The sequence below is a fragment of the Anolis sagrei genome, chromosome 9 (assembly GCF_037176765.1).
Source record: "Anolis sagrei isolate rAnoSag1 chromosome 9, rAnoSag1.mat, whole genome shotgun sequence".
Lineage (NCBI taxonomy): Eukaryota > Metazoa > Chordata > Lepidosauria > Squamata > Dactyloidae > Anolis > Anolis sagrei.
In genome coordinates, this window is record NC_090029.1 from 18667884 (window position 1) to 18797329 (window position 129446).

The following is a 129446-nucleotide window of genomic DNA, read 5'->3' on the forward strand; positions in this document are numbered from 1 at the left end:
ATTTGATTTTTTTAGCCCCCCCCCCCCCCATCCCCACACATACAAAGAGTAAAAATGACAGACCTCAATTCACCAACAACAGGATGATCCACCAGATTAGGGCTAGCTCCTGTCAACCTAGCTGTTCTAAAACAATATTTGATTTTTTTTTAGCCCACCCCCTCCCCAAACATACAAGGGGTAAAAATGACAGACCTCAATTCGCCAACAACAGGATGATCCACCAGATTAGGGCTAGCTCCTGCCAACCTAGCTGTTCGAAAACATGGAGATGTGAGTAGATCAATAGGACGACCCTAGCCATTGACAATATTTGATTTTTTTAGCCTCTCCCCAAACATACAGGGGGTAAAAATGACAGACCTCAATTCGCCAACAACAGGATGATCCACCAGATTAGGGCTAGCTCCTGCCAACCTAGCTGTTCGAAAACATGCAAATGAGAGTAGATCAATAGGACGACCCTAGCCATTGACAATATTTGATTTTTTTAGCCCACCCCCTCCCCACACACACAAGGAGTAAAAATGTCAGACCTCAAGTAGTCAACAACAGGATGATCCACCAGATTTGGATTCAATAAGCAATAAAGATCCAGGACACTGAAGGATCACCTTCTCACTTCTCTAACCACAGGCAAGAGAATGAGATTCCAACAGCTTTCAGTTGCCGAGGTGGCAGTGCATCATAAACGTTTCCATAGGGATGCCCTGGACCAGACTTGGCACACATAACCCCCATGACCCCCTTTACGTCCTGGTGCAGTTTGGGGGAGATGGACCACAGATTATGGGATTTGGAGTACTTTAAAACCTTTCGGTTCCCACAAACCACTGCGGCCCCAAACAAAGACCAATAAAGACCAAATTTGGCAAACAGAACCACCATGACCCACTCTACATCCTGGTGCAGTTTGGAGCATGGTAGAACATGGATGATGGGACTTGAAGTACCTCCACTCACTTCCTAGTCATCCACAAACCACATCAACAATTGGGTTAAATAGTTTACAGAAAACCTACACACACAGATAGATAACAACATAAAAACTCCAACCATTACCCAAGTCAAAAAAGGAGCACCATTAAAGCCCTGGCAGACCGTGCAAAAAGAATCTAACCCTAACCCTGAACCCCACCTCCTCCAAGATGAACAGAACCACCTAAACTGGGCTCTCCAGGCAAATGGAGACTCCACCACAGACATCAGAAGAGCTGCAAGACCGAGAACAACAAGTCAAGAGAGTCAAGACAAAGATCCACCCAGAGGAAAAGTATTCTTGCCATACATCAAGGGAACCACTGACCTCATAGGGAAGCTGATGAGGAAGCACAAGCTACAAACCATTTTCAGACCCACAAAGAAATTTCAACAAATACTATGTTCAGCAAAGGACAAGAGGGATCCTCTCACTTCTGCAGGAGTCTACCGTATACCAGGCAGCTGTGGACAAGTCTACATAGGGACCACCAAACGCAGCATCATTGACCAAACACAAATCAAGGAACATAAAAGGCACTGCCAACTACTTCAACCAGAGAAGTCAACCATAGCAGAGCACCTGATGAACTAATCTGGACACAGCAAATTATTTGAGAACACAGAAATGCTGGACCACTCTGACAACTACCACCAGAAACAGATGTTGATAATATGTTGTTGATAAAAACTTTGAAAATTTGCCACAAATCAGTGGATAAGTGAACACTTTGAAATTTGGTGTGGCAATAGTGGTAAATGTGTTCTACCACTGTAGCAAGTTTCACCCTAATAGCTTTAAAAATGAGGGAGAAAGAAGCCCCTGAAGTTTCCCCAAGTTTTTATTGATCACACATCCCTAGTAGATACCAGGGGCTTTGGTTTTGGAAAGATTACAGTGATAGATCTGAAACCTACAGGTTTTAGTTTGTACTTCCTTTGGACGCTGGGATGCCCCCCGTGGGCATTTTGGGTCTGTTTCCGTCGCCAATTTCTGGCCCCTTTTCTGAGTCGAACAAAAGGAGGAACCCGCAGAACACACAAAAGGGAAAGTGCATCAGGCGCAAGAGCGTGAGATGTCTTTAAAAGGGATTTATCCGATCCTCTCCTCCCCAAACCCAGGCTTACTTATCCACTTATCCCAGTGTTAAATTCCAACGGGGCTTATCTCTTGGCGTTCTGCTAAAAACTGTCTTCTAACCTTTCCTGGGATATTTGACTCAATGGGATTTTTTTTATGGTTAGGCAATATTCCACCCAGGTACCGGTTAACATGTTTTCAAGGCATTTCGGATCAGCTTCCTGGCTAAAATTTAAGAGAACTAGAAATGTGTCAGTTGTGAACCAAAATGTCAATGAGATATGGGGAATTAATGTAGTTTGGCACTACTTATATGCTATAGCATCCTCTTGTTTGTGATTTCATGAGGCATCCACACTCAAACGAGAACTTCCAGAATTCCATAACATTGAGCCAAATCATGTCAAACTGCATTAATTCTATAGTTACGAACCATAGAGGACTTTAAGATCATCTGGGGAGGCCCTGCTCTCGGTCCCGCCTTCGTCACAAGTATGTTTGGCGGGGACGAGAGACAGGGCCTTCTCAGTGTTGGCCCCTCGGATATGGAACGCCCTCCCTAGAGAAATCAGATCTGCTCCCTCCCTCTTAACATTTCGGAGGCAAGTTAAAACATGGCTGTTTGAACAAGCATTTACAAATACAGAGTAGATAATATAGGAAATTGAATGATTGGACAATGGAACTGGACAATGCTTGATAATAATGAGATGCTAATGATGTTGTTTGTATTGCCTTTGTGGTCTTTTTATACTGTTTGATGTTTTAATCTATATTATGTTATTCTGTATTCTGATTTGTTGGAAACCGACTTGAGTCGCCAATTGGTTGAGAAGGGCGGTATACAAATATACCAAATAAATAAATAAATAAATAAATAAATAGTGGAGGAAATAGCGTGGGTTAAAATTTTAAAATTGGAAAAGAAAGTAATATCGAATATTTATAATATATTACTTACCTGGCTGACTGAAAAGGAACAGGTTAAAAACTGTATGATAAAATGGGCTCAAAATTTAAGAAGACCAATTCAAATGAGGGAGTGGGAACAGATGTGGAACAAAGAATTAAAATATACATATACAACGGACTGAAAAGAAAACTGGATAAAAATGTTCCATAGATGGTATACCACACTGAAACAACTTGCTAAAATGTATAAAACAGTTTCTGATAAGTGTTGGAAATGTTCAGAACAGGCTTTTGGAAAAAAACTGAAAACCTGGCTCTTTGAGGAAGCTTTTGGAGCCTCAGCTTAACCAGATAAACCTTGAATTGGAAAACCACCTAGGAACAGCTAAGGCGATGGAATGGATCAGGACGGAATAGGACAACATAGTTTGATTTTATTTTTTATTGTTCACTGGTTTGATGTTTTTAGATATAATGTAATGTGATGTTTTATTTTTATTGATGTATGTGTTTTTATATGTGGCATCGAATTGTGCCGATTGTTCGCTGCCCTGAGTCGCCTTTGGGCTGATATGGGCAGGGGGGGGGGGGGGAATGATATAAATAATTAAATTAAATATTTTTTTAAGTGGTACTGCATATTCCTTGATGATACCTGATTTCTTTGGGCCTCTCTGTGTCTTCTGCTAGGCATTCAATAGTATCCAGAGATCCTCTTCCAAACGGCACCAGGATGTAGAAGTGGTCATGGGGGCTCTGTGTGCCAAGTTTGGTCTTATCGATCATTGGTGGCTTTTAATAATATTCAGTACTGGCTTTTAACTCTGCTTTTGACAATGTTTCTTAATACTTAAATATTTGTCATAATCCTATTTTGACGTTTGTTCACTTTTGGTGGAGGTTATTGACTGAAGTAGTAACAACAACAACAACAACAACAACAATAGCCAATTTATATTGGGCACATGGTGGCACAGCAGGTTAAACCACTGAGCTGCTGAATTTGCTGACTGAAAAGTTGGTGGTTCAAATCCAGGGAGCGGGGTGAGCTCCCGCTATTAGGCCTAGCTCCTGCCAACGCAGCTGTTCGAAAACATGCAAATGTGAGTAGATCAATAGGATGACCCTAGCCATTGCAATATTTCACTTTTTTTTAGCCCCCCGCCTCCCCACACATATAAAGAGTAAAAATAACAGACCTCAAATCACTAACAACAGGATGATCCACCAGATTTGGATTCAATAAGCAATAAAATCCAGGGCACTGAAGGATCACCTTCTCACTTCTCTAACCACAGGCAAGAGAATGAGATTCCAACAGCTTTCAGTTGCCAAGGTGACAGTGCATCACAAACGTTTCCATAGGGATGCCCTGGACCAGACTTTGTACACCTAATCCCCATGACCCCCTTTACATCCTGGTGCGGTTTGGGGGAGATGGACCACACATTATGGGATTTGGAGTACTTTAAAACTTTTCGGTTCCCACAAACCACTGCGGCCCCAAACAAAGACCGATAAAGACCAAACTTGGCAAACAGAACCGCCTTGACCCACTCTACATCCTGGTGCAGTTTGGAGGAGGGTGGAAGATGGATGATGGGACTTGAAGTACTTCCACTCGCTTCCTGGTCATCCGCAAACCAGATCAACAATTGGGTTACATAGTTAACAGAAAACCTACACACACAGATAGATAACTACATAAAAACTCCAATCATCACCCAAGTCAAAAAAAACAAGCATCATTAAAGCCCTGGCAGACTGTGAAAAAAGAATCTGACCCTAACCCTGAACCCCACCTTCTCCAAGGTGAACAGAACCACCTAAACTGGGCTCTCCTGGCAAATGGAGACTCCACCACAGTTTTAATCTATATTATGTTCTTATGTATACTGATTTGTTGGAAACCGCCTTGAGTCGACAACTGGCTGAGAAGGGCGGTATACAAATACAGTAAATAAACGAATAAATAAATAAATAGTGTAGGTGCTCTCTCTGTGGCTTCCCGGTCAATTGGGTGACCGTTCTGTTCCAGACTTTAGTCTGAACTTTAAAGTCGCTGTCTCAAATGTTTTGGGCACTTTGAATATAGTTCCTTTCCAACTTCAATCCAAAGTGGGTTCACTCTTCCGCCATAAACTCATTGCAACTGGGGTTACTACTAGTGGACATCAATTCCCATATTTATTTGGGATCTGTGTGGCAAAAGAATAGGTGAAGGATTGCTTTTGAACTACAGATGGGGAAAAAATTGGTGTCAGGAGGAATGACAATTGCGAATCTGCTTGCAGTCAACGGAGACGTTCCAGCTCTTGTTTTTTACAGACCGTTTTCCAGCTTGGCAAACATCCCTATAAAACTGCTTTTATAGCCTCCTGGTTGAAATTAAGCATGGATTCATAAAAGTGTCAGCTAAATGAGCCCATCAGATCCGATGCAATCATAAAGGAGGCCAATTGGCTTTTTCAGGTAGATCGGCTTTTATGGGGCATGATAAAATGCATTGAGCAGCACAAGGTTGGTGCATCTCCTGCTCAGTTGTCCTTCCTGCGGTTGAGGCTTCTTCTCTCTGCCCCCCCCCCTATTTTTCCCCCTCTGCGCTGCCAAAAGGCCCCTCATGTTTTCTTCAAGTGTAGATACTGAAGGACAGCCGAGAGCTCTCAAGGCGCATCTCCCCCTATGTTCCCCAGCACTTCAGAGCCGTGTCACAGAAGCACTTCCAAGTTAATTGCTCTTCTTGCACAAAGTCTTTTGTCCTCTACTTCTTATCCTATCCAGTGCTTCTCCAATTTACCTATCCAAATGCATCTCCCCCTATGAACAATTGGAGAGATTAAGATCCTCTGGGGAGGCCCTGCTCTTCATCCCGTCATTGTCACAGGCGTGATTAGTGGGGATGAGAGAGAGGGCCTTCTCGGTGCTTGCTCCCCGGCTATGGAACTCCCTTCATGGTGAAATCAGGTTGGCCCTTTCCCTCTTGTCCTTCAGAAGGATGGTAAAAGCTTGGCTGTGGGACCAAGCTTTCGGGACAGGGAAATAAAACAGTGATAGGAAACTTTACCAGGTCAAATAGATTTGACGCAGATGACCAAGACAGTTTTAAACAATGTATTTTAATATTGAGATAATTTTTTTTCATGTTTGCATACAATTCTTGTTCCAGCATTGAACGTTTGCCGTATATATGCTGTGCTCCGCCCTGAGTCCCCTTCGGGGTGAGAAGGGCGGAATATAAATGTTTTAAATAAATAAATAATTCTGTGTTTCCAGGATCGCAAGACGGATCCAGGTTCACAGCCTACTTTCTGCCCAACACTAGCGATGCAGCATGTTTTACAGTGGCTCCGTTCCTTCCTGGAGGGTCGGACACAGAAGGTGGTGTTGGGGGACTCCTGTTCGATCACCTGGCTGGTGGCCTGTGGGGTCATTCAGGGACCCATCCTGTCCCCCATGCTCTTTAACATCTACATGAAACCACTGGAAGAGATCACTCAGCGTTTTGGAGTGCGATGCCACAGATATACAGATGACACTCAACTCTATTACTGTATTGTCGAAGGCTTTCATGGCTGGAATCACTGGGTTGTTGTAGGTTTTCCGGGCTATATGGCCATGTTCTAGAGGCATTTTCTCCTGAAGTTTTGCCTGCATCTATGTCAAGCATCCTCAGAGGTAGTGAGGTCTGTTGGATGTAGGAAAATGGATTTATATATTTGTGGAATGACCAGGGTGGGACAAAGGGCTTTTGTCTGCTGGAGTTGGGTGTGAATGTTTCAACTGACCACCTTGATTAGCATTCAATGGCTTGGAAATGCCTGGGGGAAACTCTTGTAGAGAGGTGATTTGATGTGCCTGATTGTTTACTCTCTGTTACTCCTTTCCACCAAAAGCCAAAGATGTCACCCTGCTCCCAAACCAGTGCCTGACATCAGTAATGGACTGGATGAGGGCTAACAAATTGAGGTCAAATCCAGACAATACAGAGGTGCTCCTGGTTAGTTGAAAGGGAGATCAGCGTATAGGGATACAGCCTGTGCTGGAAAGGATCACACTCCTACTGAAGACACAAGTTCGTAGCTTGGGTATGATCCTGGATTCGCCACTGACCCTAGAGCAGTGGTTCTCAACCTGGGGTCCCCAGATGTTTTTGGCCTACAACTCCCAGAAATCTCAGCCAGTTTACCAGCTGTTAGGATTTCTGGGAGTTGAAGGCCAAAAACATCTGGGGACCCCAGGTTGAGAACCACTGCCCTAGAGGCTCAGGTGTCGGCAGTGATCAGAAGTGCCTTTGCACAATTAAAGCTTGTGTGCTAGTTGTGCCCATACCTTGAGATGCCAGATCTGGCCTTAGTAATCCACATCCTAGTCACATCCTGTTTGGACTACTGCAATGCTCTCTACGTGGGACTGCCTTTGAAGATAGTAAGGAAGTTTCAACTGGTCCAGAGATAGGCAGCCAGGTTACAGAGCGCTGTATAGGAAGACCACTTCACCTAGCAACAGCCTTTGTAGTACAAATAAAGGGACATAACTTTCTATATAAATATATATAGTCAAGAAACCCCACTTATGAGCCATCCCCAAAATATCACAAAACACACCAAGAACCAGGTCTATTTCATTCTATCTTTATTGTTTTCATCTCGTATGAATAACCACAGCCTAAAAAAATCTAAACAGAACATTCTACAAAAAAATCTAGGTTTTGTTTCTCCCCCCGCCCTTTCCCCACCCCGGCTTTCTTCTTCTTTTAATTATTAAATACAGAACTAACAATCATAAGCTCAGTGGGATTTCAAAGAGCAAGAAAGGGAAGTTTGAAAAAGAAAAGGGAAGAAAAGTGCTTTGCAGAGTTATTCCTGAAGAGGACCAAAACAGTAGAAAATGTTGTATTCCATTTTATTATTTTCAACCAAAGAATGGGAAGACATTCGATGCAGAGCAGTTGGAAGGCAACTGAATGGTAAGACAAAATCTGGAGTCTAATATGCAAAATGGTTATGATGTAGTCATGAAAACTTTTTTTAAAAAAAATCCCAGAATTCCTCAACTACCATGACCAAACTCTCCATCATTTCCATGAGTTTAGGTTTCTGCTTAATACATGCAAATTGTGGCATTGTGGAACAATGGAATTTTTTCTGTGCAGAAAAAGATTTTTGTGCAGAAAAGGGTTTTCTGCACACAAAACTGTTTCCTGCACACATAAATATTTTTGTGCAGAAAAGGGTTTCTGAGCAAAAAAAATTGTTCTTTTGTGCAGACAAACCAGCCAGATGTAGAAGTGAGGCATTCTGAATTTTGGCTCTATAGAAATCACCATACATTTTCCTGCAGGTGAGTATATAAGACATATCTATATATATAAATCAGCAACCACATTGAACTGTAGCCATCTGTTTCATAACTATTGGCCGTGCTGTTGAGGATGATGGTAGGAGTAGTCTCACATCCCCATATCACCCAGATTGGGAAATGCTAGGTTATGTGGCATATAAAGAGAAATGGTCCAAAGACTGAAGATGTGAAAATTTGTCCTTCTAAGACAAACAAATGCACTCGTTTGGACCCCAAAACATGCTAATGCTGTGTGGTTATATTCCTTTTCTGAGTCGTCTTATTTACTACTTCTGGTTTAAAATGCAAATCAATGTCGTCCATATATATGAGTCTAAAGGTAGAGGTAGTCCCCTGACATTAAGTCCAGTCATGTCTGACTCTGGGGTGTGGTGCTCATCTCCATTTCTAAGCCAAAGAGCCAGCGTTGTCCGTAGACACCTCCAAGGTCATGTGGCCGGCATGACTGCATGGAGCGCTGTTACCTTCCCGCCGGAGCGGTACCTATTGATCTACTCACATTTGCATGTTTTCGAACTGCTAGGTTGGCAGAAGCTAGGGCTGACAGCGGAAGCTCACGCCGCTCCCCGGAATCGAACCTGCGACCTTTCGATCAACAAGCTCAGCAGCTCAGTGCTTTAACCCACTGCACCACCGGGGGCACCACATATATGAGTCTACAGAGACCATATAATGCAGATTCACACCAGGCAGTGTAGATCCATCCTTTCACAGTAGCCTAAAGAAGAATACATTCAGATAAGAAATAACTACGCTCTTTATGACATGGATTGACTGACTACTTATCTGGTTTCGATGCAGCCCAACTTAAGCAATGGCCAACATTTCCAATTGGGACTGGGCCAAACTAAGGATGCATCTACAATATAGAATGAATGCAGTTTGGCACCACTTGAGCCACCGTGGACCAATGCTATAGAATCCTGGGAATTATAGCTGTACAAGTTATGTAGTCTCCTCTGCCAAAGAGCGCTGGTGACTCACCAAACTACAACTTCCAGGATTACATGCAATTGAGCCAAGTGGTGTCAAACCACATTCATTCTACTGTGTAGAAGCAATCAAAGCCAGCAGTCCAGATTGTGAAGAAACCAGTTTTTGGAAAGCACAGACTTCCTTTTTGTGTCCAACAATGTGGTCCAAATACAACCGGTTCCTTCTTTTTCTCCCTGAGGTAGCAACTATTTCTGTTGGATTGGGACACTGATCTACACCAATTGGCCTCAGCCATAAGTGGAAGTAAAGACAAACCTTCATTCTGGAGGATTGGAATACTAGTAAAGGGGATGTTATTTTGCCTATCGAATGTATACTACCCTACCTTTGATGCGATCCATGGCAGATCCCATCTGAGAACGATATCAGCATTGTTTTTCATATAATGTATATCCACATGCTGGAATTAGTGAGGTGTAAAAGTCAATACATGTGGGGAAATGTCTGAGGATATCTGGAAAATGTGGGGCCAAAGTGAGAGTCGCATCAGTGGGGTTGGAGCCAATGCTAGAATCTATAGGAGATCTTCATGGGTTCTTGTTTGCTTGTTTAAACCAGGGGTGTCAAACTCATTTTCATGGAGGGTCACATCCGCCTTATGGTTTCCCCCAAAGGGTTGTTGAATCCATGGATCGAGAATCCATGGATACAGAGGACCAACAATAATTTTTGTACATAGTAGTTGGTGGTCTTTAGTTTTTACCTAGTTTAGGTCTCCAGATGTTATTGGGGACCCAAACTAGGGTCCCCGTCATGCAGACTGGGGATAATGGGAATTGCAACCCAACTGTGATTACGGCTCTTGGATTTGAGGAAAGACCAAAGAACATGTCAAAGTCAGACATCATTTCTACAAGCCTTGTTGCAAATCAAAACCCAACTCTCATATATATACATATACATTGATACACACACACATATGTGTGTATCAATGTATATGTAAATATATGAGAGTATGTATATATATGAGTGTGTGTGTGTGTGTGTGTGTGTATATTAGGGCTGGGCAACCACGGAAAAATTTGTTTCTAAACTCGATTCGTTTTTAGGGGTTTTTTGCGTTTTGTTTTTTAAAAGAATTCCGAATTTTTTCTTTAAAAAAGTTCGATATTTACGAAATTTCGGAAATTACGAAACAATTTTGAAACAATAACGAATCGATTCGTTAATGGCGGACGCGATTGCGCAATACGCTAAAAAACCCTCCAAATGGGACAGGGGGAACTTCTGAAGCTTCCCTCTCCCTCTGTTGTTGACTGTTGGTGTGATAATTTATTTTTTTATCACTAATAAAACAAACAACAACTATAAAACTTGCACCAGACATACGGAAATAATAACGAAATAATAACGAAACAATTTCGAAACAATTACGAAATAAATTTTAAAAATTCGTTTTGATTTTTAGTTGCTCCTGAATGGTTCAATATCGGATCGTAAGCCACTTTAAATCCGAATTATTAACGAATTACAAAATTAACGAACGAAACCGCCCAGCCCTAACCTGTGTTTTCTGATGGTCTTTGGCAACCCCTCTGACACTCCCTCACGACCCCCCCCCCAGGGGTCCCGATCCTCAGGTTGAGAAACACTGCTTTAATTTATTCGTGATTCCTCCTAGAAAACCATTTGGAGGATTAAAACATGGCAGCCACATATTCTTATTATTATCATGTTTATTTATACCCCGCTTTCTCTCTCCACAAGGAGATGTGCAACTCTCTACTCAGCTGAATGAGATGCCCAAAGCTTTCCTGTGAATTTGAAAGCACAAGTCCAAAGTACCGTTGAACCCCACCATTGCTATCGTATTAAACGTATTAGGGGGTCTGTCAAATTGGTGACCATTAACATCAACTTGGCTTGGAAGAGGCAAAACATGACCCAAAACAAGCACAGATTCCCTTCATCTTGTTTTGTCATCAAGGATAGGTCAAGAAGACCTTCCGCAAAGGCTGGTCTATTGGAAACATCTCTGGCTAACTAGCTAGGTCAAAGAAATCCCCCCAACAGAGGAACAATCTAATGATATTTTCAAAGAGAATAAAATTAATAATTATTATTAATAATTATATTTTGTAGGGGTTCACATCCATCATCTGTTGCTTTGCGCCAATGGGAAATCCGCATTGGGTGAAGCCATTACATTTACTGGAAGGTAAAACAAGAAAGAAGGAAGGAAGGAAGAGAAGAAAGAAGATTTCCTACTGTAATGTCTCTAATAAAATGGCACAACATTTTCCCTTTTACACAAAGGAAACAGTGACAAAATACTTGTTTACAGCATCACAATAACATGGTATTAAAATAAGAACAGGTTCATACAACCCGGGAGCAATTTGAAGCCGAAGCTAATTTAAAAAAAAAATTAGGTGTCTTGCTTTGGCAATAGATTTTTTAAAAACTTCACATCTGATTTTTTTAAATTTTTTAGACAAATCATGTTTTTTTTTTAAAAAATGGTTACTAGATAAAGTTCACCCTGAAAAAAGATGTGTCTTATTAATGTTGTAATTGGACGTACAATCAAAGCAAAGGCATTTCTTTCTTTTTCTCTCTTTTTGTTTCTTAGCTATTACAATGTAAACTAAGCCTTAAACCATCACAAACAGGTGGCAAGGTGAGAACTAAAGACCACGTTTCTTGAATGGAAGAACACAGAGCTACTTTTAATTATTTTCATTGTTGGCTTGGGATTTTGAGAGTGACCGTTCAAAAAAAAGAAGGTATTCCGGAGCCAATGCTAGTGATGTAACACAGGGGTAATACAACCTAGGTCTCACAATTTTGCATTATTTTATTTGGTCAGAGATCAGGATTTACTAATGACTAAATTCATTGCAAATTCCATTTTACCTCCTTCCTTTGGCCACAGCAACACACACAACATTGAGTGGGGAGCATCAGGCCACATCAAGATAGTCAATATAGAGTGAGCACCATTGGCAAAGGTCATGTCAACATAGTCAATACTGAATGAGCACCATTAGCCATAGCAACACAGTTAATGAGGAACAGCAGGCTATATCAACATATTCAATATTGAGTGATGAACATCAGGGCACAGTAACACAGTCAATATTGAGTGAGCACCATTGGCCATAGAAACACAGTCAATATTGAGTGAGCACCATTGGCTATAGCAACACAGTCAATACTGAGTGAGGAACATCAGGCCATATCAACATAGTCAATACTGAGTGAAGAATATTGGCCATAGCAACAGTCAATATTGAGTGAAGCACATCAGGCCATATCAACACAGTCCATGTGGTGTGAGCACCATTGGCCATAGCAACACAGTCAATATTGAGTGAGGAACATCAGACCATATCAACATAGGCAAAATTGAGTAAGCACCATTGGCCATAGCAAAATGGTCAAGGAGGAACATCAGACCATATCAACATATTCAATATTGAGTGAGCTCCATTGGCAATAGCAACACAGTCAATATTGAGTGAGGAACATCAGGCCATATCAATGCAGTCAATATCAAGTGAGCACCATTGGCCATAGCCACACAGTCAAATCAACATAGCCAAATGTTAATGAGGGTGACCAATTGCCAACTGTCAGTGAGGACCATCTGACCACATCAGTATATCCCAAAGAGAGTGAGGATGGGAGAAGCTCTCCAACAGGACCTGGAGGGCCACATGTTGAACACAACATTTCCCAAATGCTCTTGGAATAAAGGCCACCACCAACATAGGGTCCCAGTCTGTGTCTCTCTCTCGGACCCACATCTGACACTATGCTCACAGACTGTCCTCTTCTGCTGTGTGGCAGCAGCCATGCTGGTTCTTATATCAGTGGGACCGTAAAGCCACTTTGGGTTTTAATCAGAATTTTAAAGGGGTTCTCCAATGTGCTGAACCTGTTTGGAGGTGAGGTGACTTCAGCACAATGTGTGGCGCCTTTAAAGTTCAGACTAAAATCCAAAAAGGATGCTCCCCTCCCATCCTTATACACTGTCTAGAGAGCCACCGAAACCATAGACATCTTATTTGGTAACAATGCCACGAAACAAGAGATTTATATCCAGATACACATATTGTCCTGTTGGGTCTTATTTACACTCACAGTAAATACACTCTACATGTTAAAGTTTGCGCTCAATAACACAAATGTTTTAGGTGATGAAGGAGCCAAGCCATGGCAGAAAAGCCACCTGATCGCCTCTTGCTGGTGCTCAAAATGGAGAATTTGGGGAGCATTGGTTTTTCTGTTCTTTGTAAAGGTCATAATAATATTGTTGAGGCATTTAAAAAAAAAAAACAACCAAACTTAATGTCTTCCTTCCCCTATCCTTCTTTGATTCCTTTTGCTTCTTAACCAAAAAATATTTTAATTATTTTTTCAAAAACAACAACAGTTATAAAAATAGCTATTAGAATTAAACATACTAAAATAAAATTAGATATATTTATATATATAGAAAAGGAAACATGACAATGGAGTGGCTGATGTGGACACCAAAGGTATCGCCCAGGCATGGGCAAACTTAGGCCCTCCAGGTATTTTGAACTCCAACTCCCACAATTCCTAACAGCCAGTAGAAATGTGGGAGTTGGTCCAAAACATGTGGAGGGCAGAAGTTTGGTCATGCCTGAACTAGAAGGTATTTTTTCACTGATCCAAAGCTGCCCATACTAGTAGGAGTGGACCATAAATAGGGTGGGATAGGATTGAGCATATTGAATAATGTCTGAACTCAAACCTGGAGTCGATTCACAGTTCCACAAACATGGGATCCTTGTATTACCAATGGAAGTCAAGAGGTAGTTGGCTTCACCTCTTAAATCTTCAGCTTTGTCCCACATGGCCCTGTTTTCCACCAAAGCAGACAAAGTGAGCTTCCACCATTCTGGAAAATGAGGGAGACTCATCCGGCTCATGCATGCTTTGGCCCACGTCAACAGACGTCAGGTGGGGTTTGTCATCATTTTGATCATTCTCTCCCACCAATAACCATATTGGAGACATTGCTCATCCTTTTCCCCACATCGCTTGGTCACGCTGACTACTTATAACTGAGGTAGGTTGCCAGCCTATTGAGAAAACGTGCTACATTCTAAGGCTTCAAAACATGAGGTCCATCACCGATGGCGCCACACCAGTCACCTACAAAACAAACCAGGAGAAGCCAACTGCTAAGGACCAAGCAGAGGCCCACCAAGCAGTATCCATCCCCTATTAGACAACAGGTCTTACTGGTCCACAGATCACCCTAGACCTGCAAATGGTTCACACATTTCACATGAACAAGGCCATCGTTTCATCACTAGCCTGATTCTGAGATAACCATGGCACCCTTCCCTTCCAGGATGACGCGAGCAGTTTGTATGGTTTTACCTGTCAGGAGTGGATAATGCGCAATGACACAACACAAGCTTTGTTTTCAAAGGTTCCATGCCTTGTTTCTCCAAGTTTAAGGGGTTGTAACCAGGAGAGCTAAAAATACAAGGTTTCCTCATAGCCTGCAATCTTAAAGACTAGGTGGATCGACTGCCTCACTGCAGCTTGGTAAAGTAACTTTGGGAAACAATGGACTGGTTCCTATTGGTTAATCCCAACTAGAGTATCTCCAATGACTCAACACATAAGATAAAGTCAGTGGATCCATTCTAGTAGGAGTGGACTATAAAGTGAAGCCCTACAACACCCAAAATCCACCAAGTTGGGTTAAGATATTCTGAGAACTTCCCAAAGCAAGGACTCCAAGCTCTGGAGAAACCACAACTAAAGCTTAAGTATAATGAATGTGGGCAGGTTTATCTGGAAAGACAATAGGCTTTCCTTCAGCAGAAAAGGCTCAGGAATGTCATAAGTTGGTTATAGAGTATTCACTTTGCATGCAGAAGGCCCTACGCTTGACTCAGAGTATCTCCATTGGAAATGGAGCTCTGGAGATGGTTGTCTACTAGAGACACTGTCAGCCCCTTCTATACTGTTATATAAAATCTAGACTATCTGCTTTGAACTGGATTATTGGGCAGAGTAGACTCATATTATCCAGTTCAATGTAGATAATCTGGATTATATGGCAGAGGTCGCAGTCAGAGGAGAAAACTCAAGGTTTGGTTGATCCATATTCAGCCTTTTCATAAAGCTACAGGAGGACTGCCAGTAGGACTGAAGACTGATAGGTCAAAGGTCTGAATCTGGGGAGAGCATGGATGAGCTCCCTCTGTCAGCTCCAGCTCCCCATGTGGGACATGAGAGAAGCCTCCCACAAGGATGGTAAAACATCAAAACATTCGGGTATCCCCTGGGCAACATCCTTGCAGACGGCCAATTCTTTCACACTAGAAGTGACTTGTAGTTTCTCAAGCCACTCCTGACATGAAAATATATATATATAAAGATACAAGGTGACTGGAACCAATGAATAGCCTTATGTCCACTGCAAAGTGATACAAGAAGTTCAGTTATGGTGACTGGCACCAATGAATAGCCTTATGTCCACTGCAAAGTGATACAAGAAGTCCAGTTATAGTGACTGGAACCAATGAATAGCCTTATGTCCACTGCAAAGTGATACAAGAAGTCCAGTTATGGTGCCTCAATTTATCCATGTGGCCATAACTCGATCATCTAAGGAACATCCCTGGTGTGAACTGGCTTTGGATAGAGAGCAGTAGTCTTCAGTAGCAACCTGTGGACCAGTATTGACCCATTACAGCAGTGGTGGGCAACCTCAAGAGGTAAAAGGGCTACACTGCCCCCATGGGACCTTAGATGACCATGGTACCCACTGATACACCCCATGCTTTGATCTGGAAGGATTGTGTTTTGGACACAAGTTGGCCCAGCCCTGCATTATGGGCAGAAGCTAGCAACGGGTGACCTGCCTTTTGCTACAACCCTAACAATCTTTAATTATATTTTTTTACAAAAGAGACAAACATGATATTAAAAGCAACTCTTGAGACAGTAAGAAAAGCCTACACAAATTATCTAGCAAGCTTATGAGACTAAAAAGGGAAATGTCATCTACTGGACGCATGAGTCCACTCTGCTCTCAGTCCCCACTTTTTTGGAAGGCAGGGACTGAGCCGAAGGAAGAGAGGCGAAGGGCAAAGAGGTCTGACGACACGACACACCATTCTTCTATAAAAACATCTTGAGGTAGAACATTGCTTTCAAGGTTTTGGAAGTGCTTTACATTGGGACGACAATGAGAATCAAAGGAATACTTTTGTTGACGAAATAAAAAAAACAAAACAACAACCAACGTGGTAGACATGGAGCGTGACTTCTGAGGTAGTACCAAAACGCCTACTGACCAAAATGCTACACTACTTGCTTTGAAAACAAAAGGAAGACACAAGAGCTTTGCTTCTTCCCAGAAGACATTCAATTCCGGTTGAGGTAGGTTCTGAATTTGCTCGGGATGTCCGTCCAAGTCTTTTCTTTCAGTAGCCTTCGTGCAGGCTTGAAAACATGTTTTTGACACACTTGTTTTGCCTTTCGAGCAGTTCATCAGCAACAAGAAGAAGAAAAAACACATCCTGAGAATCACAGAGAGCCGAACGCACGTGGCAAAAAGTGTCCATAAATCCATGGAGAAGGTTTGGCCAACCAAGCACCTGCAGAGTTTTTGGGAGAAAGCCGACATTGGAGAGGTCTGCCAGAATCGGTTCTCTCCACTTTTCGCCAAAGGGAATCCACAGAGTAATCTTACTAAAGCTGCCAGAGGGAGGAACGCATTGGTAAACTGAGTCAGCCCACGGTCCCCATCACATTTGGTGTCAATGGTGACTAGGCGGTGGGCCAAGATGTCTTCTGAAACCTGCCCAGCTCAGATCTGGATAGGAAAGAAGGTACGCAAAGGCCTGAGGGAGGTCAGAAAGGCAGACTTCATGAAGCTTCCACAAGGCTGCCCACGGACAGTACACCTGTGTTTGCGCAAAGAAACAGACTTAAATTGACCTGAGATTGATGAGTCCTCTTAAAGACATCACCAGAGACTAATCCAACGTTGGCTGGAGAGTCCGATCAGAAGCTCGACCGTGTTGGTCACTTATCCTTCATTGGTTGGAGCTGGGTTCAAAGCTGGTTCTCCTTGGCTGAGGCTGAGCAGGCGTCACCCGAAGACAGGCTTGGAAACGGGGTGTCGCCCTGCTCTTCGACGATGCTGAACTCATCGGGCGGAAGTGTGGATATCTGGGTTTCATCGTGTGAGGTAGGAAGACTGTGATCCAACTGAGGAGAGACAGTGAGGGAGGGAAAGGTTATTTGAATGCACAAGAGTCATTTGCAACCCTCTTCCAAAAACCAATGTTGACATTCACATTATGCAAGTAGAGTGCTGATTCTACTTTAACTTCAGCATCTTGTGTTCACTATATGTTAATTTTGTTCTTTGTATTTTAATATATGTATGTTGTAGAATTCCAGGAATGTTTGGGTAATATTGTAACTTTGGTTTTTTAGCAATTACTTTTTGCAGCAGTGTCATTTGGGTTGCTAGCCTTTATGGCCCTATAGTCACTTATCCCTCCATCATATACTACAGTTTTTAACTTTCAACTTTTAATCCTTTGCTGTGTTTACTTTTCGTTTTCCTTTGTTTTGATGTGTTTTATGTTAAATTTCATTTGTCATGTTTTACTTTTATTTCTTTTGGGACTGTGGCGCAGCTGGCTGGGAGTCAGCCGCATTAAGATCACTACTGACCGAAAGGTCATGGGTTCGAAGCCAGCCCGGATGAAAGTGAGCTTCCGACCAAAATTGTGTAGCTTGCTGTTGACCTTTGCAGCCTGAAAGGCAGTTGGATCTGTCAAGTAGGAAATTTAGGTACAACTTATATGGGGAGGCTAATTTAACTGATTTACGAGGCCATAAAAATCTCCAGGAAGTATGCAAAGAATGAGGAAGTACTTCATCAGTGTCACAAACAGATGGTGAAGCCAGAAGCTGGAATGTTAAATAGCCTCTGAGTGTCTGTCTATATATATTGTGTGTCTATGGCAGTGGTTCTCAACCTGGGGTCCCCAGATGTTTTTGGCCTTCAACTCCCAGAAATCCTAACAACTGTTAACTGGCTGGGATTTCTGGGAATTGTAGGCCAAAAACATCGGGGAACCCCAGGTTGAGAACCACTGGTCTATGGCATTGAATGTTTGCCATGTATATGTACATTGTAATCCACCTGAGTCCCCTGTGGGGTGAGAAAGGTGGAATATAAATACTGTAAATATATAAATAAAATAAATTGATGTAGGTTAATTGCTGTATATTTTATCGTGTTCTTGTTTGATTTGCTGTTACCTTCTACCTGGGGGAGAATATAAATAAAGTTATTTTTATTAGGAGCCACGGTGCCACTGAACCCTTGTGCCACTGAACTGCTGATCTGAAGGTTGGCAGTACGTGTGAAAAAGATCTTGGAGTCCTCGTGGACAACAAGTTAAACATGAGCCAACAATGTGATGTGGTGGCAAAAAAAGCCAATGGGATTTTGGCCTGCATCAATAGGAGCATAGTTTCTAGATCTAGGGAAGTAATGCTACCCCTCTATTCTGTTTTGGTTAGACCACATCTGGAATATTGTGTCCAATTCTGGGCACCACAATTCAAGAGAGATATTGACAAGCTGGAATGTGTCCAGAGGAGGGCAACTAAAATGATCAAGGGTCTGGAGAACAAGCCTTATGAGGAGCGGGTTAAGGAGCTGGGCATGTTTAGCCTGAAGAAGAGAAGGCTGAGAGGGGATATGATAGCCATGTATAAATATGTGAGAGGAAGCCACAGGGAGGAGGGAGCAAGTTTATTTTCTGCTTCCCTGGAGACTAGGATACGGAACAATGGCTTCAAACTACAAGAGAGGAGATTCCATATGAACATGAGGAAGAACTTCCTGACTGTGAGAGCCGTTCAGCAGTGGAACTCTCTGCCCCGGAGTGTGGTGGAGGCTCCTTCTTTGGAAGCTTTTAAACAGAGGCTGGATGGCCATCTGTCAGGGGTGATTTGAATGCAATATTTCTGCTTCTTGGCAGGGGGTTGGACTGGATGGCCCATGAGGTCTCTTCCAACTCTTTGATTCTATGATTCTATGATCCATTGAAACAAGGGGATGTACATAAGTGCTCGTGTTACCGTTTACCCATCTTACACATCTCTCTAGTGTAAGCTGATTCAGCAAACAAACTCAAGTCCTTGTTCCCCTTCTTACCGTGCTCTCTTTGCAGTGTGGATCAGGCGGGGAAGGCGGTGCCGGGAACAACCTTTCCAGCTCATTCATATCCAGCTGTTTCCCATTGGCGTCCGGATCCTCCCTTTCCCTCTGGGCAGTTCCATTGAGGGCCAAGGTGGCAGCATTCCTCTGGCTTCTTGGGACCTGCGGTGTCGACAACTGCTCCTGGACATTCTTACACATCAGCAGCCTGTGCAAAAGCAAGCGGGGAGAGTAATATAAATTGGTCTTGCAGGGCATTTTTACAGTTTACAGAAAGTTGTGAAACTTATGGGAAGGGCCATCATTCAATGGCAGAGCCCAGGCTTTGCAAGAAAAAGACCTAAGGTACAGTGCTTGGTATCTCCAAACAGAGCTTGAAAAACTCCTGCCTGAGGTTCTGGAGAATGGGAACAAGACTGAGATGGAAAGTCACTGGGCTGATGTGAGTTGTAACCTAATACATCTGGACCAATGCATGGTCTGATTTTTAAGAAAAGCATCAGCTTAGGGAAAGCTGGAATCCTCAATATGGGAAATCCTGATTCAAAAACCTCCCTGTTTAAGGAGCTTCATTGTTTGCCATTTATTTGGGAATTGTTTGGGAACCGCCTACCTTCGTGACCGCATTTCCTTTTACGAGCCCATATGATCCCTTCGATCTTCTGGAGAGGCCCTTCTCTCACTCCCGCCCCCATCGCAAGTGAGGGAGAGACCTTCTCAGTGGTGGCCCCTCAGCTCTGGAACTCACTCCCCTGAGACATTAGGCATGGCCCCAACCTGGCAGTGTTTAGGAAGCGTCTGAAAACTTGGCTATTCCAGTGTGCCTTCGATGAATGAACAATAATCCCTGACCTTGACCAAACCTTGCATAAAATGCCCTCAGAAGCACTTTATCCCATCTTCTAGTGCAATTAAACCTCATTTTTGTCCCTCTGATCCTCTGTCTAGATATGTTACAGGGCCTGCTCACCCAGTGTTTTTAAACTTTTAATCTTTGCAACTTGTGCTGCCCACTGCCCACTGTAATTTGTGTATGTGTGTGATTCAATTACTGTGATCTTATATTGTTTGGTGTGTGCATTTGTATAGTTCTCTGTATTTATTTTTATTTTCATTATATGTTGCTGTTTGTATTTTATGTTGTATATTTGCTTTGCTGTACTGATGGGCTTGGTCTCATGTAAACCGTTCCGAGTCCCCTTGGGGAGATGGTGGTGGGATATAAATAAAGTTATTATTATTATTATTATTATTATTATTATTATTATTATTATTATTCTGACACAAAAGGACAGTATGTCACAGCAAACGAGATCTATATGCTGGATTTCGTATTTAAAAAATCACAAGTTGAACACTTCCCAAGCGTCTAGGACTGTGTGATGTATTTTTGAATGATGCGTGCAGATCCAAGTAAGGTGGCCTTTTGCATTTGACAGATAGTGATTTGGTCGATGTTTATTGTTTCCAAATGCCGGCTGAGATCTTTTGGCACAGCACCCAGTGCGCCAATGACCACTGGGACCACCTATACTGGTTTATGCCAGAGCCTTTGCAGTTCGATTTTGAGGTCTTGATAGGCTGAGTTTTTCCTGTTGTTTTTCCTCAATGTGACTGTCACCCAGTATGGTGACATCAATAGTCCAGACTTTTTTCTTTTCCACAATCGTGATGTCTGGCGTGTTGTGATCCAAAACTTTGTCGGTCTGGATTCGAAAGTTCCACAGTATTTTTGCATGTTCATTTTCCACAACCTTTGCGGGTTTATGATCCCACCAATTCTTTACAGCTGGCAGGTGGTACTTGTGGCACAAGTTCCAGTGAATCATCTGGGCCACAGAGTTGTGTCTTTGTTTGTAGTCCGTCTGTGCGATTTTCTTGCAACAGCTGAGGATATGGTCCATGCCCAATCTGACCAATTTCCTTCTATACGTCCTCTGAAGCACTTTATCTATCAATTGGATTGATCCCCCCATATCACTCTTTAAAACCCCCATGCCCAGACATACCCTACTCTGTACATACCCAGGGTTTTTAAAATTTTAATCTACATCTGGCCCTGCCATAATGTTTTTAAATCTTTTGTGTGTTATTGCTTGTTCAACTGTGTTCAACTGTGTTATTTATATTGTTTTATTTGCTTGCTTGTTTGTTGATATATTGCTTTATTTGTATTTGACGTGCTTGGGGAGATGGTGGCGGGGTATAAACAAAGTTATTATTATTATTATTATTATTATTATTATTATTCCTTGCACAGTCTGCATTTTAGGTCATCTGCTGATGATGATGATTATGATTATGTTGATTATTATTATTATTCCTGAGATAGCCCATCCCAAATCCATCAGACTCTGCACACATCTTACCGTCCTCTATATCCAAACATGAGGAAGAGAACGCAGAAGATGATGCAGGTGACGCCGATGTGGATCCCGATGATGATGCCGGTAGCCGAGGTCTTGTTGGTCTGCTCATCTTTCATACAGTTGCAGGGTTGGCTCAGGCCTAGGTTCAAAGAGAGCTTGTGAGGAACAAGAGAGGGCTTCTCATATTACACCCCTTGCGAACCCCAAAAGGGTTTTCCACACATGAAGTGACTGCGAACAGCCCCAGTTCGACCACAGCGTTTGGATCCACTGCCATTTCTGCCCAGTTTCCAATGGCTGCCTCATATATGTTATGATTGTCCAAACAGAATGTAAGTGTAAACTCTCACCTGTCCGGTCAACAGTCTCTCGCAGGGACACAAACCGGACAGTGGCATTCCCGTCGCCATGTTGGTTGTAAGCAAGAAGCTTGACTTCATACACCACCGATGGATCTGAAAGAAAAAGATGCAGAGACACCATATGGTTAGGTTGGCCACCTGCCTCCATTGCTCCAAGTGCTTCTATGGCAAGCACAGATGGGGAAAGGGCAAAATGATTTATCTATTTATTTATTTATTTGCCACATTTATATACCGCCCCTCTCAGCCCAGAGGCGACTCAGAGTGTTCACAATCGGCAACAATTTGATGCCTCAAGAATTATAACAAATAAAATGATCATAAAATACTGTTAAAAACATTAGCATAAAACATAAGAATATAAAAAAAAACATACAAAGCCTTAAAAACATTATTGTGAGTGTCTCCAAGTCAAGTCATTATTCAGTTGCGTCATCAAGTGGTTCCATGATTTCGTATAACTATGCCGTATTTGGGAAGGCCTGCTCAAAAAGCCAGTTTTTCACCTTTCTTCAAAAAGTCAGGAGGGAGGTGGCCAATCTTTTATCCCTAAGCAGGGCATTCCACAGTTGAGGGGCCACCACTGAGAAGGTCCTGTCTCTGGTCCCTGCCAAAAACATCTGCAAGGAAGGCAGGACCGAGAGCAGGGCCTCCCCAGAAGATCTCAACGTCCTAAAGAATTATAAAATTGGAAGGGCTTCCAAGGGCCATCTAGTTCTCTCCTTGCCACCTTTTTGTTAATTCTGAATTGAGTCACAGAGTGCATCTACAGCTGGTGGTTCCCCACCTTTGGTCCTCCAGGTGTTTTGGACTTCAACTCCCAGCAATCCCAGCCAGTTTACCAGCGGTTAGGAACTGTGGGAGCTGAAATCCAAAACATCTGGAGGCTCAAAGGTTGGGAACCACTGATCTACATTGTAGATGCAGCCTGACACCACTTTAACTGCCACATCCCAATGCTATGGAATCATGGAAACTATAGTTTTACAAGGTCTTTAGCTGTCTCCACCAAAGAGTGATGATGCCCAACCAAACTACAAGGATTCCATAGCATTGTGTCATGGCAGTTAAAAGTGATATCAAACCACATTATTTACTCAAATTTAACGCTCACCTTTTAAAAAACTAAACGACTTTCCCAAAATGAGGGTGTGCATTAGATTTGCGTCATATGGTCATCTGAGAGCTGAACCAAAGCAAAAGGTGAAGCTGCTTCAGGAGTATCTGGAGCTCCTCTTTGAAGGATCTCATCTCTCATTTAATTGCCATAGCTCAATGCTTTGCAATGCAGGGATGTGTAGTTTGGGTTTTTTTTCCATGTCAGGAGCAACTTGAGAAACTGCAAGTCATTTCTGGTGTGAGAGAATTGAGCGTCTGCAAGGATGTTGCCCAGGGATGCCCGGATGTTTTGACGTTTTACCATCCTTGTGGGAGGCTTCTCTCATGTCCCCACATGGGGAGCTGGAGCTGACAGAGGGAGCTCATCCGCGCTCTCCCTGGATTCGAACTTCTGACCTGTCAGTCTTCAGTCTTGCTGGCACAAGGGTTTAACCCATTGAGCCACTGGGGACTCCTGTGTAGTTTGGTGAGACATCCACACTCTGGTCCATGAAGTCACAAAGAGCCAGAAACGACTGAACGAATGAACAACAACCACACTCTTTGGCAGAGAAGGTGCAAGACCTTATAAGGCTAGATCCCTTATGATTCCATAGCACTGAACCAAGGCAGTTTAAGTGGATTCATTCTGCAGCATAAATGCACCAAAATGTTTTCTCTTCCGGTGCTGGAAACTTTGGGGTCCTAACGCTGCCCCTGGAAAATCCTGCAAATCTCCTGGGAAGACAGGCGGACAAATGTCAGCGTGCTGGAAGAAGCAAAGACCACCAGCATTGAAGTGATGGTCCTCTGCCATCAACTTCACTGGACTGGCCACGTTGTCCGGATGCCTGACCACTGTCTCCCAAAACAGTTGCTCTACTTCGAACTCAAGAACGGAAAACGGAATGTTGATGGACAGGAAAAGATATTTAAATATGGGCTCAAAGCCAGCCTTTAAAACTCTGGCATAGACACTGAGAACTGGGAAGCTCTGGCCTTTGAACGCTCCGGCTGGAGGTCAGCTGTGACCAGCAGTGCTGCAGAATTTGAAGAGGCACAAATGGAGGGCGAAAGAGAGAAACATGCCAAGAGGAAGGCACGTCAAGCCAACCCCGACCGATACCACTTTCCACCTGTAAACCAATGCCCTCACTGCGGGAGAAGATGCAGATCAAGAATAGGGCTCCACTGTGACCTACGGACCCACCTGAACACTGATCCTGAAAGACTATCCTACTCGGCCAATGAGGGATTGCCTAAGTAAGTAACACTTTTGTTTTTAAAGAAGGGATTCTAAGCAGGCAGCAACTGTAATAGACAAATGACAAAGAGTGCACTTTTTGCCACTGCGCATTACATTTGCTAGCAAATACTTTTTTTTTGGTATCAGGGTTTTGAAAACTGAGGTGCACATTAGATGTGATAGCATGTGAGACTCAAGTTAATATGGTCTTTTCTCAACAGCACTAAGGATTTCTGTTTTTTGCCCATCTTTTTTACTCACCAAGCTGGCTGATGTTGTAAGATGTGACGTTGCTCGGCAAAAGCAAGGGGCCGGTGAAATGGGGGAGATGGACCTTGCGGTAGTAGAGCTTGAAGCCTTGGTGCTGGCCCAGCTTGATGGAGGGCTCCCACACAGCTTGGACGGCGGTGCTGTTGAGGACTTTAATGAAGAGGGACGGCACTGCCGGAACTAGAACAGAGCAGAAGGAAAAGAGAAATTGGCTTTTTGGGAGACCTTTTGCTTTGAACAAGAAATATAGATTGGAGGAAAAAACTGGAAAAAGTATGCAGTTGGGGGAAAAAAGCGAAGTGAGCAGTTGGACAAGTAAACTGGATATGCCTTATGCATTGGATAGGGAATCATAGAATAATAGAATAACAGAGTTGGAAGAAACCACATGGGCCACCTAGTCGAACCTCCTGCCATGCAGGAAAAGTACAATCAAAGCACCCCTGACAAATGGCCATCAAGCCTCTGTTTAAAAGCTTCCACAGAAGAGGCTTCCACCAGACTCCAAGGCAGAGAGCTCCACTGCTGAGCAGCTCTCACAGTCAGGAAGTTCTTCGGAATGTTCAGGTGGAATCTCCTTTCCTGTCATTTGAACCCATTGCTCCATTGAGTCCTAGTTTCCAGGGCAGCAGAAAACAAGCCTGCTCCCTCTTCCTTATGGCAACCTTTCACATATTTATACATGGCTATCGTGACTCCTCTCAACCTTCTCATCTACAGGGTAAACAGACCCAGTTCTTTAAGATGCTCCTCAGAGGGATTCATGGTCTCCAGACCTTAGATCAGTGTTTCTCAACCTGGGGGTCGGGACCTCTGGAGGGGTCACGAGGGGGTGTCAGAGGGGTTACCAAAGACCATCAGAAAACACAGTATTTTCTATTGATCATAGGGGTCCTGTGTGGGAAGTCTGGCCCAATTCTATCATTGGTGAGATTCAGAGTACTCTTTGATTGTATGAGAACAATAAATCCCAGCAACTACAGTTCCCAAATGTCAAGGTCTATTTTCCGCAAACACCACTAGTGTTTACATTTGGGCATATTGAGGATTCATGCTAAGTGTGGTCCAGATCCATCATTATTTGAGTTCACAGTACTCTGTGGATGTAGATGAACTACAACTCCCAAACTCAAGGTCAATGCCCACCAAACCCTTCCGGTATTTTCTGTTGGTCATGGGAGTTATGTGTGTCAAGATTGGTTCAATTCCATTGTTGGTGGAGTTCAGATGCTCTTTGATTGTAGGTAAACTATAAATTCCAGCAACTACAATTCCCAAATGACGAAATCAATCCTCCCCGCAACCCCATCAGTATTCAAATTTGGGTGTAGCGAGTATTTGTGTCAAATTTGGTCCAGTGTATGAAAATACATCCTGCATATCAGATATTTATGTGACAATTCATAACAGTAGAAAAATTACAGTTAGGGAGTAGCAACAAAAATAATTTTATGGTTGGGGGTCACCACAACATCAGGAACTGTATTAAGGGGTCGTGGCATTAGGAAGGTTGAGAAACACTGCCTTAGATCATTTCATTTGCCTTCCTGTGGACACCTTCCAGCATAGAGTCAATATCTAAATTAAATTGCTTTGCCAAGAATTGGACAAGTATTTCAGGTAAAGAGCAGAATAGAGAGGCACCATGACTTCACTTGAACTGGACACTCCTTTGGATGCAGCCCAAAATCTCATTGGCTTTTTGAGCTGCTGCATCACACTCTTGCCTCACAGAATCATAGAGTTGGAAGAGACCTCATGGGCCACCCAGTCCAACCCCCTTCCAAGAAGCAGGAAAATTGCATTCAAAGCACCCCTGATAGATGGCTATCCAGCCTCTGTTTAAAAGCCTCTAAAGAAGGAGTCTCTGCCACACTCCAGGGCAGAGAGTTCCACTGCTGAACAACTCTCACAGTCAGGAAGTTCTTCCTAATGTTCAGGTGGAGTCTCCTTTCTTGTAGTTTGTAGTTTGCTCAACTTGTTCTCTGGGAAGACTCCAAGATGGCTCTCTCGTGGACTATTTTGGAACCAGGCATCACCCAACCTGCATCTTTGCATTTCATTAGTTCTGCCTAAGTGGAGTATCTTATGTTTGTCCTTGTTGAAGTTCATTTTGTTAGTTCTGGCCAATCAGCTCTCTAATCGGCTAAGGCCATTTTGAATCCTGATCCAGTCCTCTGGAGTATTAGCTCTCCCTCCTATTTTGGTTCCATCTACAAACTTGATCAGCACACTCTCTAAACCAGTGGGTCTCAACCTGGGGTCCCCAGATGTTTTTGGCCTTCAACTCCCAGAAATCCTAACAACTGGTAAACTGGCTGGGATTTCTGGGAGTTGTAGGCCAAAAACATCTGGGGACCCCAGGTTGAGAACCACTGCTCTAAACCTTCATCCAAGTCATTAATGAACATTGGGACAGAATGAGGATGCTAAATACTCACTGAAAATTTCATAGAATCATAGAATAATAGACTTGGAAGAGACCACATGGGCCATCTAGTCCAGCCACCTGCCATGCAGGAAAAGCACAACCCTGACAGATGTCCATCCACCCTCTGTTGAAAAGTTTCCAAGGAAGGAGTATTGAAGTATTTAATAGTATTGAAGTATTTTTGATGCAAGGGATGGGAAACCATGTCCAATTGGTACATTTGTGAGGACAAATGTACTATTTGTACATTGTCCTCCCAACCCTGCTATATGACTGCGAAATGTGGACTGTCTACAGACGTCACATGCAACTCCTAGAATGATTCCATCAGCGCTGCCTCCGGAAAATCCTGCAAATCTCTTGGGAAGACAGGCGGACAAATATCAGTGTGCTGGAAGAAGCAAAGACCACCAGCATTGAAGCGATGGTCTTCCGCCATCAACTCTGCTGGACCGCCACGTTATCCGGATGCCCGACCACCATCTCCCAAAGCAGTTGCTCTACTCCGAACTCAAGAATGGAAAATGGAATGTTGGTGGGCAGGAAAAGAGATTTAAAGATGGGCTCAAAGTCAATCTTTAAAACTCTGGCATGGACACTGAGAACTGGGAAGCCCTGGCCCTTGAGCGCTCCAGCTGGAAGTCAGCTATGACCAGGAGTGCTGCAGAATTTGAAGAGGCACGAATGAGAGAAACGTGCCAAGAGGAAGGCATGTCAAGCCAACCCCAACCGAGACTGCCTTCCACCTAGAAACCAATCCTGGAAGACTATTCTACTTGACCAATGAGGGATCACCTAAGTAAGGAAGTAAGTAAGTAAGGTACATTTGTGAGCATTTCTTATCTGGAATCCTCCAAAATGCAAAATGATCCAGGAATTTGATCCAAGGCAACGTCATGGTCACTTCTGCAAGAGGCAAAAAATGAAATCTCCTGCAGGACTAAGAACCTTCCTAAAGAGGATATATTTGATTGGATGGGAAGGTGAAATCATGGGCATTGTTCCTGCAGATGATACTGTCTCTCTTTTTATTCAGTAAGCCACCTTGAGTCCAACTTTTGGGAAGATAAATGATATGCTTAAAGTAATTGGCAGACTGGACTAATATAATGCCCGAACAACGATGCTTTCAAAACAGTGGCGCTTTGGGTAGGGTTGGATAGCGCAAGGCATCAAACACTGCTGTCATTTAGAAGACCCACAACCTTTAATGATCACAGCCAAGGAGGGAATATTACACCCAGACCGCTCAATGCCGAAGGAAAGAAAACACACAAAAACCTCCAAGCTTTATGAGGCTGAGCGCTACCGGCTTGAACGGCAAGGCTTTGGGTCAAGGCTTTTTAATGGAGTTTGAAGCCGTGTCAATCTTTCTGCCTCTTTAATGGAAAAAAAGAAAAGGGAAGGGTGGGAGGACAGATGGCGCACTCCCAGGATACGGAGGAAGAGGGGCCTAAGAATGTGGATCCCTTCCACAATCCACTTCAAGGATTTATTTGCCTTTTTTGCTAATGTTATGAGGTGTAGAAAGAGCTGCTATTTGGTTAAGTGCCTTCAAGTCACTCCTGACTAATGGGAACTCTTAAGGTGACTCTCTCTCTCTCTCCTAAGGCTTCATTTTTTTTTTATTTTGGACAACACCACTGCCTATATACCCAATTTCCCCCAAAATAAGACAGGACCTTATCTTATTTTTTTTCTGCAAAGGATGTGTTAAGGTTTATTTTCAGGGGATGCCTTATTTTTTCCAAATAGGCTTTTTTATGAACTGTGACCAGGGCTTATTTTTGAAGTAGGAAAAATCTTGAAAAATCACACTAGGGCTTATTTTGCGGGTAGATCTTATTTTGGAGACAGGTCTTATGTTCAGAGTAGATCTTATTTTGGGGATGGGTCTTATTTTGGGAGCAGGTCTTATTTTGGGGATGGGTCTTATTTGGGGATAGGTCTTATTTTGGAAGTAGGTTCTATTTTGGTAGTAGGTCTTATTTTGGGGATGGGCCTTATTTGGGAGAAGGTCTCATTTTGAAAGTAGGTCTTATTTTGGGAGTAGGTCTTATTTGAGGGGGCAAGGTCCTATTTTGGGAGAACTTATGGGGGGGGGCAAGGTCTTATTTTGGGAGGAGGTCTTATTTTGGGAGTAGGTCCTATTTTGAGTGTAGGTCTTATTTGGGGGGGGCAAGGTCTTATTTTGGGAGTAGGTCTTATTTTGGGGGTGGGTCTTCTTCTGGGGGCAGGTCTTATCTTCAGGGTAGGTCATATTTTCAGGGAAACAGGGCATCTATCCCTCAAAAGCTGGCCGAGAAAGCTGTGGTTCTTACCTTCCCCCAAAGTGCTCACGACCACCACTTCAGAGGCTTTACTGGCCCCCCGAGAAGTGTAGGCCTTGATATAGAAGCTGTAGCTGGTGGAGGGCTCCAGGTCTGTCACAAGCTGCTGGAAGGTGTTTTTGCTGACAGCTTCTTGGTACTCCATCTCTACCGGATCTGACAAAAGAAAAGCCTTGTAACTATCTTAACAATACACTGAGCCAGAAGAAAAAAGGTTGCAAGGGGACATGTTGGGACATCTTGGATTGTGGCTTCCCTTCTGGCAGAAGAGGTTTGGTCTGGGTGGCCTTTGGGGTCTCTTCCAACTCTCTTCTTTACGGAACCAATGTGGGTTCCTAGGTGCCTATTGACTTCTATTGCCATTTGTACTTGTCGCTCTCCCAGTGTGCAACACATAACCAATGATCCTCTACCCAGCAAAAGGCGTTTGGACTGGATTACCCTCAGGGTCTCTTCCAACACTATAATTCAATGATATTGCTTACTCTTCTTCTCTGCATAGAACCAAACATGACATCCCAATCCAATGGGTATTGCTGCCCATTGGTCCTATTGCCATTCCTATCTGGTGCTATCGAAATGTGCAGTACAATGCCAATGGTCATCTGCATAGTAGAAGAGGGTTGGACTGAATGACCTTTGGGGATCTCCACGCTATGCTTTGCTCCTCTTTACAGAGTCTACGCTATTCTTTGCTCCTCTTTACAGAACCATATGTGGCATCCCAGCCCACGGTGCCTGTTGACTTCTATTGGCTATTCCCCCAATGTGCAACACCTATCAATTGTCATCTGCATGGTAGAAAAGGGTTGGATTGGATGACCTATGGGGATCTCTTCCAGCTCTATGAGTTTATGCTATGCTTTGCTCCTCTTTGCAAGACCATATGTGACATCCCAGCCAAAGGTGCCCATTGACTTCTATTGGCTGTTCCCCCAATGTGCAGCACACAGCAATGAACTTCTGTGTGACAGAAGTGAATGGACTGGATGACCCTTGGGGATCTCTTCCAGCTCTATGAATCTATGCTATGGATTGCTCTTCTTTACTGAACCCAAGCCCAAGGGAACCAGCATGTGGATTACATTGACTTCTGTTGACCATTCCCCCAATGTACAACACACACCAATGATCTCTTCCAGGTCTATGAATCTATGATGTACTTTCCACCTCTTTACAGGACCATAGGTGGCATCCCAGTCCAAGGTTCCCATTGACTTCTATTGCCTGTTCCCTCAATGTGAAGCACACACCAATGACCTTCTGCATGATAGAAGTCGGTGGATTGGATGACCCTTGGGGATCTCTTCCAGCTCTATGAGTCTTTGCTATGCTTTGCTCCTCTTTGCAGGATGACATGGGGCATCCCAACCCAAGGGGCCCATTGACCTCTACCTGCTGCTCTCCGGATGTGTAGCACGTATCCAATGATCTCCTTAGTGTTCTGCAAAGGCTCGCTCCACAGCACTTGGATGGTAGTGGCAGAGACGGTGGCGGCCTTCACTTTCTGCGGTGGACCGGGCAAGCCATCCGCCCACAGCACCGTCAGCCGGGCGCTGGCCTGAGTGGAGCCGGCGCTGTTTTCTGCAATGCATTGATAGATGGCCTCGTCCGCCTGGTTGATGCTGGAGATGGTCAACGTGCTGTGGAGAAAGCAACAGCTGAAGATTAGCAGCTTTCTAGCAACAATCCTCGAAATTGCCGGCTGTTCCCTGTTCCTCCCCTCCCGCCCCGGCATCGAGGATAATCCTCGTATGTCTGCAAAGGGTGTATCGAAAAGGCTAAGACCGCTTAGCAGGCATTTCACATTGCGCTGGGCAAAGGGAAAGTTGCAGGATTGTCTGCTTGAATGAAAGCTGGGGTTTCAAGTTGGGAACCAGCATGTGGATTACATTAAGAAAGAAAAGGCAGGGGGGAAATGAAGAGGAGGGGAAGGCGCTGGTGAGAGTCTTAACCAGCTCTGATCATCCGTCAGCTTAGGACTGCCTCGCATTAAAAGAGATCAAGTCACCAGGAATGAAAAATTGCAAGTGGGAAAGGGCACATTCCTAAGAGGGAAGTTGGAGGTTCCCTTTCAGAAGGCAGGGAAGGTGGGGATGTTTGACATAATGGCTGGAATCTTGCACTTGGAGACATTGATCCATTGTATTTCTCTGCAAAAGTATTACTCTGCAAAAGTATTAAGATCTTGGAGTCCTTGTAGACAAGTTAAACATGAGCCAACACTGTGATACGGTGGCAAAAAAAAAGCCAATGGGATTTTGGCCTGCATCAATAGGAGTATAGTGTATAGATACAGGGAAATCATGCTGCCCCTCTATTCTGCCTTGGTTAGACCACACCTGGAATATTGTGTCCAATTCTGGGCACCACAATTCAAGAGAGATATTGACAAGCTGGAATGTGTCCAGAGGAGGGCGACTAAAATGATCAAGAGTCTGGAGAACAAGCCCTATGAGGAGCGGCTTAAAGAGCTGGGCATGTTTAGCCTGAAGAAGAGAAAGCTAAGAGAATAGCCATGTATATATATATGTGAGAGGAAGTCACAGGGAGGAGGGAGCAAGCTTGTTTTCTGCTGCCCTGGAGACTAGGACGCAATGGAACAATGGCTCCAAACTTCAAGAAAGGAGATTCCATCTGAACATTAGGAAGAACTTCCTGACTGTGAGAGCCGTTCAGCAGTGGAACTCTCTGCCCCGGAGAGTTCCACTCTGTTTAAAAGCTTCTTTGGAAGCTTTTAAACAGAGGCTGGATGGCCATCTGTCAGGGGTGCTTTGAATGCAATTTTCCTGCTTCTTGGCAGGGGGTTGGACTGGATGGCCCATGAGGTCTCTTCCAACTCTATGATTCTATGATTCTACGTTGTGTACTGACAATGCTATTTCCTGTGCCAAAGTCATTTCTTGAGCTAATCAACCATAGATGCATTGACACAGTAGAATGGATACTGTTTGACCCCAACTTGGAGCAGGTTTACTAAATCATCTGCCTTATGAAGCCTCCAAACCCCTTTGGGCAAGGAGGACTGAACGAAAAGCAGTCTCCATTGGACTATCCACACCCCTTCTACTCCATCCGGTAAGAGCGTGAATGAGCTCCCTTTCTCAGCTCCAGCTCTGCATGCAGACACATGAGAGAAGCCTCCCACAAGGATGGTAAAACATCAAAACATCCGGACGTCCCTGGGCAACATATTTGAGGCAACGTCCTTGCAGACAGCCAGTTCTCTCACACCAGAAGCAACTTGCAGTTTATCAAGTCACTCCTGACACACACACACACACACACACACACACACACACACACACACAGACCCTCAGCTACTAGTCCCAGGAGTCCAATTGTAGAATGGGATGAAGCTGCATCCACTCATAGAATCATAGAATCAGCTGGAAGAGGTCTCAGAAGTTTGTTGGGTTCCACAAAACAGGACTCCATAGAATCATAGAGTTGGAAGAGACCTCATGGGCCATCCAGTCCAACCCCCTGCCAAGAAGCAGGAATATTGCATTCAAATCACCCCTGACAGATGGCCATCCATCCTCTGTTTAAAAGCTTCCAAAGAAGAGCCTCCACCACACTCCGGGGCAGAGAGTTCCGCTGCTGAACAGCTCTCACAGTATAGATCAGGCATGGGCAAACTTTAGCCCTCCCTTGAGGTGTTTTGGACTTCAGCTCCCACAATTACTAACAGCCTCTTGGCTGTTAGCAATTGTAGGAGTTGAAGTCTAAAATAGCTGGAGGGAAGGCCGAAGTTTGCCCATGCCTGGTGTAGATGTACCCTTTGAATGCAGTGGATTCCAGATCTAAAACGGCATTGATTCTAGAGCCAGACCTCTGGATCAATGCCACTTGTTTAGGTATCAATGCAATATTCAATAGGTCTCATTCTCTCCACCTCAGAGGAATGCAAAGGCAAATTTCCTTGGAAGAAATCATGACCGATTGCGTACCAAGAGCTAAGTACAATTTCTGCTATCTTTTCATACTGCTTTGCCTCAAAATGCAAATCAATACCAGGAAGATTGGATGAATCAAATTTTTCTTTCTCCTCTTCCACAGTGAAAGAGTGTCAGGGCAACATTCTGTAAGAGGCACAATCAACTCCAGAAGCTATTGAGTAACTACTAATACTGCAATTCAGTGCACTTTTGCGTATGAGCTAATCTTGCTGAAGCAACTCGAAGGCGCACAACAAGAACCACAAACGATAGTCTTTGCTCCGCAGCGACAAACACGAATCCCCTCCTGCAGAATGCCCAAGGGGGAAAGATGGAAATGGCAGACATTATGCCAGCTCTTTTTGCAATCAGCTGGGATCTAATTTATGCCGAGGTGCCATCTGGAGCGCGTGTGGAACGGCCTCCGCGCAAAAGCAAAGGGAGGGGAGGCACGGCAGACGTGGAGGAGAAAAGCGGCACTCCCAAGACTGTCAAGGGGAAGGGACCATTCGTTGGCTGTCCCCTGCTCAAAAAAAGAAATCTCTTGGGTACATAAATGTTACTTAGAGAACTGCAAAGAAACAGATGCCGAGGACAAAGCGTGGGGGAGTCATCAAATCCGCCTCTCTATAAGACGGTTTTGAGAAAGGCTCGAAAAGCTTCAAATTTTCTAAGATTCCCCAATTGGAGGGAATCATACGTTCCTTTTGCAGAGACCAGAAAGGATAACTTACTTCTTGGGAGGTGGGTTAGATCAGGGGTACTCAAAGTATGGTCTCTTGAGCCATTGGTTGCATTTTCAGGAAGCCTGGCACTTTTCAACCCAGGCTGTCTCCATACCTTGCAGCTAAAACCATGGAAGGAAAAAAGAGGCCACAGAACTGGACAAATGGGAAGAAGGAAGGCTTGATCCCCTGCCATTCAACATGGAAAGATATGTCCTAAGGCCACGTTGCAAACCAATTCAGCCTGGAACTAACTATGATGACATGCTAAGGAACAAAAAAAAGGGGATGTGAAGACGATGAGAAGAAGGGAAGGAGGGAAAGAGAAGATCCAGAGAAAAGGGAACATGACCTCCAATAGGGAAAACTCTGTCTCTTGCCATTATTCCATCCCAGCTCCAATAAAGGTGCCCCAGTGTTTCTCAACCTGGGGATCAAGCCAACAGGGAGGGGGTCGCAAGGGGGTGTCAGAGGGGTTGCCAAAGGCCATCAGAAAATATAGTATTTTCTGTTGGTCATGGGGGTTCTGTGTGGGAAGTCTGGCCTATTTCTATCGTTGGTGGGGTTCAGAATGCTCTTTGATTGTAAGTGAACAATATATCCCACAAACTACAATTCCCAAATGTCTAGTTCTATTTTCCTCAAACTCCACCAGTGTTCACATTTGGGCATATTAGTATTCATGCCAAGTTTGGTCCAGATCCATCATTGTTTGCGTCCACAGTACTCTCTGGATTTAGGTGAACTACAACTCCCAAAATCAAGGTCAATGCCCACCAAACACTTCCAGTATTTTCTATTGGTCATGGGAGTTCTGTGTGCCAAGTTTGGTTCAATTCCATCATTGGTGGAGTTCAGAATGCTCTTTGATTGTAGGCGGACTATACATCCCAGCAACTCCAACTCCCAAATCACAAGATCAATCCCCTTCCCAACGCCACCAGTATTCAAATTTGTACATCTGGCATATTGGATATATACATTACAATGTATAACAGTAGCAAAATTACAGTTTTGAAGTAGCAATGAAAATTATATTATAGTTGGGGGTCACCACAACATGAGGAACTGTATTAAGGGTTCTCACTCTGTAGGTCCCCACATGTTTTGGCCTCTATGCCTCCAAAAACAGCCTCAGCTAATGATAGTATGACTCCTCTGAATGAATGCCTTGAGGAGGTAATTGACTGGATGAAGAAAAACAAACTGAAACTAAATCCAGACAAGACAGAGGTGCTTGTCATCTTCAAGGGTCCTCATCTGGGGATGGAGGTGTGTCAACCAGTTTTGGATGGGATTACAATCTCCCTGAAAGACTCTGTTCACAGCTTGGGATTCTCCTGGATCAGTTTCTCCAGAAGACAGCCCAAGGAAATACGACAATAGTTAGAAGGGCATACTACCAGCTTCAGCTGATCCACCAGCTGTGTCCCTTCCGAGATTTGGAAGACCTGAAGATGGTAGTGAATGTGCTGGTAACCTCAAGGTTGGACTTCTGAATGTTGGACTTCAGAAGTTTGGACTTCTGAATGCACTCCACACTGGGCTACCCTTGTACCAAGTTCGGAAACTCCAGATGGTTCAAAATACGGCAGCCAGATTAGTTACATGAACATTTAGGAGTGAGCATATTACATCTTTCCTAAATCACTCTACTGGCTGCCGATGAGTTTCTGGCCAAAGTACAAAGTGTTGGGTTCGACCTTCAAAGCCCTACATGGTTTGGGTCCAGGGTCCCTACAGGATTGCCTTCTCCTGTACAATCTGCCCCTTTAGACACTTAGGTCCTTTAAGAGGCGGTTACTCCAACTACCCAAAACCTGAGTGGCAACTGTCACCCAGAGGACCTTTTCATCGGCCACCTCAAAGTTGTGGAATGACCTGCCAGTAGAGCTTCAACAGCTAAGTCAGCTATTGGGATTTAGAAACCATCTAAAGATACATCTCTTTCGGCAGGCCTACACAGACAGTTTTTAACTATGAATCCTTTCTCTGATGTCTGTTTTGTGTATTTTAATATGTATCTTATAGAAATGCAGTTTTAATATGGATCTTTTATAGAAATATGTATATTTGTTGAATGTTTGCAATTTTCATGTTTTTTAAAATTGTGTTGTAACCCACCTTGAGCCGCAGCGAGAAGCAGGTAAAATAATAATAATAATAATAATAATAATAATAATAATAATGCTCCTCCAGCTGTGCCCCTTCCTGGATTTGGAAGACCTGAAGATGGTAGTGAATGCACGAGTAACTTAAGGTTATTATTATTATTATAAACACAACAAGATGAGTACACAGCAAACAAGTTCACTATGCTGGCTGTTGTATTGGATCACACATTGGACAATAATGTATCGGCAAATAATGCATGCAGATCTGAGAAGGGTGGCCTATTGCAGCTGACAGATGGTAATTTTGTCAGTGCTAATTGTGTTTAAGTGCAGGCCAAGATCTTTAGGCACTACACCCAGTGTGCCAATCAGCACTGGGACCACCTTGACTGGCTTGTGCCAGAGTCTTTGCAGTTCGATCTTTAAATCCTCATATTGTGTCAGCTTTTCCAGTTGTTTCTCTTCAATCCTGGAAAAACTGACACATTATTATTATTATTATTATTATTATTATTATTATTATTATTCTGACACAAAAACACAGTATGTCACAGCAAACAAGATCTATATGCTGGATTTCGTATCACAAAATCACAAGTCTAACTCTTCCCTAGCATCTAGGACTGTGTGATTTTTTATTATTATTACTAGCTGTCCCCTGCCATGCGTTGCCGTGGCCCAGTCTGTTGATCTGGAAAATAAAGTAATAAGAAAGTGTTGGTTTTAATATATGCAATTTCTTTATGCTTGTGGGTAAACAGTATTTCTTGCTGTTTCCTTGCCAGTGTTGATGTGGGGAGTGTCTGGTTTGCCCACCCTGGAACATGCAACGTATCATTGTCCTTCTTTAAGGGTCCCTTTCAAATCTATGATACAATATCTCTGTGTGTGTGAATCATATCTCTATCTATCCATCTATCTACCTATCTATGGCTGGATGGCTCTTTGTCAGGAGGACCTTGATTACGTTTTTTTGCCCTGATGAAGGGAGTATTTTCTGATGGCCATGGGGGTTTTGTGTGGGAAGTTTGCCCCAATTCTGTCATTCGTGGGGTTCAGAATGTTCTTTGATTGTAGGTGAACTGTAAATCCCAGGGACTACAACTCCCAAATGTCAAGGTCTATTTCCCCCAAACTCCACCAGTGTACATATTTGGGCATATTGAGTGCTTGTGCCAAGTTTGGTCCAGATCCATCATTGTTCGATTCCACAGTGCTCTCTGGATGTAGGTGAACTACAACTCCCAAACTCAAGGTCAATGCCCACCAAACTCTTCCAGAATTTTCTGTTGGTCATGGGAGAACTGTGGGCCAAGTTTGGTTCAATTCCATCGTTGATGGAGTTCAGAATGCTCTTTGATTGTAGGTGAACTATAAATCCCAGCAACTACAACTCCCAAATGACAAAATCATAACTTTTTGAGTGATGGTCACTCCTTGTGTTGTGAGATATTTTGTTGCCAAATTAGGTGTGATTTCGTTCATTGGTTATTTTGTTTTTAAGGTACTCATTATGCACAGAGCGTATATGTGTTTGTGTGTGTGTGTATGTATGTGTGTGTATGTGTGTATATATATATATATATATATATATATATATATAAAATTACTTGATGTCAACCTATACATTAGTATTACGGCTATAATTTTCCTTGGAGTTGCAATCCAAGCCATCTGCTTCCAGGAAACTTGACTGCAAAAAGCCAGTCCTGTGGCCGTTTTTTGCATCCAGCCAATCCAATCCAGGAGCCTTTCTCTCCGCTCGTTGCCAAAGATGCATGAGAAAGCCCTGGTGAACTTGATCAAACCTTTGCACAATGAGGCTGACAGGCAAAGAATGAAGGCCAGGGAGGGGGAGGTCTTTGCATGAAATGTTTTACAAGGAAGGAGGGCAGAGAAAGGTGGAGCGAGGGAGGAAAGAGAGAGGGAGAGAAAGAAGGAGAGAATGGGTTGTTTCAGCCATCCGCTCACAAGCTGTCACTACAGTCATCCTCTGGCAATGAAGATGATGGATCTCACTGGAGGTCAAGGACCAACATCAAACTTTCCAAGGTGCTGTTAGGGAGCAATGTGGAAGGACACAAAATATACAATGGACAGCCAAAAAAAATGAAGGATGATGGCATTCATTCCCTAATGATCATGCCATTTTGACAGCTGAGGAGGACCTCAATCCATTGAGAGGACATTGTCCCAAAAGAGTCCATAACTAGCCAGAATATTTGGACACCAGCCTAGGAAGCATTTGCTATAGGCCTCACCTACACTGCCACATACTTGATATGGTCAGTGTAGACCAGGCATGGGCAAACTTTGGCCCTCCAGGTGTTTTGGACTCCAACTCCCACCATTCCTAACAGCCTCAGGTGGCTGAGGGGGAAAAGGTAAGGGCTTGAGGCTGTTAGGAATTGTGGGAGTTGGAGTCCAAAACACCTGGAGGGTCAAAGTTTGCCCATGCCTGGTCTAAATTGTAGAATGAATACAGTTTGGCACCATTTTTAACTTCCATGGCTCAGTGTTATGGCATCCTGGGAGTTGTAGATTGGCTAAAACCCTTTAGAAGCTACAACTCCCATGGTTCCATAGCACAAGATATGGCAATTAAAGTGGTTTCCAAAGTGTCGTAATTCTGCAGGTGGGTTTTTGGCACCAACAAAAAGCCATATATATATATATATATATATATATATATATATATATATTAGCCGTCCCCTGCCATGCATTGCTGTCTGTATATATGTGTTTTGTGTGTGTATATATGTGTTTATATGTGTGTATATATTTGTATATCTGTGTATATATGCGTGTTTGCATACATATACGTACACACACACACACACAAATGGGTGCATATATGTGTGTGCATATGTGTGTGTGTAGATGTGTATATATGTGTGTATATATTTGTGGGTTTATATGTGTATATGTATATTGTGTATATGTGTGTGTTTGTCTATATGCATATTTGTGTTTATATATGTGTGTGCATGTAGATGTATGTGTGTATATATTTGTGTGTGCTTGGGTATATTTATACGTATGTGTATGCATGTGTGCATATGTATATGAGTGTGTGTGTGTGTATGGATGGTGTATTTTTGGGGTTTTAAAGTCTGTTCTGCTGGGGGGTTGTATTTTTAGGGGTGATGAACACTCGTTGGACTGTTAGGTGTACTGTGTCAAAATTTTGTGTCAATTCATCCAGTGGTTTCTGAGTTATGTTAATCCCACAAATGAACATTACATTTATATACATATATATATATATACACACACACACATATATATATATAAAATCTGTTGTCTGTCACCCAAGCTTTTCCTTAGTACTCATTCCTAGCTTTCATTTCCAATGCCACAATCAATTAGAAAATCGCAATCAATTAGCAAACAATACAACTTGGGGATGGATCAATGTTTTACCTCCCTGCCATTTTCAAATCATCATCAACAACAACAAAGGGAAATCCTTTTAATTCTTTCATTCCTATATGATGGCTTTTAATCCAAATGGAATTTTCAAGGAGGAGAGAAGCATGTAATATAATTACGAGTCTCAGGCTCGCGTGTTAGTCGGGCTCATTACCGCAAGATAAGAGATCCCATCATTATACGGACAAAGACTGGGTGATTTTTTCGTATTCCGGGTGCAATTGGCAGATATGTCCAAAGGCCACGTTGCAAACCAATTCTGCCTGGAACTAAGTGGGTTATGGTGGTTAGTCGTGCGCAAAGGAATAAAACAAAAGGGATGGGAAGACGAAGGGAAGGAGGGAAAGAAAAGATTCAGAGAAAAGGGAACACAAACTCCAATAGAGAAAACTCTGTTTCTTGCCATTATTCCATCCCAGCTCCAATAAAGGCACATCTACACTGTGGAATTATAGCAGTTTGACACCATTTTAACTGGCATGGCTGAATGGCAGAGAACCCTGGGAGTTCTAGTTTGGTGACACATTCCCTCTATTTTGCTGAAAAGCCTCAAGATGCTGTAAAACAACATCAGTTGTGCATTGACAGCAATCCAGATAAATAGATTGTCTTTACTTGCTATAAAGAAATAAGCAAATGTTTTTGTGTGGAATGTATTGGAATTTGTGTGTGGTTTATATATTTGCAATATTTGAAATATGGTTTCAATGTGTAGAAAATGTGTTGCTGGGTGAAGTAGCCCTGTGTGATGTCCCTGTATTGGCTGTAGCTAGGTGAAGTGGCCCTGTGTGATGTCACTGGGAAAGAAAGGTGACATATGTATAATGGAGAGGGAAGGAGGGCAGGCGGGCGGGAGGGAGGGTGGGAGGAAGGAAGGAAGGACGGAAGGAAGGAAGGACAAAAAGGAAGGAAGGAAGGAAGGAAGGACGGAAGGAAGGAAGGAAGGAAGGAAGGAAAGAAAGAAAAGAAGAGAAATGAAAGGAAGAAAGAAAGAAGGAATGTTGGGAGAGGGAAGAAAGAAAAGTGAAGAGAAAAGAAGGAAGAAAGAGGGGGAAGAAAGAAAAAGGAGGTAAGGAAAGAAGAGAATGTAAAGAGGGAAAGGTCTGAAGGGAGGGAAGGGAAGAAAGGAAAAGAAGGGAATAGAAAGGAAAAGAAGAAATGTGGGTGGAAGGACAGGAAGGAAGGAAGAAAAAAGTGAACAGAAAGCAAAAAGTAAGAAAGGGAGGGGGAAGAAAGAAAAAGGCGAGAACAAAAGAAGGATAAAGAAGGAAACAGAAAAGAAAGAAAGAAAGAAAGAAAGGGCAAAGGAAGGGAGGGAAGAAAGAAAGAAAGAAAGAAAGAAAGAAAGAAAGAAAGAAAGAAGAGAACAGAAAGGAAGGACAAGGGAAGAAAAGGAGGGAGGGGGAAGAAGAGAAAGGAAAGTAGGAAAGAGAGAAGGAAAGAAAGAGAAAGAAGGGAAGAGAAAAGAAAGGAAGGAAAGAAGGAAGAGAAAAGAAGAGAAAAGAAGGAAGAAAGAGGGGAGAGAGAGAAAGGAGGGAAGGAAAAAAGAGAAATAAAAGAGGAAAAGGGATGGAGGGATGGAGAGAAAGAAAAAGAAGGGAACAGAAAGAAAAAGAAGACTGGGGAAGAAAGAAAGAAAGAAAGAAAGAAAGAAAGAAAGAAAGAAAGAAAGAGGAACAGAAAAGGAAGCAAGAAGGGACAAAAGAAGGGAGGGAAGAAAGAAAAAAAGAAGAGAATAGAAAAGAAGGAAGTAAGGGAGGGAGGGCAGAGAAAGAAAAAGGAGGGAAAGAAAGAGGTAGGAGGGGAGGGAAAGAAAAAAAGAATGAGAAAGAAGGGATTAAAGCGGGAGGGCAGAGGGCCCTATGACATCTGGACAATAACAAATATATATGTTAGATAAAAAATAAAACACATAAAGAAGAGAAATGAAAATAAAATCAGCAAAGATGGACGTCGATGCTTGACATGGCTGTGGAAGAGGAGGGCTCACCTGTTGTTGTTCTTGAGCTTGATGTGCTCCGTGGTTTCCAGGATCTGCCCATTCTTCAGCCAGGTGATCTGTGGGGGCGGCTCCCCTTGAGCCAGGCAGGTGAAGATGGCCGTGGTCCCCACCGGCCGGGAAATGGACTGCGGGTGCTGGACAAATTCAGCCGGAGCTGCAGAAAGAACAATAATTCAAAACGCACTCTTCTTTGTGAAATTCGGTGCTTTGAGCAGGAAGGCCTTTTGCCTTCCCTGCTAGGGGAGGGTATTTGCTTCATTTGCATTCTGCTTTTCCTCCAAGTATGGCATGCGAGGCCATTTACAGCATATTAAAACGTCCAATAAAATACAGTAAGTTATAAATATAAAATTATGGATTGATTTAAAACAGCTGTTTAAACCGCAGCAATAAAAACATGCATTAAAACATTACGCTCACCATCCTTTGGGTTAGTCTCAAGTACAGACTGAATCAATTGCAAAGTACGGATCGACCCAGAGCTAGATCCAATTGATTCAATAAAGCTAAAGGTTCAGCGGGTCCAATTAGGATGATATTCCTTAACTCACACAGTTCCATAGCATTGGGCTAGGGCAGTTAAAAGTGGTATCAAACTGAATCAATTCAGGAGTGTAGATGCATCCCAAGTGACCTGTGCAAAGCTCAAATTGTCCAAACAATTGAGTTTCTCAGCTCTACCTCTTTCCTTATAGAAGCCTTTGTAAAAGTCCCAGAAGTCCATAGCATTCAGTGGTATTAAACTGCATTAGTTCTGCAGTATAGATGCATCTGTGCTCAGTACTACCCACTTTGTTGAAATTGGTGATGTGGCATTTCCCAACATGCCAGCCTCTGACATTTGTGTTGGCGCTCATGACATCTACTCTTAATTGTATATAATTCATAGGCTACAATGGAAATGTTTATGTATTTATTAGACTACAGCAAGTCCACCATATCCTGGAGCGTTTGTGCACAGGGTACCACATGGATAAGAAAAAATATGGACAATCATCACTGCAAAGCATTAAATAGGATTGGTGTGAACAGCATATTTACATTCATGTCACCACTATTTAATAATACATTTGAATTGAAATTGAGAATTGTATAACTTCAAGAAAGTTGATACTATAAGTCGGATCAAATTCGTACTTACGACACACTATCTGACACGTGGGCATGGCATGTGCCAAAAGCTTAAGAATCCTAACTTACCCAATACTTTTTCATTGAATTTTGTAAACCTGTCTCCCCTTACGAACCATCGAGGACTCTAAGATCATCTGGGGAGGCCCTGCTCTCAGTCCTGCCTTCGTCTCAAGTATGTTTGGCGGGGACGAGAGACAGGGCCTTCTCAGTGGTGACCCCTTGGCTATGGAACACCCTCCCTAGGGAGATTAGATCTGCTCCATCCCTCTTGACGTTTCGGAAGCAAGATAAAACATGGCTGTTCGAGCAAACGTTTACAAATGCAGAGTAGCTAATATAGGAAATTGAATAATTTGACAATGGAACTGGACAATGCTTGATAATAATGAGACGCTAATGATGTTGTTTTTATTGTTTTTGTGGTGTTTTATATTGTTTAATGTTTTAATCTGTATTATGTTTTTATATGTACTGATTTGTTGGAAACCGCCTTGAGTCGCCAATTGGCTGAGAAAGGCGGTATACAAATACAGCAAATAAATAAATAAATAAATAAATAACCTTCGGAAGCCTCCCAAAGTCAGTTTCACGTTCAGTTGAAGGAAGCAAAGCAAAGCCAAAAAGGCTGTCTTTCCTGTATAAATGAATGGCCTCTCGCCATGATGAGAAGGAAGCCTTCTGAAATGTAGATGCACCTCGGGACACATTCAACGGGGATGAATTTAGACCATTTCAATTACATGGGGACACTTTGGTGCAGAAACACAAGAGAGGTCTCCCTTAGATTTCCAAAGACAACGGCATGCGGCAGAAGGAAATGTCTTGCATTGCGAACAACCCTGTGAAAATGTCCAATTAGGCCAGAGCAATATCATTTCAGATTCAGGGGATCATCAAGCGCCCCTTTAATGAGAACACGGAGCTGCTGGAAAGGGACTACTTCAAAGAGGGAAGGAGGGCTCGCAATCAGGGAAGGATTAGCACATTCAGTCCCTTGCTGCCAGCTGGGGAGGCTTTACCCCTCCTGCTGCCCCCCTTCCTTTTCCTTCTGCAAAAGGCATTCTCTTTGCAAAAACTTCACCATGGAGACTGGATCCCAGGAAAGAAATGTCCAAGAGGCTCCTTTCTGGGCAGCACTCACCAATGAGGTCATAAAGACCAGTTTTCGGGGGCATCTTTCAACTTTCAAAGAGATTTCCTGGGCACCTGGGTCTGGAGGGCATTCGGCTGAGCCCCTTTTCCTCAATTTCCGACTTTCTTCCTTAAGTACAAAACAAAACCAGAACTTTCCATGCAAGGAAAGTGGCACATTGAAACTGGCCCTGTTGGGTGCATTCATTTGGAAAGTCCTGTTCTCACCTTCAAGGCGATAGAGGCAAAGGCAAGATGGACTGGCGATTCTTAAAAATATTCAGAGGGGGTCACCAGAATATTGGATTCCTCAATACAAATGACTCCAAAACTAGAGCCACATTTTATTTATTAGGAGTGTGTGATTTTTTTTAGTCCATGAGTTGTATCAAATTAGTTAAATTCGTACATACAATGAGATATCCGACACGGGCACAATTACTATAACGAAAAAGTAACAAAATTCCAGTACTCTCGTTATAGTAACAAATGTTTTACTAACTATACTATCACTTTAGAAATGAAACACCAAGGCCCCCTAATTTTGTAATGACTTTCAAAACATTTTTTTTCATCGATTGCACATGCCTACTATTTACTCAAATTGAATGCTTAGCTTTTTTGGATAAATGGTTCTGGCCCAACTTACCTGTCTGAATGAATCTCCCCTTACGAACCTGTGAGGACCTTAAGATCATCTGGAAAAGCCCTGCTCTCGGTCCCACCATCATCACAAGTGCGGCTGGCGGGGACAAGAGACAGGGCCTTCTCAGTGGTGGCCCCTCGGCTATGGAACGCCCTTCCTAGGGAGATCAGATCGGCCTCTTTGCTCCTATCATTTCAGAAGAGTCTTAAGACATGGCTATTTGAGCAGGCATTTGCGAATACTGAGTAACAGACATAATAATGGAACAACTACATGAAAGGACTGGACATTGTTTTCATGAGTATCGATTGAAGTATGTTTTGTTATAATGTTATGATTTTATTGTTGTTGACGTTTTATACTGTATATTGTATCTATGTTTGTGGTGGCATTGAATTTTTGCCTTGTAAACCACCTCGAGTCGCCGGAAGGCTGAGAGGGGGTGGTATACAAATATACTAAATAAATATACTAAATAAATAAATAAATAAATAAATAATAAAGGACCTCACTGAAATTAGAGTGCGCAATACATTTGCTTCATGCGGTCATCTTAGCACTTAGCCAAAGCTCCTCTTTGTAAGATATCATATCTAATTTCATAGCTATGGGATGCTGGGATTTGTAGTTTGGTGAGGCATCCACACTCTTTGGCAGAGAAGGCTCAAGACCTTGTCAAACTACATCCTCCCATGACTCCATAACATTGAACCAAGGCATTCTACAGCATACGTAGATGCACTCCAAGGTTTTCTTTTCCATTACTGGAAGCTTTGTTGCTCTAACACTTTTGCTTTTACACAGGCAGCAACTGTAATGCACACCTTTTTTGGCCAAATGACAGAAGGCACTTTTGGCTGCTGTGCATTGCATTAGGTAGAAAATACTTTATTGGGTTTCAGGATTTTGAAAATGGAGGTGCGCATTAGATTCAGTGACCCATTAGACTTGAATCAGTATGGTCATATCATACCCACTGCCCACCTGTTGAGTTAATGATATGCAAGAAATACAAGGACAGGCTTTGGAAGACCTGATGTCCAAACAAGACAGGAAACAGCCATGGGTTGGTTCAGTGCCATTTCTTCCTGGGGGATTCCTAATCCCATCAGCCTTACCTTGCACCACCAGCCTCCCTTGGGCTGTCCTCCGCACTCTCGTGCCAGGCTTGTTGGCTGCGCACACATATATCCCCGAATGCTGCACTGTCAGGTCTGAAATCATCAAGTTGCCTGTCCCAAGAACCTGGATTCCTTCCACACCGATCGGCCGCCCGTCTAAATTGTGGGGAGGAAAAGAGAGAAAACGAATTAGCAAACTCTTACATTTTATGGAAGGAAAACTCTGGGTTGAGTATCTCTTGAGCAAAGTGGCCTTTTCCTTGGGTCCAAATAGGTCTCACCAAGAAAACCTTATGGTAAGGTAATCATAAACTGAAGTCGTCTTCTGTGTATGATTAACTTACCATAGGGTTTTCCTGCTGAGTCTGAATTCTAGTAAGGCAACACTTTCCAAACATTTCATGTTGGTGACAGGCTTTTTCAGCATGCATCATTGCACAACACAGTCAACCAACCCCTTACGAGAGACACAGATACATACTATGTAAAACATCTAATAGAGGATAGGGAATCATGGATCTCTTTAATAGTGGCAAAGTTTTGTGCTGCAGCTCTAACAGGCATGGGCCAACTTGGGCCCTCCAGCATTTCAGACTTCAACTCCCACAATCCCTAACAGCCTACCGGCTGTTAGGAATTGTGGGAGTTGAAGTCTGAAATGCTGGAGGGCCCAAGTTGGCCCATGCCTGAACTATAAACATAACAAGTCTGATTGCAGATGATTTTAGTGGATAACGTCTTCATCTACACATTTTAATATCTTGGGTAGAAAGCAAGACCACAATTATTTAACTTGATGAGATGGAAAAAGAGAGTGTCGGAGAATTGACTTGCTCTCGTTAAATGCCGGCTGGCCTGCAAAGCAGGCCATAAAAAGAATGGTAAAACAGAGCTTGTCCACCATTTAATGAGCAATAAGAAGAGACTCGTTTGCTTTGCCTCGGCACCTTATGCAATTATCTGGAGCAAAAAAATAATAATATTCAAGTTCATTATGACTTTAAAGCAGGTTTTTAAAAACATTGCTTTGAAGCAAAGGCATTTAGGTGCTAGACTTACAACATATGAAACCCACAACATAGCAGTAGCGGCTTCAATTTAGAATTATTATTATTATTATTATTATTATTATTATCATTATTATTATCATCATTTGAAACACGAAACACGACAAGATTAGTACGTAGCAAACACGATCACTCTGCTGGCTGTTGTATTGGATCACACATCGGACACTTCCCAAGCATCTAGGACTAAGTGATGTATCGGTGAATAATGTGTGCAGATCCCAGTAGGGTGGCCTTTTGCAGGTGACAGATGGTAATTTTGTCAGTGTCAATTGTGTTTAAGTGCAGGCCAAGGTCTTGAGGCACTGCACCCAGTGTGCTGATCACCACTGGGACCACTTTGACTGGCTTGTACCAGAGTCTTTGCAGTTCAATCTTTAAATCCTCATATCGTGTCAGCTTTTCCAGTTGTTTCTCTTCAATTCTGTTTTCACCTGGGATTGCAACATCGACAATCCATAATTGGTTTTTTAACACGATCGTGAGGTCAGGAATATTGTGCTCCAAAACTCTGTCAGTCTGAATTTGGAAGTCTCAAAGGAGTTCGACGTATATGTTTTCTGTAACTTTTTTCGGCTTGTGATCCCACCAGATCTTTGTTGCAGGCAGATGGTATTTGTGGCACAAGTTCCAATGAATCATCTGAGCAACGGTGTTATGACTCTGCTTGTAGTCTGTCTGCATGATCTTTGTGCAGCAGTTGAGAATATGATCTGTTGTTTCATCTGCTTCCTTGCAGAGTCTACACGTGGGATCTGTCAATGACTTTTCAATTTTGGCTTTGATGGCATTTGTTCTAACAGCTCGTATGGTAGGATGTAATTCCTACCGGCTGTTAGGAATTGTGGGAGTTGAAGTCCAAAACACCTGGAGGGCCCAAGTTTGATCATACCTGATCTAACTTAAGATGCAAACTAATTCTTCTTTCCAGACAGATAGATCACTGTGGGTTTGAGGCACGCAAATCCCTGGCCTTTAGCATTATGAGTGAGATGTTGCCTAAAAAGAACCAAACATGCTTAAGCCAAACTTTGGTAACTTACCAAGTCGGCTCCAGGAGACGATGGGCCTGGGGTTTCCAGTTGCAATGCATTCTAGGACTGCGGTCTGGTGCACCGTTAAGGTCAGGTTCTCTGGCCCCACGAGAATCATCGGGTCCTTATACACAGCGGAATGGGAACCTAAGCAGAAAGAAGAGCTTGTTGTCAAAGACTGGATGAAAATGAGATGACACAATGGGCATAACTTCATCCCCAGATGCCCCATGTTTTCATAATAATAATAATAATAATAATAATAATAATAATAATAATAATAATTGACCTTTGTGGTGTTTAGATGGACATGGGATCAAGCAGGTGGCTGGGCTACAACAATTCTAAACCTAGATCAAGTGTGGGTTTTCCTACAAAGCATGCAAAACAATTGGCCCAGGGACACGTAGTTTTTAAAAACATGGAAAGAACAATGACATGACTTGAAATCTCACAAGACATGCAAAAACTCCTTGCACCAACCTGATACAGTCAGCCGGGCTCCCCTGCTCAACTTCACCCCAGCTGTGTTGGAAGCCATGCAATGGAAGATTCCAGCATCCTCCGCTCGGAGTCCGGTTATCTGCAAGACTCCCTTCGGCAGCAGCGTGTACCTGAAAGAACACAATGGACCTTTGGTTATGGGATGGCCGTGTGTGCCAGCAATGTGGCTCTTCACAAAAGAAGCAGCAAGTAATGTTCATGGGGAAATAATCACGGCAAAAAAGCATCTTTGGCACAATGGGTTAAACCGCTGAGCTGCTGCGCTTGTTGACCAAAAGGTCACAGGTTAGGGGAGCAGTGTGAGCTTCCGCTGTCAGCCCCAGCTTCTGCCAACCTAGCCATTCAAAAACATGCAAATGTGAGTAGATCAATAGGTACTGCTCTGGTGGGAAGGTAACGGCACTCCATGCACTCATGCAGGCCACATGACCTTGGAGGTGTCTATGGAGAACACCGGCTCTTCAGCTTAGAAACGGAGATGAGCACCACATCCCAGAGTCGGACACGACTGCACTTAATGTCAGGGGAAAACCTTTACCTCTACATATATATCTCAGGGGTCCTCAAACTAAGGCCCAGGGGCCGGATACGGCCCTCCAAGGTCATTTACCCAGACCTCATTCAGGGTCAATCTAAATCTGAAATGACTTGAAAGCACACAACAACAACAACAACAACAACAATCCTATCTTATCAGCCAAAAGCAAGTCCACACTTCCCACTGAAATACTAATATGTTTATATTTGTTAAAATTGTTTTTCATTTTTATTATTGTTTTAAAGTGTTTTTTGCACTACAAATAAGATATGTGCCATGTGCATAGGAATTCATTTTCTTGGTTTTTCAATGTATAATCCGGCCCTCCAACAGTTTGAGGCACTGTGAACTGGTCCTCTCTTTTAAAAGTTTGAGGACCCCTGATATATATATATATATATATATTGTAGAGAAATGTTTATTATAGAGTGTTTATTATACTGTATTTAAACTGTATTTAGGTTTTACATTAGTTGCTATGGCCTAACTGTGAGGGATAGGTTGCCATGGTAACACAGCTTCAGAGGAGGTGGGCGGAGTTTAAGGAGAAAAAGGTTTGAAAGCGTCAGTTAATTTCAGTCCGGTGGAGGAGACCCGGAGAAGAGCAGAGCCAGTTAAGGGCTCTGGAAAATAGCAGAGTCAAGAAAGGACTCTGGGGAAAGTAGTTTAGTCCGGTGGACGAGACCCGGGGAAGAGGAGAGTCAGTTAGGGCTCTGTGGTTGTGAAGCTGTGAGAATTCAGCAGTTCTTAGAATTTGTGAATATTTCTTCAGCAAGAGAGCTGAAGGTGTTACCTTGTTAGATTACTTAGGTTAAAGAATCTAACAGAGGGGGTTTTAAGGATCGCCAGTAAGGAAAGACTGGTGATCAGTGGTTTGTTCCGAGTATAGGGCAAACAGTGTGGACATTCACAATAGGGAACTCTGAAATAGTATAAGCACTTCACTAAAGAAGGAGTTTGTAGATTTGTAACATTCAGAAGGCTGAATGTATCTCAAACCAGCCATTTTGTAACATCAAGCCTTGTGCCAAGTTCAAACTCTCAAAACTGCAACAATTACGTTCTGTTAACAATAAAACTTGCTCTCTTTGTGTTTCAAACCTGCCTCCTCCATTGCTTTTATGCTTGGTGCATTCCACACTACCAAAATCACCTCACAACACAACTAAGGATAAACAGAGACATAAACCAGCGTCTCTGAACATATTGGTGGCAGCTTAATTGATATTTAAAAGAAGGTTCCTCGCAGAATATTGGTGACATTAAAGAAGATTAATACTTCCTCACATAATTTTTGGTGGCATCTAGTGAGATTAGCGCAGCTTCTTTACATTTTTGGTTGACAAGCGGTGGGATTAACGCTTCGTTACATATATATATATATATATATATATGTATATGTGTGTGTGTATGTGTGTATGTATGTATGTATGTGTGTGTGTGTATATATATATATATATATATATATATATATATATATATTCGTGTCAGGAGCAACTTGAGAAACTGCAAGTCACTTCTGGTGTGAGAGAATTGGCCATCTGCAAGGACGTTGCCCAGGGGATGTCTGGATGTTTTGATGTTTTTTCTCATCCTTGTGGGAGGCTTCTCTCATGTCCCTGCATGGGGAGCTGGAGCTGACAGAGGGAGCTTATCCGTGCTCTCTCCGCATTCAAACCTGTGACCTGTTGATCTTCTGTCCTTCCTGCACAAGGGTTTAACCCATTGCATCACCAGGGTCTCCTATATAATATAATAATAAATTGATTACCGCATTTCCCTTTGGCTCGAGGCAGGATATAATATCATGAAGAGCTGAAACACTATTTGAAGACATGTTGCAAGATAAACAGAGTTGAAATGCAAGATGAAATCACTAATGAAATGCAGATCAACATTCACAACTTAAAACTGGCTGAAAACTGCACAGTTTTGGAACATGATTTTCAATTCGAGATGCATAATAATAACATTTCCTGCAAGGAAAATGTAATCTCCTGTGCGGAATAGGGTTTTTTTTGCAAACAAACAAATAAAACTCACATGCAAATTTTTGTGCGGAATGATGTCATGGCAGAGCTTCCTAATACTTGATAAACATGGGCCTTTGGAGCCATTTTCTGACTATTTCCTAATATGTTTTCCACCACTCGTAACAGAGTATAGGTTTGTGGGTTAGTAGAGGCAGTTTTTCATGATCTTTAGACTTAGGAAGTTCATCCCATCCAGGACTCTGTTGCTTCAGCTGGTAAATCCAAGGTAAGAAAGAGCTTCTGGAGCTCTCCGCGGTGCTGAATTTTGGGCACATGATTCAGCACCACGGATAGCATTAACAAATCCCAGAATGGCTTCAATAAATGTAAGTAATGGACCCACCAGCAAGAGAATGACCCCAGGCAAAGACAAGCTTCTATTACATTGGGTTGTTGTGAGTTTTTTAGGCTGTATGGCCATGTTCCAGTAGCATGCTCTCCTGACATTTCACCTGCATCTGTGACAAGCATCCTCAGAGGTTTGTTCAGAGATCTGTTGGAAATGAGACAAGTGGAGTGTATATATACCTGTGGAATGATGTCCAAGATGGGAGAAAGAACCCTTGTCTATTTGTAGCAAGTGTAAATGTTGCAATGAGCAAGCTTGATTAGCATTGAGTAGCCCTGCAGCTGCAAAGTCAACCTGTGAGGGTATTTGCATAGAAGTAGCCTGGCTGTTGTTGCCTGGAGGCATCCTCTGTTTTGGAGGTGTTAACTAGCACTTGATTGTTTGCTGTCGGGAATTCCCCTTTCTGAGTGGTATTCTGTATTTCCTGTCTTGAGTTGGATGTCTTGATTTTGTTCCTTTTCATGGTTTCCTCCTTTCTGTTGAAATTGTCCACATTTTTGTGAATTTCAGTAGCTTATCTGTATAGCATGTCATGATGGTGGTCCGAGTAGTCCAGAATTTCTGTGTTCTCAAAAAATATTCTGTGTCTAGGTTGATTCTTTGTAAATGTATGGGCTCAGGAGAATGGAAACAAGGGTATAGAAAGGGCTACATGTAACCTATGGTGTCTAGATCCAGGGATGTCATGCTCCCCCTCTAATCTGCCTTGGTTAGACCACACCTGGAATATTGTGTCCAATTCTGGGCACCACAATTGAAGGGAGATATTGACAAGCTGGAATGTGTCCAAAGGAGGGTGACTAAAATGATCAAGGGTCTGAATAACAAGCCCTATGAGGAGCGGCTTAAAGAGCTGGGTATGTTTAGCCTGAAGAAGAGAAGGCTGAGAGGAGCCATGATAGCCATGTATAAATACGTGAGAGGAAGTCATAGTGAGGAGAGAGTGACCTTGTTTTCTGCTGCCCTGGAGACTAGGACGCAATGGAACAATGGCTTCAAACTACAAGAAAGGAGATTTCATGATCTGAACATTAGGAAGAACTTCCTGACTGTGAGAGCCGTTCAGCAGTAGAACTCTCTGCCCCAGAGTGTGGTGGAGGCTCCTTCTTTCAAAGCTTTTAAACAGAGACTGGATGGCCATCTGTCGGGGCTGCTTTGAATGCAATTTTCCTGCTTCTTGGCAGGGGGTTGGACTGGATGGCCCATGAGGTCTCTTCCAACTCTATGATTCTATGGAGTCCCGTTTTGTGGAACCCAACAAACCTCTGAGACCTCTTCCAGCTGTCAGGACACTCTACAAGTTGTTTTGTCATCCCAAAAGAACGAAAATACTTTAATCATCTGGGATGAGTCTTTGCATCCATTCTGAGCAATGGGGAGCCTCAATGATCAGCCTTATGGCACTGCTGAGCATAGTCTTCCATAGGGATATAGAGATCAAAAATTGCACACAAAGAGAAGTATACCTTCCTGATGCCTCAGAGATGCCTTCATTACCTGTCATGATCCGTATTGATGGGCATGTGGTTCTTTTGCCACGTGATCACCGGTTCTGGCAAGCCGTGGATTTGGCACTGGAATCTGGCAACACCACCTTCCTCCACCACGGCACTCTGGGGGTGAATGTGGAAATCAGACATCGCTGGAGAGAGAAAGGAAGAGAAGAAAGGATGAGATGGGATAGAAAGCCATGGACAAACTTGGGCCATCCAAGTGTTTTGGACTTCAACTCCCACAATCCCTAACAGACTCAGGCCCCTTCCTTTTCCCCCTGAGTCTCAATCCTATTGTTAGCCTGAACTGTGGAAGGCCCTTTGAAATCCATTGGTTCATATACCCAACAAGGCTACTTTAGTAGGGTTTCCTTCCAGGTGATATAGTAAAACTTTAAACTATTTATTGCAAGCGGCGCAGAGATCTCACAAAGCAAGGGAGGACATAAAGGGTTGAATCCCTATTATTTTTAATATTATACAGTACCATGGACTCGAACGGACAAAGGAACACCCTCCCAGGGCAAGCTCTTGACTAATTCATGACCGATACCAAAACTGCTTGGCTCTTTTTTGGGGGGTTACTTCCTCGCCAAATGCCTCCTGGTTCCATATTAAAGACCGCATACACAAACCCTCCATCAAAGATAATAAATGCCTGTCTCTTTAAGGGAAAGAACCTCGGACAACGTGTCAGGGAAGATCCATCACCGGGTCCCCAGGCTCCCATCTTTGGCTCCGACAGATGGGAGTCTTCCTCCTCCTCCTCTTCTTCTCCTTCATCCATTAAACATGGGCCACGTCCCTCGCCTTGCGTTGCATTCGCTTGTCATAAGCGTCAATTCGCCAAACAGAGAGAGAAAGGGCTTTGGAAGCACAGCCCACCGATGGGGCTTTTAGCAGGTCTGCTGTTGTCCCCTTTCCTCCTCCCTCTTAAACCACAAATCTGGCTTAAACGGGAAGTTAATGTAATCAGGGTGCGGGTTTTCTTATTAAATTATGTAAGCTCCCCTCGAGCGCTAATTGCATTTTATTGTGCGCTTTGGATAAGTGCTCCGAAACGGCAGCCAATTGGCGGGGAATACACTGATTTTATTAGCATTCATTGTTATGTGGTCAGGAGGCCAGGCGTCAATATTGTTATAGTTCAAACCGTTATCAAATATGATGATGGAAATGATGAGCTAAAGTTTGTTTGTTTATTTATTTACTAACCTTTCATATAAGGGGCTGCTTATTATTATTATTACTATTATTACTACTACTGCTATTATTATTATTATCATCATTATTAATACTAATATTATTATAATTATTACTACTACTATTATTATCATACTCATTATTTGTATCCTGCTTTATCTCTCTTAAAAACAGACCCAGAGCAGCTAGTAGTAAAAAAACAATGCAACATATAGTTTCAAAACTAGAAAACATACAAATATTTATTTATTTACCATATTTGTATACTGCCCTCCTCAGCCCTCTATTAGTTAAATAGAATTAACTAACTGATTTACTAATTTTTCATATGGTGGGGTGTTTATTATTATTTCTCTTATTATTATTATTATTATTATTATTACATCAATGTTTAACATTTAAACAAATGATATCCACTGCCAGAAGGGACAGAGAGTTTCATCTATGCCGACAATCATGCCATCACCGCTCAAGAAGCAAGCTTTGGTTGAACAGAAGCTCTCCAAAGCTTCATATGCACTTACTGCCTATTATAGGGAAAACTAGTTGATTCCTAATCCATCTAAAACACAGACGTGTGCTTTCCATCTTAAGAACAGACAAGCATCTCGAGCTTTGAGGATGATCTGGGAAGGAATCCCATTGGAGCATTGCAGCACACCCAAATACCTGGGAGTCACTCTGGACCGTGCTCTGACTTAAAAGAAGCAATGCCTGAATATCAAGCAAAAAGTGAGCATGAGAAGTAATATCATACAAAAGCTGACAAACACAACCTGGGGATCACAACCAGACACAGTGAAGGCATCTGCCCTTGCGCTTTGCTACTCTGCTGCTGAGTATGCATGCCCAGTGTGGAAGACATCTCACCATATTAAAACAGTGGATGTGGCTCTTAATGAGACATGCCACATTATCACAGGATGCTTACACCCAACACCACTGGAGAAATTATATTGTTTAGCCCGGGGGTCCTCAAACTTTTAAAGTGGAGGGTGGTTCATGGTTCCTCGGACTGTTGGGGGGCCGAACTAGTTTGGGAAAAAATGAACTGATTCCTATACACACTGCACATATCTTATCTGTAATGCAAAAAATAAAAAAACCAAAACAAAACAAAATAATGAAAGACAAAACAACATTTAAAATTAAGAACAATTTTCACCAACATAAACTTACCCATCTTTCAATGGGAAATGTGGGCCTACTTTTGAATGATGAAATAGTCAAGTTAATTAGGATTGTTGTTGTGTGCCTTCAAGTCATTTCAGACTTAGTCTAAACCTAAGTCTAAAGTTTAGGGCAGGGGTAAATGCCCTTGGAGGGCCACATCCAGCCCATGTGCCTTAGTTTGGGGGTTTAGCCGGTATTGCACCCCCTGACATCCGCTGGGAGGTAGCAACCAATAATGAAAGAACCAAGGCCGTGACATATTTGGCCCATGCTCTGTTTGGATATCAGCCAGCATGCCAATGCCTTAAATCAAGAAATAGCTAAGATCTACAGAGATACTCATAGGTACACCTCAGCAAGCAAGAGTCCAAAATGGCATGGTAAAACCTCAATCCATGGCTGACACCGGATGAGAAACTCCCCCATGGACACACAGAAGACTGGGCAACTTGGAAGGTGCTGAACAAACTGTGCTCTGGCACCACGAGATGCAGAGCCAACCTTAATAAATGGGGCTACAAAGTGGACTCCACAACATGTGAGTGTGGAGAAGAGCAAACCACAGAACACTTACAACAATGCAACCTGAGCCGTGCCACATGCACAATGGAGGACCTTCTTACAGCGACACCAGAGGCACTCCAAGTGGCCCATCTTCTGATCAAAGGACATTTAGAATAATGCCAAGTTTTTACCTTTGTGGTTTTTCTATACATTAAAATTGTATTCTCAGTTCACTTCTGGCATGATAAATAAATAAGAGAAAACTCAGAAAGGAGACTACAAAGCCATTATCTGCAATAGAGGTTCTCTATTGCTCTCTAACCGAAGGCAGCATTTGCCAACAGAAACAGCTCTAGGAAAAGACCACCATCATATCATCTCTTCCAGGTAAAATAGCAGCCATAACCTCTCCTCTTAAAGACACCGGTATTAATGTTTACCATGAATAAAACATGGCCAGGGCATCAATAATTCAACGACGAGGATGTTAAGTAAAAGGCGGCTGTACAATGACCCTATAAAGCCGCCGCGGACCTCGGCAAAGCAGCTGGGTTTTATGGCAACCATTAAAAATGCATGCCTGCCTTGTTACCAAATGCTGCTTTTCTTAGACATAGATATACCCAAGCTTTCATACAATTTCTTTATAGGTGCAAAAGGGTCAAAAACATGGTAAAGAGGACATTCAGTGATCTGGTGCTTGGGTTTTAAAGGCTAGGTTCTTGCAACGACAACAACAACAACAACAAGAAGAAGAAGAAGAAAGAAGTTTGGAAAACTTTTGGCCCAAAATAAACAGTTATAGTCGGTTTTCCATATCCAAAAATTAAAAACCACAGCTTGGAAATATTTTTAAAAATAGTAATATAGAGCAGTGTTTCTCAACCTTCACAATGTCACGCTCCTTAATATAGTTCCTCATGTTGTGGTGGACCCCCCCCCCCCCCAACCATAACATTATTTTCGTTGCTACTTCGTAACTGTCATTTTGCTACTGTTATGAGTCGTCATATCTCTGGTTGTACTGGTCCATTTAGTTTTCTTGGCAAGGATACTGGAGTATCTCTCCTGAGTAATCTGTACAAGGACCAAGTAGCAACAGTCAGAACTGACCACGGAACAACAGACTGGTTCAAGATTGGGAAAGGCGTACGGCAAGGCTGCATACTCTCACCCAACCTTTTTAACTTGTATGCAGAACACATCATGCGATGTGCGGGGCTGGATGAATGCAAAGCTGGGGTGAAAATTGCTGGAAGAAATATTAACAACCTCAGATATGCAGATGACACCACTCTGATGGCCGAAAGCGAGGAGGAGCTGAGGAGCCTTCTAATCAAGGTGAAAGAAGAAAGCGCAAAAGCCGGGTTGCAGCTAAACGTCAAAAAAACCAAGATTATGGCAACAAGAATGATTGACAACTGGAAAATAGAGGGAGAAACCGTGGAGGCCGTGACAGACTTTGTATTTCTAGGTGCAAAGATTACTGCAGATGCAGACTGTAGCCAGGAAATCAGAAGACGCTTACTTCTTGGGAGGAGAGCAATGTCCAGTCTCGATAAAATAGTGAAGAGTAGAGACATCAGACTGGCAACAAAGATCCGCCTAGTCAAAGCCATGGTATTCCCTGTAGTCACCTACGGATGTGAGAGCTGGACCTTAGGGAAGGCTGAGCGAAGGAAGATCGATGCTTTTGAGCTGTGGTGTTGGAGGAAAGTGCTGAGAGTGCCTTGGACTGCGAGAAGATCCAACCAGTCCATCCTCCAGGAAATAAAGCCCGACTGCTCACTGGAGGGAAAGATACTAGAGACAAAGTTGAAGTACTTTGGCCACATCATGAGGAGACAGGAAAGCCTAGAGAAGACAATTATGCTGGGGAAAGTGGAAGGCAAAAGGAAGAGGGGCCGACCAAGGGCAAGATGGATGGATGGCATCCTTGAAGTGACTGGACTGACCTTGAGGGAGCTGGGGGTGGTAACGGCCGACAGGGAGCTCTGGCGTAGGCTGGTCCATGAGGTCACGAAGAGTCGGAGACGACTGAACGAATGAACAACAACATGAGTCGTCATGTAAATATCTGATATGCAGGATGTATTTTCGTTCACTGGACCACATTTGGCACAAATACCCAATACTCCCACAGTTGAATACTGGCGGGGTTGTAGGGAAGGACTTATTTTGTCATTTGGGAGTTGTAGTTGCTGGGATTTATAGTTCACCTACAATCAAAGAGCATTCTGAACTCCATCAACGATGGAATTGAACCAAACTTGGCACACAGAACTTCCATGAACAACAAAAAATACTGGAGGGGTTTGGTGGGCATTGACCTTCAGTTTTGGAGTTGTAGTTCACCTACATCCAGAGAGCACTGTGGACTCAATGATGGATCGGAACCAAATTCGGCATGAATACTCAATATGCCCAAATGTGAACACTGGTGGAGTTTGGGGAAAATAGACCGTGACATTTGGGAGTTGTAGTTGCTGGGATTTATAGTTCACCTACAAACAAAGACCATTCTGAACCCCACCAACTATAGAATTGGGCCAAATTTCCCACAGAGAACCCCCATGACCTATAGAAAATACTCTTTTTTGTGATAGGCTTTAGCGACCCCTCTGACACCCCTCTCACATACTCCCCCCCAGGTTGAGAAATTCTTGATATAGAGGGTTCTTGGAATCTGAGCAAGTTTGGGAAAGCAATTACCATCATCTCCTCAAATTCCTGATGTTACATCATAGAGAGAATGTGGAGTATTTAGAACTACAAATCCCACTGCCCCATAGGACCAGGGGCGGCTGACCCATTACGCAAAGTAAGCATTCGCAGTATAGTTGATTTTGCCCAGGGGCGCTCTTGAGGCACTCTTGGGGTAAAATAGACCTTGACATATGTGAGTTGTAGTTACTGGGATGTATAGTTCACCTACAATCAAAGAGCATTCTGAACTCCACCAGTGATGGAATTGAACCAAACTTGGCACACAGAACTCCCACGATGAACAGAAAATATATATCAGTGATTGGTTGGGGGGAGGCACCAAAATACTGTTTGCTTACCATTGAAAATTACCTAGAGCCGCCTCTGCATAGGACAAAGTCTAGCTCGCGTTAGCTTAGCAATTCTTGTTCCATTGCAGAACTCATTGATGATTTTCTGCCCTTTTAAAATAATAATAACTATATGATTCTCTGAAATTGGGAGATAAAAGAGAGATGGGAGCAGAGAAAGCGCACTGGAGTAGAGAAAGTTCTGCGCTTTTTTTGTCTTTCTGCACCTCTCCCGTTGCTTCTTTGTCCATCCTAACGGTTTTACAGGGCTTTAAAAGCATCGACACGAAAAGAAAGGACCTTGTCTCTCCTTTTAAGAAGGCCCTTCCTTGCCCCTCTCCTCTGCAATAAAAAAGGAAAGGGCTCTTTCCCCGCAGAACAACTGGAGGCTGCCTTTCCGTGTCTAATGGGACTATTGTCCAAAGTGGCCACCGACTGGCCCCCAAGTCTGGCTCTGAATGCACGCTTCTTTAAGCCCGGCCAAGTGTGAACGGCGGCTCCTCCCATTTGCTCTGCTGCTCCGTTCGAGGAGAAACCAACATTTGAAGACAACAGCTGGCTTTAAAAATAATACAACGGCTGCAAATGCTAAGTGGCCTGTTTGGTTTCCCACCCATTGGCCTTCCATAGTCCTTTGTTCTAGAAATGCATACCTTTCAACTCTCCAAACCTTATCGATAAGATAAGATACAGGTGGCATCAACAATAGACAGAAGATAGACAGAGAATCATAGAATCATAGAGTTGGAAGAGAGAGACCTCATGGGTCATCCAGTCCAACTCCCTGTCAAGAAGCAGGAATATTGCATTCAAAGCACCCCTGACAGATGGCCATCCAGCCTCTGTTTAAAAGCCTCCAAAGAAGGAGCCTCCACCACACTCCGGGGCAGAGAGGAAGATTGGCAGCATCAACTACTGGGAGAAAGAAGAGAGATGGGTGGATGGATAGAAAGATGATAGATAGATAGATAGATAGATAGATAGATAGATAGATAGATAGATGATAGACAGAGAAGACAGACAGTGTCAACAACTGATAGAAAGTTGAGAGATGGATGGAGATAAGATAAGATAAGATAAGATATAAGATAAGATACAGGTGGCATCAACAATAGACAGAAGATAGACAGAGACGATTGGCAGCATCAACTACTGGGAGAAAGAGAGAGATGAGTGGATGGATAGATAGATGATAGATGATAGATAGATAGATAGATAGATAGATAGATAGATAGATAGAGATGATAGAGAAGACAGGAAGTATCAACAACTGATAGAAAGTTGAGAGATGGATGGAGACTAGATAAGATACAGGTGGCATCAACAATAGACAGAAGATAGAGAAGATTGGCAACATAACCTGCTGGGAGAAAGAAGAGAGATGGGTGGATGGATAGATAGATAGATAGATAGATAGATAGATAGATAGATAGATAGATAGAGAAGATAGGCAGCATCAACAACTGATAGAAAGTTGAGAGATTGATGGATTGAGAGATGGATGGATGGATAGGATACAGGTGGCATCAATTATAGACAGAAGATATTCAGAGAAGATTAGCAGCATCAACAACCGGTACTGGGAGAAAGAAGAGAGATGGATGGATGGATGGATGGATGGAGAAGATAGGCAGCATCAACAACTGATAGAAAGAAGAGAGATGAACAGATGAAGAGATGGATAGATAAGAGACAGGTAGCATCAACAGTAGATAGGTGTGTTTGTGTGAAAGAGAGAGAAATAAACAGTTAGATAGAATTAATTAACCACTCCTGCACAAAGCACTTTTCCAACAATAGCCCATGCTTTTGGGGCACATGTTTTCATCAGCATTCTTTCAATTGGCAAACTAAGTCCCTTCTCCTCTGGTTTCTTGTCTCCAGAGACTCAATGCAGTCCCTGCTTTCAGAGATAACACATAAATGCTTTCTGTTCTGCAAGGAGTTTACCCTTTTGTTCTTTGGTCGCCATCCAGCTCAAAAGAAGGTGACACACGAATGAACGACTGCTCATCTAACTTCACACAGTCCGCCTTTAACGTCTTCATCCCGGCTCATTAATTATACCAAGGGAAGCTCTTCCCCAATGGAAGGGGTGATTTATCGAAGGTTTGGGCAAGGTGCCATTTCCATTGGAGAGGCAGCCAATTGCATTGGCGGAGTTAATTACCTCCGTCTTCCATGACAGGCACAGACGTCACCTTTTTTTGCTTGGTTTCGCTGCTGGAAGGGCCAAGGCTTGGCTTGATCTATCTCCAAGCGCTGGTTGCTGCCAGATTTTCAGGGGTCACAGAATCACAGCCTGAAATCCACAAGAATAAGGGTGAGATTGCAAGGTTGAGCCTTTTAAAAGCCATTCAGGTTGAAGAATGTCCAATGAATTTGGTCATTCCACTATGCTATTGATGATCATGCCTTTCTGACTGTCATTGAGTGGCAATAGGTTCTAATATTATGAAAGAGAGAGATTTTCCACTTTCTCTGCACCAGATTGTTGTTGTTGTTGTTGTAGAAGTTGTTGTGATACCATTTCCAAAATGATCATAGAATCATATGATCATAGAATCATAGAGTTGGAAGAGAATTCACGGGCCATCCAGTCCAACCCCTTACCAAGAAGCAGGAAAATTGCATTCAAAGCACCCCCGACATATGGCCATCCAGCCTCTATTTAGAAGCTTCTAAAGAAGGAGCTTCCACCACACTCCAGGGCAGAGAGTTCCACTGATGAACGGCTCTCACAGTCAGGAAGTTCTTCCTAATGTTCAGATGAAATCTCCTTTCTTGTAGTTTGAAGCCATTGTTCCACGTCCTAGTCTCCAGGGAAGTAGAAAACAAGCTTGCTCTCTCCTCCCTATGACTTCCTCTCACATATTTATACATGGCTATCATGTCTCCTCTCAGCCTTCTCTTCTTCAGGCTAAATATGCCCAGCTCTTTAAGCCACTCTTCATAGGACTTGTTCTCCAGACCCTTGATCATTTTAGTCACCCTCCTCTGGACACATTCCAGCTTGTTCATATCTCTCTTCAGTTGTGGTGCCCAAAATTGGACACAATATTCCTAGTGTGGTCTAACCAATCATGAACCCATCATGGGGTCTTCTTGGCAAGATTTGTTCAGGGAGGATTGTTTGTATCTTCCTTTGAATGTCCGTTTTGATATTTTCCTCACTTCTGATACAGCCATACTTCCATTTCATTGACCCCTAGAATGTATAGTTTCATAATTACTCTTCAGGGAAGTCTAGTGTCACACCAAACTACAAATCTGAGAATTCCACAGTCATGAAGGCTGTGACAAAGGACTACACATGTACAACACAAAAAGGAAGTTGAGTCTTTGGTTTATTTTATTCAAGTATTTCCATCTCTTCCTTTTAATGTGGGATCCCTGAGCAGCAGACAATATAAACCACAATAAACACTTCCAGGTTCAAAACATCAAGATTTTAAACCTACAGACATCACATGCAACTCCTGGAACAATTCCATCAGCCCTGCCTCCAGAAAATCCTGCAAATCTCTTGGGAAGACAGACGGACAAACATCAGCGTGCTGGAAGAAGCAGAGACCACCAGCACTGAAGCGATGGTTCTCCGCCATCAACTCCGCTGGACCAACCACGTTGTCCACATGCCCGACCACCGTCTCCGAAAGCAGTTGCTCTACTCCAAACTCCAGAATGGAAAACAGAATATTGGTGGACAGGAAAAGAGATTTAAAGATGGGCTCAAAGCCAACCTTAAAATCTCTGGCATAAACACTGAGAGAGAACTGGGAAGCCCTGGTCCTTGAGCACTCCAGCTGGAGGTCAGCTGTGACCAGCAGTGCTGCAGAATTTGAAGAGGCACAAATGGAGGGCGAAAGAGAGAAACATGCCAAGAGGAAGGCGTGTCAAGCCAACGCCGACCGAGACCGCCTTCCACCTGGAAACCAATGCCCTCACTGCTGGAGAAGATGCAGATCAAGCATAGGGCTCCACAGTCACCTACGGATCCACCAGAACACTGATCCTGGAAGACTATCCTACTCTGCCAATGAGGGATTGCCTAAGTAAGTAAGTAAGATGCCATCACCATCGTAAAATATTCAACAGATACATTAGAAACATTAAAAAGTTAATTAAAAAATCAATTGATTAAACACGCTAGTTAAAACCAAATCCAAGTCTGGGTCAAGTCATTGTCACAACTTGCCTAAGTCTTCTTTCCACTTGCTGCTATTCACTGGTCGAATGCCTGGTCCCATAGCCAAGTCTTAAGTTTCCTTCTAAAAGACAGGAGAGAGGTGGCCAGTCCCTGGGGAGAGAGTTTCACAGACGGGGGTCACTGCTGAGAAGGCCCTGTCCCTCGTCCTCACCAATCGCATTTGCGATGGAGGTGGAAACGAGAGCAGGGCCTGTCCAGATGATCTTAAACTTTGTGATGGTTCGAAACAGGAGATACGTTCGGACAGGTAGTCTGGGCCAAAACCATTTACAGCTTTAAAGGTTTGAATTGTACTCAGAAGCTGATCGCTAGTGGAGCTGGCGTAACAGAGAGGTTGTATGCTCCCTGTACACCGCTCCGGTGAGCAACCTGGCTGCCGACTGTTGGACTAATTGAAGTTTCTGGGCAGTCTTCAGAGGCAGCCCCACGTAGAGTGCATTGCAGCAGTCTATTCAGGATGTAACCATGGCCAAGTCAAACATGCAAGTGCAGAGAAGAGCAAACCACAGACCACTTATTATAATGTAGTCTAAACCCTGCCATATGCACAATGGAGGACCTTCTTACAACCACACCAGAGGCACTCCAAGTGGCCAGCTTCTAGTCAAAGAAAATTTAGCATAACGCCAAGTTTTTAACTTTGTGGGGTTTTTTTATACATTATAACCGTATGTTCAATTTGCTCCTGACATGATAAATAAATAAATAACCTGCAGAATAATTCTTCTTCTTGCTAATCGTATTGAAACATAGGCAGGGATCTTATGCCTTCTTAAAACGCCATGTGTCAGTCCTACCTCACAGCAAAGATAGGGATGTCCGCTCTTGTAATGTGTCTGGCAAAGGTTCAGAAAAGGAAGGAGGAAAAATAATAGCATGTTGAGTCAGCTGTTTCTTGAATATGCAGCCAACCTCTGGAAATGGGTCACGTGACTGCTGCTGCGCGGGGCCAACCTCCTCGTTCTATTTATTCCCCGGGAAAAGCCCTCTGGGCTGAAAATAGCTTCTCACTGGAAGTTCCCTCTTCCGCCGCCACCGGCTCCACCACATCAGCAGCAGCAGCCGCCGTATGCTTCCCTTGGCAGCAGGCCAGAGTCTGGTTGCCTCAGCGAGGAAGTTCACAGCACATGATGTGTGCACCATGCAGGCTTTGATGCTTTTGCCCCTCTGGGCAGCGCTTTCCATGAAATGCATCTTCCGAAATCCAAAAGCAGGTGTGCTGCAAAGCGTTGGGTCCTGTCCTTGGAGTACCATTGGTAGTTTGAACACCCCTTATCCAGAATTCCAAAATACAAAATACTCCAAAATCTAAAACTGTCCTCATTGGGTGCATCTAGGGATGTGTCCACACACCATAGAATTAATACCAATTTAACTGCCATGGCTCAACTCCCACTACTATGGCGTTCTGAGTTATACTTTGACTAAGTCTTGACCCTTCTCTGCCAAAGATTGCCAAATACAATTCCCAGGATTCCATTGCAGTTAAGGTCAAAGTAAAGGCTTTGCCTTGACATTAAGTCTAGTTGTGTCCGACTCTGTGGAATGGTGCCCATCTCCATTTCTAAGCCGAAGAGCAGGTGTTGTCCGTAGACACCTCATACTTGCATGTTTTCACACTGATAAGGTGGCAAATGCTGGGGCTAAGACAAGGAGCTCACCCCACTTTCCAGATTTGAACCACTGACCTTTCAATCAGCAAGTTCAGCAACTCAGCAGTTTAACCCACTGCACCACTGAGGGCTCCAGGTAAAACTGGTGCCAAATTGCATTCATTTGACACTGTAGGTACATCTTTTTGATTCTGATACCTTTCTTCTTGGATGACATCAGAACTAACTCAAACTTTAGTTACTGTATGTACATAAAATAATCATGGGCCTTATGTCAAATTGCTTTCAGTCAATAATAATAATAATAATAATAATAACCCATCAAAGCCAGAATTGAAAAGTTGACAACAGATCCCAAATGTAGACTTTGCAAAGAAGCAGATGAAACAATAGATCACATCCTGAGCTGCTGCAAGAAGATCGCGCAGACAGATTACAAGCAGAGGTATAACACCATTGCTCAGATGATTCATTGGAACTTGTGCCACAAATAGCATCTGCCTGCGACAAAGAACTGGTGGAATCACAAGCCAGAAAAAGTTACAGATAATGAACACGCCAAACTCCTCTGGGACTTCCGGATTCAGACAGACACTTTTGGAGCATAATACTCCTGACCGCACAATCGTGTTAAAAAACCAAGTATGGATCGTCAATGTCGCAATCCCAGGTGACAGCAGGATTGCAGAGAAACAACTGGAAAAGCTGACATGATATGAAGATTTAAAAATCGAACTGCAAAGACTCTGGCACAAACCAGTAAAGGTGTTCCCAGTGGTGATCACCACACTGGGTGCAGTGCCTAAAGACCTTGGCCTGCACTTAAACACAATTGGCGCTGACAAAATTACCATCTGCCAGCTGCAAAAGGCCCACCTTATTGAGATCTGCACACATTATTTGCCAATACATCACACAGTCTTAGACAGTTGGAAAGTGTCCGACGTGTGATCCGATTCAACAGCCAGCAGAGAGTGTGCTGTGGACTCATCTTGTTGTGTTTCAAATAATAATAATAATAATCTTTATTTATACCCTGCCACCATCTCCCCAGAGGGGACTGAGAGCAGCTTACATGAGGCCAAGCCCGGTGATACATTACAGCAAAATAAAATACAGAACAACAAAAATAACATCACAATAAAATAAATAAAACAATTGAAGTAAAATAAACAGTGCAAAATAACATAATGGAAAATCAAACGCAGTGGGCGGGCCAAATACATGACATAAAATGATAAAACTCTGGATGAGATAGCAATGAAAAAGGTATATTTGAAGGGGGAAGGAGCTCGTAGGGGACGAAACAGTGGAGTTAAGCCTTCAGTAAGGGGACGGGGGGGGGGGGGGAGTGCAATATGAGGACAACACTGTGGGTGAAACAACAGGAATATATGTGTAAAAAGGGCCTATTAAGCAAATTTCGTGTTTAGATTTGGGACCCAGCTCCAAGATGTTTCCTTGCACATGTATATGTACACATTGGGGAACCTAGAAACTCTTAGAGGGGTGTACTCTCTAGAAATGCTGAGGTCCTCCATCATGACCAGTGTGGCCATGACATCATACTGGAGGACTGAGAGATTCCAAACCCACCAATGTGATGAGCCAGCTGCACCTGACTATATTTGGACCTGAAGAATAGAATCACACTGGAAGTCCTTTGGGGAGGTGGGATATATATATATAGAGAGAGAGAGAGAGAGAGAGAGAGAGAGAGAGAGCGTGGGTAACTGAAACTGTGTATATCAAATCCATGGATGAATGGGTCATAGCGTAATTGCAATGTGTCGAAAACATGTATGGTGTTCTTGATGAGAAAGCTACCTCCGTTCCTTACGAGTTGGGTTTTCAGGAGGAGGGCAGACCGCGAAGGATGATGGCTGGCAAGGAATGAAGGCATTCCACTGTGGGAATCGGACAATAGCGCAGGGAGCGAAGAGAAGACGCAGGAGGGAGCTGCTCATCCAGCCTTCATAATGAGGCACAAGGCTCCATCAACACCAGGCAAGCCTGTGCAAACTTCGCAGTCCACCATCTGGCTGGCCGGCTAATGCACGTCCGCGGCTATTCAGCTGGCAAAGGAGGCCGCTGGGGAAATCACAACTAGCCCAGAACACGGCTTGGAGCCATATCTATATTAATGCAGATGGAACCAATGCAGATGGATCGCTGCTCGGAGCAGCCAGTTTGAGTGACCCAATGGAGGAGAGGTGTCTGAATGAGAGAAAGAACAAGAGAGAGGGGAGAAGGGAGCCGGCATAATGCTCACAACATTGTGCTAATAGTATTATGTAACAAAATTTGAAAAAAATTCTGTTCCTGGTTTGAAAGTGTTATTACCTGTTTAATTTTGCAATGCTTAGTTTGAAAGGAGTTGTTCTACTCCAGAAACTTCATTGTTTTCATTTTTTTCCGTTTTTTAATTGAAAACAGAATAGCATATTTGAAAATATGCTTTTAAAAAATGGAAGAATCAAAGACAATTTTTCCTCAAGTAATAGTCGCAACCCTCTTTTGTCAATTGAAAAAGTGGATAAAACATGTGGCTACTATACGATGAAATACATACTTCCTTGGATCATAACTTCCAAAGCAACAACTTCCAATTCGCCTCAGTCAAGCAGGGTCTCGTAGGGATGGCTGCCGCAAACAATATTGCATTGGTTGAGACTCAATGATGAGATATTCATTGAAAACGATTCCAAAATGTGCTATAGCAGGATGTCCCCCCACAAAAACAAAGTTTCTGCAGTTGAATAAACTTTAGTTGTTATGTGTTTTCTGGGCTGTATGGCCATGTTCTAGAAGCATTCTCTCCTGACGTTTCACCTGCATCTATGGCAGGCATCCTCAGAGGTTGTGAGGTCTGTTGGAAACTAGGAAAATTTGGTTTATATACTTGTGGAAAGTCCAGGGTGAGAGAAAGAACTCTTGTCTGTAGTAGTTAGGTGTGAGTGTTTCAATTGGCCACCTTGATTAGCATTTGGTGACCTGATGGTTTTTAGATGTGCCTTGTTACTGCCTGGGGGAATCCTTTGTTGAGAGGTGATTAGCTGTTCCTGATTGTTTCCTGTCTGGAGAACCCCTGTGTTTGAGTTTTGTTCTTTATTTACTATTATAATTTTAGAGTTTTTCAATACAGGTAGTCGGATTTTGTTCATTTTTATGGTTTCTTCTAGGCTTGATTGATCCACACACAAAAAAAATGGTTCAAAACTCGCTTCTCTGGCTTGAGCCGAGGCAGGACCAGAAGAGGAGAAAAGCAAACTGAGGAAAGTCCTTCCTTCTTTGGTTTAAATCTGGCTTCTGTGGCTTTAAAGCTGGCTTCTCTGGCTTGAGCTGAGGCCAGGAAATTCCTTTCTTCTCTGGTTTAAAACTGGCTTCTCTGGCTTGAGCCGAGGCCAGGGACCAGAAGCGGGGGAAAGCAAATGGAGGAAAACTTCCTGAGTTGTAACAAAAATGGCAGGAAAAGCTTCGGAAGGCAAAAAGACTTCTGATTTTTTTAAAGCTTTGATATCACTTCAAAAAGGCAATTTTAACAAAATTATTATGAGCAATGAGTTATCTGAGCGACTCTATCCATGCCTAGTTTCTTTCTTTCTGTTGAAATTGTCCACATGCCTGTGGATTTCAATGGCTTCTTTGTGTAGACTGACATGGTAGTTGTTAGAGTGGTCCAGCATTTCTGTGTTCTCAAATAATATGCTATGAATTAACTTTCCCCATGTTTTTATGATAGAACCAATTAGGAAATGTCATTTATCACCCAGGAACAAAAATCATGTTACATAGAGTTATGAAGACTCTACAGTCCAGGCAGATTTAAGCAGATGCAATACGCTGTGTTGTGACTTGTAGGATGAGTTTCAATCAAACCAATACAATTTGGCAATCTAAGTAACCAAATGACTCAGATGGTGGTGATGAAATGCCTTTTGACTGATCATTCTACACTGTACAATGGATCCGAACTGACCCTAGAAATGTGTCACTGCATAGTTCACCAAGAGGATTCAGACACTGGGCCACAATTCTATATTGTGGTCAATGTTATATAACCTAATGCATCTTCAATTATCGGGCACAGTGGTTCTCAACCTGTGGGTCCCCACGTGTTTTGACCTACAACTCCCAGAAATCCCAGTCAGCCTATTGGCTGTTAGGATTTCTGGGAGGTGAAGGCCAAAACATCTGGGGACCCCAGGTTGAGAACCACTGATTCTAGTAGAAGGGCTATGAAACCTAGTTTCTGAAAAGCAAAGATGTATATAACAGAGAAGGTGGTCCAGCAGGTTAAACCGCTGAGCTGCTGAACTTGCTGACCGAAAGGTAGGTGGTTAGAATCCAAGGAGTGGGCTGAGCTCCCACTGTTAGTCCCAGCTTCTGACAACCTAGAGGTTTGAAACATGCAAATGTGAGTAGATCAATAAGTACCATGCAGTCATGCCAGCCACATGACCTTGGAGGTGTCTATGGACAACGCTGGCTCTTCGGCTTAGAAATGGAGATGAGCACCACCTCGCAGAATCGGACATGGCTAGACTTAACGTCAGGAGAAAACCTTTACCTTTATATAACAGAGACTCAGACATTGCTGATAAATCTTGACACTCTCCAGCTGGTGTCCGGATGCATGTGAATCCTGTTGTATGTCAGCTCTTGTGATGCATGTTTCCCAATACACAGCTGCCATTTTGCTGGTTCTTCCGTATGATAAACATAACCTCTGGTTGAATACAGATGTTGTCAAACATTCCAGTTCTATTTCCTGCAGACACCAGTCCATTTAGGAAGAACTTAAGTCCTTGAGTGAGGTCCTGCCTTTGTTTTCAACATTCTCGCCCAACAATTTTGCACAAGCCTCAGGGCGATAATCCGACGAGTGTTGTGAATGCAACGGCACATTTAAAACCCAAAGGTTTACTCCACATAAAGGTGAGTTGACCCAAGAACCAAGTTTGGCACCAGTGTATGTGTTTGAAATACAGGTGAGACATGGTTCAGTGTGGAGTAATGGCAGAAACTCCAGAGAGGTAAACAAACTGAGGGCTTTTCCTGCAACTGCGCCCAATTATCTTTCAGTTGCATGGCCGTTTGTGTTCCTAAAAGGCTCTGCTTTGACATCCCCCTTCCATCATCCCAACTGGTTGCAATCATCCAGAAAAAGTAAAGGAAGAAAGCAATCAGAGTCCAGGAAATGGTTGCAGCTCCCAGCTCCCAAAAACAGAACAGAGAGGTGGGGGAAGAGACCCCAAAGTCAAGCCCAAAGGGAGGGGGTGGAGGAGGAGGGGTAGCGAGCCTTTATGCCACAGGAAAACCCAGCCTGAGCGAGAGGTGCATTCCAGCAGGAACAGCAAGGAGGAGGAGGAGGAGGAGGAGGAGGTGTTCCTCTCTCCGGGCAGCAGGCTTTGAAATGTCGGCCATGGCTTTAATTAGCAGCCCTGGGATGAGGATTGTAGCCATGTTCACAGGCTCCGGAGGGAAGCGGAGACAAAGCCCTCGGCCTCCCGGGTCTCAGCAGGAAGGGCCAGATTCCACACTTCTGAAGTCCTCAGACCAGGTTTGAGCTGTTCCATCCTGGTTGGGGAAAAACAGCTTTGCCTCACACAATCCTGGCAGTGACATAAACATGGAAACATTCCATTCTGGAAGCAGTCGGGCATTTGTGTCCAATGGCAGCATATGATTCAAGGTTGTAACAATGGAGACTGCCATTGCACATGGAGAAGCACACATTTGAATACCTTGCATTGTGCCTTGCAGATCCAGGGAAGTCATGCTCTATTCTGCCTTGGTTAAACCATACCTGGAATATTGTATACAATTCTGGGCACCACAATTGAAGAGAGATATTGACAAGCTGGAATGTGTCCAGAGGAGGGCAACTAAAATGATCAAGCCCTACAAGGAGTGGCTTGTTTAGCTTGAAGAAGAGAAGGCTAAGAGAAGTCATAATAGCCATGTATAAATATGTGAGAGGAAGTCATAGGGAGAAGGGAGCAAGCTTGTTTTCTGCTGCCCTGGAGACTAGGATGCAGAACAATGGCTTCAAACTACAAGAAAGGATATTCCATCTGAACATTAGGAAAAACTTCCTGACTGTGAGAGCCATTCAGCAGTGGAACTCTCTGCCCCAGAGTGTGGTGGAGGCTCCTTTTTTGGAAGCTTTTAAACAGAGGCTGGATGGCCATCTGTCGAGGGTGCTTTGAATGCAATTTTCCTGCTTCTTGGCAGAATGGGGTTGGACTGGATAGCCCATGAGGTCTCTTCCAACTCTTTGATTCTATGATTCTATGCAGACTTAGGGATCTCTAGATCAGTGGTTCTCAACCTTCTTAATGTCACGACCCCTTAATACAGTTCCTCGTGTTATGCTGACCCCCAAGCAAAAAAATAGTTATTGCTACTTCATATCTGCAATTTTGCTACTGTTATTAAGTAAATATCTGATATGCAGGATGTATTTTCATCACTGGACCAAATTTGAATACTGGTGGGGTTGGGGGGGATTAATTTTGTCATTTGGGAGTTGTAAATGCTGGGATTTATAGTTCACCTACAATCAAAGAGCATGCTTTACTCCACCAGCAATGGAATTGAAGCAAACTTGGCACACAGAACTCCCATGGCCAACAGAAAATACTGGAAGGGTTAGGTGGACCCTTGAGCTTTGGAGTTGTAGTTCACCTACATCCAGAGTGCACTGTGGACTCAAACAATGATAGATCTGGACCAAACTCGGGATGAATACTCAACATGCCCAAATATGAACACTGGTGGAGTTTTGTGAAAAATAGACTTTGCCATTTGGGAGTTGTAGTTGCTGGGATTTATAGTTCACCTACAATCAGAGAATTATGAACCGCACCAATGATAGAATTGGGCGAAACTTCCCACAGAGAACCCCCATGACCAACAAAAAATGTTGTGTTTACTGATGGTCTTTGGCGACCCCTCTAAAAACCCCTCGCGACCCCTCCAGGGGTCCCGACCCCCAGGTTGAGAACCACTGCTCTAGATGAAACATATTATCTAGATTCATTTCAGTCTAGTTTCAGGCCTGGCTATGGAACAGAAACAGCTGTGGTTGCCTTGGTGGATGACCTCCGCAGAGGGCTAGACAGGGAGTGTGTGTCCCTGTTGGGTTTCCTGGATCTCTCAGCGGTTTTCGATACCATTGAACATGGTACCTTTCTGGGTTGTCTTGCAGGGATGGGACTGGGAGGAACAATGGTCTCATTCCTTCCTGGAGGGTCGTACCCAGAAGGTGGGGCCAGGAGACTGCTGTTTGAACCCCTGGCCATTGTCCTGTGGGGTTCCTCAGGGTTCCATTCTGTCTCCCATGCTGTTTAACATATACACAAACCCGCTGGGAGAGGTCATCCAGAGTTTTGGAGTGTGGTGACACTTAGCTATTTATTTACGTCACTTTTATCCCGCCCATATCAGCCCGAAGGCGACTCAGGATGGTGTACAAATCGGCACAATTAGATGCCATATAAAAATACATACATCGGTTAAAAGCAAAAAAAATCACATGACAATACATTTAAAAACCGTAAAAGCAATAGCAATAAAAATTATAAAAACTATGTCTTCTTGTTAAAATCCTCAACCATTCCATCATCTTAGCTGTTCCTAGATCATATTCCAATTTGAGTTTATGTGGTCATGCTAAAGTTTCAAATGCTTGCTCAAAGAGCTAAGTTGTTACTCCTTTTTGAAAGGTCAGGAGGGAGGGGACCGATCTAATATCCCTAGGCAGGGAGTTCCACAGTCTAGGGGCCACCACTGAGAAGGCGCTGTCTCTCGTCTCTGCCAGACGTGCCTGTGAAGCAGGTGGGATCGAGAGCAGGTCCTCCTCAGATGATCTCAACTTCCTAGAAGGTTCATAGGGAGAGATGCATTCAAATAGATAAGCTGGGCTGGAACCGTTTAGGGCTTTATAGGCTAAATTTATATGCAGATGACACCTAACTTAACTACTCCTTTTCACCTAATGCCAAGGAAGCTTTCCTGACCCTCAACCAGTGCCTGCCATCAGTAATGGACTGGATGAGGGCAAACAGATTGAAATTTAATCCAGACAAGACAAAGGTTCTCCTGGTCAGTTGGAAGATAGATCTTTGGGTGTCCTTAAATTGAAGTTGGATGGGTATCTTCCAAGAGTGCTTCAGCTGCAGACCAAGAGGGTGAGCTAGATGATCTCTGGGGTCCTTTCCAACTTTAGGCGCATGCCCATTTGTTTGCACATCACAATTCATTAACAAGGCAGTACTGCACAAAATCCCATATGCAGCTCTGAATCTGAAGCCACACTTTGTCTTCTCATTATGGGCTCTGTGTGTGGAACCAGTCTGTCTTGAAAAGTGGTGGGGAAAGTGCAGCCCATGGGCTATATGTGACCCTGAGTCCTTTTGTGTGGTCCTAAAGGAACCCCATAAAGATCTCCCCAAAGCATATTTCTCTGGCCTTTTGAAGCTAAAAAAGACCTCCTGATGACCCAACTTGCCAAGAGCTGCAAGAATTTGAGAACCTCTCACATTTTTGATGGTGTTTGAGTCCTCATTGTTGAAGGTCTACAATTTCTCTGATAGCACGGTCTAGGAGTTTGGCACGGTCTAGGAGTGGAGCATAAAGTTCTCAGAGCAACAATTGCAACAATGAAACCTCAAAAAATAAACCTCAAAACCACATATCTCACAAGTCATTAAAAAGGAAGAGCTGAGGAATGACTTCCCTTGCCCTGAAACACTGCAGCAATGGCACGCCATTACGCCACCAAAACCAACCAAGAAAAACAATGCACAATATGCATAAGCACACGTTCGGTGAAAATCCTGACCCCCAACAACATCTAGAACAATTAACTTCCTAATTAGCCAACAAATTACTGTTTTGCCAAAGTAGAGATTAGGTTGTTTAGAAACCCATTAGCAATTTCTGGTGCAATTTCATGCTCTGCTGGTGATGGATAAATCGAGGCTGATTTCGGCTCCCATTCCCATCCCGATTGAGCTGATGGGAAAATGTGCCAGAATGGCTGGAATGGTTTCCTCCTAAGGAGAACTGGAGCAGGACAACCTCTCCGAATAGCAGCAAAAAACAGTAACAAAGGGCAGAAAAATAACGGGCAGAATCCAGTTTGGGTTTTCTGTAAGAACAAGTCACCCCACCAAAGCAGTTGGGCATTTTAGGTTCATCCATACTGTGGAATGAATGCCACCTGACCCAAGTTGAATTTCCAAGGACAAAGGCAATGAGGATAAGGGCAGTTGTAGTTGTATAAGGTTTATAGTCTTCTCTGCTGTAGAGGGCATGTGCCTCAGCAAACGGCAACATTGACAACATCGTAAGACTCCATAGCACTGCAAAAAAAAAAATCCAAGATATCTCCAAGCAATAATAAGGGACGCTCTACCTCTTCCTTGAATTATAGGCAGGCATGTAGCCCGGGGGGGGGGGGGGGGGGGGCTTGAGGGGCTTCAGCCCCCCCCCCCCCCAAATTCCTCAGGGTGGTCCACGAGAAGGCCTTACTGGTACATTATTTAAACTGTTATGTTTATTCATATCATGATCTGATCACCATGCTCAATATATCCAATATGTATGGGGGGTATTGGGATAACGATACAAAAGGTTTGCTAGGGTAGATCTCCCCCCCCCCCCCGAGTCAAACTCAGCACCCCCCAAATCAAAATCCTGGCTACAGGCCTGATTATAGGTGCAACTGGAAGGAAGTTATGATGGATCTGGATTCTGTCAACTGACAGGAATCTCTCCCCAGGAGAGAGAATGCAAACTTCCCTCTCCTCTGTTTGGCTTTCTTTCCCCATTCTCACCCGCATGCTTCCCCCACCCCATTGAGGCAGCTGCATACCAGGCCAAAGAAATCCATGGGTCTATACCCCTAAAGACGGCTTCTAATTGACGCTTGGGTTTGGGAAGGACTCCCTTCTTCTTTGCCTCCTTTGAAGCTCAGCTAATGACAGAATGGCATTCCAGCCCCCTCTCCTTGTTTAGCCCCATTCTCCCTCTTTGCCCATTAAAAAAGGGGTCCCGAAAGCTGACCTTCAGCTGCTGTTGCTTCCAGCTCCAAGTTTCAGCAACTAAGGAAAGGATGCATTTGGAAAGGCACAGAAGGAGAGAAATGGTTTTGGAACCATGCTCCGTATGTTTGCCCTCTTCTTTACGCACTCAAACAAAACCAGTTTGTGGTGCGGCGATCATGATGATGATGACGATGATGCTACATAACAAAATTTGATAAATGTTCTGTTCCTGGTTTGGAAGTGTTATTTCCTGCTTTATTGTACAGTCCTAACTTTGGAAGTAGTTGTACTCCAGAAACTTCATTTTTACGGTCGCCACAAACTAGGCTGCAATTGGTTGAGACTCTAGCCAAGGCATGGGCAAACTTTGGCCCTCCGGATGTTTTGGACTTCAGCCCCCAGCATTCCTAACAGCCTCAGGCCCTTTCCTTTTCCCCCTCAGCCGCTTAAGAGACCCTCACTCTGTGAATACTGTGTGTTGATCAGCTGTGCACCGACCTCCAGACATTAAAAAGATCTCACGCAGTGGCATCTTCCAAGAATGTGGAAGGCCATGGTACTCAGACAATGAGAGATCACCTAAGAAGATTGGTCAGAATGTTGAACTCCCAATGATTTGCATTCTTTTGCGATATCTAGCATTGGATTGGGCATGGTGGGATGATACGGCATTGCAAATGTGAAGCTGTGATCCTATCTATGGCAACTGCATCCAGATGTTTCTTTTTTTTTTCAAGGAATATAAGAAAACAGTTTATTGTAGAAACACATAAAAAGCATATAAAATCAGGAATAAGGAAGATATAAAATCCAAAAATGGTTTAGCAACAGGTGATAACCCATCAGTAATCCAAATGTTCCAGAGGGAACAGCCAGAAATCACAGGTACAGCGTAAATCCACAAGCAAGAAGGTATAACTAGTAAAAACATGAACAAGAGTACATGAACAGGAACATAGAAAGCTTCCAGGGTATTAAATCCAAAAGCAAGGCTTGACTTGAACCAGGAATAAAAGAACTAAGGCTTAGATGCTCACTCTAATGCAGTATTGCCTGAACTGACTTTAAGGTAAAGAACTTGTAGAATCATAGAGTTGGAAGAGACTTCATGGGCCATCCAGACCAACCCCTGCCAAGAAGCAAGAAAATTGCATTTAAAGCACCCCCAACAGATGGCCATCCAACCTCTGTTTAAAAACTTCCAAAGAAGGAGCCCCCCACCACACTCCCAGGCAGAGAGTTCGACTGCTGAATGGCTCTCACAATCAGGAAGATAGTTTAGTTTAGTAGAGATCCATGAAAGCATTACATCTCCCATGAATTTTCTCCACTACTTTCCCATTAAATCTCTCTGATGGACACAATTTTTGTTGATCTCTGTAGCTACAGATGTTTCTTCAGTCTATTAGGAACCATTCCATAAGCATCTATCGCCATAAGTGGATGAAGACATTGAGGTTAACAACAGGCTCAGTTTGGCAGTCTATTGGAGAGCATCTGTGTGGAGTATCAGACTCCAGAGACCTGGATTCAAATCCCCGCTTGACCATTGGAAACACACTGGGTGGCCTTTAGCAAGTTGTCCTCATCCTTAGATAAAAACAAAGGCATCTTCCCCCTGAACAAATATGACTCAGAAAATCCTAATAAAGAAATGACTTGAAGGCATGCAACATTTAGGTTTTTCAATGCCATAATAGGACTGGAGCATTATGTATTCTGGTATTCATGAGGGAATGGTCCTTGAACTCAACTCCCAGCAGATATTGAGGCCCAAAAGAGTTCTTTGGCCCTTCCAGGTTGTATTCTGCAATTCCTCATGTTTACGAACAGTGCGTTTTCTCCCTCTTCGCTCAGCCATCATTTAACTGAGTTTCATCCCTGGTACCTGGATATGAATTTTATAGGGCATAACTAATACCGATCAGCATGCTTGATAAGGAGGTGTCATGAACCAGCGGATGGGGCCAGTTCGTTTATACAGGCTTCAGTTGTCAGAGAGGGAACCACAATGATAGAAAAAGCACAATCCATTGCATGAGGTTTGGGTAGACGGCCAAGTGAAGGAGAAATTGGGGGCTACAGAAGCGCAATAGACCCAAAGGCTGGGCTTTCTCCCCCATTGCTTTTCCACAAGGAGCCCGGTCATTTCATTCCTTTGGGGACTTGGCTTTGACTAATGCCCAAACCCCTCACCCCAAAGGCTTCCTGAGACAGGAGCCAAAGGAGGCGGGTAATGTCTGCCTGTTGGGAGCATTCCAAAGTCACGTTTGCAAGCCTTTCTCTGCGTTCTGCAAAAAGCCGGGGTCAGGGGTCCCGTGCCCCCAGGGGCCAAGGGAGGAGAGCACTGGCGGAGAGGGGGAAGGGAGTGGCCATCTGCTGGGCTGCTTAATGCGGAGGTCACCGCTCTGTCACGCAGCCCGCCAGCCTTTGGCTTGCAGGGCCCCCAAAGCAAGGGGGGCAGCCCCTGGAAGAGAGGCATGATGAAAGCTGAGCCCTGATGCAGGGAGACAAGCCAGCCAGGGGCGGCTAAGTGGAAACAGCCATGGGCCCTGGCCCTTAAAGGAGCCGCATCCCTCCCTCTCCTACCTGACCCATGCATAGAGCACCCTGCCCCCCAAAACTAGTCATAGAATAGAGTTGGAAGAGACTGCATGGGACATCTAGTCCCATGGATGGAAACAGGGTGGGAAACCCTGCCTGAAGTGGATCAGAGCTTTGACTGTGTTTTTGTTTTTCCTGAATGGAAAAACATTCATTATTATTATTATTATTATTATTATTATTATTTGAAACACAACAAGATGAGTCCACAGGAGACGCTCTGCTGGCTGTTGTACTGGATCACACGTCAGACACTTCCCAAGTGTCTAGGACTGTGTGAAGTATCAGCGAATAATGTGTGCAGATCCCAGTAAGGTGGCCTTCTGCAGCTGACAGATGGTAATTTTGTCAGCGCCGATTGTGTTAAAGTGCAGGCCAAGGTCTTTAGGTACTGCACCCAGTGTGCTGATCACCAATGGGACCACCTTATTATTATTATTATTATTATTATTATTATTATTATTATTACCAAGGCTGGATGACTGTCAATTGGGGGTGCTTTGATAGTGTTTTTCCTCAGTGAGTTTTTGTTATGGTTGTTGTTGTTGTTCTTATGAAGGTTGGATGGCCATCTGTTGGGGGTGCTTTCATTGTATTTTTCCTCCAATGATTTCTATTATTGTTGTTATTGTTATATTGTTATTATTATTATTGCAAAGACTGCATCTCCATCTATTGGGGGTGCTTTGATTGTGTTTTTCCTCAATGAATTGTTGTTGTGGTTGTTGTTGTTCTTACAAAGGTTGGATGGCCATCTGTTGGGGTGCTTTCATTGTATTTTTCCTCCATGGATTTCTGTTATTGTTGTTATTGTTATGTTGTTGTTGTTGTTATTGCAAAGACTGTATCTCCATCTATTGGGGGTGCTTTGATTGTGTTTTTCCTCAATGGGTTTTTGTTTTGGTTGTCGTAGTTGTTCTTACAAAGGCTAGATGGCCATCTGTTGGGGGTGCTTTCATTGTATTTTTCCTCAATGGATTTCAGTTGTTATTGTTATATTGTTGTTGTTATTATTATTATTATTATTATTATTATTATTGCAAATACTGCATCTCCATCTATTGGGGGTGCTTTGATTATGTTTTTCCTCAATGAATTGTTGTTGTGGTTGTTGTTATTGTTCTTACAAAGGCTGGATGGCCATCTGTTGGGGGTGCTTTCATTGTATTTTACCTCCATGGATTTCTGTTGTTATTGTTATATTGTTGTTATTATTATTATTGCAAAGACTTCATCTCCATCTATTGGGGGTGCTTTGATTGTGTTTTTCCTCAATGGGTTTTTGTTTTGGTTGTTGTAGTTATTCTTACAAAGGCAAGATGGCCATCTGTTGGGGGTGCTTTCATTGTATTTTTCCTCCACGGATTTCTGTTATTGTTGTTATTGTTGTTGTTGTTGTTGCAAAGACTGCATCTCCATCTACTGGGGGTGCTTTGATTGTGTCTTTCCTCAAGGGGTTTTGTTGTGGTTGTTGTTGTTCTTACAAAGGCTGGATGGCCATCTGTTGGGGTGCTTTCATTGTATTTTTCCTCCATAGACTTCTGTTATTGTTATTGTATTATTATTATTATTATTATTATTATTATTATTATTGCAAAGACTGTATCTCCATCTATTGGGGGTGCTTTGATTGTGTTTTTCCTCAATGGGTTTCTATTGTTGTTGTTGTTGTTGTTGTTGTTACAAAGGCTGGATGGCCATCTGTGAGATATATATATATATACAATATATTCTTTCCCCCCCCCTCTCTCTCTCTATATATATATAATGTGTGTGTGTGTTTGTATATGTATGTGTGTGTATGAGAAATGTTGTTTCTGGCCAATATTTGTATATATATATGTATATAAACATATAAATAATCAAGCTTCACAGAAGGAAAAAAAGGGAGGAGTGGCAGAAAATAGGTTTAATTCAATATAATTAAGATTTTGTCGTTAATTTGCTGACATTTGCCGTGCCAACCAAGCAACAAATCACGAGACAACTCAGGCTCCATCTTTTTTCTCCCTCTTTTTGCAACTCTATGTATAATGCATTCGACAAATAATGGGAACAGGGAAGATTACATTCCGAGCCCTGCAGTGAGTAAATTAAATGTAGGTGCTGCAAAGTAAATTGAAATACATATTGGACTTATTACACTGTCGAGTTTAATAGCCACTGGTGAGCTGGATTGCAGCTGCTGAATATAATCTGTTTCCAATGAAAATAGATGTAGGCTGGAGTTAAAAAAAATTTTTTTTAAAAATCTGATCAGCGATGGCCTTGTTACTAAACCTGGGGGAAATTGAGTAATGATGCAGTAAAGGAAATGTAGCACAAAATAGGTAAAGAAGTAGTACAGTAATATCGGGCTTCTGTAATTGAAGTCTCCCGGAGAAGTCCCACAAGACAAGAGAATGACTTAGGTGACCCCTCGTAGTCCGAGGATGATGGTCCTCTAAGTTCGGTGTCTTGGCAGTGGGTTCGTAGGTGACTGTGGAGCCCTATTCTTGATCTGCATCTTTTTCTGCAGTGAGAGCATTGGTTTCCAGGTGGAAGGCGGTCTCGGTCGGGGTTGGCTTGACGCGCCTTCCTCTTGGCACATTTTTCTCTTTCACCCTCCATTCGTGTCTCTTCAAATTCTGCAGCACTGCTGGTCACAGCTGACCTCCAGCTGAAGCGCTCAAGGGCCAGGGCTTCCCAGTTCTCAGTGTCTATGCCAGAGTTTTTAAGGTTGGCTTTGAGGTCGTCTTTAAATCTCTTTTCCTACCCACCAACATTCCATTTTCCGTTCTTGAGTTCGGAATAGAGTAACTGCTTTGGGAGACGGTGGTCAGGCATCCGGACAATGTGGCCAGTCTAGTGGAGTTGATGGCGGAGGACCATCGCTTCAATGCTAGTGGTCTTTGCTTCTTCCAGCACACTGATGTTTGTCCGCCTGTCTTCCCAAGAGATATGCAGGATTTTCCGGAGGCAGCACTGATGGAATCGTTCCAGGAGTTGCATGTGACATCTGTAGACAGTCCACGTTTCGCAGGCATAGAGCAGGGTTGGGAGGACAATAGCTTTATAAACAAGCACCTTGGTATCCCTACGGATGTCCCAGTCCTCAAACACTCTCTGCTTCATTTGGGAAAATGCTGCACTCGCAGAGCTCAGGCAATGTTGTATTTCGGTGTCGATGTTGACTTTGGTGGAGAGGTGGCTGCCAAGAGAGCGGAAATGATCAACATTTTCTAATGTTACACCATTAAGCTGTATCTCTGGCATTGGAGAGGGGTTGGCTGGTGACTGCTGGAACAGCACTTTGGTTTTCTCGATGTTCAATGACAGGCCGAGCTTCTCGTATGCTTCTGCGAAGGTGTTTAGAGTCGCTTGTAGATTTTCTTCTTAATGCACACAGACGACGTTGTCATCAGCATACTGGAGTTCTATAACAGATGTTGTTGTAACCTTGGTTTACAAGGTATGTATTACATACAATATATTATATTATTAGCATAGTACAATATCAGCATTAAACATTGCTATATTGCACCATACCACAATATTTATTATTTATTTATTTATTTACATCACTTATATCCCGCCCATATCAGCCCGCAGGCGACTCAGGGCAGTCTACATATCGGCACAATTCGATGCCATCAATACGCCCATCATCCGTTTCATCATCTTGGCCGTTCCTGCGTCATTCTCCATCTCAAGCTTGACTATTCCGGGTTTCCGAATGCCTTCTCGAAGAGCCAGGTTTTCACTCTCTTACAAAAGGTCAGGAGGGAGAGGGCTGATCTAATATCCCTAGGCAGGGAGTTCCACAGCCGAGGGGCCACCACAGAGAAGGCCCTGTCTCTCGTCCCCGCCAAGCGTGCTTGCGAAGCAGATAGGATTGAGAGCAGGGCCTCCTCAGATGATCTTAACTTCCTGGAGGGTTTGTAGGAAGAGATGCATTTGGATAGGTAGGCTGGGCCAGAACCATTTAGGGCTTTATAGGCTAAAGCCAGCACTTTGAATTGGGCCCGGTAGCAAACTGGCAGCCAGTGGAGCTGGTGCAGCAGAGGAGTTGTGTGCTCCCTGAGCGCCGCTCCTGTTAGCAACCTGGCTGCTGCACGCTGGACCATTTGAAGCTTCCAGGCCGTCTTCAAAGGCAACCCCACGTAGAGCGCGTTGCAGTAATCTATGCGGGATGTAACCAGAGCGTGGACTACCATGGCCAAGTCAGACTTCCCAAGGTATGGGCGCAGCTGGCGCACAAGTTTTAATTGTGCAAAAGCTCCCCTGACCACCACCGAAACCTAATATCATATCATATTATTATTATTATTATTATTATTATTATTATTATTATTATATTGCATTATATTGTGTTCAAGGGGACCACAACTGGAAAGCACAGAAGGACTTTCAGTTTAGTGTAGTGAGAGACGGATTGTTTTTCTGGCACGAATGGCAATAGAAGGTACCCATAAGGCTGCATGAAAACGAACATGACACCCTTGTCCTAAACAGCTAACAACTCGTTGGCTTCCCAAACCTCCCAGGAAGGGAGACAACTTTCTGCATTACCACCCTTCCCTTTCCTCCCGTCCCATCTCTAGAGAATGACTTTGACGCTTTACACAAGGCTAGTTATTTTGTTCTTTGGGCCTCTTTGGGGATGGAATTAGGGAGACGGGGAAGGGGTGTATTGTTGCAGAGCTGCCCCTCACACAAAATAAATCCTTTATGCATGGATTTAAAAAAAAAACAGAAGGGAGAGACTTAGTGCTTTCAGATTTATTCTCCGGTGCTCTCCAGTGACCTTGCGCGACCTCCATTACTCAGGAATCCTCCAGAGGAATCCTTAAAAGGCTGCCTCGCAATTATGGACCTTCAGGCTCATTTGTTTGCTCAGGGCAGGGTGGTCTCATACATCCGGACCCCCACTCTTCTCCCTCCCCAAGTCCTTGGTAAAGGGAGGGGGAAAAGCCCTGCTGAAATTATGATCATCATCATTATCCCTCTCCGCTTAAAATTGCAAATCCTCCTCTTTTTTTTGCAAAGACCGGAGACCCTTCTCAGCTTTGTGAATGCAGCAGCTTGGGGTTCCCAGCCCTGGATCTCTACCCAGAACAACGGGGTTCATCTGCATGATAAAACTGAAGCCTGCCCCTCTTGAGAAGGCTTCTAGTGTGGTGAGAACCTGGGAAGGAAGGAAGAAAAGGAGGAGAGGAGCGCTCTTTCGGAGACATCTGCTTCCTGAAGTTCCAGCAGGAAAACAAGAGAGAAAAGGAGGGAAGGAGGGAGGGTGATCGCAGATGATGGATGGGTCTGAAAAATATGTCATTCTGGGGGAATTGGGAGCTGTGGGTGGGATTTTCCAGTTGGAGATGGAGAAAATGTAAGGGATAATTGGTGACTCTGCTCTAGTCATGGTGATCCTGAACTGAACCTATCCTTGGGTTTATCTTCGCCAGATATGTTCCAAAAAGGTTCATCTGAAGCTATTCATTTATCGTGTCAGGAGCAAACCAAAACAGTTGTGTTGCATTAAAAACAAACAAACAAAATACAAAGTTTGCAGACTTGGTATTCTATTAGATATCCTTTGACTGGCCACTTGGAGTGCCTCTGGTGTTGCTGCAAGAAGGTCCTCCATTGTGCATGTGGCAGGGCTCAGGTTGCATTGCAGTAGGTGGTCTGTGGTTTGCTCTTCTCCACACTCACATGTCATGGATTCCACTTTGTGCCCCCATTTCTTAAGGTTGGCTCTGCATCTTGTGGTGCCAGAGCGCAGTTTGTTCAGCGCCTTCCAAGTTGCCCAGTTTTCTATGTGCCCAAGATGGGGGGCAATGCCTGGCTCGAGAGCAGTACATGTGAAAAAGATCTTGGAGTCCTCGTGGACAACAAGTTAAACATGAGCCAGCAATGTGATGTGGCGGCAAAAAAAGCCAATGGGATTTTGGCCTGCATCAATAGGAACATAGTGTCTAGATCTAGAGAAGTCATGCTACCCCTCTATTCTGCTTTGGTTAGACCACACCTGGAATATTGTGTTCAATTCTGGGCACCACAATTGAAGAGGGATATTGACAAGCTGGAATGTGTCCAGAGGAGAGCGACTAAAATGATCAAGGGTCTGGAGAACAAGCCCTATGAGGAGCGGCTTAAGGAGCTGGGCATGTTTAGCCTGAAGAAGAGAAGGCTGAGAGGAGATATGATAGCCATGTATAAATATGTGAGAGGAAGCCACAGGGAGGAGGGAGCAAGCTTGTTTTCTGCTTCCCTGAAGACTAGGACGCGGAACAATGGCTTCAAACTACAAGAAAGGAGATTCCATCTGAACATGAGGAAGAACTTCCTGACTGTGGGAGCCGTTCAGCAGTGGAACTCTCTGCCCCGGAGTGTGGTGGAGGCTCCTTCTTTGGAAGCTTTTAAATAGAGGCTGGATGGCCATCTGTCACGGGTGATTTGAATGCAATATTCTTGTTTCTTGGTAGGGAGTTGGACTGGATGGCCCATGAGGTCTCTTCCAACTCTTTGACTCTATGATTCTATCAGCCATTGATTGAGGTTCTGGGTTTGATCCTGCCACTTTTGGACTCTCGCTTGCTGAGATGTTACAGCAAATGTCTCTGTAGATCTTAGAAAACTATTTCTTGATTTAAGTCGTTGACGTGCTGGCTGATACCCAAACAAGGGATGAGCTGGAGATGTCACTGCCTTGGTCCTTTCACTATTGGCTGCTACTTCCTGGTGGATGTCAATGTAATTTCTCCATTGGTGAAGGAGAAGATGATGAAGGAGGAGGAGGAAAGGAAGAAGAAAAGGAGGAGAAGGAGAGGAAGAAAAAGAAGAAGAGGAGGAGGAGGAGGAGGAGGAGAGGAAGAAGAAGAAAAGGAGGAGGAGGAGGGAAGGAGGAGGAGAAGAGAACGAAGAGGTGATGAGGGAAAAGGAGAAAAGGAGGAGGAGAGGGAGGAGGAGGAGGAAAAAAAGAAGAAGAGGAAGAATGGTGATGATGATTACATTTTTCTTCTACTAATATTATTCTTATGCCTGCAGGGTTTTGAATCTAAACAGTAGAAATGCAATCCTAAAATTTAGCAAAATAGTATTTCTTGGTCCCAAATAAAGAGAGTTTCTGCATTTTTGAGCACTTGGGGTAAACACAGAAATCGGTCCCCCATTAGAGGCACAACTGCTACTTTTTAATGGCACATTCAAACTTCACAGAGGCAACTTGTGCGCGGCTGGACAATGAACAAGACTGAGAACCACTTCACGCTCCACAATGGCCCAGAAGTTCTGAGTAAACCCTAATTTTTTTTCCCTTTTGGACAAAGTCACCCATTGCCAGTCCTTCCTTTATCCCCTATTGTAAGTGGGCCGGGTTTGTCTGCCTTGGATTCAAATGAAGTGTTTGGCATGGACGGTGAGTACCTACGGCCCCACTGTCAAAACGTCACTCTCGCTCCTCATAACGCAAGCCCTCCTCACCCCTTCTCTCGATATACACACACAGCAATTGTGGGGATTATTTTTTCCCCTCCCCTTTTCTTTTTGCTCCATAGGAACAAGTGGGTCGGGTTTTGGAGAGAAAAGAGCTGCAGTCAAAAGAGCGTCTCGTAATTATGCGCCACGGTGAAGAAATGCGTTATTTGTCTGTCCCTTCCAGCCCCGGAGCTATTATTGTCACTGGCAAGAGGCCAGAGTTATGCAGCGATTCCGTGCGCTGACACACTGCTGCCGAGTTCTTTCTTTTTTACACAAACCCAAACACAATGCGCTGCAAAATACCACGTATGTGTCCCACATAAACATCCTAATGATGCCTTATCTGGATCATATAGAGTCGAGCTCCCAGTGTCTCCCAAAGGCTGGAAGAGGTTTCGGAATACCGTTTCCATCATTCTCAGCCACTGTGAGGATGATAGGAGTTGTAATCAAAACAACGCTTGACAGCTTTAGCATCTTGAAAGACTAAGTAATTTCTGGACATATAAATAAAAACATCAGCTGAAATACCAGCTAACACGGGAGATTGCAACCAGAAGATTCTGGCAGAGGTCCAAGCCATGAGAGATCAGTTCAAGCAGATTTTCGTAGGAGTTAAAGATGAAACGATAGTGCAGGTCCATAGCCGGAAAAAAAACTTCGAAGTGGGGTGGGTATGAGGGGTGAGAGGAAGTCATAGGGAGGAGGGAGCAGGCTTGTTTTCTGCTGCCCTGGAGACTAGGACTTTCTGCTGCCCTGGAGACCTGCTGCCCAGGTCTCAGCGGTGGCCGGGAGAGCTTTTGCACAATTAAAACTTGTGCACCAGTTGCGCCCATTCCTTGGGAAGTCTGATCTGGCCACAGTGGTCCACGCTCTTGTTACATCCCGAATAGACTACTGCAACGGACTCTACGTGGGGTTGCCCTTGAATACGGTTTGGAAACTTCAACTGATCCAGCAAGCGGCAGCCAGGCTGCTCACTGGGGCAACATACAGAGAGCACACCACCCCTCTGTTGTGTCAGCTCCACTGGCTGCCGGTTCAGTTCCGAGCCCAATTCAAGGTGCTGGTTTTGACCTACAAAACCCTGTACAGTTCCGGTCCAGCGTATCTATCCGAACGTATCTCCCTCTACGTCCCACCACAGAATTTAAGATCATCTGAGGGGGCCCTGCTATCGACTTCACCACTTTCCCAAGTGAGGCTGGTGGGGACGAGGAGCAGGGCCTTCTCAGTGGTGGTCCCTCACCTGTGGAACTCACTCCCAGTGGATATCAGGGCATCGACATCACTCCTGTCCTTTAGGAGGAAGGTAAAGATGTGGTTGTGGGACCAGGCCTTCGGGCAACCTGCTAACTAGGAAGGACAACCAGACAAATAGGATCGGCAGGACTGATAAATGTGGACTGATAAATGTGGAAGGAAACTCTAAACTATGAGATAGCGAACATTGACTGGCAATAAGAAGGAATTGGTTTGTATCAGTTTGTATGAAATTTTATTGGTTTTATTGGTTTTTAGCAGGCTTAAATGTAATGTATTGTTGTTGTTTGCTAATTTGCGTTATTCTGTTTTATTGTTGTTGTATGTTACGGGCATCGAATTGTGCCTTGGATGTGTAAGCCGCCCTGAGTCCCCTTCGGGGTGAGAAGGGCGGGGTAAAAGTAAACCAAATAAATAAAAATAAATAGGACATGGAGCAATGGCTTCAAACTACATGAAAGAAAAGGAATTCCACCTGAACATGAGGAAGACCTTCCTAACTGTAAGGAGAGCTGTTCAGCAGTGGAATTCTCTGCCCCAGAGTGTGGTGGAGGCACCTTCTTTGGAGGTTTTTAAGCAGAGGCCGGATAGCCATCTGTCGCAGTGGGGAGAGGGCAGACTTTGAATGCAATTTAATAATAATAATAATAATAATAATAATAATAATAAACTTTATTTATACACCACCACCATCTCCCCAAAGGGGACTTGGGGCGGCTTACATGAGGCCACACCCATCAATACAGAAACACAAAATAACATAAAAACACAACAGAAAATGAACATAAAATACAAAAATACAAAATGTAAATATACAACGCAACAATTTAAAACATTAAACCACTAAAAATGAACACAGTGGGCAGGGCCAGTTCAAAGATTAAAATTTTAAAACACTGGGAGACAGGGCAGCGTAAAATATCAGGAAAGGGATCGGGGAGATAAGGTAAGAGTTCATTGCATAAACCAGAGAATAAAGTGCTTCTGAGGACATTTTACGCAGAGTTTGGATTATAATACAGTACATTCAGTCACTGAAGGCACATTGGAACAGCCAAGTTTTCAGGCTCCTCCTAAAGATTTCCAGAGTTGCCTAATATCTCTGGGGAGTGAATTCCAGAGCCAAGGGGCCACCACAGAGAAGGCCATCTCTCTCACCCCCACAAGTCGTGCTTGCGATGAAGGTGGGAGTGAGAAGGGCCTCTCCGGAAGATCGAAGAGGTTGCATGGGTTTGTAGACGGAAATGCGGTCACACAGGTAGGGGGGTCCCAAACCGTTTAGGGCTTTGTAGGTCAAAACCTGCACCTTGAATTGCTTATTGGTAGAATGGGGTTGGACTGGATGGCCCATGAGGTCTCTTCCAACTCTATGATTTTATAAGAACTTTGTTAAGGAATGGGAACTATCTTTGAACTTTGTGGGAAGAAGGGAAAGTGTTTTAGAATAGGCTCCATAATTTTGGCTTTGTTAGAATTTTTTATTGTAATTTTTCCATGATGATTCTTGTGCTAGGGAGAAGAATGGGTGAGTGTTTTACTGGGAAGGAAGGGCAAGGTTGTTTATGAATGTCTTCAATCCAAAGGATGGGAGGTTACCGTAATAGTGTAATGGAGAACACCTATTGTAGACACTGTTCTGAAGTGTATGTGTTTTATGTATACACATATATGTGTAGATTTTGGGAGGGGAAGGGAGGGGAAGCAATCATACCAATGTATTGTCGAAGGCTTTCATGGCCTGAATCACTGGGTTGTTGTAGGTTTTTTCGAGCTATATGGCCATGTTCTAGAGGCATTCTCTCCTGATGTTTCGCCTGCATCTATGGCAAGCAACACTACCTCTGAGGATGCAGATGAAATGTCAGGAGATAATGCCTCTAGAACATGGCCATATAGCCCAAAAAAACCTAAAACAACCCAATCATACCCAGGTCAGCAGGATGGAGAATCCATTCCTGGATTGGTATCATTTTAGGAGCTCTCCAAGGTACTGATCCTATCCAGAAACCAGTTTCAGCACCACGGAGAACTATTCTAAAACCTTGATGAAAACCTGGAATGGATCCATCCCCAACAAGGGACCCACAAACCACCCTAGCCTCCAGATGTCGCTGACAACAACTTCCATTATTCCATAATATTGAGCTATGGTAGTTAAAGTGGTGCCAAACTGCATTGATTCCACAATCTAGATGTGCCCAAAATTGCACAGTTGGGGTCCAACCCTGGGATGTCTTGTCTTTAAGATCAGGCATCCTCTATGAGCCGATGCTCATCCTTGCTTTCTTGCAAATGAAAAATCATGGATTTTATTTTGATTTGCAACTGGGATTCGTGCCCCTTCCTTCCTTCTTTCTATCCTCCCTTCCTTCTTTCTATCTTCCCTTCCTTCCTTCTTTCTGTCCTCCCTTCCCTTCCCTTCCTTCTTCCCTTCTCTTCTTCCCTTGCATCCATTTTTCTTCCTTTGGCAGTTACAGCCTGCTCTGCTTTTCCTTGAGGCTGTATTTTACTCACACAAACCTCATTGCCATCCCTTGCTCTCTGGCCTGGCAATGAACTTGTTGCCATGGCAGGGGTTTAAGTATGCACTGCAATGCTTCAAATGGGTTTCCAAAGCCACACTGGCTTTCAGGAAAACCCCATCAAAAGATTATTTCTCACAACAAAAAGAAACCAGGTTTCAGCATTGCTGGCTTTCCTATAGAGGAGTGGACAAAGTATGAGCCTTAGACCCACACTTTTGTATCCCAACACTCCTCTAAACATCTGAACTTAAAAGAAATTGAAATATTTGGGAGTGGGAGGGGTCGCATCTGTGGTTCCTATTTTATTTTATTGTAGAGTGTGACGCAAATGTTACTCAAATGACCCACAACCTTGGGGTCCCTTTTTTGTTGCAAAAGAAAAACTTGCATAAGAACCTAAAATGGTCCCAAAGAGTGCCCTTCCTAGTGCCGCAACTCCTTAATACAGTTCCTCATGTTGTGGTGACCCCCAACCATAAAATTATCTTCATTGCTACATTATAACTGAAATTTTGCTACTGTTATGAATCATAATGTAAATATCTGATATGCATGTTGTATTTTCATTCACTGGACCAAATGGTACAGCCACATCACGACATCCATCAAAGACTAGGAATAAAAGCTGTCAGTAAGAAAATACAGGAAGCAAGACTACGGTGGTATGGCCACATCATGAGAAGAGAACCAACATCAGTGGCACAAGCAGTACTGCATTTGGAGATTGCAGGACAACAGCCACAACCATGTGGACAAAGGTAAAAAAAAAAGATGGATGGACATCACCAACGAAGACCTACATGCTGCTAACCTGAGACCGGAGGAGGCCCTGTGGAAACGGCAGTCACAATGGGAAAATGGCATAGAAAAAAGAAGAGAGACAAGAATAAATAGAGAGATAGAAAGATAGAAATAGAAAGAGATAGAGAGATAGTAATAGAGATAGAAATAGAGAGAGAGAGAGAGAGAGAGAGAGACAGAAAGACAGACAGACAGAGGGTGAGTGGATGAATGGATGGACATTTGGCTTGACACTTCTTCACCATGTGCCAAATGATATCCTTCAAAGACTAGGAATAAAAGCAGTCAGCAAGAAAATACAGGATGCAAGACTATGATAGTACGGCCACATCATGAGAAGAGAACCAACATCAGTTGCTCAATCAGCACTGCATTTGGAGATTGCATGACAACAGCCACAACCATGTGGACAAAGGTCCAAGAAAAGATGGATGGACATCACCAATGAAGATCTGCGTGCTGCTAACCTGAGACCTGAGGAGGCCCTGTGGAAACGGCAGTCACAATGCTCACTATTCCATTGGGAGAATGGCATAGGAAGAAGAAGAGAGACAAGGATAAACAGAGAGCTAGAAAGATATAGATAGAAAGAGATAGAGATATAGAAAGAGAGAAAGAGAGAGAGAGAGAGAGAGAAGGTGAATGGATGGATGGATGATGGATGGACATTTGGCTTGAAACTTCTTCACCATGTGCCAAATGATGACATCCATCAAAGACTAGGAATAAAAGCGGTCAACAAGAAAATACAGGAAGCAAGACGATGGTGGTACAGCCACATCATGAGAAGAGAACCAACATCAGTAGCTCAAGCAGCACTTAATTTGGAGATTGCAGGATGACAGCCTTGACCACGTGGAAGGGGAAGGGGAAGGGGAAGGGGAAGGGGGAGAAGGAGAAGGAGAAAGAGGAGAAGGAGAAGGAGGAGAAGGAGGAGAAGGAGAAGGAGGAGAAGGAGGAGAAGGAGAATGTGGTGGTTCCTTAGAAGTCTCAGACAGTATAATCTCTGCTGGGCCCTCTTCACCAACACTATTCCATGTCAGATCTTCCTTAACAGTAGCACCCAGGGTCTTAAAACTGGCCACCCACTCCACTTGGCCCCCATTTATTACCAAGGGCTGGATTCCTGGTCTGTTCGTTCTGTAGTCTACTATGAACTCCTTGATCTTACTGATGTTAAGAACCAGATTATTGTCCCTGTACCATGAAAACACCTGAAATCTTGTTTTGCATGTTTACTATTCATATTTTCAAAAGGAGGCAGCAATGCCAGCGCTGCCACCAATCTGTTCTAGAACCCTCCCTGCCTTAGTTTGCAATGAAAGCAAAACAAAAAAATCCTTGCTCTTCTTGGGCCTCTGGTCACAATGAAATCATTCTAGTCGCCTCCGCAGCCATTGTTCCCTTCCTGTGATCTGTTAAAATGGAGCCATTGAGCTCAGTGACAACCTCCAGCATCAAAGGGATGTGAAAGGAGGGAGGAGGAGGAGAGAGGAAAGGAGGAGAGCGGGAATACTCTTGGCCTTGACAAAGAGGTGTTGCCTCTTTGAGAAAGTCGACAGCCCTATGGAAGTACCCTGACTTCATTTCTGGAAGGGAAAAAAGCAAGTTGGATAGGAAAATACAGCCCTTAAGCAGCGCAGGGTGGGAGCTAGTTTTATAACTCTTTCCTTACTAAGACAAGGACAACATCCGAGCAATATATTGGTTTTGGTGCTGATACAGGGTGAATCCACACTGAAGAATGAATGTGGTTTGACCCCACTTGCAGTACCATGGTTCTATTCTATAGAATCATGGGAGTTGTAGCCTGGAGAGGCACCACCACTCCTGGCTAGAGAAGGCTGCTGCAGACCTTGCAAAACTACAACTCCCATCATTCCATACCATTGAGCCATAGCAGTTCAAGGGTCCTAAAAGTCAAACTATGTATGCATATATATTTGTACCCACCAAGGCTGTTGCTAGGTAAAGTGTCCATCTATGATATCACCGGATGGGCTATTTCTGGGTGAAGTGCCCTCTGTGATGCCCTGAGAAGGTAGGGAAGGGAAGGCAGGAAAGAAGGAACCACAAAGAGAGCCAAGGTGCCCTCCAGGCATTGTGAAGTAGGCCCTCTCAGAGCTGGAGAAGGGGAAAAGGAGAGAGAAGGGAAGGGAAGGGAAGGGAAGGGAAGGGAAGGGAAGGGAAGGGAAGGGAAGGGAAGGGAAGGGAAGGGAAGGGAAGGGAAGGGAAGGGAAAGGAAAGGAAAGGAAAGGAAAGGAAAGGAAAGGAAAGGAAAGGAAAGGAAAGGAAAGGAAAGGAAAGGAGGAAAGTATGAGGTAAGGGGGAAAGAAAAAGAAGAGATGAAAGCGGCAGGGCAACAGTCCCTCTGACAACCAGGAAATGCCAGGGTTTTTCCCCAAAAGAAGGTTCTCCAACGCCTTCCTGGTCAAGGAAACACAGCCTTGAATAACCCACTCTACATGGCCACCTCTCATTCCTCTTCTGATAGTAGAAACCTGCAATGCCCCAGGAAAGAGCAAAAGGCCTAGTCTGTTTGCACCCCTGCTTTCAAAGCAAGAAAAACCAAAGGACACTGGAGGAAAGGAGAGAATGTGTCACAAGAAAAATGGTGCCAATTGTGCCTCAGCCGGGAGGCTCTTAAAAATGCTGGCCCTGCAAAGTCCAGCAAGCCTTCTGCCTCCATCCCTCTCAAGAATCCTTCGCCGTCTCCCAGGCTCCCGTAAAGCAGGCAGCCTCTTGCTTCTTTTTTCCAGTGGTGCTCCATTCAAGCCACTACACAAAGGGAAACAAAGGGCGCAGGCGAAAGGGGAGCCTGCTTTGAGCGGAGCTGAAGAGGCCATCTGCTCCAGCCGTCACGGCTGAGGCTGGGAACCGGGACGGTCCCAGGTTCTGACGGAAGCCCAGCCACTTAGCAAGCCACCCGAAGGCCGAGGCACAGCTGACCGCCCCGCCTCCTCGCCCCATTTGCAACAACCAAGACGGCTGCTTTTATTAAAACGCAGATTGAAAACAAGGTCATGTTGAAAGCCTCTCCTTCCCTGCCTTGAAGCAGCGGATGCTACAGAGAGAGGACTGTCATCATCACTATCATCACCATCACCAACATCACCATTATAGCCATCATCACCATCACCAGCATCATCACCACCATCATCATAATTATCACCCTCATCATGATCTCCATTATCATCATCATCTTCGTCACTATCATAAACACCATCACCAACATCACCATTATCACCATCATTATCATGACCATCATCTCCACCACCGTCATCATTGCCATCATCAACACCAACATCACAATTATTATCACCATCATCAACACCATCTCCCTCATCATCATCACTATCATCACTACCATGACCATCATCACCACCAACATCACAATTATCATCACCTTCACCCTCATCATCATCACTATCATGACTACCATCATCACCATCAACATCACAATTATCCTCACCATCACCTTCACCCTCGCCCTCATCATCATCCCCATCATGATTATCATCATCACTATTATTATTATCACCGTTATCATCACCATCACCATTATCACCATCATCATCATTACCCTGGCAGACATTGTTAGGTAATGTGGTATTTAGATAATTCCCTGCCAAAGAGTTCTAGCAGAAAGGGGACTGGAACTATAATTCCCATCTTTCAGAAGCCCTTTGTTAAATGGCTCCGCCTACCGAAGGTGGTTCTTTTTGGCAAATTGTAGGCATAGCAACTGATACCTTCCATTTTAATATGCTGCTGAAATCTGCTCCAGTTTTTGATCCAAGTTTGAAAGGAAAACACCGGGGGTAGTTTTCAGCACTTTGGATAGCTCCTTTAAAATAATGCAGTTGGCCCTACATAATTGCTAAGGTCAGGGGGATGGGCCCCACAAAAGAAGGGGAAACCACTAATTTTTGAATCCAAAACAATATCTGCCTAGAGATCTCTAGGTCTTCTAGTGTGACTATAGTCAACCTCTACCAGAAGTTGACCACAGAGATGGTGACGATGGCAAAAATGTTATTTCTTTATTTCCGGCCTCTCCTCAAGGCAAGGTACAACATAGTTAAAGCACATAGATAAGCACACAAAACCTTCAGACACATATTTTGAAAGATGTAGACATCACATTCAAAGACATCCAAGCTGTGCTGGAGAAACAAGAGATTCCTATAGAGACTATGTCAATCAAATCCTACAGAGAATACTGAGGAAGAAAAGGAAGAGGAGGAGGAGGAGGTAGAAAAAGTGGAAGAAGTGAAGAAGAAGAGGTAGAGGAAAAGGAGGAAGAAGAGGAAGAGGAAGATGATGATGAAGAAAAAGAAGATGAAGAGGAAGAAGAGGAAGAACTGGAAAAAGAGAAAGAATAAGAGGAGGAAGAAGAGGACAAAAAGTGGAAGAAGAGGAGGAGGAGGAGGAGGAAGTGGTAGAGGAAGAGGAGGAAGAAGAGAAAGAAGAAGAGGTAGAAGAAAAGGAGGAAGAAGAGGAAGAAGAGCAGGAAGAGGAAGAAGTGGAAGAAAAAGAGGAGGAAAAAGAAGGATAGAGGAGGAGGAGGAGGAAAAAAGAGGAGGAAGAAGAGGAACAACAACAAGAAGGAGATTATTTGCCAAATCCAACCAAAACTGATAAGGCAAACTTACTTGCAGCCTGGATCCTGGCCTTGCGGCTCACCACCAACCCAAAGCGATTCCGGGCCATGCAATCATACTCGGCCTCATCGGAAGACCCATCGTCCTTAAGCTTCTGGAAGTGGGCAAAGTAGAGCGAGCCATTCGCGAGCGTGAAGGAGCCTTCGCTGTCCACCATCCGCACCCCATTCTTGCGCCAGGTGATACTGACGGGAGGGATGCCTTCCACTAGGCAATCCAAGGCCAGAGGCTGCTCCTGGACCGCTGTATGGTCACTGGGCTCTAAAGTGAAGGTGAGCTCCGTTGAATGGCCGAGGCCTGGAAAACAGGCAGGAAAGAGAAAGAACAAGTCATTCTAATGGGCATGCACTTGTGGTGCAAATGTACTGTCAATCGAAGGCAGTTTGACACTACTTGAAACACCATGGCTCAATGCTATGGAATCCTAAGAGCTGGAGTTTGGTGAAGCACTACCAAAGAAGGCTAAAGACCTTCTTTGCTCAAGTGTGTGTCTATACCACATTCATCCCATGTCTTCCCACTTTGAAATGGGACTCCCAGACATGATAATAGAAAGAATGAGTATTACACTATGTAACACAATGTTGAGCCTGGGTTATAAATGCCATTCCCTAATTGGCTCTATCCTTTAAAAACATGGGAAAAGTTTATTCAACTGCACAAACTTTGTTTTTGTGGGAGGGACGTCCTGCAATAGCACATTTTGCTCTAGTTCTCCAGTGAATATCTCATCGTTGAATCTCTACCAATCCAACCTAGTTTGTGGCAGCCACAAAAAACAACCAAGTTACTTTGAACTACTTTCAAAGTAAGGAAGGACCACACAATTAAAACCAATGTAAAAACTATTCTAAAACTCCTGAGTTGACTGTTTAGTGCAGTGTTTCTCAACCTTCCTAATGATGCAAGCCCTTAATACAGTTCCTCATGTTGTGGTGACCTCCAACCATGACATTATATCTGTTGCTACTTTGTAACTGCAATTTTGCGACTGTTATGAATTCTAATGTAAATATCTGACATGCAGGACATATTTTCATTCACTGAGCCAAATTTAGATACTAGTGGGGTTGCGGGGGGATTCATTTTGTCAAAGCTGCTGGGATTTATAGTTCACCAACAATCTTTGCAAAGGCTATGGAATCCTGGGCATTCAGAACTCCACCAATGATGGAATTGAACCAAACTTGGCACACAGAACTCCCATGACCAATAGAAAATACTGGAAGGGTTTGGTGGGCATTGACCTTGAGTTTTGGAGTTGTAGTTCACCTACATCCAGAGAGCACTGTGGACTCAAACAATGATAGATCTTGACCAAACTTGGCACTAATACTCAGTATGCCCAAATGTGAACTCTGGTGGAATTTGGGGAAACTAGACCTTGACATGTGGGAGTTGTAGTTTTAGTTCACCTACAATCAAAGAGCAAGAACTGGGCCAAATTTCCCACACAGAACCCCCACAACCAACAGAAAATACTGTGTTTTATGATGGTCTTTGGCAACCCCTGTGACACCCCCCTTGCAACCCTCCCTGGGGTCCCAACTCCCAGGTTGAGAAACACTGGTTTAGTGGGTTGACTACTAAATTTTGACCTGGGTTCAGCCTTGAAAACCCAATGGGTGCCATTGAGCAAGGCACACTCGCAGAAGTAGTCAGTGGCAAATGTCACCTTAACTGTCTGCATGGTGAAGTGGTCCAAGAGTGCATCCACACCACCAGAATGAATAGAGTTTGATACCACTTGCAATAGCTTGATGCTATGGAATCCTGGGCATTCCAGTTTTCAAACGACACCTCCTGCAATTCCATAGCACTGAGCCGAAATTAATTGGCCCCTGCTCCACAGCATTCAATGTTTAGGATTTCTAATCTCCCAATTTCAAACCGGAGGAGCTCTCAGAGGCGAAACTAAGCCTGGCAGGATGACGCCTGATGTTTTTAAGATGCTTAATGGGTTAATAAAAGCATCAGACAAAAGCCATGTTTATTCTCAGACGCCACCACTAAATGGAGTCTCTCTCCATTTGGAAAAATTCTGCAGCCTGGCCTTTGACCCCTGGCTCGGTAACCTTTCCTTCCTTTGTCTGCCCCGTCCATCTGCCTCTTCTCAGGTTACACTCCAAGCTGATCCCCTCATAATCCAATTTAAGTTGCCATCTTATAAAGTGAGAGTATTTTTCAAACAACAAAATGCCCAAGCTTCATAAAGAAGGGAGATAGATATGTTGTTTGTCTTGACATATAGAACTTTGTGGCATCTTTCTCTTTGATTTTGCATGACGGAATAAGAAAAGGAGGGGCGGCGTATGAAAGGAATGCCATTCCTTGCCAAACAGGCTCAGTTGGGATGCCTGGGAGCAATTACCGCCAACATTGGCTGGAGGGGGGGGGATGATGGAGAGGCCATAGAGAGTCCCATTTCGCAAACGAAGAGCATGAAGGTCCACTTGCAGAGTAATCCCTTCATTCTGCATTTCAGTCCTTGCGATGAATGGCAAGGATGCATCCCCTAAATGCACAACCGAATCACAACAAAATATCACGTTGCAACTAGTGGGGTGCCAAGAGTCATGTCCTGGTGCTATCCAACATCTTTATCAATCACTTGGATGATGGAATAGAAGACACGCTTATCCAATTTGCAGATGGCACCAATTTGGATGGCTAATACCCCAGAGGACAAAGATATGGATCCAAATGACCTTCACTGATTAGAGAGATGGGCCAGAACTAACACAATGGGCTTCAACAGGGAGAAAGGTTTGATAGTACACTTAAGCAATAAAAACGAAATGCAGAGATGTAGGGCAGCTTGAAACGGTGCTTTTGAAAGGTGTTTAGGAGTCTTTGTTTCAACTCTGGAAAGGTGATAATACTGAAGATAGAGCAGGATTGCTTTCTGCTGCTTTAGAGCGCAATGGAGCCATGGATCCAAATTGCAGGATCCCACCTAAACAGTGTAAGAAGAATTTTGTGATGGTTCGAGCTGTCCCACAATGGAATGTGCTGCTTCCTGGGAGTCTGGTGGCTCTTGATTTAAAAGCATCTCTTTACCTTTTCTTAACAGCAAAAGGTGGTTAGTTATTTATTTATCGTGTCGGAAGCAAATTGAGAATACAGTTATCATGTATAAAAAACCACAAAGTTACAAACTTGGCATGATGCTATATTTTCTTTGACCAGAAGCTGGCCACTTGGGAGTACCTCTGTTGTGGCTGTAAAGAGGTCCTCCGTTGTGCATGTGGCAGAGCTCAGGCTGCATTGTAGGAAGTGGTCTGTGGTTTGCTCTACACACTTGCATGTTGTGGACTCCACTTTGAGGCCCCATTTCTTAAGATTGGCTCTGCATCTCGTGGTGTCAGAGCGCAGTCTGTTCACCACCTTCCAAGTCACCCAGCCTTCTGTGTGCCCAGGAGGGAATTCCTCATCTGATCTCAGCCAATGATTGAGGTTCCAGGTTCTAGCCTGCCACTTTTGAACTCTCGCTTGCTGAGGTGTTTCTGAGAGTATCTCTGTAGATCTTAGGAAGCTGTTTCTTGATTTAAGGCACTGACTTGCTGGCTGATATCCAAACAGAGGATGGGCCAGAGGTGTCAATGTGTTGGTCCTTTCATTGCTGGCTGCTACTTCCCGGAAGATATCAGGTAGTGCAATACTGGCTAAATCAGTGGTTCCCAACCTATGGTGCGTGGACCACCAGTGGTCTGCAAGAACTAAAATATGGTCCACAGCTTCACCATTACTACACTGTTGCAATGAGAGCAACAGGTCTCATGAAACCCTCTTATAGTGCCAAGGCTTATTAAATATAGTTTTCTGTGGGCAAGCAGCTAGCGACTATTGGATGGCATATGTTCTGTATCAGAACCTAGAGCTGATATGATCTATACAATTTTATTTTCTGAATCAGCACCCCAAATAGCCAAACGGTCGCTAAAGTTGACCAAAAACTGATTCATAATGTTGGAGAGTGGTCCCAGGTCAAAGTGGTCCCTGGACAAAAACAGGTTGGGAACCACTGGACTAAACAGTAATAATTTCTCCAGTGGTGTTGGGTGTAGCAAAAGGAGGTTATTGGAAGGGAAATATAATTGACACAAGCCAATGGAAGAAGAGGAAGGACCTTGCAACACCTCCTCCCTTTCTGCCACTCTCCATAAGAGAATCATTTCCTGTTTTCGAGGTCAATGCAAGGTATGACAACACAAATATTAAGTTGACCCAAAATATTAATAACACCATCATATTTGACAGCAGAGCAAACAATTAGCGCTGGGAAGGTTGAACCCATGGTTGGAAAAGGGCTTAAGATGAATGAATGGAAGACTTTCGAGACACTTTAGTGGATTTGCTGACTCTTTTAGCAGCCCTCCTCCTCCAAGCAATCCAACCGCCTCTTTTAATCAAACACAGTATCTGCCATTCCTTTTAACAACCTGAATGTTCCACCTGCCATGACCTGGGAGTTACCTTTTGGCTTTCTTGAAGGGCCTATAATGATGAATTAAAACACTGACATCCAATCACTACCTTTGAGGAGGCATGACTTCCATGGAAAACCAAAACCTCCCCATTTGCAAATTCTCTTTGGGACTCTCTAGCTCTTCCAGTGTGGATCGACAGCCAGCTTCCAACAGAAGTCAGTCATAAAGTCACACTCGAAGACCTTGATTAAAAGAATTATGATTTTTAATGCATTTCCTGTGCTCCTGACCCCAGCAAATGTGAGTAGCTTACTGTATCTCTGCAATTGCAGTCAACCATCTCCGTTCCAAGCAGTCAATAAGAAACGAGTATCTTATGACACACAAAAACGTGAACATCTAGACTTCAAGAGAGGTAACTTTTCCATGGTTAAAGGAGATGGAATTGTATTGCTTTGTCCAATAATTGGAGCAGTCTCTGTTTGCATTGACATTCCTCAGTCCCAGGCCCGTAGCCAGGATTTCGTTTCGGGGGGGGGGGGGGGCTGAATTTTTTTCAGGGGGGGGGGGTTGGGGGGGCTGAGTTTCGGGGGGGGGGCTGAGTCTGAGTGAAAGAGGGTCTAACCTAGCAAACCTTTTGTATCATTACCCCAATACCCCCATGCATATGGGATATATTGAGTATGGTGATCAGATCATGATATGAATAAACATAACAGTTTAAGTAATGCACCAGTAAGGCCTTTTCGCGAACCACCATGCGAATTTGGGGGGGGGGGGGGCTGAAGCCCCCAAGCCCCCCCCCCCCCTCCGGCTACATGCCTGCTCAGTCCCATCTTAACAGACAACTAATCACTGTTGGAATAATGCAATTTGACCCCACTTGAACCTCCATGGCTCAATGGAAGGGAATTACAGAGGTTGTAGTTTTACAAGGTCTTTAGCAATCTTCTGCGCTGGCATCCCACCAAACTACAAACCCAATGATTTCCATGGCATTTAAAGTAGTATCAAACTGCATTATTTCTACAATGTACGTCTACATTGTAGAAATAATGCAGTTTGATACCACCTGCGGCGAACCAAATTACTGAAGCTTGCAATAGATTTTTCTACTGATGATTGCTTTGGAGCATACACTTTTCTGGGCCAGAACCTACTAGATTAAATGCAGGCACAATTCTTTAATGAGGCTTTTTTTCTCCTTGGAGGCTTTTCAACAAATGTTGGATGACCATCTGCTGGGTGTGCTTTGATTGGGCTTTTCCTGCCTGGCAGAAGGGCAGTTGGACTAGATGGCCTTTGGGGGGTCTCTTCTAACTATGATTCCCAGGTGTTTAAATTCCAAATACAATTGTCCTAAAGAATAGGGGACCCTGGGATTTGTACTTTGGTGGGACAAGAGCCCTCTTTGGCAGAGAAGGCCAAAGACCTTGCAAAACTACAATTTCCAGGATTCAGTAGCTTTGAGTCTGTTCAAGAGGTGCCAAACTGCATTAACGGTAGGCTTGTCGGCCATTCCCAACCTCTTTGCTTCCAGTCTTGGGGGAGGGGGGAGAAAAGCCATTTACAGCCATGTTCACTTCCTTTCTCCACGATTTTACAGGCTTGATGAACACGCGGAAGCAATTATTTTGACTCTCCCGCAAAAGGCGAAACGGTCTATATTTCTCCCACACCAGCCCTCTTTTTTTCACAAGCCCTAACTCATAATTTATTAGTTTTTTTAAAACTCTGTAAAACTTTTTTTAATAAATAAAAGAGTTCCAGTAAAGTTCAGAGCAGTCGGAGGGATCGAAGCCATTCAGAGGGAGCGCGGCCTGGCTCATTATTGGGATTTAGCGGATGTTTATGGACCACAGAAAACCTCTCCGGATTGATTTACGGAGCTAATATTATAGATTTTTTTAGTTGTTCCACAAGTTTGGGTTTCCCCATCACCTCGAAAACAAAAAACCAATGGCGATGAGAAACCTAGATGCATTTATAATCCCAAACAACCACAAATACTGTATATACCAGTCATTGGCACACGTTGGCCCTCCAGGTGTTTTGGACTTCAACTCCCATAATTCCTAACAGCCAGTAGGCTGTTAGGAATTGTGGGAGTTGAAGTCCAAAACACCTGGAGGGCCAAGGTTTGCCCATGCCTAGTATACAGGGTTAGTCAAAATGCATAGGCCAATAAGCCATTCAATTGAATGGCTTATTGGCCTATGCATTTTGACTAACCCTGTATATTCATATATAAGTCAAGAGCAAGTTTGGGAATGAAATTATGGATTTTCTATAATCTATGGAGAAGTTGAGGGTCGTTCCATGGAGATGGGAAAGCAACCAAAGCCACTTTGGTGACAAGCAATGCTTTTGCTACCCAAAGATTTTAAAAGTCTGTAAAAGAAATAAAGGAGTTTGGTGCTTTTTAAAGATTTTTCCTGGGAAGAGCTCTTGCCTTTTGGGTACATCTACACCCGTGGTTCCCAACATTTTTTTGACCAGGTATCACTCTCCAACATTAGTACCAAAAGAGTTATGAATCAGTTTTTTGGTTTGGTTATTTGGGATGCTGATTCAGAAAATGTCATTGGATAGACCACATCAGCTCTAGTTTCTGATACAGAACATATGCCATCCAGTAGTCGCCATCAGCGTGCCCACAGAAAGCCATATTTAATAATCTAGAGTTGATATCGTCTATCCAATCCAATTTTCTGTATCAGCACCCCAAATAACCCCAGGAACAGGCCTAAAAGCAAAGACAAAGGATGCCCCCAGGCAGTAAGAAGCCACACCTTGTAAACTGCAAGGTCTTTAAATACTAATCAAGGTGGCCTCCTGCTTCCACAAAGGGCCTCCCCAGATGATCGTATGGGTTCGTAAACAGAAATGGGGTCACACAGGTAGGCGGGTCCCAAACCGTTCTGGGCTTTGTAGGTAAGAACCTGCAACTTGAATTGGGAGCGGAAAAAGAACAGCAGCCAATGGAGCTTTTTAAACAGGGCGGTTGACCGCTTCCTGTAAGTCACTCCAGTTAGTAGGCTGGCTGTCACCCGTTGAACCAATTGAAATTTTTGGTATTACTTCTTTGAATTTTTTGAGAGTTATGATTAACAGAGAGTCTGCTGCATATAGGGTGACTTGCGGTGGTATCATAACACTGCAACAGTGCAACGTTGTGGCATCACAACACACGCATGTTTTTCAAAAAAGAGAACTGCATATGAAGCTGAATAGCAAAGGCTTTGGATCTTTGCTATTCATGGCAAACCAAGCACGGAACCCCCATTGCAAGCTGCATAAAACGGCACATCGGTGTCCTGATGGCGCAGATACCATGGGAACCAGAGCAGGGTCTCTCTAACCAGAGCCAGGCCTCTCATAGCAATAAAGCCTGGCTCTCTTGATCTCACAAAGGGGCTGATGTCGGAGAAAAGGGGAGGGGAGGGGAGGGGAGGGGAGGGCTGGGGATGAAAGAATGCGCCCAGGATGGAGAGCACACTAACTTCCAAAGGCAATGCGCACAGCAGCTGGGCTGTTGTGGCCTCAACACGGAGCTGTTCCTCTCCAGGGAAGGACAAGGAATAGCCAACAACAAAGAGCAGAACGGAGGGAGGGGAATAATAATAATATAATAAACTTTGTATTGTCGAAGGCTTTCATGGTCGGAATCACTGGGTTGTTGTAGGTCTTTTTGGGCTGAATGGCCATGGTCTAGAGGCATTCTCTCCTGACGTTTCACCTGCATCCATGGCAAGCATCCTCAGAGGCTGTGAGGTCTGTTGGAAGTAGGGAAAGGGGTTTATATATCTGTGGAATAACCAGGGTGGGACAAAGGACTCTTGTCTGCTGGAGCTAGGTATGAATGTTTCAACTGACCACGTTGATTAGCATATAATGGCCTGCCAGTGCCTGGAGCAAACTTTTGTTGAGAGGTGATCAGATGTCCTTGTTTGTTTCCTCTCTGTTGTTGTGCTGTTGTAATTTATTGCCTCCCCGAGGAAGAAGCAGAAGAAACAGAAGAAGTGAGAGAGGAAACAGCAAGGATCCCGAAAAAGGCAAAACTTCCCTCCAGTAACATTACAAGGACCAGTATTTAAAAACTCTAAAATTACAACGATATAAGATACAAAACAACAGAAAATTAAACATAACAAATTTTTGGAGTGGTTGTTTTTCTCTTTTTTTAGCTGCAGCTCTTAGCTTTATTTACCTCTTTTCTTATTTCTTTTCCTCTTTTCCTACTTTCTTAAGAATCCAGTGTTCCCCCACTTTTTATGTAATAATAATAAATTGTCTTTTTTTCCTTTGCATATAATAAAAATCTATTTTAAAAAAAGAAAATTAAACATAACAAAATACATAATGTAACAAAATAAAGACAATGCAAAATAACATACTAAAATCAATCACAAAGGGCAAAATCAATTGGAAAAGAAAACAAAGGGAAAACTACCATTCTGAGTCATCCGCAAACCGAATCAACAACTGGTTTACAGAAAACTTAAACGTAAGGATAGATACCTACACAAAAATTCCAACCATCTCCCAGCTCAAAAAAGAAGCACAATCAAAGATCCTGGCAGTCCATGCAAAAAGAATATGCAAACCCCACCTCCTCCAGGGTGAACCAAACCACCTAAACTGGGCTCCACAAACCAATGGGAATGTCATTGGCGATCCCTTGTGTCCAAGTAGGATGGTCTTCCAAGTATAGTGTTTTGGTGGTGGGTCCGTAGGTGACTCTAGAGACCTATTCTGGATGTGCATGTTCTTCTGCAATGAGGACATCAATTTCCAAGTGGAAGGCGGTCCCGCTCAGGGTTGGCTAGAGGTACCTGCTTCCTCTTGACATGTTTCTCTCTTTCACCCTCCATTTGTGCCTCTTCAAATTCCACAGCACTCTTGGTCACAGCTGACCTCCAGTTCCAACGCTCAAGGGCTATGGCTTCCCACTTCTCTCTTGGTGTCTATGCCACAATTTTTAAGGTGAGTTTTAAGCCCATCTTTGAATCTCTTTTCCTGCCCACCAACATTCAATTTTCCATTCTTGAGTTGGAAGTAGACTAACTGCTTTGGGAGGAAGTAATCAGACATGGCCTTCAGTGAAATGGAGTTGATGGTGGAGGATCATTGCATCGATGCTGGTGGTCTTTGCTTTGCCATAGATGCAGGGAAGTCATGCTTACCCCTCTATTCTGCCTTGGTTAGACCACACCTGGAATATTGTGTCTAATTCTGGGCAATCGATGAGAAATAATGGCAAGCTGGAATGTGTCCAGAGGAGGGTGACTAAAATGATCAAGGTTCTGGAGAACAAGCACTAGGAGGAGTGGCTTAAAGAGCTGGGCATGTTTAGCTTGAAGACGAGAAGGCTGAAAGAAAACATAATAGTATAAATACGTGAGAGGAAGTCATAGGGAGGAGGGAGCGAACTTGTTTTCTGCTGCCCTGGAGACTAGGATACAGAACAATAGCTTCAAACTACAAGAAAGGAGATTCCATCTGAACATGAGAAAGAACTTCCTGACTGTGAGAGCCGTTCAGCAGTGGAACTCTCTGCCCAGGAGTGTGGTTGAGGTTCCTTCTTTGGAATCTTTTAAACAGAGGCTGGATGGCCATCTGTCAGGGGTGCTTTGAATGCAATTTCCCTGCTTCTTGGCAGGGGGTTGGACTGGATGGCCCATGAGGTCTTTTCCAACTCTATGATTTGTCCGCCTGTCTTCCCAAAAGATTTGCAGAAGTTTTCGGAGGCAACACTGCTGGAATCGTTCTAGGAGTTGAGTGTCACGTCTGCAGATGGTCCACATTTCCCAGGCCTATAACAGGGTTGGGAGGACCATAACTTTATAAACAAGCACCTTGGTCTCCCTACGAATGTTCTGATCCTCAAACACTCTCTGCTTCATTCGGAAAAATGCTGAAAGACCAAAAAAATGCTGGAAGACCAAGACAAAGATCAACCCAGAAGAAAAATGTTCTTACCATATCAAGGGAACCACTGACCACATAGAGAAACTAATGAAGAAACATAGCCTATCAACAATCTACAGACCCAACAAGGACATCCAACAAATCCTACATTCTGCAAAGGATAAGAGGGACTCTCTCACCACTGCTGAAGTCTATTGCACATGGTGCAGAAGTGGACAAGTCTACATAGGGACCACCAAACACATCAACATTGTCCAGACATGATTCAAGGAACGTGAAAGGCACTGCAGATTACTTCAACCAGAGAAAGTCAGCCATAACAGAGCACTTGATGAACCAACCTGCACACAGCATATCATTTGAGAACACAAAAATGCTGGACCACTCTAACAACCACCATGTCAGACTGCACAGAGAAGCCATTGAATTCTATGAGGATGTGGACAATTTAAACAGAAAGAGGAAACCATGAAAATGAACAGAATCTGGTTACCAGTATTAAAAAAACACCAAAATCAAGAAAGTAAATAATAAACACCACTCAGAAACAGGAGAACTCAAGGCAGCAAGCAATCAAGGGCCAGTTAACACCTCCCAGTTAACACTCCTGGCTACCTCTATGCAGATACCCTCACTGATTGACTTTGCAAACTTCATGGATGCTCAAATGCTAATTCAAGCTTGATCATTGCAACATTCACCCTTGCTTCGAACAGACAAGGGTTCTTTCCCTGACCCTGGACGTTCCAGATACATATACATATACCCCACTTGCCTTGTTTCCGACAGATCTCTGAACAACTCTATGTTCTTAGTGATTGTGGGAGGGACTCTAGACCATGTAACCCTGATCTTAGAATGTTGCCAATTGATCTCTGGAGATTCCTGGTTTTCCCAATACATATCCATCCCAATTATTTCACAATCCTGACAGTTTCAAGGGAATTGACCTAGGATGCTGGGAGAGCTCTGCAACTCCCACTAACGATGGATCTGAACCAAACCTGGCATATAGACCCATCATGATCAACTTTACATACCGTGTGTGTGCATGTGTGTTTGTGTGCTTCACTCAGGATGATGAAAGTTGTAATCCAACTGATCCAAGAAGCTCTGCAACTCCCACTAACGATGGATCTGAACCAAACCTGGCATATAGACCCATCATGATCAACTTTACATACTGTGTGTGTGCGTATGTGTGTTTGTGTGCTTCACCCAGAATGATGGAAGTTGTAGTCCAACCGATCCAGGAAGCTCTGCAACACCCACTAACGATGGAGCTGAACGAAACCTGGCAGAAAGCCCCATCCTAACCAACTTTACATACGGGGGGGGGGGAGGTGTGCTTGACCCAGAATGCTGGGAGTTGTAGTCCATCACATCCAGGGAGTTCTGCAACACCCACTAATGATAGATCAGAACCAAATGTGGCATAGAGACCCATCTTGACCAACTTTACACACCGGGGTGTGTTTGTGTGCTTGACCCAGGATAATGGGAGTTGTAATACATCCCATCCAGGAAGTTCTGCAACTCCCACTAATGATAGATCTGAACCAAACCTGGCATACAGACCCATCTTGACCATTTTGATGCAGGTTGATGGGAGTTGTAGTCCAACCACAACCAATGAACACTGAACCTCACCAACAATGTATTTTATACAACAGGAGTTGCGCATCCATGGATTTTTGTATGATACCAAGTCCCAACTGTAGAATAGTCATACATATCATAGCTATCAAATGATTTGGCTTCCTGATTCTCTTAAAATGTCAATAATAATAATAATAATAATAATAATAATAATAATAAATGGTATTTATTAGCCTCCTCTCCTGATGGCTCAATCAGTAGCTATTCTCTCTAAGCACAAGCATCTCGCCCAGTATATTGACACTGGGTTAGTGTCACCGTCTCCCAAAGCAGTTATTATACTCCTAACTCAAGAATGGGAAACATAATGTTGGTGGACAGAAAAGAGAATTAAAGGTAGGCTTAAAACTAATCTTAAAAATTGTGGCATAAACACTGAGAGCGAACTGGGAAGCCCTGGCCCTTGAGCACTCTAACTGGAGGTCAGCTGTGACCAGCAGTGCTGCAGAATTCAAAGAGGCTCGAATGGAGGGGGAAATGTGCCAAGAGGAAAGTGCATCAAGCCAACCCTGACCAGGACTGCCTTCCAGCTGGAAACCAATGTCCTCACTGCGGAAGAACATGTGGGTCAAGTATAGGGCTCCACGCACCCACCACCAAGACACTACACTTGAAGGACCATCATCCTTGGGCTACAAGAAATTGCCTAAGTAAACAAGCAAGCTCCAGGACATCCCAGGAGTTGTAGCCCTTTGGAAGGGAAAGGCTTGAAAGACTTACAGGGACTGAAGCAACACAAAAGCGTGAATAATTGGGGAAAGAAACCAATTGAACCCTCGACTCTGTTCCCATCCATTCGCCTTCACTGGTCCTTCCCGCGCAATTCTGTTCACACACCATCCAGCCAATCCGGCCTTCTCCCTTTTGTTTAGAAAGGAGAGCGGCTCCAATCTTGCCGCTGCTTTCAAGCGCCGCCAAACACCAGCTTGGATTTCATCTATCATGTCAACATTTCTTTTTTTATTAACAGCGAAATGATACCCAGTGTGTATTGTGAGCGAGGGAAGATGGGCAGCATGGCAGCAATTTCGGCCATGCCCTTCGGCAGCCAAAGCAAAACTAAACCAACACAAGCAAAGGAATGAATGAAATCTTAGAGCCCTGGACAATTTTTAAAAAGCGAAGCCTTGGTTAAATATAAATGGGAAGATTCGATTCCAAAGGCTGTAACTGAACCCACATCTCAAATGCTGCTCTTCTTCCTTCAAGCCAAACTCGCGGAACAGCAGACAAAAGCTGCCTATCGACCAAAACAAAGGAATTCCGAGGGGAACAAGAGGAGATATCAACAAGGCTTGCAGAGAAAACATAACTGAGACCTTAAGACAGTGTTTCTCAACTTTCCTAACACCGCAATCCCTTAATACACTTCCTCATGTTGTGGTGACCTCCCCCCCCCCCAACCAGAAAATTATTTCCGATGCTACTTCACAACTATAATTTTTCTACTGTTATGAATCGTCATGTAAATATCTGATCTGCAGGTTGTATTTTCATTCACTGACCAAATTTGGCACAAATACTCAATATGCCCAAATTTGAATACTGGTGGGTCTGGTGGGGAGCGGATTGATTTTGTCATTTGGGAGTTGTAGTTGCTGGGATTTATAAATCACCTACAATCAAAGGTGAAATATGATTGTAGTCCCAGCTTCTGCCAACCTAGCAGTTTGAAAACATGCAAATTTACTGTAAGGTAAAGGTAAAGGTAGTCCCCTGACATTAAGTCCAGTCATGTCTGACTCTGGGGTGTGGTGCTCATCTCCATTTCTAAGCCGAAGAGCCAGCGTTGTCCGTAGACACCTCCAAGGTCATGTGGCTGGCATGACTGCATGGAGCGCCGTTACCTTCCTGCTGGAGCAGTACCTATTGATCTACTCACATTTGCATGTTTTCAAACTGCTAGGTTGGCAGAAGCTAGGGCTGACAGCGGAAGCTCACGCCGCTCCCCGGAATCGAACCTGCGACCTTTCGATCAACAAGCTCAGCAGCTCAGTGCTTTAACCCACTGTGCTACCGGGGGCTCCTCTACATGCAAATTTACTGTATTTACTGTATTTGTATACTGCCTTTCTCAGCCCATTGGCAACTCAAATGTGAGTGGATCAATAGGTATCGCTCCAGCAGGAAAGTAACGATTCTCCATGCAGTCATGCTGGCCACATAACCGTGGAGGCACCTATTGACAATGCTGGCTCTTTGGCTTAGAAATTGAGATAAGCACCAACCCCCAGAATCGGACATGGCTGGACTTAATGTCAAGGGAAAACCTTTCGTTTTACCTAAACTACAATCAAAGAGCATTCTGAACTACCCAATGATGGAATTGAAACCAACTTGGCACACAGAACTCCCATGACCAACAGAAAATACTGGAAGGGTTTGGTGGGCATTGACCTTGAGTTTTGGAGTTGTAGTTCACCTACATCCAGAGGTACTGTGGACTCGAACAATGATGGAGTGGCGTTTGGGGAAAATAGACCTTGAAATTTGGAGGTTGTAGTTGCTGGGATTAATAGTTCACCTACAATCAAAGAGCATTCTGAACCCCACCAATGATAGAATTGGGACAAACTTCCCACACAAAACCCCCATGACTGACAGAAAATACTGTGTTTTCTGATGGTCTTTGGCAAACCCTCTGACACCCCCTTGCGAATCCCCCAGGGGTCCTGACCCCCAGGTTGTCATTACAGTTTGGTTTTGTTATGGAAAAGAGATGCAACCACATAGTGGAATGTTGCATAGGACACTTGGAGAGAGAATAGGAACTTCAGTAGTATCCATTATAAAAACAACAAGCAGCAGAAGGAATTTCTCCAAATGCACTGATGGAGGACAACACTTAGTACATTTGAGCGCGTGCACCATTACGTCATTACAATGCTATCAATTGTACTCTAGCTATTCATCGGAGAGCAAGTAGCCTTTTTATTGCACTCTGGGTTCATTCTACATTGGAGATGCACTCCAAGAATCTGGCACTATGTAAAATATCTTCCTCTGTTCCTTAAAAAAATCCAAATAGGGAAGAAAAACACATGAAACCAAAGGATGCTTCGTTCCCTTCGAGTCTCACTAGATTCCAAAGAACCAAAAAGTAAAACTCTCTGCTGGAAAAATCACAATGTTTTCCTCTTCTGAATAGCTAGCTGTCTGGTGGCTTGCCTTGTTTTGTTTTCCAGAGATAGTCAACAAGAGAGAGAGAGCTCGCGAAAGCATTCGTCGGGGAAAGAGAAATCAGCATCCTTTCAATCATCCTAATTGCCTGCTATCATCTACCCCTGGCATCATGGCAAGCGCATGCTAATAAGCAGAGCTGCCTAATTGCATTGGGTTAATCAGCGCTTTTTGTGTTTCAGAAAGGCCGCAAGAACATGCCTTTGCCTTCACCTTTGCCTACAAGAAGGTCAAGAGCCAAGGACCTTATTTTCCTGAAATCACCAACCAAGTCCCTCTATTTCTTTCCAAAGAGTTGTCTGATCTCCAATTAACAAAATGCACCTTTCTCTCTCTCTCTCTCTCTCTCTCTCTCTCTTGGTCTCCTTGGGCAAATTCCCTTTGGAAACCTCCGTTACACCATCTCCCTCCCGTGGCAAAAATTCCATCCTGGGATTTATAATTTGGGGAGGTTCTCAACATTTTCTGTTAGACAAGAGCAGAACGAAGAGGACAAGAGTGCTCAGATAGTTAATGTTAAGTTCTCCCCAAACTACAAGTCCCAGAATGCTGCAAAATGAAACCATCAGTGTTAAGGCAGTTAGAAACCAATGCAATCAAGTAGTCTACTGGTTGATCAGTCTAGCCCAGTGGTTCCCAATTTGTGGTCCGTGGACCACCAGTGGTCCGCAAGAACTAAAATATGGTCCACAGCTTAGCTATTACTAAACCGTTGCAACGAAAGCGACTGGTCTCATGAAACCCTGTTATAGTGCCAAGGCTCATTAAATATAGTTTTTTGTAGATGAGCAGATGGCGACTATTGGAGGGCATATGTTCTGTATCAGAAACTAGAGCTGATGTGGTCTATCCAATGCAATTTTCTGAATCAGCACCCCAAATAACCAAACCAAATCTAAAGTTGACCAAAAACCATTTGGTAACTCTTTTGGTACTAATGTTGGAGAGTGGTCCCTGGTCAAGTGGTCCCTCATCTTAAAAAGGTTAGGAACCACTGCACTCCTTTAGCCCCATGTGTACTGCACACTCATAGGACTCTGATACCACTTCCATTGTCTTGTGGAATCTTGGACTTGTAGTTTGGTGGGGGGGTTCTCAGAATTCTTGGTCTATGGATAATCCCATGCACCTCACCGAACTACAAATCTCGGGATTTCAAAGGGCGGAGGTGCTACAGCATTATATATAGCAGTGTAGCAAAATGGCATCCCTATGCAACTTAGCAAAAAAATCAAGATTGGCATTTTGGAAAACATCCAGCCTTCCGTATCCACAGACTCAACTATCCACAGCTTGAAGAGGTTACAAAACAACAACAACAAACTTTTATTGCTCCATTTTATATATACAGGACATTGAGTTTTGTTTGTAATTGTCTTGATTTTACATGCTGTATGCCACTTTGAGTCCCATTGTGTGAGAAAAGCAAGATAGAAATATAATAATAATAATAATAATAATAATAATAATAACATATTTCATATGTTCTGTATCAGAAACTAGAGCTGATGTGGTCTATCCAATGCAATTTTCTGAATCAGCACCCCAAATAACCAAACCAAATCTAAAGTTGACCAAAAACAACATGAAATTCAGCATATATATCTTGTTTGCTGTGACATACTGTGTTTTTGTGCCAGTAAAATAATAATAATAATAATAATAATAATAATAATAATAATAATAATACAGTCAGCAGAGTATCTGCTGTGGACTCATCTTGTTGTGTTTCAAATAATAATAATAATAATATGTCATTGTATATCATGGGATTTGAGAATCCATGGATTTTGGTATCCAAGAAAGGCCCTGGGTTTGTGTATATGTGTGTGTTTGTGTACTCAAAACATGGATGGATGAATCGATGGATGCAGAATCTGTTGCTATAGAGAGCCAACTATGTTTCTGAGTTTTAGATTAAAACATTGCTGAACATGCTGGACCATTCATCATTTATGGAGCGTAGAAACCCATCCCAGCACATTATGTGGTAAAGACGTCATGCCCAGGAACAGATCTACTTGGTTAACCATTGTAGACTTATTCTGCATCTACTAAGTTATTGGGGAGAGAAAGGTCCTTCCTTCTGCTTTCCTTTCAGCAGAGATGCAAAGAGGTTTGGTATGTGAGGCATGCGCTCTGCACACTGAGCTCTGGTTCTGCCATGTGCTCCGATGAGGATATATGAATAATAAATCATAACAACAACAAGGCGGTGTGAGGTTTTCCGGCAGGATCCCCCAAAAGGAGGGGCAAGGAGGGGAAAGCGGAGCACCGCTGTTCTCACATCTTCCACACTATTTCCCATACCTTTAGGCCTGCAAAAGAGATGTGGATGGAGATAGGGAAGCCTTGCAATTCATCCACCAAGGACTGAGCTCAGGGGATCAGAGGGGAAATCCCTGATTTTTGCTGTTTTTGAGCAATATAGTTGCCCAGCATCCTGCTCCTTGCATAAAAAGACATCTTTCTCATTCCTCTTTTCCATTGACAGTTTTTTTTTTTCATGTCAGGAGCGATCTGAGAAACTGCAAGTCGCTTCTGGTGTAAGAGAATTGTTGTCTGCAAGGATGTTGCCCAGGGGATGCCCAGATGTTTGATGTTTTACCCTCCTTGTGGGAGGCTTCTCTCATGTCCCCACATGGGGAGCTGGAGCTGACAGAAGGAGCTCATATGTGCTCTTCCAGGAGTCGAACCTCTGACCTATCGATCTTCACTCCTGCCGGCACAAGGGTTTAACCCATTGTGCCACCAAGGGATCCCATGGACAGTTGAAACTAACATTTCTCCTGATTCTGTTTCTGAAATCATAGCACAACCCTTATATCTGTGGGATCCTTGATCCACATTTGACAAAATATGTCCTCTCTGGTCATTTCCAAAATCTGCCAGCATAGCACTGTATGACATTCTGTGAACTGTGCTCCAAAAAAGATGCAAATATGGATGCTTTCCATCAGAGACATAAATCCAAATGAGATCTAGCACAACAGAGAAATCTCCAACTAATCTCCATTCATTCTGGCGCATAATCAATCATCTCCATTGTGGTCTGATGTGACTTTGAGAAATGCTTCGATACTTCTATATATATATATTTTCAATAGAGGAAGATACTAAAAAAAAACCCTAATAGTATCATTGTATTGCCATCCAGTTACTTTGGGTCTTTCCAACAAGCCAAAGTCATGGTCTCATGGTTTACATCATGTCAACAAAACTCTAGAATATGGTCAATGTAAGTCAACTTGAAGGCAGACCACAACTACTAGTTGAACATCCCTGATCCGGAATTCTGAACATTAAAATACTCCAAAATCCATTTTTTTCACTAGGATAGCTGAGAAAATGACACCTTTGCTTTTTTATGGTTCAACGTACAGAAACTGTAAGAAATTGCCTTCAAGCTATGTGTGGAAGGAGTATGAAAAACATCAATGAATTTCATGTTGGGTCCCAGAGAATACAGGTATTCCAAAATCCAAACAAAATCCAAAATCCAAGACATTTCTGGCGCCAGGCATTTCAAATAAAGGAAAGGCATCCTACGTTACTCTTCAAAGCATCAGCTACATCAGGGATGGGCAAACTTGTGGCCCTCTCTCCAGGTGTTTTGGAGAGGGCCACAAGTTTTGGACTTCAACTCCCACAATTCCTAACAGCTGGTAAGCTGTTAGGAATTGTGGGAGTTGAAGTCCAAGACACCTGGAGAGTGGGCCCAAGTTTGCCCATGCCTGATCTACATCATGGAAAGTGTGGCCCATATGTCCCTCAAGGCCATTTCGGGGTTCAATGTGGAGCATTGGTTTGAGTCCTGGACTAGGATTGCAAGGGACTGGAGCCCTGGCCTCCCATTGAGTGGCCTTGGGCAAGTCACACTCTCTTAGCCTCAAAGGAAGGCCACAGCACTCCTCTTCTGAACCATGCCAACAAAGCCATAATAGGGTCACCAGAATTCAACTTGAAGGCACAGAACAACAACGCCTGACTGTCTCAAATGTCCCAGAAGATCAAGAGAAGGGCATGGTGAAAAGAAACACAGATACATTTGATCACGAAGAGATGTTGTTGTTTACTTGTTCAGTCGCTTCTTCGTGACCTCATGGACCAGCCCACACCAGAACTCCCTGTCGGCCGTCACCACCCCCAGCTCCTTCAGAGTCAAGCCAGTCACCTCAAGGATATTCATCTTTCCCTCCATCCATCTTTCCCTTGGTCAGCCCCTCTTCCTTTTTCCTTCCTCACAAAGAGATGTGTGTGTTCATTCGTTCAGTCATCTCCGACTCTTCGTGACCTCATGGACCAGCCCACGCCAGAGATCCCTGTTGGCTGTCACCACCCCCAGCTCCTTCAAGGTCAGTCCAGTCACTTCAAGGATGCCATCCATCCATCTTGCCCTTGGTCGGCCCCTCTTCCTTTTACCTTCCACTTTCCCCAGCATAATTGTCTTCTCTAGGCTTTGCTGTCTCCTCATGATGTGGCCAAAGTATTTCAACTTTGTCTCTCGTATCCTTCCCTCCAATGAGCAGTCGGGCTTTATTTCCTGGAGGATGGACTGGTTGGATCTTCTCGCAGTCCAAGGCACTCTCAGAACTTTCCTCCAACACCACAGTTCAAAAGCATCTATCTTCCTTCGCTCAGCTTTCCCTAAGGTCCAGCTCTCACATCCATAGGTTACTATAGGGAGTACCATGGCTTTGACTAGGCGGATCTTTGTTGCCAGATACTCACATTTTATTTATCCCCAGGATCAGAGGTCTTTTGCCTCTCCAAATCAGGGGGAATGTCCACCTCTAAAGGCAGTAGCAGGGCCCAAGCCACAGGGAGGTAACCAGAGTAAACAAAACTCCCCTTTTCTACATATATAGATTTCCAAACATTGCAAAAAGTGAGACCGATTTCACAAAAGGATTGAAGGAACAACCACAGGGTCCACTGAGAATATAACACATCTCACATACAAAGTATGTAGCTATCTGAGGAAAACAACCAAGCACAAGACATCTCCAGAAGATCTCACACACCCCACACACCCCCGCAATATAATGTTCACACAAACCTGAAAAACCAAAACAAAGAAAGGCATCTCAAAGTGATTCCTACACGGAAGCCACAGCTAGTATTTGGTGCTGCCTGTATTTGGATTGCTGGAATTTCATAAACATGGGGTTCTTCAGAACATTGGAGTGGACAATAGAAAACTTAAGACATTGAAGAAAGAATGAGTTTTATTTTTAAATGGTTACGGATTTTTAAAAATACTTCAGACACCACATTCCTGGCTCTGCGCAATCCTGGAAGCTGTAGTTTTACATTGTCTTTCGCCTTCTCTGCCAAAGAATGCTGGGTCCTCAGCAAAATACAAATCCCAGGATTCCATAGCATGGAGCCAGGGCAGCTAAAGAGGCATCAAACTGAATTAATACTACCCTGTATATCAGTGGTTTTCAACCTTCCTAATACAGTTCCTCATGTTGTGGTGACCCCCAACCATCAAATTGTTTTCATTGCTACTTCCTATCAGGAATTTTGCTACTGTTATGAATCATCATGTAATAACCAATTTACAGGATGTATTTTCATTCACTGGCCCAATTTGGCACAAATACCCAATACGTCCACATTTGAATACTGGTGGGGTTGGGAGGGGGTTGATTTTGCCATTTTGGAGTTGTAGTTGCTGGGATCTATAGTTCACCTACAATCAAAGAGCATTCTGAACTCTACCAACAATGGAATGGAACCAAACTTGGCACACAGAACTCCTATGACCAACAGAAAATACTGGAAGGGTTTGGTGAACATTGACCTTGAGTTTTGGAGTTGTAGTTCACCTACATCCAGAGAGCACTGTGGACTCAAACAATGATGGATCTGGACCAAACTTGGCAGAAATACTCAATATGCCCAAATGTGAACACTGGTGTAATTTGAGGAAAATAGACCTTGACATTTGGGAGTTGTAGTTGCTGGAATTTATAGTTCACCTACAATCAAAGAGCATTCTGAACTCCAACAAAGATAGAATTGGGACAAACTTCCCTCACAGAAGCCCCATGATCAACAGAAAATACTGTGTTTTCTGATGGTCTTTGGCAAACCCTCTGACACCCTCCTCACAACCCTCTCAGGGGTCCTGACTCCTCCGGGTTGAGAAACGCTGGTGTAGATACACTCCGAGTCTTGCAACAGTTATGAGCAAAGGTGGCCAAAATAAGTTTCCTTACGCAAAGGCAGTATACTTTTGGGTACCAGATGCTGGGGCTAAATCCCTGACAAATTCTCAATTTTGGGGCACTCCTGGAAACACAGAGCAGAAACTATAGGATATTTTCAAGATCCCAACCTTCTAAAACAGCAGAGTGAAAGAATGGAATTCCTTTGCAGGAAAGGTGTGAGGAGGAGATGAGAGTCCAGAGATTCAGCAAATGCTGTGTGTGTGTGTTTGAGAGAGGGAAAGCTGGAGAAAGGAGGAGAGAAACAGCCAGTCCTGGCTTTATTTACTCCAACTTGGCATCTTTCCCTCTTTGGAGGAGGACTTGTTGACGGAACCATGTGCTTTTCCTGAGAGGAGGAACATTTCCAAATACAGCCAAGGGTGGGAGGAAAAAGCAAAGGATCCTCGAAAATAGGGACCCAATGTGTCTGGGCTGAGATGCAGACCCACAAAGAGGTGCTTGGGGAGGAAAAAATCCTTCCCAAATGGAAATAAAGAAAGTGCGCCTTCAATGGTTCCTTTATCTGTCCAAAGGATGGGTGGATAAGGTTGGAGGATGCAGGGAATCAATGGCTGGGCTCCACAGTGGATTCAATGATGTGGAAGGGTCCAAGTCGTGTCCACTGGCCAAGCCATCCATCCCTTCCCTGCCTTTCCATCCTTCCCTGCTTGGAATGCTTACCTGCTCCAAAGGCGACCAAGAGGAACAATCCAAGCGCCGGTGGGGAAGCCATGGAGTCCAGGGAAAGGGGTCTCTGTGGGCTTCTTGGAGGAGAGCCCCTCTCCTCGAAGCCCTTTGGGTCTTTCCAAGCCTTGGAAGCGGGGACCAAAGCGGCAGGCGTGGCGAGGGGCGCACAAAAGCTCTCCACGTGCGCCTTTTCTCTCTCTCCTTCCTTGGCGAAGAAAGACAGCTTTGCCCTGTGTTTGGAGCCAGCTAGGGCCGCTTCATCCTCAAGCCGGGGGTTCAGCGGGTCGTGGAGGGGGCTCAGCGGGTCCTGGGGGGCGAAAACGGGGCCCCACTTGCGCCATTTTGCCGAGGCAAAGGAGAAAGGAGCATCACTCCGGCTCTTGCGCGCTGGCGGATTTGGCCTCTTTGCGCCTCCAAAGGCGAGCGTTGCCCGAGCCCCCTCCCTTTCTGCTTGGCCAGCCCCCCACCCCTTCTCTCCCTCCTCTTCTTCCTCCTCCTCCTCTTCTTCTTCTCTCGGGAGGCCCAAGCGAAGGGGCCAGAACAAAAGGCCAGCGCCGGTGGGATGCCCAAAGGAAGCACAGCTTTGGACAAAAGGCAAGCAAACACAAGCGCCAAGGCAAGAGAGGCTCCTTCTCTCCCTCTCTCTCTTCCCCACTCAGCCCTATGGAAGAAGGGTCTCACCCTATCTCAGGAAGGATCTGGCTTTACCCCACCCCTTGGAAAGGATCTCATCCCCACCCAGCCCTTCACAGAGCCAAAGGAAAGAGCCCTCGCCCAAAAGAGAGAGAGGATTCTGTGCGTAAAAGGCGAAAAGAAGCACACCTCTCCTCCCCACGCGCAAAGGAGGAATCCCTTCCCCACCCCACAAGCAACTGAAGCAAAAGATGTTGTCTTCTGGAGAATGGAAAGCACGCCTTCAATATATATAGACACACACACACACATACAGCACATGTACTAAAGCAGTGTTTCTCAACCTGGGGGTCGGGACCCCTGAGGGGGTCACGAGGAGGTGTCAGAGGGGTCGCCAAAGATCATAAGAAAACGCAGTATTTTCTGATGGTCATGGGGATTCCATGTGGGAAGTTTGAGCCAATTCTATCGTTGGTGGAGTTCAGAATGTTCTTTGATTGTAATGAACTATAAATCCCAGCAACTACAACTCCCAAATGTCAAGATCTATTTTCCCCACGCTCCACCATTGTTCACATTTGGGCATATTGAGTATTCGTGCCAAGTTTGGTCCAGATCCACCATTGCATGAGTCCACAGTGCTCTCTGGATATAGGTGAACTACAACTCCCAAACTGAAGGTCAATGACCATCAAATGTGTTTTCCACTGGTCATGAGAGCCAAGTTTGGTTCAAATCCATTGCAGGTGGAGTTCAGAATACTCTTTGATTATAAGTGAACTATAAATCCCAGTAACTACAACTCCCAAAGGACAAAATCAATCACCCCCAACCCCACTAGCATTCACATTTGGGTGTATTGGGTATTTCTGCCCAGTTTGGTCCAGTGAATGAAAATGCATCCGGCATATCAGATATTGACATTATGATTAATAACAGTAGCAAAATGACTGTCATGAAGTAGCAATGAAAACAATGTTATGGTTGGGGGTCACCACAACATGAGGAACTGGATTAAGGGGTCACGGCATTAGGAAGGTTGAGAACCACTGTACTAAAGCAATTTCTCAAGCTGGGGATTGGGACCCTGGGGGGGGGGGGGGTCATCAGAAGCCATCTGAAATGGGCTCTTTGATTAGGTTAACTATAGGTAAAGGTAGTCCCCTGACATTAAGTCCAGTCATGTCTGACTCTGGGGTGTGGTGCTCATCTCCATTTCTAAGCCGAAGAGCCAGCATTGTCCGTAGACACCTCCAAGGTCATGTGGTTGGCATGACTGCATGGAGCGCCATTACCTTCCCGCCGGAGCGGGTACCTATTGATCTACTCACATTTGCATGTTTTCGAACTGCTAGGTTGGCAGAAGCTAGGGCTGACAGCGGAAGGTCACGCCGCTTCCTGGAATCGAACTTGCGACCTTTCGATCAACAAGCTCAGCAGCTCAGTGCTTTAACCCACTGCGCCACCGGGGGCTCTATAGGTGAACTATAAATCCCACCAAATACAACCCCCAAATGTCAAGATCTATTTTCCCCACATTCCAGAGCAGGGGTCCTCAAGCTAAGGTGGGGGGCGGGGTGGATATGGCCCTCCAAAGTCATTTACCCAGCCCTCGCTCAGGCTCAACCTAAGTCTGAAATGACTTGAAAGCACCCAAAAACAACAATCCTATCTCATCAGCCAAAAGGCCCACACTTTCTGCTGAAATACTAATAAGTTTATATTTGTTAAAATTCTACTTCATTTTAATTACTGTGTTGTTTTAAAGTGTTTCTGCACTTTGTTGTTGTTGTTCATTCGTTCAGTCGTCTCCGACTCTTCGTGACCTCATGGACCAGCCCACGCCAGAGCTCCCTGTCGGCCGTCACCACCCCCAGCTCCTTCAAGGTCAGTCCAGTCACTTCAAGGATGCTATCCATCCATCTTGCCCTAGGTCGGCCCCTCTTCCTTTTGCCTTCCACTTTCCCCAGCATCATTGTCTTCTCTAGGCTTTGCTGTCTCCTCATGATGTGGCCAAAGGACTTCAACTTTGTCTCTAGTATCCTTCCCTCCAATGAGCAGCCAGGCTTTATTTCCTGGAAGATGGACTGGTTGGATCTTCTCGCAGTCCAAGGCACTCTCAGAACTTTCCTCCAACACCACAGTTCAAAAACATCTCTCTTCCTTCGCTCAGCCTTCCCTAAGGTCCAGCTCTCACATCCGTAGGTGACTACAGGGAATACCATGGCTTTGACTAGGCGGATCTTTGTTTCCAGTCTGATGTCTCTACTCTTTACTATTTTATCAAGACTGGACATTGCTCTCCTCCCAAGAAGGAAGCGTCTTCTGATTTCCTGGCCACAGTCTGCATCTGCAGTAATCTTTGCACCTAGAAATACAAAGTCTGTCACGGCCTCCACATTCTTGTTGCCATAATCTTGGTTTTTTTGATGTTTAGCTGCAACCCGGCTTTTGCGCTTTCTTCTTTCACCTTGATTAGAAGGCTCCTCGGCTCCTCCTTGCTTTCGGCCATCAGAGTGGTGTCATCTGCACTACGAATAAGATATGTGCAGTGTGCATAAGAATTCATTCATGTTTTTTAAAATTATAATCCGGCCCTCCAACCAGGGCTGTAGCCAGAAAAAAAATTGGGAGGGGTTGAAATTTTCAGGGGGGGGGGTTGAAAATTTCACAGGGGGGTGTTGAAACCTGCCTCCTAGCTCACACTGAAGCAAAGAGCACAGCAGGGGGCAGAGCAGCCTTCCTCTCACTTGAAGCAGAGGGTTGCTGTGCACCTCTTGTACACCAAGTGCAATCTCAAGGCCACTAAGAGTGTGTCTACACTGAATGAATGCAGTTTGACACCACTTGAACTACCCTGGCTCCATGCTATGAAATCCTGGAGTTGTAGTTTGGAGAGGCATCAGCACTCTTTGGCAAAGTAGGCTAAAGACTTTATCAAACTCCACAATTCCAAAGCATTGAGTTACTGCAATTAAAGTGGTTCCAAGCTCCATTCAGTCTAGAGCAGTGGTTCCCAACCTTCCTTATGCCGCGACCCCTTAATATAGTTTCTCATGTTGTGGTGACCCCCAACTATAATATTATTTTCATTGCTACTTCATAACTGTAACTGTTACGAATCGTAATGCAAATTTCTGATATGCAGGATATATTTTGCATTCACTGGACCAAATTTGGCACAAATACCCAATATGTCCACATTTGAATACTGGTGGGTTTTGGGAGGGATTTATTTTGTCATTTGGGAGTTGTAGTTCCTGGGATTTATAGTTCACCTACAATCAAAGAGTACTTTGAACTCCACCAATGATGAAATTGAATCAAACTTGGCACACAGAACTCCCGCGACCAAAAGAAGATACTGGAAAGGTTTGGTGGGCATTGACCTTGAGTTTTGGAGTTGTAGTTCACCTACATCCATAGAGCACTGTGGAGTCAAACAATGATGGATCTGGACCAAACTTGGCACCAATACTCAATATGTCCAAACGTGAACACTGATGGAGTTTGGAGAAAATAGACCTTGACATTTGGGAGTTTTAGTTACTGGGATTTATAGTTCACCTACAATCAAAGAGCATTCTGAACCACACCAATGATGGAATTGAACCAAACTTGGCACACAGAACTCCCATGAAAAATAAAAAGTACTGGAAGGGTTTGGTGGGCATTTACCTTGAGTTTTGGAGTTGTAATTCACCTACATCCAAAGAGCACTGTGGACTCAAGCAATGATGGATCTGGACCAAACTTGGCACCAATACTCAATATGTCCAAATGTGAACACTGGTGGAGTTGGGGGGAAAATAGACATTTGGGAGTTTTAGTTGCTGGGATTTATAGTTCACCTACAATCAAAGAGCATTTTGAACCCCACCAGCGATAGAATTGGGCCAAACTTCCCACACAGAACCCTCATGACCAACATTTATTTATTTATCGTGTCAGGAGCAAACCAAACAGCTGTATTGCATTTTTAAACAAACAAACAAAACACAAAGTTTTCAAGCTTGGTAGTTGATTAAATGTTCTTGACCAGTATCTGGCCACTTGGAGTGCTTCTGGTGTTGCCGTAAGAAGGTCCTCTATTGTGCATGTAGCAGGGCTCAGGTTGCATTACAGCAGGTGGTCAGTGGTTTGCTCTTCTCCACACTCGCATGTCGTGGATTCCACTTTGTAGCCCCATTTCTTAAGGTTGGCTCTGCATCTCGTGGTGCCAGAGCGCAGTCTGTTCAGCGCATTCCAAGTCACCCAGTTTTCTGTGTGCCCAGGGGGGAATCTCTCATTTGGTATCAGCCATTGGTTGAGGTTCTGGGTTTGAGCCTGCCACTTTTGGACTCTCGCTTGCTGAGGTGTTCCAGTGAGTGTGTTTTCTCATGGTCTTTGGCGACCCCTCTGACACCCCCTCATGACCCCCCCATGGGTTCCGACCCCCAGGTTGAGAAACACTGATCTACAGTGTAGATACACCCTCCAGTTTCTTCTTATTGGTTTCCAATTCAGGCCTTCTACCCTTGTCAGACCCATTCATTTTCGCCATTCCAATTCTCTTACAACACCACATTACACATGAGTTGATTCCCTTTCCATAGTTTCTGGTCGCTGCCTAATATAGACATTGGGAATTTCCACTATTTGTTGTCAAAACTTCTGATCTGAAACAAACTTTGAGAATCCCATAGAAGACGCCACATGTAGACACAAATCTGGAGTCCTAAAACAGCCCAGATTCAGTTCAAAGGGCACACGTTCCATTCCTGCTCCCTTTAAATAAATAAAAATCATACATCTCTTGCTGAACTAGATTATATTACACAAACACTGAAATTGTATTCGACCCTTTGCCAGTGAGAACTGAGCTGGACGGTTCATTTTGTGGCACGGCTACCGAATTCCGCCACCGTCACTAACAGATTAGGCCCAAGCTTGTAATAACAATTCCAGCTGCATCGGTCACAACTGTGCTTTCTGGGATAATGAGAGCAGGAGGGAAGCCGGGGAATGTGGGAAACAAGGCATTCCAGTTGGAAAGTATTTGCAACAACGTGTTTATGGATATTTTCCCCCCTCAATGTCAAAATGTAAACATTATGTATATTTTAGATCAACAGAAACACATTGGCTTGATTTCTGTTTATTAGCTATTAGATCAGTGGTTCTCAACCTTCTTAATGTCACGACCCCTTAATACAGTTCCTCGTGTTATGCTGACCCCCAAGCAAAAAATTAGTTATTGCTACTTCATATCTGCAATTTTGCTACTGTTATTATGTAAATATCTGATATGCAGGATGTATTTTCATCACTGGACCAAATTTGAATACTGGTGGGGTTGGGGGGATTAATTTTGTCATTTGGGAGTTGTAGATGCTGGGATTTATAGTTCACCTACAATCAAAGAGCATGCTTTACTCCACCAACAATGGAATTGAAGCAAACTTGGCACACAGAACTCCCATGGCCAACAGAAAATACTGGAAGGGTTAGGTGGACCCTTGAGCTTTGGAGTTGTAGTTCACCTACATCCAGAGTGCACTATGGACTCAAACAATGATGGATCTGGACCAAACTTGGAACCAATACTCAATATGTCCAAATGTGAACACTGGTGGAGTTTGAGGAAAATAGACCTTGACATTTGGGAGTTTTAGTTGCTGGGATTTATAGTTCACCTACAATCAGAGAATTATGAACCGCACCAATGATAGAATTGGGCGAAACTTCCCATAGAGAACCCCCATGACCAACAAAAAATGTTGTGTTTACTGATGGTCTTTGGCGACCCCTCTAAAAACCCCTCGCGACCCCTCCAGGGGTCCCGACCCCCAGGTTGAGAACCACTGTGTTAGATCAATGGCTGAATGCAAATCAACACAAACGTACATTCTGTTAATTCAGTCTGACTACTCTAGTTGACAGTAATGATAAGGATTCAGGATTAAAAGGTTTGGCTAAATCTGGATTATTCATGCAGAGGCCCTTTCATATTACAGAATTACAGTGTGGCCCCCATATCCAGGGATTCTGTATCCAGAGATTAAACTATCCACAGCTTGAAAATATGGCACACCTTGATGTTGCTATCTATATATATAAAAATGCTCTGTGCGTAACAAGTACCTTAAAAACAAAAGAACCAATGAACGAAATCACACCAAATTTGGCAACAAAACGTCTCACAACACAAGGAGTGACCATCACTCAAAAATTATGATTTTGTTTCATTTGGGAGTTGTGGTTGCTGGGATTTATAGTTCACAGTTCAGCAGTGGAACTCTCTGCTCCGGAGTGTGGTGGAGGCTCCTTCTTTGGAAGCTTTTAAACAGAGGCTGGATGGCCATCTGTCAGGGGTGATTTGAATGCAATATTCCTGCTTCTTGGCAGGGGGTTGGACTGGATGGCCCATGAGGTCTCTTCCAACTCTATGATTCTATGATTCTGTGATTCTACCTATAATCAAAGAGCATTCTGAACTCCATCAACAATGGAATTAAACCAAACTTTGTACACAGAGCTCCCATGACCAACAGAAAATACTGAAAGTGTTTGGTGGGCATTGACCTTCAGTTTTGGAATTGTAGTTCACACCCATCCAGAGAACACTGTGGACTCAAACAATGATGGATCTGATTATGTTTTCTTGCCCTGGTGAAGGAAATTGGACTGAATGGCCTTAAGTATTTTCTGTTGGTCATGGAGGTTCAGTGTGGGAAGTTTGCCCCAATTCTGTCGTTGGTAGGGTTCAGCATGCTCTTTGATTGTAGGTGAACTATAAATCCCAGTAACTACAACTCCCAAATGACAAGGTCTATTTCCCCCAAACTCCATCTGTGTTCATATTTGGGCATATGGAATATTCGTGCCAAATTTGGTCCAGATCCATCATTGTTTGAGTCCACAGTGCTCTCTGGATGTAGGTGAACGACAACTCCCAAACTCAAGGTCAATGCTCACCAAACCCTTCTGGTGTTTTTAGTTGGTCATGGGAGTCCTGTATGCCACGTTTTGTTCAATGCCATAATTGGTGGAGTTCAGAATGCTCTTTGATTGTAGGTGAACTATAAATCCCAGCAACGACAACTGACAAAATAAAAAAAATGAGTGAAGATCATACATTGGGTTGTTAGATCTATGCTCAGAGGAGGCCCTAGGTAATTTTCAATGATAAACAAACAGTACCCCACCCCCCATCACTGATATATATTTTCTGTTCGTTGTGGGAGTTCTGTGTGCCATATTTGGTTCAATTCCATCATTGGTGGAGTTCAGAATAAACTTTGATTGTAAGTGAACTGTATTTCCCAGTAACTACAACTCACATATGTCAAGGTCTATTTTCCCCCAAGAGTGCCTCAAGAGCGCTCCTGGGCAAAATCAACTATACTGCAAATGCTTACTTTGCGTAATGGGTTGAGCCGCCCCAGTCTATGCTTTCCAACTTTTGTGTCAATGGGCCCACTGGATTTTGAGTTCTGTTAATCCCACAAACGAACATTACATTTTTATTTATATAGATACCATCTTCACAGTTAAATCAAGTCAGTGAATGTTTTATCTTCCCCTTACCAATTTCTCTTCAAATATGGGGAAAGAAAGACTTGGGAAAATGGGACTCCTAAAATAGACATTTTCACAACAAATATAGCTGGCAGACAGGGGCGGCTCGTCCATTACGCAAAGTAAGCGGTCGCAGAACACTTTTTTTTTGCCAGGGGCACAGAGGCTCCTCTGTAAATGCCCCTCAACCGCCACTTGAGGAGCGCCCCCTCAACTTACAACAGCCCTAGCAGTCCGGGGGGAGCCTCAGCTTTCTTGCCTCGCTGCAGGCACGCCTCCGAACCCAAAGCGGGTCAGGCAAGGGAGCAAGTGCGGCAAGTGTAGTTACTGGGATGTATAGTTCACCTACAATCAAAGAGCATTCTGAACTCCACCAATGATGGAATTGAACCAAATATGGCACACAGAACTCCCATGACGAACAGAAAATATATATCAATGATTGGTTGGGGGGGGGGGGGACAAAATACTGTTTGCTTACTGTTGAAAATTACCTAGGGCCACCTCTGCTGGCAGAGAAAGGGTTAAACGTCCTTCCGGCCGCTTCCCCATTGCAAATTTTAGGATAAAGGGAATACGAGTTCATTTAGTCCAACCTCATAACTTGAACCCAGCCATCCCTCATGTTCACGACATCCTTTCACCTCCCCACGCTCCCTCTCCTTTTGGCATTATGTTTTCCCCCTCTTTCCTGCCCATAATTAAACCAACATCTGGTTTTCTGCCCTCAACTGTTGCTGCACACAGAGCAGATGTTTCCAACCTGATGGCTACACCGGGATGTAAACCTATTTCCTGAATGGTTGCAGTTCATTTAAATCCTATCAACGTGGGTGTAAATAACCACTGCCAGGTCGAGATTCCTTAGAGTTGGGAGAGACCACATGGGCCATCTAGTACAACCCCCGCCAAGCAGGAAAAGCACAATCAAAGTATCCCAGACAGATGGTCATCCAGATTCTGTTTTACGACGGAACCTCCACTGGACTCTGAGGCAAAGAGTTCCATTGTTGAACAGCTCTCCTTAGGTTCTTCCCAATATTCAAGTGGGATATTGTTTCCTGTCTTTTGAACCCATACCTCTGAGCAGGGGCGGCTCAACCCATTACGCAAAGTAAGCATTTGCAGTATAGTTGGTTTTGCTCAGGGGCGCTCTTGAGACGGTCTTGGGGGAAAATAGCTCTTGACATATGCGAGTTGTAGTTATTGGGATGTACAGTTCACCTTAAATCAAAGAGCATTCTGAACTCCACCAATGATGGAATTGAACCAAATATGGCACACAGAACTCCCATGACGAGCAGAAAATATATATCAATTATTGGTTGGGGAGGGGGGGGCAAAGTACTGTTTGCTTACCGTTGAAAATTACCTAGGGCCACCTCTGCCTCTGAGTCCTAGTTTCCAGGGAAGCAGAAAATAAGCCTGCTACCTCTTCCTTATGACACCCTTTTACATATTTATACGTGGCTATCTCCTCTCAACCTTCTCTTCTACATCTAAACAGACCCAAAGCTTTAAGACACTCGTCTCTCTCTTCTCTTAGGCGATCCCTCGCTGTCTGAGTAGGATTGTCTTCCAAGATCGGTGTACTGGCGGTGGGTCCATAGGTGACTGTGGAGCCCTATTCTTGATCTGTATGTTCTCCCACAGTGAGGGCATTGGTTTCCAGGTGGCAGTCCCGGTCAGGGTTGGCTTGATGCGCCTTCCTCTTGACACGTTTCTCTCTTTCGCCCTCCATTCATGCCTCTTCAAATTCAAATTCTACAGCACTGCTGGTCACAGCTGACCTCCAGCTGGAGCACTCAAGGGCCAGGGCTTCCCAGTTCTCAGTGTCTATGCCAGAGTTTTTAAGACTGGCTTTGAGCCCATCTTTAAATCTCTTTTCCTGCCCACCAACATTCTGTTTTCCATTCTTGAGTTTGGAGTAGAGCAACTGCTTTGGGAGACGGTGGTCGGGCATCCGGACAACATCGCCCGTCCAGTGGAGTTGATGGCGGAAGACCATCGCGTTAATGCTGGTGGTCTTTGCTTCTTCCAGCACGCTGACATTTGTCTTCCCAAGAGATTTGTAGGATTTTTCAGAGGCAGCGCTGATGGAATCGTTCTAGGAGTTGCATGTGACATGCAACTGTAGATAGTCCACGTCTCGCAGGCGTATAGCAGGGTTGGAAGGACAATAGCTTTATAAACAAGCATCTTGATATCCCTATGGATGTCCCAGTCCTTAAACACTCTCTGCTTCATTCGGAAACATGCTGCACTTGCAGAGCTCAGGTGGTGTTGTATTTCAGTGTCAATGTTGACTCCTTTTAGGGAGTCATAGTCTCCAGACCTTTGATCATTTCAGTCACCCTCCTCTGAACATCTTTCAACTTAAATTGTTTTCCCCAGAATAGGAGTTATTATTCCAAGGAAAGAGATCTGACCAAAGCAGAAGAAACGAGTCACCATGTCTTCCCTTTATAGTAGACCCTATCCTCCTTTGGATGCAGCCCAGAATCCCATTAGATTTTTTAGCTCCTGCATCACATTTCTGGCTCAAGTTCAACTTGTTGTCCACCAAGACTCCAAAATCCCTTTCACATGTGACTCTGTTGTGGAGATGGGCATCACCCAACCTGTATCTGAGCATTTCATTTTTTTCTGCCTAAGTGTGGTATCTTACAATCCTCCTTGTTGACATTCATTTTGTTAGTTTTGGCCAATCAGCTTTCTAATCTGTGAAGGTTGCTTTGGATCCTGATCCTGTCTTCTGTACTATTTGCTCTCCCTTCCAATTTGGTGTCATCTGCAAACTTGATTTGCTTGTCCCCTAAACCTTCAACCAAGTCATTAATAAAAAAATATATGCCAGTAGCAACTTGAGAAACTGCAAGTCACTTCTTGTTTGAGAGAATTGGCCATCTGCAAGGACATTGCTCAGGGGACACGTAGATGTTTTATGTTTTACCATCCACATGGGAGGCTTCTCTCATGCCCCTGCATGGCGAGCTGGAGCTGACAGAGGGAGCTCAACCCACTCCCTCTGAATTCGAACCGCTCACCTGATGGTCAGCAGTCTTACCGGCACAAGGGCTTAACCTATTTGTACACCCAAATAGTCACTTCTTTCCAGGATGAAGAAGAGGAGCCATTGGAGAGTAGCACTCTTTGGGTTTCGACACTTAAATCAGCCCCCCACACTCACAGGTTTACTTTGCTAAACAGTGAGCCAACATATCAGGTACATTCTCTTGGGTCCTATTCTGGGAGAAAGGCAGTATACAGATGCAATGAACAAATAGAGTATATATATGAGTCAAAGTATGTATGTTTGTCTTTTTGGCCCACAAAGGCTGTTGTTAGGTGAAGTGGCCCTCCGTGATGTCACTGGATTGGCTGTTGCTCAGTGAGGGATTTGGCTGTTGCTAGTTGGAGTGGCCCTCTGTGACATCAGTGGATTGTCTGTTGCTCAGTGAGTGATTGCCTGTTGTTAGGTGGTGTGGCCCTCTGTGATGTCACTGGATTGGCTGTTGCTTGGTGAAAGATTTTGCTGTTGCTAGGTGGAGTGGCCCTCTGTGACATCACTAGATGGGCTGTTACTCAGTGAGGGATTTGGCTGTTGCTAGGTGGAGTGGCCCTCTGTGGCATCTGGATTGGCTGCTGCTCGGCGAGTGATTGCTTGTTGTTAGTTGGAGTTGCCCTCTGTGATTTCACTGTATGGGCTTTTGCCCGGTGAGAAATTTCGCTGTTGCTAGGTGGAGTGGCCCTCCATGCCACCACAGGGTTGACTTTTGCTCAGCAAGGGGTTACCCCAGGTTTCGGCAGTGACCAGGGGAGCATTCGCACAATTAAAACTTGTGCGCCAGCTGTGCCCGTACCTTGGGAAGTCTGACTTGGCCACGGTAGTCCACACGCTGGTTACATCCCGTATAGATTACTGCAACACTCTCTACGTGGGGTTGCCTATGAAGACTGCTCGAAAGCTACAAATGGTCCAACGATCGGCAGCCAGGTTGTTAATAGGAGCGGCACTCAAGGAACACACCACTCCTCTGTTGCGCCAGCTCCACTGGCTGCCAATCTGCTACCGGGCACAATTCAAAGTGCTGGCTTTAGCCTTTAAAGCCTTAAACGGTTCTGGCCCGACCTATCTGTCCGAACGTATCACCCCCTATGAACCAGTTAGGACATTAAGATTGTCCGGAGAGGCCCTGCTCTCGATCCCGCCAGCCTCACAAGCACGGCTGGCGGGGACGAGAGACAGGGCCTTCTCAGTGGTGGCCCCTCGGCTGTGGAACGCCCTTCCCGCAGACATTAGATCGGCCCCCTCCCTGCTGGCGTTCAGGAGAAGAGTGAAGACCTGGCTCTTTGAACAGGCGTTTAATTAAGCAGTGCAATTAATTGATTGATCTTGGAACTTGGAATAATGAACGAAGAGATCGGATTATGACTTTACTGATGAGACGTGATGTACTAGTTATACGGATGTATTGATGTTATATTGATGTATTGATGTATTGTCATATTGATGTAGTTGCCTAGTTATTGTTTTAATGCTAATGTTGTGCACTTTGTATATTGACTTGGTTGTAAACTGCACTGAGTCGCCTATGGGCTGAGAGAGAGCGGTATACAAATAAAGTAAATATATATATATATATATATATATATATATATATAACCTGTTGCTAGGTGGAGTGGCTGTCTGTGACATCACTAGGAAAGCTGACATGTGTATGAGGGGAAGGGAGAAAGGATGGAAAGAACCGCAACGAGAGCCATGTTGCCATGGAAATATTGTGAAGTAGAGCTGGAGAAAGAAAAGGAAAAAGAGGAAATGAGAAAGAAGGGAGGGAGAAAGAAAAAGGAGGGAAGGCAGAGGAAGAAATGAGGGAAAGGAAGGAGAAAAAGAAGTGAAGAGGAAGGAATGAAAAGAAAGAAGAGAGGAAGGTGTATGAGGGAAAGCAAGGGAAGGAAGGAAAGAAAGAAGGAAGGGGAGAAGGAGAAGTTTTATGAAGGAAAGACATTTCTACAGAGACATTGTGAGGCAGGCCTTCTCAGAGCTGGAGAAGGGAGAAAGTAGGTAAGCAGTGGTCCCAATGACACCCAGGCAACACGAGATATATATGCGATTAATACAAATTTTAAAA

General features: G+C 43.9%; 1 protein-coding gene across 2 annotated transcripts; it reads right to left on the reverse strand.

Annotated features, from left to right (window-relative positions):
- Positions 1-10747: 10747 nt before the first annotated feature.
- IGDCC3 (immunoglobulin superfamily DCC subclass member 3) lies at positions 10748-116516 on the reverse strand. 2 transcript variants are annotated; one of them, XM_060755612.2, is made up of 14 exons: positions 116113-116516; positions 94005-94310; positions 52889-53033; positions 48451-48581; positions 47977-48114; positions 45864-46022; positions 41823-41988; positions 31016-31263; positions 29612-29776; positions 24851-25039; positions 22234-22338; positions 21884-22022; positions 19512-19722; positions 10749-17539 (listed from the first exon to the last, which is right to left on the reverse strand). In XM_060755612.2, exons 1-14 carry the CDS (start codon positions 116162-116164, stop codon positions 17384-17386), a joined length of 2310 nt encoding a protein of 769 aa, XP_060611595.2. In that variant the 5' UTR covers positions 116165-116516; the 3' UTR covers positions 10749-17383. The 2 variants fall into 2 exon arrangements, with proteins under 2 accessions (XP_067327418.1, XP_060611595.2); XM_067471317.1 differs by lacking the exons at positions 94005-94310; positions 116113-116516 and adding an exon at positions 53565-53750 and having other exon boundaries at positions 10748-17539.
- Between the last annotated feature and the right edge of the window lie 12930 nt (positions 116517-129446).

What these genes read in the sequence shown, in the direction of transcription:
- IGDCC3 (XM_060755612.2), bottom strand. Translation starts at nt 116,164, where the DNA reads ATGGCTTCCCCACCGGCGCTTGGATTGTTCCTCTTGGTCGCCTTTGGA. An exon ending in ATCAATACGGATCATGACAG is followed by an intron (nt 48,582 to 52,888) that starts GTAATGAAGGCA and finishes GTGTTCTTTCAG; the next exon opens with GTACACGCTGCTGCCGAAGG. An exon ending in TTACAACATCAGCCAGCTTG is followed by an intron (nt 22,339 to 24,850) that starts GTGAGTAAAAAA and finishes TTTTTCTTTCAG; the next exon opens with ATCCATCGGTGGTGTATGAA.